This window comes from Siphateles boraxobius, unplaced genomic scaffold (assembly GCF_051911475.1).
Source record: "Siphateles boraxobius isolate OS27281-9 unplaced genomic scaffold, OSU_SipBor_1 80, whole genome shotgun sequence".
Lineage (NCBI taxonomy): Eukaryota > Metazoa > Chordata > Actinopteri > Cypriniformes > Leuciscidae > Siphateles > Siphateles boraxobius.
The window spans coordinates 246,090-375,000 of record NW_027509209.1 but is presented as its reverse complement, the minus strand read 5'-3'; the positions used below and the strand labels follow the sequence as shown (position 1 = coordinate 375,000).

The window sequence follows — 128,911 nt, the reverse complement described above, 5'->3', positions numbered from 1 at the left end:
ATTTAAAGTTTTTGGATCCAATAAAAATAAAGATTTGTCCAGAGTTAAACCTGCAGCAGTTTTTAAGATAGCACTTGCCACTGGTCTCCAACTTACAGACTCTGGGCCTGTCAGGAAACGTTGTATGAACTGTGCACGAAAAGTTGCTGTCCGACTTTGTAGATGCACAAGCCCTTGTCCACCTTCTTCCTTTGGTAAGTACAAGATGTTATGGATCACCCAGTGCATCTTATCCCAGAAGAAATCTATCTACATCGATTGTATCTTAGCAAGAAAAAGAAGTGGTGGGTCAACACAAATCAGTCGATGCCAAAGAGATGAAGCAACAAGGTTATTAATAATAAGGGTTCGACCCCTATAGGACAATATTTTCTTAATCCACTTCCATTTATCCAAGCGGCCCTTTATTTTCTCAATCATTCCTTCCCAATTTTTTAATTGAAAAGACTCATCCCCCAAATAAACTCCCAAATACTTTATCCCATCTTTTTTCCATATCAGACCACCAGGGAGTTTGGGGGGCACTATTATCCGCTCTCCCACCAAAACAGCCTCACTCTTTGACCAATTCACTTTTGCAGCTGATACCATTTCAAACTCATCCAAAGTTTTCATTAAAAGGTTTACATCATTTTGCTCTTTTACAATTACAACAACATCATCAGCATAAGCTGATAAAACAAAAGAACGTTCACAGTTCATCAATGTGAGGCCATTTAAAACCCTTCTCAATCTTTGCAAAAGTGGTTCTATTGCTAATGTATAGAGCATGCCTGATAATGAACAACCTTGCCTCACTCCACGCTGAACTTTAAAAGGAAAACACAAGCCACCATTAAATTTCAACATACTCTCAATGTCATTATATAATACTTTAATATAATCTTTAAAAACCAAGTTAAAACCAAAGGCATCTAGAGTCTTCCATAAATAATCATGCTCTACGCGGTCAAATGCCTTTTCCTGATCAATGGAAATTAAGCCAAAATTAACACCACAACTCTTTGAAAGATCCATCAAATCTCGTATTAAAAAAATGTTATCAAATATAGATCTTCCAGGCACACAATAGGATTGGTCAGGACTAATTATGTCATCTAAAGCTTTCCCTAATCTAATCGCCAATACTTTAGACAGAATTTTATAGTCAGAGCACAGTAAAGACACTGGTCTCCAATTTTTAATATCACTCAAATCTCCTTTCTTTGGGAGGAGTGTAAGAACTGCTCTCCGACTACTACGTGGTAAAAAACCAGAGAGCAAACTATCACGAAGCACTGCAAGCAAGTCTTCTCCTATAATGCCCCAGTATGCTTTATAGAATTCAAAAGGAATCCCATCTACCCCTGGAACCTTCCCGTTTTGCGTACTCTGGAGAGCTTCATACAGTTCAATTAAAGTTATATCTTCACTAAGTTTTGCATTGGTACTTTCTGATAATTTTGGCAGATCTTCAAAAAAGAAACCATCAACATCTTGATCTTTCCTAAGATCAGAGCTATACAGATTTTTATAAAATCTAACAGCTCTTTCTCTCATTTCGACTGGGTCTGATAACAGAACCCCAGCTTCAGACCTTAAATTCTGAATATAACGTCTTTGACCGTTCTTTTTTTCTAATCCGAAAAAAAACTTTGATGGAACATCCATCTGCTCCACATCCTGGAAACGTGATCTGACCAATGCCCCTTGTGCCTTTCTCTTATAGAATTCAGACAATTCGGATTTTTTCATGAAAAGAGAATCTAAATGGTCTTGATTTCCTGTTTCATGAATTAAAACTTGAATTTCTATAATTTCCTCTTCTAACTTTTTTATAGACTGAGTTAAAACTCTTGTGACATTTAGAGTATATTGTTGACATAATTGCTTAATGTTTACTTTCCCAATGTCCCACCATTCCTGTAAAGAGGAAAATTGATATTTTTGTTCTTTAAAAGACTCCCAATAAAACCTAAAAACATCTTTAAACTGTAAATCTGACAACAAAGTCACATTAAAATGCCAATAAGAACTACTTAATTTAACAGAACTAACAATCATTCTACACACGACCAAACTGTGATCAGAGAAACCTACTGGAAGAATTGAGCCATTTACAAAAAAACTAAGATGATGTTTGAAGACATAAAACCTATCTAATCGTGCCATTGACAACACATTTTCACGAGCATGCGTCCATGTGTATTGTTTAACATCATGATTAAAGTTTCTCCATACATCACCAAGCTCATTCCCTTCTATCATTTGTATCAGTTTTCGGCGTGAAGCCATGTGTGGTTCTACATGATTCCTATCTATATTTCTTTCGACACAATTAAAATCTCCTCCCACAACCAAAAAAACTTCATTATCACATGTTTCTATTACTGTATTCAATTGATCTAAAAACAACATTCTCTCTGTCTGTGAGGTTGGTGCATATACACAAATAAAAACAAAAACATGATCTTCAAAATGAGCTTTTATCTTTAACAATCTACCTTTTACAATCTCCTCTACTGAAAAAGATGAGGGAGCGAAATTTTTATTAAACAAAACTGCAACTCCTCCACTGAGTGAAGTATTGTGACTCAGAAAAGGAAGACCACCCCATTCCTTAGCCCATTCAACAGCAATTTCCACATCACTATGTGTCTCCTGTAAAAACAGGACATCAATTTTATTCTGTTTCACTACTTCATAAATCTGAGCTCTCTTTCTGCAATCTCTAGCCCCATTCACATTTAGAGATGCAATGCGAATGTCACTCATAATTAAAAATGAAAGAGAAACTACAGCACAGAAAGCAATACATCCAATAAGGGCATGCATACTAAACCATTTCATCATCATTATTCAATTGGAGTTGGATTTTTGTGACAATTTTTTTCAAACGATATACTTCTTTATCTATAAATCTTCCTTCACTCATTGAACTCTTAATATTTTCCATAAGTCTTCTGAGATCTGGAAAATATTCCTCAACTTTCACTCCTCTCATATTTTTGGTCACCTTCAAGAATTTCTTGATCTCATCCACTCCATATTCAAGACATGACCAACTGGATTGCAAACAAACGGAGTCGCTAGAGTCAGAGCACTCACCCTCACTGCTTTCATTGTCCACTTTACTCCCTTCTTGATCCTTTTTAGCCTGTTTCAAAACCATGCTCTTGTCATTTTTCTTCCTCTTCAGAGGTGTTTTAAAAACAACCTGATCCATATCCATTAAAGTGTCCTCATTTTGAATTACACTCTCCACTTGTGACTCAGTATCAGAGAACTGATTTAAGCTCATTTGTGTGTTATCAAGAGCTTCTCCACAATCAATACTGTTGCTTTCCACACTCTCACAGGTTACAATTTCAGAAATGTGGGCGTTTCTTTCATCAATTTCAACACTTTCTCTAGTTAGATCAGATTCAACATTTTTTTCTACCGACACTACTTTTGGACCACTAGAATTCGGCGCATTATTGGAGGTACTGGCGACTTCTCCGTCTTTATTCTGCTCAGCGTTAACGTTACCTTTTGCACCATCATTCTGCCCACTGCCCTGAGCGCTGTTTTCCGGGCACCCGCGGATCAAATGACCAGACTTTCCACAACCAAAACACCTCATCGTTTCTGTAGTTACAAAAACGGTGTAATCAAAATCATCCACTTTAAATTTAAAATTTACCTCAAGATCAGTTCTATTTCCGTTCAGAATCATAAACGTGAAACGCCTGAACGACACTACATGTTTCACTAACCCCGATTTACATCCTATAGCGATCTTTTTTATGGGAGCAATCAATTTGCCAAAGCGTGACAATTCCTTCATCAACATCTCATCTTTAATAAAAGGAGGTATATTTGAAATTGTGACCTTTTTAGCGGGAGTAGAAAGAGGTAGTACTGGAGTAAATAACCCACGGATGTTTATTCCCTTTACTACGACCTCATTCGCTTTCTCGACTGTATTCAAAAACAATACAATTGAGTTATTCATCTTAGACGCCGCTAACACACATTCATGACCAACAACATCACCGACCGCAACACTACACTCCTCCACACTCCCCACAGCCACCACCTTCACACCGTGGCGCCGCGTAAGTGAATCGAGAACACTTTGAGTCGCCATGCTTCCCAGTGCAAAACACTGGTTAAGGCAGGCGCTCAGTACCTCACAACAAATAACAAACAAAACAACAAAAAACACAAAAAAGTAAGAGGGGGGAAAAGTCTTTTAAAGCCACAACGGGCACAAAAAAAGACCACACACTCACCACACCACTCACTCCGCTCAACAAACGCCCGCACATGCGCACAGACAGAGAGAGAGAGAGAGTGAGAGAGAGAGAGAGAGAGAGAGAGAGAGAGAGAGTGAGAGAGAGAGAGAGAGAGAGAGAGAGAGAGAGAGAGAGGGAGAGAGAGAGAGAGTGAGAGAGAGAGTGAGAGAGAGAGAGAGAAAGAGAGAGAGAGAGAGAGAGAGAGAGAGAGAGAGAGAGAGAGAGAGAGAGGTAACAATAATAAGGTCAATAACGTCACTCATCACTTTGCCTAAATTGTACTGCTATTAGGTGACATCAGGTCTAAGTTTCGACTTGTGTAATATAAGGTTGCCCATTTCATTTAGGCCTACATAATAACATGTTAACTTTTGTCAATAACTGCCATTTTTGAAATACTTACAAAATACACAATCTTTACACATAGCACAAGTGTAGCTATTAGTTAAACTGTATTTGATTTAGACCTTCGAAACATATTTTAGACAGATAAATAGCCTAATATGCAAACAAAAACTTACGTTTGGAAAATATATATTTTAAATTAGGGTTAGTATTTGTATTATTATAAAACACAAAAAATACAGAATTACAATATATTAGGCAATATGCGAGGGAGCAGAAAATAATGTAGGATAGACTATACGTTTTTAAAGGATTCACAGTTTTCATTAGAAGAATCAGATATCAGATATAAGAAAAAGGTCGAAGTAAGGATTACTCTTACTAAATTTACACTTGTGTCTAAAATATTTAGCCAAGTTTGGAAAATATGTTTTTTTGTATTTATTATTATTATTTATATATATATATATATTGCATATAGAACAAGTAACCAACATAGCATATACAATATTACAAAACTAGGAGGAACATTAATTGGTAGCAGGGGAACCAGAAATGATATCAAAATATTTTACACACGTTAATGACTTTTGGTTTTTTTAACAATTTCAGAGAAGATATGAAGCAATCAAATTCTAATTTAAACATCTTAAATATTAGGGATGAATTTAAATATTTTTGCTCATGGATATAAGATTTTGCCAACATTATAAATAAAAATGAACAATGTATTCAATACCTTTGTTAACATTGTTTTCATAATACACATCAATATCCTTTAAAGTAAAATAGTATTTAATTTTTACTAAATTAAAGATAAATTCTGCCAATTACTTCCAGAAATTTTGGATAATTTTGCATTCAAAAAACAAATGCATCAACACCTCTTTCCCACTTTTACAAAAGGAACATAAATCGTCAATATCAGAGTATCTTGCAATTAATGATTTAACAGGATAAATGGTATGCAAAATTTTAAAATGTATTTCTTCGGTTTTATTATTAATGCAATATTTAAAGGGGATTAACCAAGCAGTCTTCCAATTAATATTATCAATAATAGAGTTACAAAAAAAAATTCCTCTAGGTGCTATTTTATTTTGTATTTGAAATATTGTAGCCTACAAATATGTTTATTATTGCATTTTTTTCTCAATCAATTTAATGCCGTTTAAAATTAATTTTGGATTTATCATTAATGTGGATTTAAATTGAATATGACTTTTGATGATTCAGAGTAGGGGAAATAGCTTTAATGACAGAATTAATTGCACAGGAAAACTATGGATTCGCATAAAAAGTTCGTATGTTAAAGTATTTCCATAATTATCAAACATATTGATAAGATGATTGATATCCCTGTTAAACCAAGTTTGGGAAATGTGTTGATATCGCTGATTCACGCGTGCTGACGTCACCCGCGCTGACCGCGCAACACAACACTCACATGTCAGCATCACGCGCGCGCTTTCATTCAAACGTTTCCTAGCAACGAAAGATGACCAGAGAGGACACACACAAGCCACAACTACACAACCTGTGTGACAGCTCTGTGTGTAGAGATCTCCGGGACAACAGCTCGGACAGGTAAGAGGGATTTATATACTCTACACACGGTGAAAAATAAAACTGCGGTCAATTATATGAAGTTTAAAAAAAAAAGATGCTGGCAATTCAAGAGTGTGCTTTGTTTATTTTGACACTGGTTTTGTTTTTAGTAACGTATTAATCAGTCGCATTTCTATTAATTTTGTCACGTACTTTATGCATTATCCTGACTACCACTACTAGATGAAGCCACCCGCATTTGACTATTAATCAGGAATTTTGTACACACACACACACACACACACACACACACACACACACACACACACACACACACACACACACACACACACACACTGTGTTTTCAAGTTTTATGGCGACTTTCCATAGAAATAAGCATTTTTATACTGTAACGTTACAACAGTAGCTATATTCTATCCCCTTACACTAACTCTACCCAATAGAAAGTTCAAAAGAACAGCATTTATCTGAAAAAGAAAGCTTTTTAAACATTATTCACGACCGTTCAATTGTTCAAAATTAATGCTATTATTCAGCAAAGATGCTTTAAATTGATCAAAAGTGACAGTAAAAAAAAAACATTTATAATGTTGCAAAAGACTTCAATTGTAATGATGCTTAAAATTCAGCTTTGCCAACAGGAATAAATTGCATTTTAAAATATATTCAAATAGAAAAGAAAACAGTTATTTTAAATTGTAATAATATTTCACAATATTAAGGTTTTTGATGTATTTTGGATCAAATAAATACAGCCTTGGTGAGCATAAGAGTTTTATATATATACAAGTAGCCTATATATTAGTGCTCTGCTGTCAAATCAATTAATCATGATTAATCACATCTAACATAAAAGTTTTTTTATATAATGTGTGCCTGTCTGTCTATATATATATATATATGTGTGTGTGTGTGTGTGTGTGTGAATATATATAAATATATATATATATATATATACAGTATATACACATATTAGATATACACAAACTTTTATGTTAGATATAATTAATCACATCATAATATTATAATAATATATCATGGCCTGCATTTGTAAGAGTCACGTGACTTGTAATTAAGAGGTTGTTTACATTACTGTCCAAATGACTATCCAGTGTATAATTAAATGTGATTTCTGCTATTTCCCATAGTTCAGAGAATGGTGTGAGCTTCTGGGATCTCCTCGATGGCCGAGAAGGAGCGTGGCTTTGCTCCGCTGGTGTTCCGACTGCATGGAGGATCTCCGCTGGCGGTGCGTGAGGTTCTGCTGGAGCGAGGCTGGGACGAGTATGATGAAGACGAGCGGGACGAAGGAGACTGGAACCTCTACTGGAGATCCTCTGGCTTTCGAGACTCAGACTACAAAAACATCCTGCCCTGGCAGAGACTGAACCACCATCTCAAAATGAGCCACATTACACGCAAGGACTATCTAGCGCGACATTTGAGAAGAATGAAGAGCGCTTTCGGCGCAGCCTTGTATGACTTCAGCCCTGCTGGTTTCATTTTGCCAAACGAATACACAAAGTTTCTAGGGGTGTATACTAAGAATCGCACCACTGATGGAGGGAAGTCTTGCTACTGGATTTGTAAGCCTGTTCACCTGTCGAGAGGAAGAGGTATATTTCTGTTTAAAGATATCAAGGACTTGGTCTACGACTCTTCAGTAATCATACAACGATACATCAGCAACCCGCTCCTCATTTCAGGATATAAGTTTGATCTGCGCATTTACGTTTGCGTAAAGAGCTTCTGTCCTCTTGTAGTTTACATGCACCAGGAAGGCCTAGTGCGTTTCGCGACAGAAAAGTACACGCTTGCTTCTTTAGACAACCTATACTCTCACCTGACGAACACCAGCATCAATAAGTTCGGATTGGGCTACGCCATGGACAAAGAGCGAGTTGGCCGCGGATGCAAGTGGACCATGAGCAAATTCCGCAGCTTTCTTCGCAAACAAGAAGTAAACGAACTTCTCCTTTGGCACAGGATCAGCAATATCATCACGTTGACTCTGCTCGCAGCCGTTCCTTGCATTCCCTCCAACCCCAATTGTCTGGAACTGTTAGGGTTTGACATCCTCATCGACTCCAGCTACAAACCGTGGCTTCTGGAAGTCAACCACAGCCCGGCACTTTCATTAGACTGCCCTGCTGACGTAGCTGTCAAGAAAGGGCTGATCAATGATATAATCGACCTGATGAATTACAGGATGATGGATGGTTTCAGACAGAAGGAAGACCTCAGAAAGAGATGTACAAGATTACAGCCAAAAATTCCTCTGCTACCCAAAACTTCAGGCAAGAGAAGCTTGAATCAGTCCATCTCAAGCTCTTCAAGTTCTCCAGACACTGTATTGTGTTCTGTGAATGATTGTGCTAGAACTAACAGCAGGTTTGCTTCTCGCCCCGTTCACCCCAGTTCAAAATCCACAATGTCCAGTGGACATGCAAAGGCTCCACAGAAGAACGTTGAGGTGGAATCTGATGACCTAAAACTCACAACGCTTAACAGTACGAGGCAGTCTTACAGAAATACACCATCTTCCATGTTCAAGTTGCCTTCTCTTCACATGCATAAACTCAAAACGCCAAGTGTCCCATGGAACCGCAGGACTCAGGATAGAGACATCCCTCCTCGTCGTGTTGGAGACTTCATACTGACGTTTCCCTTTAATGAGGCGACGTGGAAAGCCTCTCAGGACCAAGTGGATGTGAAGGCTATTGTGAATGAGGTCCGTAAACTCACAGACAGACTGGGATCTTCCTTTAACGAAAAGAAGAGGAGAAATGCGGACAGCAGTCGGAGCTGTAATGCTGTCAGGGACAGATTTGAGTTTCTGCTTTGGGGGCCAAAAGATCCTCCTCTCCTCAGCGAATGCTACTCCTCAGATTCAGAAACTAAGTAAAATAGTTTAAGTTTTTTTTAACTAATTTAGACAGAATTTTATTTGTGCCTTATACATGTTAGCAATCGTTATATGACAATTAAACTCACTTGTGTAATTTTTTTATGTATTTTTTTCTTTTATGCTCAGCAAAGCTGCATTTAGTTATGCAAAAACACAGTAAAACGCACTTATATTATTAAAAATGTTCTATTTTAATATATTTTTAAAAATGAAATGTATCATTTTCCTGACCCAGACTATTGAAAAGTAGTGTACATACTACGATTAGACAAAACAAAGAAAACACATCCTCAGATGTAATGCTTATATATAAAGATATTTATTCAAGCTCTTCCTTACTATTTTAGGAATGTTCCTCTAGTGAAAGCAGAGTTGTTAATATAATGTCACGCCGGTCAGAGGGTCTTCACCTAAAATACAGTATCAGATGTTCATGCTGAGAGAAGCTCTAGCAACACAACGCATGTGCAAAATAATAGGCAGGCTTAGTTCACTCGATTGTCATTTACAGTTTATTGATATGTTTAGATCAAAGAGTTTAGATGATTTACATAAAAACAACAAATAAATAAAATGAAAATAGTTTTTAGAAGTTCACTTTTTGTCCATTATAAGGTCACGTTCATTGTTCTTAATGTGAACCCGTCCAGATGTCTCTTGTGTCCCGTCCCGATAGAGAGTTTTAACGGTCCCGTCCGGGAACATCCTCCTCTTGTACTGGGAAGTATGGATCTCTCTCTGCCCGTTAGTAAACTCCACCATCTTTTCACCATGTCTGTGGAAGCAGTGTGTGAGGGAGGAAATAAAAAAGGAGGAAACAAACAGGAAAGGCAGACATTAATCTTACTGTGATATCTTGACGATAGTTCCATCTGGAAAAATGCTTTCCTGTCGGCCATCGGAGTGGAGAATCTTGACGGTGCCATCCGGGAAGGATATTTCCCTTGTGCCGTCAGGATGGTGTTTTTCTAGGGAAATGTTACATTTAAACAGACATTTAAAATCCCAAATTCAAATTACACTGAGATTTTGAAATACTTTCACTAGCCTAAATTTTACAACTAATTACAAAGAAACTGCAAGTAAAGGCTAATTCCTGTGTTTTTGAATGTTTTTGAAATACATTTATTTTAAGCTAAATATACTACAAATAGATGTACATATTTATGTACTTAATACCTTGCAATTGTGCATTTACTATACTAAATGTATTTACTTAAAGTCTGCTAAATTGGATACTAAATTGGAAACTAATTCTGTACTTAATGTACTGTAGTTATCCGGAAATAGTGTTGAAGTCCAACTAAAGACATACTTATATGACTGGTACACTTGAAATATCTTGCATTTAAAAACTGATATTATACTGAGATCATGCTATCCTTACTAATAGTGATAATAAAACACATTTTAGGCTTAATATTGAGAAATGTGCTTTGTTGCAATAAAGAAGTACTCCAAATAAAGTTTTAAATATAATATTGACATCTGTAAGTCTCAGTTATAAATTGACATATAAGTAATATGATTAAGCAATATATCAGTAAGTATGTTAATGGTTTTGTAGTATACCTAATATGAAATAAATGTATTTTAAATACATTTTGGTATAGGTTTTTTTTCACTAGCGTCACACAGCACTGACAGACAAAGACCAATGCCAACAATCACCAGATTACAGTGCGTCATTTCTCAGACACGACCTGACAAAAGCAGACTGAACATGGGAACGTGTAACAAACTGATCAGACAAAACCCAGCCAAGCGTCTGTCGCTCAGTGCAGTGTGGATTGGCATTAACACATTGAATTAAACATGAAATGTTGAAGTAGAAAGACGGAAATAGTAATGTAATAGTCTTTTTTACAACTTCGATTTTTTTGTTGTTGTTATTATTATTTTTTAATAATGTATGTCCACAAAAGAACATGTTTTTTCTAACCTCTTTGGTTGTTCGGAAACTGTACAACCTCCAAACCAGATGGATAGGTTGAGTGTGTTGTTTGAGCGTCACAATAGAAGTATATCTAGACATAAAGAAATAAAATTGTTAACTTAAATGGCAAAACCAAACAATAATTTGAAAATGAACAAAAGACTGCAGGGATATTGTGCATTTGAAGCATGAACAAAAAGCTTTTTAAAACTAAAGGAAACCATACTAAATCTAGAAGCCAAAATACAAAATGAAATAAAAATAAAAACAAGTGACATTTTGAAAACTGTAAAAACCCTGAACTGAAGATTTATCTGAAAAATACAAATTCAGGAACAAAGACAAAAGGCGTGGTGAATTACGGCGGGACACAAAAATCGAAAGCTTAAGCCTGTAGGAACTTGTAAGTACTCTGGTGAATGACCACAAAATATTTAGCACATTTTGAAATGTTGCAATACAGCAGCAGTAAATGTGGGAGCAGACTTGAAATTCTCTAAGGGCCTCGTGATACACACCACAGTCCCGTCAGCCATTGTGCGTTTAACATCTCCATTGAAGAAGGTAACAGTGACCGACTTATCAACACCAATCGCTTTCTTTGTTCCGTTGCGAAATGTGATCACACGGCATCCGTTCAAAAAAAGACGTTCTACCTATAAGAGAAAGTAGAACATTTTGAAAAAAGGGTTGGAAGATGTGCGTAATACAAATTTCTAATTGCAAAACATCCTCCTTACTCGTCCATCTGGATAGTGTGTTTCCTCCCGTATTTTGTCTTTTCTGGCCTGGGATGCCATGTGTGCATCATTGCAGTCAGTCTGATGATAAAACAAACTTCCCTGTGAACAAAAGTGTCATTATGATACTATGATGCATTACACATTTCATAATAGAAACTGGGTCAGAGTCTATACTGTCATGATGAGACATACATGGGATAAACATTCAGAAAAAAGGTACAAAGCTGTCACTGAGAGTGAACTGTGCAAGTGTGTGTCATTCCTCATGCTCTGAGAGTGCTGATGTTGCATCGGGTGAACTGTGCCTTTAAGAGAAAAGTAAATACCTTTACGCCACTCGAGGCATTGTTCTGTGGGCTGACAGTGGAAAATGCAGAATTCTTTCCTTTTGAAAAACATAACACACAAGATATAGCAAGTTGAACACAGTAGGCTTAGATTCAGTGATGACAACTTGTATTTTAGTTCATAAGAGATGAAGCACACACAAACGTACTCAAAGAGTCGGCTGAGCGTTCTGGTATCCTGTTAGCTTTGGTACGAGAGCGTCCGTTTGCCTGCATCAAAGAACAAGAAGCAAGAATGCAACAATTTTTCAATAAACAGTACTGTACTAAATATCAGTATTTTTGTTCTGTTATCCATTAAAATATCAAAAAAGAAAAGGAAACTGATTTATTAATTTACATAAATCAAACAAATATGAGCTGTACGCTTATGCATGCATGTCAAAATAACATGCAGAGTGATTGAATAAATATATTATGTGCAAGTGATTCTGCATTTATTCTCTGTGTTCCATTAGCTCTTTGTGTTCATAAATTATGAACATGGCAAACAATTACAAAATAAAATCAGGATTTAACACTTACACTGTATGAAATGGAGTTGTGTAGATGCATTGCACAAGCATGAATTATATATAAAGAGCCGAGTCAATTATCTGTCACTGGGCTTCGAGAGCACCATGAATTATTTCTGAAGAGATTAACGGGCACTTGAGAACACATTACACACATCAACGGCTTTATAGCAATTGAGTTAAGCTGAACTAGTTGTATGGGTCCTTACAGCAAAGGACTAAAAATAAAAAAGGAAATATTTACTATATATTTTATAATTCATATTTTATAGCAAGACCATGCACATTAATAATGTTAGCATACTAACATCGCTCTGTTGTGTGCTATTGATGGTGTGTTTGTGAAAGGCTGGAGTGGCGCTCCGAACATGAGGAGTCTTCTGTGGTTCCTCTCTGCTTTTCTCAAACTGAAGCACAACATATATGTTATTCATTGAGGCATATATAAACAAAGATATTTGTTTTTGTTCTGAGTAAAATCATAACCTGCTGAGAAATATTGCCCTCCATGTTTAACTATTTAGGTATATGAGATAACATTTTAAATAATAAAATGTTTTTCCAGAGCCTGTTCGGTAACACTTTATTTCGATAGACCACTTTAAACATTCTTCTAAGTAACTTTGCAACTACAGTACATGTCAACTAGCAGTCGTTACAGTATTAGTAGATTATTAGTTGTCTGCTTAATAATTGCAAGACTTTAATTGATGGTCCCCATCAGCATTCTACTGACTATAAGTAACTTTGCAACAACATATTATACTAAATCTAACCTGAGTCTAATAATGAAAGTTAGTTGACATGTACTCTAGTTGCAAATGAATGAGTTAGTTGACATTTAGTTGCAAAGTTAATTATAGTTAGTAGAATGTGTAATCAGTGTAATCAACCGCATGTTCATTCAAAAAGATCATTTTCATTTAGTCCTGCTTTCCATATAGAATATCTAAATATTCGTAAAATAAGAAACTTCCTTTGAGCAAAATTGCCAAATGTAGGCTACTAAGGCACTTATAATAAAACAAAACTATAGGAGACTTGACATCTATATTTACTTTAATTAATAAATAAATAAAGTTATTTAAATTGTATTTCAATAAATAAAAATAAAGTTCTAAGGGAAAGTGTACAATATTGGGAAATATTGTATAAACCGATTTCTCTGAAAACAAACTTAGATTAAGCCAGGATTTGGCCTTAGTTAAATAAGGACATTTAAAGGTCATGTTGCAGGTTAACCACCACTGTCGATTAATGGGTACATAAATCACTCAAGATATGTACATCATTTTTAAAATGTCTCAAAAATGGTCTTAAAGACCATTTTTTTTACGTTTTAGGTATTAACGTTTTTTTTTTTTTTACGCAATTCGGTGAAGACGTCACGTTGGGGAGAAGTGGAGGAAAGGTTGCCTCAGCCTAGTGTTAGAACGATGGCGACTGACTGGGATGAGGAAGAGGTGGCAAGAGCCAACATGTATGATGGCCCGCAGCCGTATAATCTCGAACCTGCCAGACGTGAGAGGGCAAATGAGGAATTGCCAAGAACTGATAGCCGTCAAAGCCAATTAAATGCATGGTCCGAGGAGAATGAGTGGAGAGTTGGTGAAGTGTCCTGGTGAGTTGCTATCATTTAGCAGCGCAGTAATGAGCGCTGGAGCTAGTCTACGAGCAGCAGCGCACAATAACCACACATATTGTTTTAATGTCATTGAACAGCACCGAGTGAAAAATCAACGTTTTCTTTATATCTAGTGGCAGTGATCATGACGTTAGTTCAGAAAAGTACCAGTAACCTTTGTCATAGTGTCGTAACGTTAGTACTGGTAAACTTTGTCTTTGTCATCTAGAAATAGAAGGCATCATGCTAGCTATATGGGCGTTTCTAAGCGTTTATCTCTATTTATCTCTAGATAGATAAATAGATAGAAAGAAACATATAGTAGGTAGATTTACAACGTAGAGTTAGTCGTATGTCAGAGGCGCCCGCGCCATTGGATGTGCAGTTGCCGCATATACTAGCCTATCTATCTATGTCTATATATCTGTCTGTCTATCTATATATCTAGTCTATCTATATCTATGTATCTATAATCTGCGCTATCTGAATACTCTCGTCTACTACTCGTCTCTCTAGTCACTCTCAATGCGGCTTTGGTATATTCTCTCCCCAAGGTGACGTAATGCAATGCATTGTGGGGGAAAGGAGAATCGTTGCAAACTGCTGTAAGATAGAACCTTCTTTTTCGTATTATATTCCGTTTTGTGATACCCAACAACATAAAATACAATGGATAACAGTTTAAATTTTTATTACCAATGAGCAAATTGCACAAATTCGTTGAAAAATTAACCCACGGCCTTTAAAGGATTAGTTCACTTTTTAAAAAAACTTTTGCTGATAATTTACTCACCCCCATGTCATGCAAGATGTCCATGTCTTTCTTTCTTCGGTCGAAAAGAAATTAAGGTTTTTGATGAAAACATTCTAGGATTTTTCTCCATATAATGGACTTCACTGGGTACCAAACGGTCCAAGGTCCACATGACAGTTTCAGTGCAGCTTCAAATGGCTTTAAACGACACCAGACGATGAATAAGGGTCTTATCTTGCGAAACCATCGGTCATTTCAAAAATAAATAAAAAACTTTAAATTTTATAAGCACAAATGCTCGCCTTGCTCTGTTCTGTGATGCACATTCGTGATCCTGTTCGAACTCGTTCATCAAAATTAACAAATCTTTTTTCGAGTCATTTCGTTCATTTTGTTCGTTGAATGAATGAAATGACTCGAAAAAAGATTTGAAGCTGCACTGAAACTGTCATTTGGACCTTGGACCGTTTGGTACCCCATGAAGTCCATTATATGGAGAAAAATCCTAGAATGTTTTCATCAAAAACCTTAATTTCTTTTCGACTGAAGAAAGAAAGACATGGACATCTTGGATGACATGGGGGTGAGTAACTTATCAGCAAAAGTTTTTTAAAAAGTGAACTAATCTTTTAAGTAGCTTTTATAAATGTGTATAAAAATATAGTTTAAATCTAAATATTTAACCCGTGGATCACTATTGAATAAGGATTGAATTTACTCTCACTGTGCTGTATGATCCAGCATGAGGAGAACCAGCGCTCTGAGGAATACTCGTGTCCACATTAAACCTGCTGAGAAGCTCCTGGTTCTCCCGGACGAGGGCTTCCACGCGGCTCTGGAGGAAACTGTGGGACTGGGACCAGTGACTCTCTCTCTCCATCAACTGCTGCTTCAGAGACGAGATCTGCTGTCTCAGATCCTACAGCAAATGCACATCATATGAAGTACTTTCTGAATAAATATTGCTATTAAAACCTTGTAAGGATCCTTAAAAATAAGTTCTTGTTTGGCATTAATAGTTACATGAAGAAATCGTTGAATCGTCATGAAGAATTACATGAATAGAAATTTCATTCTATGAAATCGCTGTGAAACCCCCCCTTTTGTAACTTGTATTTTAATAGTGTATAAGAAGTAAAGTGGTGGTTCTTCACAAGGTCACACATGGAGATGTGATGTGAAAAAGTGTGAAACTTTAAAAAATCTAAAATGTCTTGTTTCTACCTGAGGTTCATGAGGTTCTTTCGTAAGCTTGAGCAAAGGTCTGCAGACACCTTTGAAACCATACTCTTCCATCTCAGACCTAGTCAAATTCAGGAATATGTTCAATCAGAGATATAAAAATTATGGAAACTTGTTATAGAAAATGTTTTCAGTTGAAAACTATGTTGTGTAAGCGGCCCCTAAGTAAGTAACTAATGATGTTTATAATGGAAATGAATGAGTCAAAAACATACTCAGACAGCAAAATAGTGTCAGATCCGGCCCACGTCACACGTACCAGATGTGGGCCGGATCTGGGCCGACACTATGTTGCTGTCTGGGTACTTTAGCTAGACAATGATTTTCTTCTAGAGCTGCTGTACTGCCAAAACAATCTTTGTTGCATTAATTTCCTATTATCACTGTAAAGCTGCTTTGAAACGATCTATATTGTAAAAAGTGCTGTATAAATGATGGTGATTTGACTTAGGTTTCAGGGCATCTCTTCAAGTCATAATCTTTCTACAAAACCTGATTGAAGTATGTGGTTTCTCTTTCTCCATGCCACGTGTGACGTCTTCTGGAGTAACCTTGACTTTTGGAAATGTGTTTGTGAGAGTGTCAGGAACAGAAGATGGTCTAAAATCACTGTTGGTTTTGTCGGAGCTGTTAGCCATCGACCCCTCTAAGCTCTTGAGTTCAGAATCACTGCTGAAGCTCGAAGAACTAGACGTAGGAGTTGAACTGCGATGTTCTTCATTGAATTGAGTCTCACTCGGGGCATCACTAGCATAGTCTCCATCCGACAGATCCAGACTCTGATCTTTGTGATCCGTGTGCCTTGAAAGATAATGAGGAATCGGACTGTGAGGCTGAGAGTTGGGTCGGTCTTCGCTGCTTGTGCTGTCGTCAGATTCACTAAGAGCCAGTGACTCCATCACCTCATCGATTAAATCGACTTCTTTAGACGTCTCATCGGTGTGCCCACTTTGACTGTAGTTTTTGGTAAGCCAGTTTTTCTCATGGACTTTGACAATGTGGTCATTAACTTTCTTAAAGCCAACACTCCTGATTTGTGTCAGAGCAGATCCCCTCCGCTTACTTCCACTGGTTTTACCATAATTCCTCACAACTCCTTCCCTGTGCTTACTTTTAAGTGAGACTGCATTGTTTGCAATATTAGCAGTCAAAGCTTTGACTTTCCCTTTGTTGTTTGATAAAAAATAATGGTCTTGTAGAGCAATGGTCTTCTTTAGAGAGTCTTCCAGGTCATATTGTTGGTCGCTGAGGTTTCCCACACCCGTCAGTGCAGGACTGGTATCAGGCGTCTCTTGAGCGGGTCGCACTGACTGCCGACTGGGCTTCATGTTCATTATTTGTGAACCAATAGAGCATCTCCTCGTTGGACTTAGTGAGCAGTCCTTAACCTTCGAAATTTTAGATGTTCCTTCTCCTTTACGGAGAAAATTCCTCTTCTCTGCTCCTTTGATTTGTGTACTAGCCTGTAAAACAGAAAGGATGATGCTTATAACACACTTAAACTGCAGAAGAGTTTAAGAGTTTAAAAGCTGCTCATACCCGATTCTCACTCTGGAGAACAGCCTGGTCTGTTTTTAGATGTTCTTCAACAAACTCTTCAAATGTTTTTTGCTCTTCTCTCAGTCCTGGTCGAATAGGCCTGTGTTTAAATGATATTTCTTTTTAAATTGTACAGCTCTCATACTATACAAATAGCAAAAGTCTTCTATTATACACTCACCAAGCTGCATTTATTTGGTCAAAAACACAGTAAAAGCAGCAATTTTGTGAAATATTATTACAATTCAATATATTTTAAAATGTAATTTATTCCTGTGATCAAAGCTGAATTTTCAGCATCATTACTTCAGTCTTCAGTGTCACATGATCCTTCAGAAATCAGTATAATATAATATGACTATTTGCTGCTCAAGAAATATTTCTTATTACCAATGAAACCAGTTGCTGATTAAGAAACAATGACATTTTTTCCAGGATTTTTTGATGAATATAAAGTTCAAACGAACTTCTATTTAATTGAAATAGAATTAAATTACATTGGGTTTGTAGCAATGCACATTTCTTTACTGTCATCTTTGATCAATTTAATGCATCCTTGATGAATAAAATTTCTTTAGGAAAAATCTTATCCCAAACTTTTGAACAATAGTATATGTGAAACCAATTAGCCTCTTAAGTGGCCTGAATAGCTTATTGCTTTTATTTAAAAAAAGAATAGCAATATAATGATATATATCAATAAACAGTTAAATGAATCATAAAAAACATCAACCAAGTAATTAGCCTAATTAAGGCAGTTATATTAATTTATAACTTTATATTTAATGCAGGTCAAGTGCGTGTTCCAGCATTTGACAACACGTTATAAGTGGCTCATCCAGTCACAATTTAGAGTGATAACTTAATGTTTATAAATGTATTTTTGCATCACATAATACCTTTCCTCTGGGTTTGGTGGGAGACCTTGCCTCAGTCCGAAAGGGCTTAGAGGACAGTCGTCTTGTGCCGGTTCTGAAGACTCTTCTTCAACAGGAGACAAGCATCTGAGCTCTGCTGATGGTGCAACGTCTGCAATGCAAATCGAGATCTCTTGTAATATTATGACTCAACTTCCTGGCATAGTTTAGTGTACAAGAACTCAGGTAACCTGATCTTCGAGAAAAAAATTAATGCAATTCACCTTTCCAACATTATGCAAGATATAAAGTCTTAGAAATGAACGTCTGCATTTTTAGTAGTAGTGACTTAAAAGTCGGCTTGCTGTGCAAATATATAATAAGGTGTGGCGAATCTTTTAAACAGGTCATGTCCTTTTGTTATAAAAGGCAATACTTGCCCTTCAGCTATTTTTTCTTTCTTTCACACATATCTGCTCAAGCTTGTCTGGACAAGCCACTAAATAAACCTATAATGTACAAGGTGTTTAGGACAGAATATCAATAACCATCAAATTTTTTCGTGTACATTTGTTATAACTTGCATGGTGAAGTCAACACACCCACTATCGTCCTGCCTAAATATGCTCAGTTCTTATTATGATCTTTGCAAATAGATTTGACTGTGTCTTTAGCAGATTTTTTTTAAATGTTTGTTTGCTCTTTGTCCATTGTGTCAACCTTCCTGACATTTGATCTCTATCAATACACGCTCACTGAGTGCTCTATAAAAGAGTTAAACTTCAGTTGTCTTTGATGACTCCACTTTTGTCGAAAGCAGTTCGTGACATCAGACATTTATCTTCTCAACAGGTCGAGACTTGCACACTCAGGCGGCGGAAGGGCATTTCCTTGAAGTGTGAGGAGCTTTAAACGCTCTGCTTTGGGAGTACAGACATTTAACCTCTACACACTTTAGGAAGTGATTCAGACCAGGGATCTGTAAAATATGGAGAATTTAACCGACACGGACAACAACTGTCAGGAGAACATCGACAAAAGCAGAGCGCTGTATATTTTCTACTCTTCTGTGGTTGTGCTGGAGTTGATCTTGGGTCTCCTGCTGAACATTTCAGTCATCCATCTCTTCATCTTCAAGCTCAAGTTCTGGAAATCTAAAACCATTGACATTTTCCTGTTCAATCTGGTCCTGGCTGACATTTTGTTGCTGATTGGATTGCCTGTAAAGGCGTATAACTTCCAGCAATGTAGTGTAAATAAGGTAGTGTGCAAAGTACAGCTCTTTCTGCAGTTTCTCAACCGAGGAGCCAGCATCGCCTTCCTGACAATCATCTCCATTTATCGATATTTTAGCGTAGTCCATCCAGGGAAGAGGAAACTCCTAATGATTTTGAAACGATCACCTCAGATTTCTATATTCATCTGGGTGCTACTGGGAATTTTGACTATTCCGGCCATGTTGCAAAGTTTTATCAGGTGCAAAAGCAATGAAAATGATGAGGAATTCAACTATGTCGTTCTCCTGAGGGAAATTGTGTTTTTTACCCAGATTCTGATCCCTTTTTTTGTTCTTGTGTACTGCTCAATACGGATTATCAAAAGACTCAATCAGAGGTCGGTGGGTGACAAGACTAAGCTCCGGAGAGCGATGTTCCTCGTCACTTCTGTGGTTCTTGTGTTCGCGGTCTGCTTCTTGCCGTATGCCGTCACAAGAGCGGTGCAGCTGAAGATGAACGGGCTCGTAATGAAAGAGGAGAAAGTTGCTGTCGTTAAACTGTACGATGGGTTTATTTGTCTCTCTTATCTGAACTGTCTGCTGGATCCGATCCTGTACTGCCTGAGCAGCAGTAAATTTAAGAAGTTATACATGTCAATGTATCTCCCCTTTCTGCTGGAGAAGGAACAACCGGAAAGTTCAGACGACAACGCGGATGAGTGAACCGGAGCCGGCTGAAAAAGAGGATTCTTGGAAACACTGTTTAGGGGAATTTTTTTGTAAATTATTTGCAATTGTATTGTGTTTAATACATTTTGAAATAGTTGATTTGACACATCATGACATCATGTCCAAGACTTATTTATTTTTGAAATGTATATTTAAACAACAAAAAAATCAAAGTCTGGATTTTAGTTCAAAAATTTAAGGAATGTATATTGCAAAAGTCTCTATCTAATGCACTGTAATCATTTTAAATGACCATTTTGCCTTTATAGTTCATTCTAAATGGTCCTGTGTGACAATTTTAAATGCACAAATATTCTCCATGCATTCTCATTATGCATTCTACTCGTGTCCTCATATTATTTTACCATTTAACAATTAATAAAATATGAGGTTATGAAAGCTGTATGCATAATAAGGACAAAATAATTAGTCATATGCCATTTAAGATAGTTTTAAATGAAGTAGCATGTCACACAGAAGCATTTTTAACAGCTTTATCTCCTGTTTACACAACGTGTCTTGCACATATTGGACATTCTGATGTGATGTATTCGTAAATGTGACTCATGATCTGTAGTTACCGACAGTTGTGGTTTCTCTTTAACTGGAAAGTTATGATTCTAGAGACTTTCTCTGTCAAGCACAGAGGAAGAAATGTCCAAGTTTTTGTTTTACTTGCATTCTATGTTACTATATATTTTTTTGCATGTATTATTATTGTTTTGGCTATTGATATGTAAGGTATTTTGAACTGATTTTTATTAAAACAGTATTATAAGATAAAGGACTTCTCGATACCATTGCTGTTATTGGTTGCCAGCAGAGCTTCTGACTTATTCTCAACCTGGCCAGAATATGAAGGTTTGGTTGAGCGTTTCTTGAAGGGATCTAAATTCTCAGTAGTGTTGTCGAGATGAGCTTCCGAAGCGCTCGGCGGTGTCTGGGCTTGCCAGTGCGCTAAGAATGTGGGAGATAAAATCAGCCCTGAAAGAGAAAGGAAGGTTCTGTAATGACCTGCAATAATCCCCACCAAGCCAGCACTGCAAATGCATACATCACTATATAAAGCTGAAAAAAGGTTGTAATGCAAATGCCACAGGCCTAAAAAACATAATGTCATTTGCATTACGCTTCCTGTAAGTATAATTTGAAAACTACAGCATTTCAGAAATGAAAACCTAAAGAATGAAGATACTTTCACAAAGATTTGTTTTTCCATCATAAACAGGCGTTAAATGCATTAGTGTTTCTCCGGTCATACCTGGACTGATGAGAGAGAGCAGTGTGTTCTGTTCCTGCAAAACCCTCTGCAACTGCGTCACCTGACGCTGAAGGAGAAGCTCGTTTCGGCCCGGATTCTGTTCAGACAGAGATATAAAAATCTAAATCTGTATTGAGATTCAAAATGTAAAGGTTATATACTGTATAATCTGCATCAAGTTAGAGTCACTAGTAAGTAACCATTCCACACTTCTTAAAAATATATATATAATTATTAGAATCAAACATTGACGGAGAAGAGTTTGTACCTTTGGGTTTTATTAATTTACAGTTATTTAGATAATCACAGTTAATCACTGAAATAAAAAATTGGACAATTCCTATTCTTAACGGAATATTTATTATAAATGATTCATCCATGCATATCACTTTTTATTTTTTCATTTTTTATTTTAATTAATGTGCCCTCATAATCTTTAAACAAAATAAAGCAGCGACATCTCTTTTACTGACGTGAGGCGGGACAACCTGTCACTCACATCAGATCCACCAATAGCAAACCACGAACATCCAATCATCCAATCAATTCCCCACAGAGAAAATCAAGTCCCGTTGTTTGTTTCCAATAAGAATGTTTGGGATGTGAGTGTGTGCAGTTTAACAAAAACGTTAAAGTATCGGCAAGTTATGTTTACCAAAGACATTATTTCACTCATAAACTAATAATAATATCTACTAACACTTTATTTTGATGCTCCTCTAACAGACGTTCTACTGACTAAAAGTAACTTTGCAAGTTAATGTCAACTTACTCCACTAAACCTTACCTAACAGTCTACTAATACTCTAATGAGAATGAGTTGACATTGCAAAGTTACTCAGTTGTCTAAAGTGGACCATCGAAATAAAGTGTAACCAAAGATAGTTTGAAACCAAAAGAATACGGATTGAATAAAAATATTTGTGATTTTATGTAACGATTTACAATTTTTTAAAATAAAATTCATGCAAAATGCACTGTAACATCTATTCAAAATGCAAATATCATGTGTAACATGTTTTTCAGAGTGAAAGTCAGGGCGCTTTAATATCAGAACATCTTTTCTGTGCGATTTCTTTATTTATATGCCATCTAAAGGTAGTTTTAGCTAAGACAATAGATTTCTGCAGAAACATTCATCTTATACATCTTACACAACTGGAAATTCCAACTTGCACATTATTGACTGTGATTCTAAAGGCCACATTCAGCATTCACCATGTCCACTAACTCATTATTAAACAATACAGATTAATAAAAATGTAAATACCAAAAGAGACTGACCTCCGGAGGGGATCTTTGAGACATTATATGTTGGGCGGGTTGGCAGACGGCTCTGCGTATTTCAGATTTCCGCTGTTCCACAAACGCCTCCCGACTCACAGACTCAGATGGAAAACTGTGGTCAGATTCACTGGTTGGAGGTCGTTGGCAGATCGACTGGTTTTCTTCATGATGCTGGACAACAGAGCCGACAGACTGAGACCCCAAACTGTCTGTCTTTGGGCTTAAACTTGTTTCTACCACAGTTCGGTTTTGGGGAATTTCTGCAGACATTGCCCTCAAATTTGACTGTAGAACTTTGGGGAAAGATGTTTGATCGTTGTTATGAAATCAATATAGCATTAGTTTCAGATAAACAAATCAAGCAAACTAAAACAAAATCAATATAATCCTAATAAATCTTAAAATGTCATGCCCTGAACAACTTAATTCAACTCCATGTAAACAAATAACTGAAACACATAATCTGTGCGATTTAACGTCGATAAAACTACAACTTACCTTGATCAAATCTTTAATCTGGTTAAAGCAAGCAATGAGGATATACATGTGCAGACTTGTGCACACCATGCAGTTTCAACTGTACTTCAGTAGTTATAGTAACTGTAAACAGTGGACGTTGATACCAGATTAAAATGACAAACCTTGACAGTTTTGCTGACTGGGGTAGATTGAGGAAAACAAGCTAAAAATCTAGTGTATTTTTCTTAGACCGCATGTTTTTTTTCCCTATTGCATAATTTTTTCCTTTTTGGCTTATTTTGCTGTTATTCCTTCTATTTCCCCTTCAGTTCAAATCTTGATTACACTAGTATTTTTCTTATGGTTGCTTGGCTCAACGTTCACAATTGCAAAATTAGGCTGTTCTGTTTGTGTATTGATAGGATGGCTCCTAGTCTCTCAGTTGATAATTAACTTGTTGATTTGTGACACTGATGAGAATATTCTTTTAAGGAGGATTGAATTGATATGTATTCAATTTCATTATTTTAAACCTGTATTAAAACATTGAAATTAAATACATTATTTTGCCGGGTCTTAAGGAACAATCTAGTCATTTCTTTAATCGATTGCTTTATAATTGATGACTGTCTCTGCCTATCCCTTCTTCTCTACTTTATTTCTCATAGTTTTTTAAATCAATGCAAATTTAGTACCAAACCAATATGAAGATGTTAATCAAATTGAAAAAGTCCAGCTCTGATAAATCATGTGATCAGAAACCGTAATGGTGGGTTCAAACGCACTGATCGACAAACACTATTTGACCTGGTCCATGTCCTTGTTAGGACAATGATTGACTGATGAGTGACGGCCCTATGATGTTTGTTGTACTGACATGTTTATAAGATTGAAAACCTCTCAAAGTCCCTGCCTGTCAATGCTCCAACATGAAGGTTCACAAAGCTGTTCTTTTACTTAGTCTATTACTTTTTACAGGTAAGCCAACAGATATTTATTCATAGCGCCTTAATTATTAGGCTATTTCTGCGATCTATAAATTAACAAAAATAAAATGAACTGAGTAAAACCTACACCTTATAGTATTCATTTTTCGGTATATCATTAACAACTCATGTTACCTTCAGATTTCCCAAGAGCCCAGACCGAAAGCACAGGTAAGTAAATCTGGTCATCTGCAAATTTGTTCTTCCAATTCCTGTTTTGATACATAGTTCTGTTGATCAAGTTTCAGAGCTTTATATTTTAGTAAAAGTCTGTAGTACAGTTGGTAAGGGCTTACATGGGCTCTTGTTTAGGATAGTTTTGCTTTGTTGGTTTCATTGAATCTAGATAGCACTTCATCAACATCGGTAATCATGTGTTTGTGATTAGAAGCTTAACTTGATCTTTTTGCCACACTTGTTTACATTCTACAGATGTTCTGGAAGCATATATTAAAACAGATGGGGCCTGGATAGTGAAATTGCCTAAAGGTCAATACACTGTGAAAACAGTGGAAGATTGTGCCGCCAAGTGCGACAAAGAGACTTCCTTCACATGCAGGTGCAAGTCAGACCATAACTATAACTCTCAAAATATATTGTGTTGCACTAGTGCAGACCGATCTGATGTTAGCGAGCAATGACACATGTTTTATTCCGCTCTATTATGTTAAAACACTGGGTATATATGTGCTTTGCAGGTCCTTTTTGTACATCGAAAAAGATCAGGACTGCATTACATTACCTGCCAACTCAAAAACTGATCGGATACTGCGAAGAATGAGTGCTGTTCTCTATGAGAAAAAGGGTAAGATTTTATAACCCAATCTATTTGTTCACTTTACAGATTTGAAAGTTTAATAGCAGATGATAAATTATGAATTATATTCAGCATGCATTACTCTTATTATAAATTATAATTATAACTGGTTACGCTTTTCCTTCTTGTTGTTTTTCAAAAGTCTACCCGAGTTAATATTTAATCTAGATTTAACAAAGTGTAGTTTGTTCCATTTCAGTAAACAAAGTAAAGAGGATTATATGAAAATCTATCGTCCAATGAGGGATTTCTCATTCAAGTGCAAATTTATCAAGTACTGTCTAGGTTCAACAATGAGAAATGTTTCAGTTTTGGATGGCTCAAAATATACCTGATGGATGTTGTCTTAACAAGCATACTTTAGGTCAATGGTTCTCTACTGGTTATGCTTTAGGACCCAGATATTTAGATACATTTACAATCATGAATAGTAGTAATATCCTTAAACTCAAACATTTTAAAATTGCCACAAACTGCATAAGACCATCAATGTAGAAAATGATTGACAAAACATAGGTTGATTATAAAAATAGACGATTGTTTAAATGCATAAAGAGCAGAAGTGTAATTTACTGGGCTAACCCTTGGCTATCGCATGAAACAAACACTGAGTCAAAATAATGTAGAACTTGTTTCACCATATGTTGACATCAATAGATTTTGCCCAACCTTTGATCTAAAAAGCCAATATCTTTTGCCATCTTAACTAAAGCACTTATTTTTTAAATCACATTTCAGTATTAGCATTTACCATATTTCCCTTATGTCAGAAAAGACATGAGACCCATTTTTGTATCACAAACTACATACCTTGTGAGAACTACTGAACAGTAACTACCATTAGGGAAATTAATACATCATCATCAGTACTGTATCAACATCAAACTAAATGAGTGTAATAGCTTGTACTAGCTACAATTAATGTGTTTTTAAGTATGTTATAATGAATGCATTGAATTCCTTCATACAGAGTACTTACTGGAATGCGTGAATGGCATTGGCATGGACTACAGAGGGACAAAATCCCAGACAAAATCAGGAAAAACATGTCAGCGATGGGAGGGATCTTTCCCCCATGTGCCAAAGTACATGTCTTAATTTGAATTTTTCAATTGTTATGCTGTAAAAGAGAAAAGAGCTTTAGGAAATACAGAAACTACAGTGGTAAAGTCAGCCAATTAACCTCAATAGTAACTTTCTACAGCATATCACCAAGGACACATCCAAAAGCTGACTTGGAGTCCAACTTTTGTCGAAACCCGGATGGAGACCAGGGGGGTCCCTGGTGCTACACTACAGATCCACAGAAGCGATGGGAGAACTGCGATATCCAAGACTGCACAGGTACTTTTAGCAAAAAAAACCCCCGCTAAATCTTGTGGGCTAACATACTGATGTGTAAATCTCATGCAAAAGTTAACCTAATTATGAAGTGCACTTGAGGTGAGCACTCTGAAGTGAGCAGGGCATTAGCTGTCACTGCCACTTTATCCATCTATATTCTGACCATTCTTAAATCCATATTTACAGTATTTCAACTTGTATACAGTCTATTTGTGCAGCATTTGATAAAACTGGATTTAAATCCCTGGGAACATCACAACAATAATAATTAGTCTAGGCGTTGAAATAAATCAAGAAGATGTGCCACCCAGAATCATGTATTCGTAAAAGAGAAGATTAGTTGCCTAAGACGTCTGTGCACATTTCACTAACGGCCTTGTGGAAAAGCCTTTCGTGAAGGGATTCAGTTGCCCACTTTCATTTGAAGCAACCTTTTGAAGCAATGTACAAGAATGCAAAAAACAGTTCGGAATTTGTCCCTTGAATCTGCTCTTTAATATCTCCAGAGGAATGTATACAGTGCAGTGGAGAAAACTACAGGGGCAAGATCTCCACTACTGTGAGTGGATTTACCTGCCAACGCTGGGACTCGCAAAAACCCCACAACCATGGTTACATCCCTTCAGCGTGAGACATTATAATTTATAGCACAAATGAGATATGGTTTATTTTGTGCATATTTTGACTATGGTCTGCCTTTTGCAGTCTTCCTGATAAGTACTTGGAAGAGAACTATTGCAGGAACCCCGATGGAGAGCCAAGGCCCTGGTGCTTTACCACCAGTCCATCCAAACGTTGGGAATCCTGCTCCATTCCACGATGTGGTAAGAAATGTTCTTGTCAATCTGTAACACAAAGTTGTGCTTCAAATGATTAGTTCATCATTAACTGGTCACCGTTCTCTTGTAGCAACGGAACCACCCACAATTGTACCAGAGCTTACCTGTACAAGTGGAGAAGGTAGCTCCTACAGGGGCACCATTGCGGTGACGGTCTCAGGAAAAACTTGCCAGGACTGGGCTTCCCAAAGTCCCCAAAAGCATTCCAGAACTCCAGAGAATTACCCATGCAAGTAAGCATCCACATGATGGATTTGATTAACTGGTTTTGAGAGACATTCAGGTTTTGATTAATTTCCCAATGGTGTCAAATCCCACACATGGAGGACCACCTTTGTGCTGAGCAGCTAATCATGGTGTTCAAGATTACTTGAAAATTACAGGCAAGTGTTTGATCAGAGTTGGAACTAAACTCTGCAGGACAAAGCCCTTTCCAGAGCTCCAACCCCATTTAGCACACATGAAAGGTCTTCAGGATTACTAGAAACTTCAAGGCAAACGTGTTGGAGTCAAACTCTGCAGGACAGGGCCCTCCAGGATTTGACACAGTTAAACTAGAAGAACTAAGTAGACAGACTTCTTCAAAGTCTGAATTATTTTGTAGGGGAAAGCTGTGAAATGTTATGCCAAACACATGCACAATATTGACTGCACAGGGAATACAAATAAAGTTTGTTTCCATCCCAGAGGCCTTGATGGGAGCTACTGCAGAAACCCTGATAATGAAAGAAGTCCATGGTGTTACACCACAGATCCAGAGACCCGCTGGGAGTACTGCAGTGTGCCAAGTTGTGGAGATCAACCTAGACCTGGTCGGTTTTAAAGGAGCCATTACAAACCATATAACATTAAATGTAGATTATGATGTGCTTTTTTTGTATGTTACTTCACATGCCCCTAGAACTGGTGAAAGAGTATAACGTAAATATTTGATTCCCAGAGGAGCCGGTGATCCCTGAGGGTGAAGGATGTTATGAAGGTGATGGAACCTCCTACCGTGGTGCCATGTCAGAGACCATCAGTGGAAAGAAATGTCAGTTCTGGACATCCATGGAACCTCATCGACATTCCAAAACACCTCAGGATTTCCCTAAAGCGTAAGACACTACACTGAACTACACCTTGAACTGTTGCGACTTTTGACTCCACTGATTTCCCCTCTGGCCCGTGCCATGATTTCACCCATCATGCAGAGATCTGAGGAGGAACCTGTGCAGGAATCCAGATGGTGACCGAGCCCCTTGGTGCTACACCACAGATCCCACAGTTCGGTGGGAGTATTGCAACATCGAGAGGTGTGAAAAGCCCAGCTCACGGGAGCCTCCTACCAAACCATCAGGGGCTGCAGTTTCTCCATCTATTTCTCCATCTATTTCTCCACCAACTTCTCTGGAAATAGGTTCATCCACCTACAAGCTAACAGATTATATCAAATTTCAAGAGAACTACAGCATTGACTAAGGGAGGATGTGAGATACAACGTGCTTTGTTTCTTTTACAAGATTGTAAGGTTGGTAACGGAGCAAGTTACCGGGGTCCCACATCCACTACTATTATGGGAGTGACCTGCCAAGCATGGAGTTCTATGACCCCCCATCAGCATGCCAGTTTTACCTCTGAAACGCATCCAGACAAGGGTCTAGAGTCAAATGTAGGTCTATGTAGAATTTCAAGCATTTTTTCCAGGCAGTTCCGGACATTCTAACACCTTTTTTACTTGATTACACAATTAGCAATGCAGAAACCCAGACAGTGATGTGAACGGACCTTGGTGCTATACAACAGACCGAGCTAAGAAGTGGGATTACTGTCAGATCCCAGACTGTGGTAACTGTTCTTAATATTCCTCTTGGAAATGCTTGACTCCAATGGCAAGGATTGTTGTTTTCCAGGCGATCAAATATCCTTCCTATGTAAGATACATGACATTCCTTTCTAATCAGATGGCCTGAAATGCGGACAACCAGCAACGAAACCCAAACGGTGCTTTGGGCGGATCGTTGGGGGATGTGTTTCCAAAGCCCACTCCTGGCCTTGGCAAATCAGTCTTCGAACCAGGTATACCAACAAGCCACCCTCCTCTGCCTATGTATTTATTTCCAGGCTCAGATGAATTGTAGTTATAAACTGTAAATTTCTGTCATGCCAGGACCAAAATCCATTTTTGTGGTGGAACGCTAATTGATGCACAATGGGTTCTAACTGCAGCTCACTGCCTAGAGAGGTGAGTGACTTTTTTTATTGTTTGAGGAGACAAAAATGCACAAAAAAGGGTTGAAAGTTTTGCCAAAGTTTAGAAGTAGAACAGCACAGTGGTTCCCACTCCACTACTGGGGATTCACAACACTGTACATTTTAAGTGTCTGTGGACTCCCTGAAAATGTGTTGGAGTTGACAACCATGTACTCCACCATAGATATATACACCAGATGTCGCCTTGGGGTTCTAAGCATGCGTCAAAACCGCCGCCATCTTGGAACAGGGGTCTTGTCATAGGAAGTAGCTAGGTAACACTGAATTCATGGATGATGCCGGACTTTTGTGCTGCGTATGGATGTTCACACGAAATCTAGTGTATATATCTATGGTACTCCACTAGCATATAGATGACCTCAAAGCCCCAAAGAGACATGGAAAAAAAAAACACAAAACTCTTTAATGGGGTCTTTATGCTGCAAATGGTTAAATGTGTTCGTACCACTATGCAGGTCTGAGAGTCCATCTGCCTACAAAATCTTCCTTGGAGTCCACACAGAACGTGCAAATGAACCATCCAAACAGGAGCGAGATGTTTCGAAGATTATTAAAGGGCCAGCTGGAACTGACATCGCTCTTCTCAAGCTGGACAGGTTAGAGTATTCTGTGTGCAACTGTTGCCATTGCAATTGAAACAACACTCTGAATCTGGTGAAGTGTTTAACGTTTTGTTTGTTTATACTTTGTCGTATCCCAGTTTAGTTATACAGATAAAAGAATGAGTAAGTGATTCAACAGTTGATTCCCCATCACATGAATTTTAGATGGGATTGTCTGTACATTGGAGTAATGGCAGATGGAGAGTGTTGAGGAATCCTTATTGTCTTGGCAATTCCATTTGGTTACACTAGTGGCACAATTCTTCTCGTTTAAAAGTGGGATCAGTAGTTTTTGAAAATCACTTTTGAAAACTGTCGGACCGACTACCAAAACACACTTGTAACCAATCAGGCTCCCAAAGTGTGTCTGAAAAGTAAGATTGTTTCCTTTGGTTCCTCGTTTAGTGAACAATATAACCCCCTATTGTTATATTTGTAATATATTCGTTACTATGACTGTCATGCTCCTGCTATCGAGTTGATCATGATAACTTAGTGGGTGTTGAGCGTCGTCTTCCACGTGAAACGGACCTGAACCATTGACGCATTAAAACATACATTACTACCAAAACACATTCGACATGGATTACCATAGAAACACATTGCTTTCACTAACCACTTTAGTCGCTGCCTGGGTTACGGTCGCGCACTTAAGTGTAGGGTGGAGCTATCAAATTAGGGGCGAGATCATTTTGGGGTTGGGGCGTGTTTGTTTCAACATTGGCCAAAAGTGTTTTTCAAAAACTGATCCCACCTTTAAGTATTATTTAATCACTGTGGTGCTAAATGCAGTTTTGGCTTTTAAAACGGTAACCTCATTTTATTTATAAAGACATTACGAAGGAAAACTAATTTTGTCTGATTTTAGGCCTGCATTAATAAATGATAAGGTATTACCTGCGTGCCTACCAGAAAAGGACTACATTGTACCAAGCAATACTGAATGCTATGTAACAGGCTGGGGGGAGACGCAGGGTAGGTCACTTTAACAAGTCGGTATAGCGAAATGGATTCTTTATCAAATATCTTTACTGTCTTACTCAATAAACATGACTGATTATTGATTTAAGATTTCGCAGTGTTCATAGCTTCAAGACCTTCTGTATCCATAGGAACCGGTGGAGAAGGTGTCCTGAAAGAAACCGGCTTCCCTGTAATTGAGAACAAAGTCTGCAACCGTGCATCTTTTTTGAATGGCCGCGTGAAGGAGCATGAGATGTGTGCCGGAAACATAGAAGGTGGAACTGACAGTTGTCAGGTAAGGGAGCTTACAATATTTAGGTTCAGTCACCTCACTGGCTCTGATTTAAACCCCAGTAAGCTGCCTACCTAGGCACCACTTTTAGCTTAGCATTTAGCATTTTGTCCCAAATGACGCAATATACACTATGCACTTACAGTATACACTATGTACTTATGAACTATGTACTCATCCGTGTAGTGTAGACATTTTATAAGGTTATTTTGTCATTCAGCTTTGGAGTCTGATGCCCCTCCCCCTCCCCTACGCAATTAAAGTTGCGACAGTTGAAGTGCATGAAGTGTCCAATAACATTTAGTTTCTTTCCATTCATTTAGTGCATTATCCAGGTAGGCCTATTTAAAGTGCACTTTTTCTTTTTGGGATTTTCAGTGTGAACACACTACTTGCACTGTTTATACTTAAAAACATGATAGAATAGTGCACAAGTACGCAAATTGGGTCGCACCTAATAAATACAAACAGATGTAGCCATGTACAAATGCCTTGAAGGAAGCATTGCAAGTATTTGTCACTGATAAAGCAACCCTAAGAATACATTTATTCAACATCGGAATATACTGTTAGAAAATAGTTTTATGCAATTAAGAAAATGACTAAATACTTGCATATACTAAGACACTGATATAATGTTATCATCTTGATCACAACATGCTTAACTTCTCCTTGTTTTTGCTTAAATGAATAAATGATGTTAGCTAAAACTGCATGATATGTATTATGTTAAGCCGGTGCACACTATACGATTTTGGCCACGATTTGGCCGTCTGAGACAAATTTAGCAAATCCAAAAAGAATCCTCTGATCGTTAGTTTGACATGTTCACCGACAGCCCATTAATGAGCGTTGCGATCAAATTTTACCTCCGAGGAAATTCTGGCAGTGTCAGATTTGACTCGCAGTCCTGCAGTGTGACTTCTCCTATGACGACAGTCAAATTGTCTTCATTTTTTAAGATAAGCCATGACCAAAATTAACGTTAGAGATTTCTATGTAGCCTCCATTTCAATCCCGCGTGTAATGTAGCTGACAGTCACCAAACGCGTCATAGATAGATGATGTAAAACTCAAGACAAGTTTTCTTGCATGCGTCCGTTTTTAACGTGTCTTGACTGCCGTACAGTCTGAAATTAATGACAACTGGGATTTTACAGTGTCACATGGATTACAGCGATGATCATGTTCATACAGTCTGACAAGCAGCATTCGTAAAGGACTATTATAAATCGCAGTGTGCACCGGCTTTAGAACTGCATTTCTGAAATATGGACATTCCTCTGACACAGTCACCTGATAACAGATTACTCGTAAAGTAGAAACATGCATTTTCAGTGAAGCTGCTTTGAAACGATATGTATGGTGAAAAGAGCTATACATAATATGAATTGTGTCTTTAAAGGAATAGTTCACCCCTCTATATTTTACTACAGACTAATCATTAACTCAACCTCATGTTCCAATCCTTTAGAACTTTCTTTCACAAGTGAGATTTGAGACCTACAATAAAGGGAAAGATTTGAGGTGAATGACTTAAATTGTGCCGTGTTCCTCACACGTATACAGGGTGACAGCGGAGGGCCGCTCGTCTGCTACGCACAGAACACCTTCGTCCTTCAGGGAGTGACGTCGTGGGGTCTAGGCTGCGCTAACGCCATGAAACCTGGAGTGTATACTCGCGTCTCCAAGTTTGTCAGCTGGATTGAACGCAGTATGAAAGAAAACTGAGAATTAGTTGGATTAGTTGAATGATGTGCAGGGGAATTTAAGTTAACAATGATAATAAAATAATTAAATGAATTTTTATTGGTGCATAAGCCGTTTTAAAGTTTAAGTAACAGACCCTGTTCATATGTTCAGTTTTGCAAACTGTCAAGCCCACTTTCAGTCTGTACGCTTATATGCACAAGCCGGATGTGTTTCAGTTTGAGGCAGTCCCCAGTGAACATGTTTTATTACAGAACTCTTCAAAGAACCAAAAATGTAATCAGATTTAAAAAATAAATAAAAATGTTTTCCTACATTAAAGCGATGGTAAACATCTTTGGAGAAAGTCTCTTTATTTGTGCTCCACAATAATAATAAAAAATGTTCTGTTACGTTAACAATGCTCTAAAATGTCAAAACCCTAGTAAGTGAAAGAAAAAATAAGTACAATTTACTATTATTATGAATAATTTAAGCCAACATTTAGAATAAATACATACAAAGAAATTTTTATTAGGAATTATTTTAAATGGTTTTAAATAAATTTTTTTGTCAAAAACAAGCATTTAAAGAAATGTAAAATCAAAACAATAACTATTTTATATATATATATATATATATATATATATCGTACAGTAACTACAGTCAATGATAAATCATTAGTTTGGGAACAATAATTACATAATTACACAGCAGCGGAAAATCATTGGTCCTTTGATTAGATTGCTACATATTTTATAACGTTATCAGCTTGATTACTAAATCAAATTCATATTTTATTATTTCATTAACTTTTGGAATGACAAAACTTGTTGATTAATGAGAAATGGTTTTCAGTTTGTATAATTTAGATGAAATCCTGAAAGGAGAAGGGATAAGCAGCATCAGACTGCTGTCACTTCTTTGTTGGATGTCAGATCAGCGGGCAGCAAATTCTCTAGCTGTTGACCTTTTAGATGGTTTTCTTTGTTTCTGCATGTACAGTTCACATTTGTGAAGAAAGGTTCAAGGTGACAAATGTTGCATGGTGAATATGTGCAGTAAAACCTCACCTCTTTGGACATTCAATGTCTTCAATGGTTTCTGGAAGAGGCACACCTTTGGTTTCAGGTAACAGAAGAACCAGTCCACCAGCCACGAACGCAAGCGCACCTGTGAGAGAGAACACGGACTTCACCAACCTCACACTGAGCGAGAACATGCTCAACATCACATCACATGGTTGCTGTCACACAATTATTTTAAAGGGGGGCACCAGTGAAAGTCATGCTAAGATGTGACCAATGGAAAACCCTTTTAATAGTAGTTGTTAATACAAATACTAGAGTTATAGTTTCTGTGTAGCATTCCAATGGGACTTGGGTTCAAACAATAATCCCTCATTTGCTTTGTAATAAACAAAACATTTGACTGGAACATCCACTGAGGAAATGTCGGTCCAAGAGGGTCAAAGTTCGTCTGGTTAGCATGATCCTACTAGCCCCTGTTTGTAGATGCTGTAACTAAAACCTTGAAAAATAAATAAGGTGTATATCTATACATTAATGTATAATTGATCAATATATTATGGATAATTTCTTTTACAAGTAACAATTAACATTTTATATACTATATGTATATATATATATTTTATTTTTTATTATTTTTTATTTTTTATTATTATTATTATTTTTTATTGACTGCTGCCTTTGACGGGACGGTAAAACCAAAAATGTTCAAGTTGTCCTTCTCAGGTTGTTCTGTTGAACACAAAAGAAGACATTTTGAAGAATATTGGTAACCAAACAGTTTCTGGTGCCCATTGACTTCCAACGTATTTTTTTCCTACACTATGGAAATCAATGGGGACCAGCAACTCTTTGGTTACCAATATTCTTCAAAATGTCTCCTTTTGTGTTCAACAGAACAAAGAAACTAATACATGTTTAAAACAATGTAAATGATGACAAAGTTTTCATTTCTGGGTGAACACATGAGTGAAGTGTTTAGGGACGGTGTGTGTTCTTGTGGTGAATCAGTCATTCAGCTGTCAGGATGTCATTTCCAGCATTTTGTAATTACTTGCATTCGGTGCTCTCCAAAACAACACAAACAAATCAGTCTGACTGTATGTGAAATAAACATATTGTATGTTTTTGTACCGAAAATGATAAGAGGTAGCTCTAGCCAGATGACAGAAAGCCTGTAGAGCAGGAAGGGCGCTATAATCCCTCCGATGTCACACAGTGTGGAACAGACCGATACACCCAGATTTCTGCAGCCAAACAACGTCATATACAGTAGCATTATTGACCAACCTGACCACAAACTACATTCTAGAAATTATATACTGATTCTTCATGTGTTATACACTACATGCAATGCATAATGCAAGATAAATGCAATATAACTCACCTGATAACAGTGGGATACAGTTCAGTATTCACAAACACTACCATTTCAAAAGCCATAGTGATGCCCAGCCTTCCAACACAAGCAACAGCACTTTTTAACCAGAACATACCTGTGGAAGATGCAAAATTTAAAGTATTCATACATATATCACCCTTTTTCAGTCAACTTCGATTAACCACAAATGGTCACTCACTGTTGGGGATGAATGCTGTGATTAAACAAGCCGCCCCTGCCACGATATTCGCAGTTGCAAAAGGAAGCCGCCGTCCGATCCGCTCGATAGTGAGAAGGATGAGGAAAGCTGCTGGCAATTCCACGATTCCAGATATGAGGAAGTCCACATACACGTTTCCTCCGAGGATTCCCAGCCTCATTATAAGACCCTGGTAAACCACAGCGCTGGTGAACCTACAACATGAGATTACAGATTAATGTTCGCCGTTTAATGCACTTAATGTGGTGTTTAGGGTCTGACGTACCAGTTGAAACTAAGGATGAACGTGTATCTTCTCAGTTTGGAAGTCTTGAACAGATCCATGAAAGAAGCAGTTGAGACAGACTCTGTGTTTTCACCTGACAGTGTCTGAAGGATGAATGTGGGCATTTAAGAGACATTTGGGCATTTGGTATTAAATGTATGCTCCTCATCTATGCGTATATTTTGTACCTCAATATTCTTGGACAGTGTTTTCTTGTTCTCTTTGGCTATCATTTTTGTGATCTCCAGTGCTTCGGATCTCTTATTTTGGCTGAGGAGCCATCTTGGTGATTCTGGGATAAACCTGAAAAAGTGTATTTAAATAATGCAACATGGCTACATTTATCTAACAATTGTGTAACACAAAAATATTTAACTACACGTATACAGAATCCTAAATGAAAAACGTGCTTAAGATTGTTCTTTGTGTTCATCCAGAAAGCAGCCATGTCATTACAGTTTGGAGAGAATAATTCAAATGTTAAAATGTTACAGTATAATGTTCATCTGTTATAGAGCAATCGTTTGAACCAAATGCTTAAAAAATACATTTTCAGATGAAACTGCACATATCAGATAGATACACTATACACTATCGTTTAAAAGTTTGGGTTAGATAAGTTTCTTATGCTCATCAAGGCAGCATTTACATTAAATTGTAATAATATTTCAAAATATTACTGTTTTTACTGTAATTTTTTTAATTTATTTTAAAATGTAATTTATTCCTATGATGACAAAGCTGAATTTTCAGCGTCATTAATCTCGAGTCTTCAGCTGATTTGCAGATCAAGAAACATTTATTCCTAAAAACATTAAAAACAGTTGTGCCACTTAATATTTTTGTGGAAACCAAAAGAACAGCGTTTATTTAAAACATAAATCACATTATAAATGTCTTTACTGTCACTTTTGAACAATTGAATGAGTCCTTGCTGAATACAATTATTCAATTCTTGCCAAAAATGTTACTGACTTTTTAACTTTTTTAATGTTACCCAAACATTTGAATGGAAGTGTATCTTGAGGATATACGTGTGCTATAAAAAGTACTGGGTAAAAATACAACAGTTCTTGTATCATAGTTTATATTTAATCTGGAATATTCTTTCAAGTTTTATAAAGGTGGGTTGGTGAAGATTATAAAATGACAATATATTAATACAAATTTGCACACAAACAAGTTAATAAATCTGGAAAACTCAATCAATTAAGTGCCGCCTACTGAAGATTCTGCCTGTATTGCACATAATGCACAGGCCCTTACCAATAGTAAGTCAGGAAGAAGATGTAAGGAACGGTGAAGACCACTTGCAGCCAGCGCCAGTTCGGGATGAGGTAAGCTAAGAGAGGAAGGATGAGGATGCCGATGCTGAATAACATCTGATAGGTCACTCCCACCGTCCTCCTATAGTCCACCCCGACCAGCTCTGTGACTGCAGACACGCAAGAAGAGTTATGGATACTATGAGGATATCAAGAACACAAAAACTGCGGTAAACATTTCAGTCAAGAACACTGACCGATCCGATCATTAGGAGACCATAACTATGGAAGTACAATTAGCTCCACACAGAAACGTATTTCATTTAAGTGTGATTAAATAACTGAAAAATGTTTAGATCGGCTACTTAGCACGTATCCAACCATCCAGCCGCCCTTCACCCCGAAGCCGAAGAGGACCCGGAACACCAGCAGGGCGATGTAGTTCGGAGACGTGGCCACCAGAATCCCTGTCACTGCGATGAAGAAGTTGGTCATCAGGAAACTCTTCATTCTGCCATATCTGAAAGAAAACAGGCAGAACAATTCATAATTAGATGGTTACTGAAACATTTATGTTGACATGCCAAAAAAAAAAAAAAGATTTGGTTTTAATTTGGAAAACTGCTTGATAACAATTTATTTTACCGTTCAAACGTTTAGGGTCGGTAAGACAAGTCTCCAAAGCTCACCAACACTTAAAAATAAAGGTTCTTTATTGGCATCTATAGTTCCATGAAGAACCTTTAATATCCAATAAATCGTTCCATTGCACAGAAGGTCCTTTATAGTAGAAAAGCTTCTTCACACTAAGAAAAAAATGGTTCTTTTAAGGTTCTGAAAGGTTCTTTCAAAGAACCTTTGAAAGGTTCTTACCTTTTCAAGGTAGTGAGGAAACGCGCTCTGTAGCGCTGTGTGTTCGCTGTCGGCTACGCTAGAAACATGACCACACAATATGTCGACCTCCATAGAAGGGGGCGCCCGCGGTTATGGAGATATAAATGCCTCATTCTAAGCTAATAAAAACATAACGGTTCATTATGCAAGGTCTTTATACACCACTGAAAACATAGTTAGGGATCTTATATTGCATTTCTGTCAATAGATCCTCAGAAATATTACACATTGCACCTTTGAGGAGCTTTAGAAATGTTTTTCTAGAAACCAAGTAAAAAAAAAAAGACCCATGTGATGGTAAAAAAAAAAAAAAAAGATAAAAAGTGTCTGTCATAGCCTACTTGTCTGCCATGTATCCAATTGCAATGCTGCCCACTAAGAAACCAACACCGAGCGTGGCCTGGAACATGTCAGCATACCAGGCGTCTGCACACACTAGATCAAACTGCAACACACAGGTCTCATAAGACATTTTGTTCTATTCATTCACACAATTTCCACCAAAAGAAAGTCTTGTTTTGTGATCACCTCAGTGACAAATGACTGTCTTCCCTTATAGTCGTACTCCCAGCCGTCTGGACAGCCCGTCGTAGTAGAAGGCTGGGCCTGGACAAAGTCACTTTCTGGATTGTCGCAGGAGAGACCAGTGGCGTTCCAGTCCATGTCGAACCTCTCGCACTGACTGTACGTCAGCCCTGCGGAGCCGTTCATCTGGGGTACGGTGGCCCTGCGTGCGTCTTGAAGGGTCCAGCCGCATCTCTCCCGGATCTCACTGACGCCAGGGTCACGGCACCAATGCTCCGGGGTGAAGCCCTGGAACACAATCCCCACATAGACGAAAGAAAACGGTATGGAGACCAAACTGAAAATGGTAAAAATTCGCATTTGGCACCGACCAAACGCGCCGACCTCCTCTAAGATGTCATCGAAAGTGGCCATAGTCAATGTATGTCTACGGTGGAGGCGTCCACAGCTTTAGAAAGAGGTCTGCTAAGAGGAGCACAGAATATTTACACACAGCTGGTTGACCGAAAGTCCAGAGGAGGTTGAAACTTGATATATTCGTGCTGTAACTGACCAATGACATGCTGAGATGGGACAGGGGCCACAAAGTTACAGTTTAACCCCAGTGACATCTGAAGCCCGTTATGCAATTTGTCACTGTATAATTTCTGTTCAGCAAGTGTTGTATGAAAACTGTTGAGTAAGTGTTAAGTAAACCTCTATTTTATTTGATCCCATTTCCAATGAGAAAAGCGGCACTTTTTTTACCCTAAAGCAACCTAATCTTGTTTACTAAGCAGTTTGCCGTGAACTACATTTTTCTAAATTTTGATCATTAAAATACAGTTAAATATTAGAGGAAAAACTTTAAACAAACTTTAAACAAACATTAGAAATGTTGCATTGTAAACTAAAAGCTAAAGCACTAAAATTACTAACTGGAAATAAAAAAAAACTATAAATAAATAAAATATAACCAGAAAATCTACTCACCATTAGATGAAAACAAACTAATATACATTTATTCATTTAGCTGACGCTTTTATCCAAAGCGAGTTACAATTACTATATCTCAGAGGTCGCACGCCTCTGGAGCAACTAGGGGTTAAGTGTCTTGCTCAGGGACACATTGGTGTCTCACAGTGGATTCGAACCCGGGTCTCTCACACCAAAGGCATGTGTCTTATCCACTGCACCATCACCACCAACGTTTATAAAATTATAAACGTTGCAATGGCAATTAACTGAAATAGGTTTAAGTTAAATTAAGTTTAAGCACTAAAATTGCTAACTGGAAAATAAAATAAAACTGAAAAAATGTGTGGAATAATAATGTAAAAAAATAAATCATAAAATGACTAAAATTAACCCAAAAGTTAAATGAAAACTAATATATATATATATATATATATATATATATATATATATATATATATATATATATATAAATTGAAATAAATTATAAACTACATCTACTCAATATTAGATGAAATACAAAATAATATTATAAATGTTGCAAAGGCAATTAACTGAAATAGGTTTAAGCTAAATTAAGTTTAAGCACTTAAATTGCTGACTGGAAAAACTAAATTGAACAAACTAAAACTAAAACTAAAACTGAAAAAATAAATAAAATAAATAATAATAATAATATTTAAAAAAACTAAAATCACAAAAATTAACCCAAAAATTTAAATGAAAACTGCAAATATAAAACTAAAAGCTAGTTCAAAATATTTATAAAAACTATAATCATACATAATGTTAAAATTATACTGGACCAAATTCACAGCGACACCATCATTATCAACAGCCGTGTGATGTTTCATTTGCTTGAGCGAGAATCAGTTTCTGGCCTCAGACTAGTTACAGTAGTTTCTGGCCTCAGACTAGTTAGAATAGTTTCTGCCCTCAGACTAGTTACAGTAGTTTCTGCTGGCCTCAGACTAGTTACAGTAGTTTCTGCCCTCAGACTAGTTACAGTAGTTTCTGGCCTCAGACTAGTTAGAGTAGTTTCTGCCCTCAGACTAGTTACAGTAGTTTCTGCTGGCCTCAGACTAGTTACAGTAGTTTCTGCCCTCAGACTAGTTACAGTAGTTTCTGCCCTCAGACTAGTTACAGTAGTTTAGTTACAGTAGTTTCTGGCCTCAGACTAGTTACAGTAGTTTCTGGTCTCAGACTACTTACAGTAGTTTCTGGCCTCAGACTAGTTACAGTAGTTTCTGGCCTCAGACTAGTTACAGTAGTTTCTGCTGGCCTCAGACTAGTTACAGTAGTTTCTGGCCTCAGACTAGTTATAGTAGTTTCTGGCCTCAGACTAGTTATAGTAGTTTCTGGCCACAGACTAGTTACAGTAGTTTCTGGCCTCAGACTAAAAAAAAAAGATAAACCGTTACCCTGGAGTATTTGTAAGACACTGGATTTCCTTTCTTGAAGCAGCTGGACAATTTCTGCATTACAAGTTGCCTAAAAATGTATAAACACATTTTAAGCAGCTCAAGTACAATTTCTATATATATATACAGACTAGTTACAGTAGTTTCTGGCCTCAGACTAGTTACAGTAGTTTCTGGCCTCAGACTAGTTACAGTAGTTTCTGCTGGCCTCAGACTAGTTACAGTAGTTTCTGGAATCAGACTAGTTACAGTAGTTTAGTTACAGTAGTTTCTGGCCTCAGACTAGTTACAGTAGTTTCTGGCCTCAGACTAGTTACAGTAGTTTCTGGCCTCAGGCTACTTACAGTAGTTTCTGGCCTCAGACTAGTTACAGTAGTTTCTGGCCTCAGACTAGTTACAGTAGTTTCTGGCCTCAGACTAGTTACAGTAGTTTCTGGCCTCAGACTAGTTACAGTAGTTTCTGGCCTCAGACTAGTTATAGTAGTTTCTGGCCTCAGACTACTTACAGAAGTTTCTGGCCTCAGACTAGTTACAGTAGTTTCTGGCCTCAGACTACTTACAGAAGTTTCTGGCCTCAGACTAGTTACAGTAGTTTCTGGCCTCAGACTACTTACAGAAGTTTCTGGCCTCAGACTAGTTACAGTAGTTTCTGGCCTCAGACTACTTACAGTAGTTTCTGGCCTCAGACTACTTACAGAAGTTTCTGGCCTCAGACTAGTTACAGTAGTTTCTGGCCTCAGACTACTTACAGAAGTTTCTGGCCTCAGACTAGTTACAGTAGTTTCTGGCCTCAGACTACTTACAGAAGTTTCTGGCCTCAGACTAGTTATAGTAGTTTCTGGCCTCAGACTACTTACAGAAGTTTCTGGCCTCAGACTAGTTACAGTAGTTTCTGCTGGCCTCAGACTAGTTACAGTAGTTTCTGCTGGCCTCAGACTACTTACAGTAGTTTCTGGCCTCAGACTAGTTACAGTAGTTTAGTTACAGTAGTTTCTGGCTTCAGACTAGTTACAGTAGTTTCTGGCCTCAGACTACTTACAGTAGTTTCTGGCCTCAGACTAGTTACAGTAGTTTCTGGCCTCAGACTAGTTACAATCGTTTCTGGCCTCAGACTAGTTACAGTAGTTTCTGCTGGCCTCAGACTAGTTACAGTAGTTTCTGGCCTCAGACTAGTTACAGTAGTTTCTGGCCTCAGACTAGTTACAGTAGTTTAGTTACAGTAGTTTCTGGCCTCAGACTAGTTACAGTAGTTTCTGCTGACCTCAGACTAGTTACAGTAGTTTCTGGCCTCAGACTAGTTACAGTAGTTTCTGGCCTCAGACTAGTTACAGTAGTTTCTGGCCTCAGACTAGTTATAGTAGTTTCTGGCCTCAGACTAGTTATAGTAGTTTCTGGCCTCAGACTAGTTATAGTAGTTCTCTTACAAGTGGTTCTCTCGTATTGCGTAAGTTTAGCTTACGCTACGGGAAAGATTCATCTTCTCGAGATACTGAAGCCAAAAAATTATCCTTAATTTTGTATACCTTGTCAACGCAGTGCAGCAGCTAGCAGACCTAGAGCAGGCCATCTCGCGTGCTCATTGGCTGCCCTGCGGGCAACTGCTGCAGCCTACCAGTGAGCCCGGCGTGACGTCACGCCCAATGAAGGGCGCCCGCGCCTTTATAGCGTCACAGCCCGCCAGATAGGCGTGGCTTAGCGTATAAAAATAGGGGCTGTAGGCTGAATTCTCTGATTTTTCGACTCTTCAGCGAGCTCTTCGCATCGCTGGATCTGAGGGAAGCCACCGCCGCCGTCGAACAGCGAACAGCCAGCCTAGGACAGCGCTGAGGAAGCCGGCCGTCTTCGCCACCTTCAGCCATCCGTGCGAGCTACGCTATCCGGCGACGTATCCTTTTGCCTTGCATATTATTCTAAAAGAGCAGCGAGCGTTTTTTTAAAGATGCCTCGCACTTCCTGCGGCTCGTGTAAAGCCCCGCTCAGCGCCGGAGACCGCCACCTGATCTGCGCTCTCTGCCTGGACCTGGAACACGGAGAGCTCGCCCTCGCGTCCGGGGGCTGCGAGCTCTGTGAGGAGCTTCCGCTGTCGACCCTGCGGGCTCGACTCGAAGCCTTCAACACCACAGCAGTCACTCCGCCCCCTGTGGGGCTGCGCAGGAAGAAGCGCCGTTCCCTGAGACAGCCGGAACCTGTGGCCACAGCGACGCGCTCGCCGGAGAACCTCCCTCGAGCCTCGCTCTCGCCTTCCCCACCTCTCCTCACTGACGCGCAGCTGCCGCTTGCGAGCCTCACTGCCGTCGCTTCGGAGGATGAGTCCGAGGGACACGTCACAAGAGACTGCTGCTCTATCCTGGAATCAGACAGCGAGGAATGGTCGCTACACTCCGCCACCTCGTCAGTCCAGGAATCCACCGCGCTGGAGCTGACGCGGAACTTATGCGCCTGCTGACACAAGCTGTTGACCGTCTCGGGCTCGAGTGGTCGCTGCCGAAGGAACCCGCGCCGAACAGGCTCGACGGCTGCTTCCTGAAAAGTCGCCGCCGCGCAGTTTCAGAAACTAGGCCCGCTCCATTCCTGCCGGAACTTCATGTAGAGCTGACGAAGTCATGGAATACACAGTTTTCTGCTAGACTTCAGTCACAGGCCTCCGCGTCGCTCTCCCGAGTGGACGGCGCCGCCGAGAAAGGGTACACAGCTATTCTCCCTGTGGAAGAGGCGGTCGCAGCGCACCTTTGGCCGCCCTCCGCGAGATGGCGGTCACGGTCAGCCCTCCCGTCTAAAGCCTGCAGAGCCACGTCCGATTTGGTCGGCCGCGCTTATGCCGCCTCCGGCCAGGCCGCGTCTGCTCTACACTCGAAGGCTGTGCTTCAGATCCTGCAAGCCGACCTCCTCCGTGAATGGGATGAGAAGGGCCGGGACCCAGCTGCGGTTACTGATTTGAGAAGTGCGACGGATCTCTCTCTCCGCGCCACCAAAGCCGCAGCCCAAGCCATCGGACGAGCCATGGCCGCGTTAACCGTGACGGAGAGGCACCTCTGGTTAACGCTTGCGGATATGAGGGAAACTGAGTGAGCCACCTTTCTGAACGCGCCGCTCTCCCCCACTGGTCTCTTCGGCCCAGCGGTGAACGGGATCGTTGACCGCTTCTCTGTGGTGCAAAAGACCACGCAGGCCATGAACCTCTTCCTGCCGTGACGCTCGAGTTCCGCCACAGGCCACTCACGCGAAAGACAAAGCCAGCCTCCTGTGCTAACTAGCACCCAGCGTCCAGCACAGCCTCAGCCTTCGCAGCGACGTCAGGGCGGCCGCCCTAGATCGCGCTCAGACAGCCGTCACAGACCGCCGCCCCCCAGAGGGCCTCGGCAAAGAATCACGCTGAAGTCCGAGCATGCGAAGCCCTCCTAACAGCGAGAGAGAAAAGACGCGCGTGTCCCGCTGCGGCCGGACCGCCGTCAAAGTTCATTTCCCTGTCAGTCCCCTTCGAACAGGCTACTGCAGTGGTTCAACTAGCAGCCAACGAGCCGGTTTATTCACCCTCTCGCCTGCACACAAACGCCGTTTTCACGGCGACCCAGAGAAATCTCAAAAAGAGTATAATGTCTGGTCCGGCTCACGCCGTCAGTGTTTTAAGTGTAGTGAAAGTGCCCACGCCCCAGTGTTCACCCCTACACATAAGCACTCCAAATCCCGTGTCACTCACAGAGCACACTCTCATAAAGCGCAGAAAAGCCGCTCGAGGGTTGAATGTAAGAAATGTGTCCACAGGTCTGTGCCCACTATCTGCCCGCTCTGTTACACGATCAAAGAAGCAGGTTATGAACGTAAGTCTCGTGCCCGCCAGAGAGCGCTCACGCTTGCTAACACAAACCTCCCCCCGGGCCCCGCCTGCGCGTTTAAGGGTTATCACAAAACGCAGGGCGTTAATAAAACGCTCCCCATCTATTATGATCGGGGCGTCAGATACAGTTGTAAGTCTCGTGCCCGCGTACGCGTGCTCACGCTTACAGAGAGCTCTTCCGCCCGGAGCGCTGCTCACGCGTCAAAGTGTGGTAAAAGTATGCTCCCCATCCCTTATGATTGGGACATCTCACATAAGTCAGCCGGTTTCGTCTGTCAGCGAGCGGCCATTGCCCAGAACCGAGAGCGCGCGCACCGCGCTTTCGGCTCCGGTTCGGTTTCACAAGCCCGCAAATGGCGGCGGTCTGAACCCGGAGGCCATTCGCCCCCTAGCGGCTCACATAGCTGCGTGGGAAACTATCCCAGGGATTTCAGAATGGGTGTTGAGCACAATAAAGCAGGGCTATACACTTCAATTCATTCGCCGTCCCCCGCGCTTTCAAGCCCGGACCGCGACGATAGTGAATGCGGAAGTAGCACACCTACTTCACGCAGAAATAGCAAAGCTGCTGTGCAAAGGGGCTATAGAAAAGGTACCGCCTTCTCTGAGCGAGTCAGGCTTTTACAGTCGATATTTTCTCGTACCCAAGAAGGACGGAGCCTTCAGACCTATCCTAGATCTGAGATATATGAACAAAGTGCTTGCGAAAAGACCGTTCAAAATGCTTACGACCAGGAAAATCCTTGCGCACGTTCGCCCGAGGGACTGGTTTATTTCTCTAGATCTGAAGGATGCCTATTTTCAGATTCAGATAGTACCCCGTCACAGGCAATTTTTGAGATTCGCCTACGACGGTCAGGTATATCAATACACCGTCCTGCCGTTCGGCCTGTCCCTGGCACCCCGTACATTTACAAAGTGCATGGACGCGGCGCTCGCCCCCCTGAGAAGTCAGGGGCTGCGCATAATGAACTATCTGGACGATTGGCTGATATTGGCACAGTCAGAGACAGAACTACTATCTTACAGAACAGTGCTTCTCAGTCATCTGGAAAGCTTGGGTCTCACGGTCAACTGGACCAAGAGCTCATTACTGCCCAGCCAGTCAATTTCCTTTTTAAGAATAGAACTGGACTCGGTGACCATGACGGCTCGTTTATCGACACAGCGCGAGCGCCGTGTTCGCCACCTAGCCGCATCTATCCAGAAGGGCAGCTTTCTCCCTTTGAAAACATTTCAAAGGACGTTGGGCTGTATGGCTTCAGCTGCAGCAGTGCTCCAGCTGGGCCTACTGCGCATGCGCCCGCTCCAACACTGGTTGAACGCTCGCGTGTCTCGCCGAGCCTGGGTGTCTGGCGGCCAGAAAATCAGAGTGAATCAGACCTGCATAGCAGCTCTGCAGCCCTGGTTAGTGGCCGACTGGTACCAGCAGGGAGTAATGATGGGAACCATCTCTTATCGGAAAGTCATCTCGACACACGCGTCCAACTCGGGTTGGGGCGCGCTGTTCGAGGGCAGACCGGCCTTTGGCCAGTGGTCAGACCAGGAGAAGGGTTTTCACATAAACTGTCTGGAAATGATAGCGGTCGAGAACGCGCTAAAGTGCTTCCTCCCGTTCATACAGGACCAGCATGTTCTTGTCCGCTCGGACAATACATCTGTGGTATCCTATGTAAACCATCAGGGCGGTGTCAGATCCAGAAATCTCTGCAATCTGACGGAACGCCTCCTTATTTGGTCGCAGATGAACCTGCGCTCGCTGAGGGCGGCGCATGTGCCTGGCCATTTGAACGATGGCCCAGACAAACTGTCCAGGGACAATGTCTCCCCAGGGGAGTGGTCCCTGCACCCCCAAACGGTCCAGAAACTGTGGCGCCTATTCGGCAGAGCGGAAGTCGACCTGTTTGCGTCAAAAGACAACGCTCAATGCCCGACGTTCTTCTCGAAGGACGAGGACGCGCTGGCCCAGGTTTGGCCCAGCCTCCCGCTATATGCTTTCTCTCTGGTCTCTCTGTTGCCACAGGTGATCAAGAGAATCAGGGAAACGCGCCACTCTGTGCTCCTCATAGCCCCGCGTTGGGAGAATCAGATTTGGTTCCCGGAACTGGCACGGCTGTCACATACAGCTCCGTGGCCGATTCCGGTGAGGGCAGATCTCCTCTCTCAGGCTCGCGGCACGATCTGGCATCCCCATCCAGAGCGCTGGTCTCTGCATGCATGGTTGATCAACGGGTACTTGTTGCCCTGCCAGAAGGAGTGATGAACACGATCACGCAGTCTAGAGCCCCTTCCACGAGAAGGCTAACGCGTCTAAATGGTCGGTGTTCTCTGGATGGTGCACCGACAGAGGTCTGGACCCGCGGACATGCGGGGTGGCGCAGCTGCTGACCTTCCTACAAGAGCTGTTGGATAAGGGAAGGTCCCCATCCACGCTCAAAGTATCAGTGGCGGCCGTGGCAGCGTTCGCAGAATTGATGCACGGCCAGTCACTGGGAAGACAGGAGTTGGTCATCCGCTTCCTTAGAGGAGCTAGAAGGATGAATCCGCCGCGCCCCCCGTCGGTTCCTATGTGGGATCTTTCATTGGTCCTCGAGGCCCTGAAAGCTTTTCCATTTGAACCACTAGACTCCGTGGGGTTGAAATATCTATCACTAAAAACCGTCTTTCTGACTGCACCGTCGTCAGTATACCGTGTAGTGGATCTGCATGCGCTGTCTGTCAGCGTGTCGTGTCTTGAGTTCGGACCAAATGACTCTAAAGTCATCCTCAGACCTAGACATGGTTATGTCCCTAAAGTGATGGGCACTCCATTCAGAGCGCAAGTTATTTCGTTGTCAGCTCTCCCAGCATCTGACAGCGAAAGTGATGTGAATCTCCTCTGCCCTGTCAGAGCGCTGAGGTTTTACATTACGCGCTCCGCCTCCTTCAGGCGTTCGGAACAGCTTTTCGTTTCGTTTGGTGGGCGCGCCAAGGGTCTCGCCTCCTCGAAACAGAGCCTGTCCAGATGGATAGTGGACGCTATAGCGGCAGCTTACGCTTCAAAAGGTCTGCAATGCCCTCTGGGCATCAGGGCTCATTCCACGAGAGGCGTGGCCTCTTCGTGGGCATGGTCCAGTGGAATTTCTATCCATGACATATGTGTAGCGGCGGGCTGGAGCTCCCCGTCTACCTTTGTCAGGTTTTATAACCTAGAAGTTCCTGTTGTCAGTCTGAAAAAGAGGTGTATTCTGACCAGATCTCCTGCTCAGATCACTTTCATGACTCAGCTCTCCTGGTTGAGCTGCACTAAGTAGGGTATGTGCCATGTGACTATACATACCGGCGCGCTGCTCTGTATTCCCTATGTGTGCTTATGTACAAGTGATGGCCCGCGTGGCTGGCCACCTTATTTTTTCCACTTATGGGGTTCCCCTCAAGCTCGGGGTCTCATGTGGATGCTTGGCGCGCACGGCGTTGACAAAGTGTTCCCGTAGCGTAAGCTAAACTTACGCAATACGAGAGAACCTCTCGCAAGAGAACGATACTCGGTTACTAACGTAACCTCGGTTCTCTCTAGAGAGGGAACGAGTATTGCGTAACCGGCCATGCTCGCGCCACGAGCGACTTCGCTTCAGTCGACGAAAAACCAGAGAATTCAGCCTACAGCCCCTATTTTTATACGCTAAGCCACGCCTATCTGGCGGGCTGTGATGCTATAAAGGCGCGGGCGCCCTTCATTGGCCGTGACGTCACGCCGGGCTCACTGGTAGGCTGCAGCAGTTGCCCGCAGGGCAGCCAATGAGCACGCGAGATGGCCTGCTCTAGGTCTGCTAGCTGCTGCACTGCGTTGACAAGGTATACAACATTAAGGATAATTTTTTGGCTTCAGTATCTCGAGAAGATGAATCTTTCCCGTAGCGTAAGCTAAACTTACGCAATACTCGTTCCCTCTCTAGAGAGAACCGAGGTTACGTTAGTAACCGAGTATCGTTTCTGGCCTCAGACTAGTTATAGTAGTTTAGTTACAGTAGTTTCTGGCCTCAGACTAGTTACAGTAGTTTCTGGCCTCAGACTAGTTACAGTAGTTTCTGGCCTCAGACTAGTTACAGTAGTTTCTGGCCTCAGACTAGTTACAGTAGTTTCTGGCCTCAGACTAGTTACAGTATTTTCTGCTGGCCTCAGACTAGTTACAGTAGTTTCTGGCCTCAGACTAGTTATAGTAGTTTCCGCTGGCCTCAGACTAGTTACAGTAGTTTCTGGCCTCAGACTAGTTATAGTAGTTTCTGCTGGCCTCAGACTAGTTACAGTAGTTTCTGCTGGCCTCAGACTAGTTACAGTAGTTTCTGGCCTCAGACTAGTTACAGTAGTTTCTGCTGGCCTCAGACTAGTTACAGTAGTTTCTGGCCTCAGACTAGTTAGCAAGATGAACCACAAGAACTCCTAGTAAGAATGCATGCAGAGCAGCTGATATTTTTATTGAAATAATGCCATTTTATCTCAGCATAAACTATTTAAATCAAAAAACAAGATGCTGTATAACATGACAAATACAGTCTGAGAAGAGCTAAAGCTTCCAACAGAAAAAAAGATGATCTCAGGACAGTTGAAGTTTTTCAGAGAATTAAACATACAATCTCCCACACAGCAGTCACAGACAACTCTTCAGAAGGGAGAGGGGGAACCCGTGACGACCAATAGCTATCGAGCGTACCGTCACCTGCCCTAAAGGACAGAGAAACATGTCCACCAAAGTGCAAAGTACTTAAAGAGATACCTCAGTTTGATGTACAGTACCGTCTCAGGAACTGTGAGTTATGAAAGACATACAGAACTGCTGTGGCTTTATTTGGCAACCATATAATATGTGAGGAATACACTGACGGATGGGTAATACAAGCCTATGAGAAACTATTAGAGCCAGAGGGAAAAACACTGTAACACATGCTGTCGAACAAGACCAATGTCCTGTTTTATTGCCATGTGAGAAGAAGGTTTTGGTAAATCATTTCCGGACAGCAGTCAGCAGGACATTAAAGGTGAGCTGAAACTGATAAACAACACATTCAGCAAATAAAACGCATACATTCGCAGGTGATTAATGTGACTAACAACAAAACTGTTCATGCTAACGGGAAAAGTGCTTTGTAGAAGGCTTTCTGCTGCTTGCTTTTCTTCTGCGCAAAGCGTAAATTTAAAAGAACGAGGAAAAACAATAACTTTTACAATAAAGTTCAATTTGTTAACATTAGTGCATTAGATATCACAAAATAACAATGAACAAGACTTTTACAGAATTATTAATATAGGTAAATGTTCATTTCTACCAATATGAATACATTTCTAATACACTAAGTTGTATAAATTAACGTTGGTTAAGTTTCATGAATGAACAAAAAAACGTTGTTCACTGTTAGTATTTCATACGAAGCCAAGGTGAAATGGTGATTATAAAAATTATATTTCAATGCTTTGCATTCTCTCGCAAAAGAACTGCTTTTCCCCGAGAAACTTACAAAAATCGCTTACAAAAATATTGCATTCCCCTGAGAAACTTTGCACTTGCTTGCAGAAGCACAGAAATATAGGCTTTTCCGCCACCTCATTATTTTCATCACAAGTTTTGGAAGTGAACACAAACTTTCTCTGATGAATGCAAAAGTTTGGTGAGAGAACGCAAAAGCATTGAATATCATTTTTCCTCCCACTCCCATTTCATTTTTTTTTCTATCACCTTTTCACTTTAGAGGCTCTGTAAGATCATGATATCTAATACATTTAATAATGTTAATGAATTCAACCTCATTGTAAAGTGTTACGCAAATATAATAATTACATAAATTCAACAATAACACAAATAAACAGCACACTGAAGCACTTCTGATTGCGATGAGAAATTACACTTTTGCAAGTCTTACATGCACTGTCATTCCTTCATGGCACTAAACCTCTGTATGCGCTCTGTGTTCCAGTAGGAGAAGTAGAACATGCTTTTTTGGCAGAACAAGCGGGCAAAAGCATCGCACAAAACACTCAACGACGAATGGATGTTATCGTTAATGCTGAAGCGTGATATTCCAAGCTTTGTGATTGAAATCTAAACTTGGCAAAGCGAATCAATCTCCTTTCGGTGCTACATGGCTCAAGATATGTGAAATACTGCTTCAGATTGTAGTTTAGAAAAGGTCTTCGACTGTATCTGCCACAATCAATCAAAATCATTTCAGAAAACAGTGTATTTTTCCAGTGAGCTGGTGTGTTAACAAAAAAACAGTACCCAAAAATCCTTAAATAACAATAAAAAAAATCGATATAGTCCATTTCTGTAAGTTCGTGGGAGACCGAATTCACATACGATGCTGTACACAACTCATCTTAATCAATGGGAAACGAACAAACAAACAAATAAACGATCAAATGACAAAAATAATTTTTGTCAGGAAGGCATCAAGTCAATTTAGTGGACGAAACGACTAACTTGCTCCTGAAAGCGGTCTCGCAAAGATTTCCCTTTAGAAAACCAAAAACTGGAGCAACTGAACGTTTAAAGCGTGGTGGCAGAGACATTCAGAAGTTCAGTTCGGCTGGCCGATGCGCTCAGACTTTAAGAAGGTCCTCGTCGCTGTCATCGGGGTCAGGCTGGGGTTTCCTCGGGTTTCTATCGCTGTATCTGGTCCGCGTGTCCACCAGGAGCCCCACCAGATCCTCATCGCTCTCCGCTTTCAGCAAAGCCGACCGCAGCCGTGAGGAAGAGGACGACGACGGGGCCATTCGGACCCCTGGGACCGTGAGCACCTCGTCCTCGCTGTCCTGCTCGTCCAGGGAGAAGGAGCGCAGGGCGTCTGCGCTGACGGGTTTGGTGGTGATGTGACCGTTCTCTTGAGGCTCCCGTGTGGGCGTCCCGGTCTCCTCCATCAGCCACTCCATCTCATCCTCACATCCATCCTCATCTGTGTTCACCTACAGAGAGAGAACAACACAGACGAGGAGAGTTACGCACAGACTCGTTCTGTTCAACTTGGACTCATTTTAAAATGATAAAGGAAATAAAAAAAGATAAACCGTTACCCTGGAGTATTTGTAAGACACTGGATTTCCTTTCTTGAAGCAGCTGGACACTTTCTGCATTACAAGTTGCCTAAAAATATATAAACATATTTTAAGCAGCTCAAGTACAATTCCTATATATATATATATTGCTGCTCATGAAACAATTTCTATTATCATCAATGTTAAAAACAGTTGTGTTGCTTAATATTTTTGTGGAAAATCCTGATACTTGTTTTTCCGGATTCTTCGATGAATAAAAAGTTCAAAAGAACAGAATTTATTTAAAATATAAATATAACATTATAAATGTCTTTACTGTCCCTGCTGAATAAAAGTATTAAATTCTTTAAAAAAAAAAGCACACATAAAATTTAAGTTGCATTTACCTCCTTTCTCGTTTGTGCAGCAAGAGAACAAGCAAACAGATTGTGAGGACAATCAACAGCAGGCTAAGCACCGCCCCTAAAGCCTGACTCCGCCCAGACAGTCCAGCATGCTCCTCCCCTCCGTCAGTGCTGTGTGGGTCCAGGGAGCTGATGAACAATAGGAGAACCAACACTTTACTTAAACTTCCTCTGCTGACATATCTCTGTGTCAGAAGTGCCTGGAAACATGTTTAGGCTCTGAGATACTCACAAAAATGTACAAACGGTGGAGGTGTGCCAAACAAACAGATACTGGCAGCCATCCGTTTCCAGCAAGAATTCTGGGATACCCTCTCCTGCTGTAGGGCTGCAGTGGAACAGGATGGTCGAGGACACGGTTTTGGTTTTGTCTCGCCCACATACGGAGTCAGACTGTACCGAGACGTCAAGGTTTCCACCTGACAACATACAACACGCCAACTGTTACAATATTACAGAAATATTTGTTTTCCCTCAAACTACACTGTTTACAGAAAAATAAGTAACATCAACCTAAAATATATTACGAAAAATATATCATTTAAAAATTCCCCCTAAGTGATGAAAGTGGACTTCAGATCAATTTGCTAATTGTAGCCAAATACTAATACTACAAAAAAAGACCAAATATTGAAAAAGTAAAGAAAAATCATCCAATTTTTTTTTTTTTGCCATTTAACATTTGAGCACTGCTCACAGAATTCCTCTTACCTTTGATATAATACTTGGCTTTGCTGGAAGAGCCAATTTTCCGGCGGTAACTGCTTTCAATCTTGACCTGACAGATATTGGCCCCCAGGCAATTGGAAATGGAGCTGTCGGTGATGCCTGAGAGCTGGATGTGGTAGATATAGCGATCTCCGTTAGAACGGATGTCTCCTGTGGCATTGTGGAAACTGGGGACAGATAAAACACTGTTAATCTCATGCACATAACCAGATGTAGTGTGGTGTAGTTGTAGACTCTGTATTAAAGCAGGAGAACCGAGAGAGCGAGAGATACGCACCGGTAATAAAGCGCTCCCAGGCTGAACATGGCTCCTGTCTCTGGGATTTTGATGGTTCCATTGAGCATCTCGACTTCCTCCTGCTTTACAGCGCATGCAGATCGAGTCTCCCACTCCAGCCAGAACTCACATGCAGTTTTATCCTCCCTAAAACACACAAAGGCTTATTTACCTGAGAAGTACAGTGGTAAAGCCCTGCAAAAGTACATTAAAACTACAGCCCAGATTCCCAATGGAAACTTTATAAATATGTATATATGTTTTTTTCTTCATATGGTTAGGTGAAGTTGATGTCGTTAAAGTCAGCATGGAATTAAAATGGCCAATTCATGTAGTTTATGGAATATTGCAGCATTTATTACAAATTATTTATTCGTGGAAAACTTTTTTTTTTATTCACGTGCCCTCGTAATCTTTAATCAAAATAACTCTCCTTCCCTCTTGCAGCGACATCTCTTCTCTTTTCGATGACGCGTTTAGGGCACGAGGGCGGGACAACCTGTCACTCACATGAGATCGACCAATAGCAAACAACCATCCAATAAATTCTCGATTACCAAAATCACATCCAGTCCTACAATTTTCTTGACCGAGAAGCTGATTAACTCGGATACACGTCATCATGGGTAAGAAATTACTATCTCAACGTCCAATTCATGCCAACTTTAACAGATTTTAAACACCAACACCACAAGTTAAGAATCCATTCACGCCAAGTTTCTCATTACTTACTTAAATAGTAATTTTGGATGACCCATTGTGCTGCCACACTTCAGCTGTATGATTGTTCTGGCTGGTATTCTGTTTCCACACACCTCGCCACCCATGGAATAATTGACCAGGATCTTTCCATCTGGAGGAAACACATGCTGATGAGAAACCAACAAAGCTATGATTATGTCAGAGAAGGTTTAAAAACACTTACCGATTAACTCCATGGTCTGCGTGTGCACACGGCCTAGAGTCTCCGTCTTCCCGTCGGCACGTCTGCGACACACGGCGGCATCCGCTGCACAACCTGACGGGCCTCCATGGACGGCCTGGCACAGATTGAAGTAGTAACTGTGGGAACATAGTACAATTGTGAATTTCATACATACTGACCAGATGCAGGTGCAATATTACACAATTGTTCCATTACTGATTAAATAAGTTGTGTCCAAGTTGCGTCTACTGATTTGAAAGCGTCCCACAAAAACTTGAATACTCCAGAAATGCATGTTCGCGGACAAAAAGAAAATACATGCACAGATATAGCAATTTTGGCTGATACCAATAGCTTTTTTAACTGGTATGGCTTCAAAAAGTATAGGTTAATATCATTTTGAGAAAAAAACAAAACAATTGTGCAAATATTTTGTATGTATATTCAGCATTTTTGTCCATCTAACTTGTAAATTAGTTATAATAATATAGTACAATCATTATAATATTTTTATTCTGGATATACTTTCAGCCAGTCTCTAGATACTATACCATAATCACTTTTTGTTAATGCTTCGGGAAAATATTTTTTTAGATGTTAAAAACTAACAGAAATCATTGATTACTTCATGCAAAATCAGACACAAACAAGAATTTTAAAACGGGGGAGCCATGTTATTATGTTTTTTAAAAATTTTGCATTATCAATCAATGTAACTTATAACGTTTTTGTTGTTGCTAATATTGGATATTCTCAATGATATATTGCACATTGACATCATGCAACAGGTGCGAGACTCACGAATCTTCCTTGTGGCTGAATTTCCACGGTTCTGTAAGAGAAGAGAGGGTGCGCAGGTCGTAGGTCTGGTGTTGTCCTGCCAGCTTGCACTCCATCTTTTTGGGTGGGCACACCACATTCGTACGCCACTGGAAGGTGGCAGAACACCCTTGGGTCTCGCTCATCAGCTGGGGTCTGCCACGGCCCGCCGCCGGGTCACACGAGAATAAAATGGACGATTGATGCTTCCCTCTTAGTGCTGTGAAACACAGGCACAAAAATAAAAAGACCTTAAAATAGCCCTTAATTCAAGTGCCGACAGAAACACATTTCCAATTCAAAACTTATAAAACACATACAATTTAAAATGTATAGACCTTATGCGCCAAAGAAACAAGGGCGCAGCATCTTTAGAATATTGTCTTTGAACTTCCGTTTTTGCGGTCGCTCTGTATATTTCTATGGCATCGCTGTCTAGGAGTAATTAGCTGGTGAAGTGGATTTACTTGATGTAAAGTAGACAAAAGTTCTCATGAGCATTGTAATGTTTAAAGCAGATGTCTTGACAAATGTCAGTAGGCCGGGAAGATTTTAAAAATGAGCCGTTCATTTATAAATACACAAGATCGCTGTGAAAATACAGACCGGAAGACAAAAGACAACGAGCGCAGCGCTGAAAAGGGGCGGGGCTACATACAGCCTATACAATGTAACTTTTGTCCCTCAGGCAGTTAAAAAAAAAACATGCATTTTGCTAAAGAACATTGTTTTGGTTTTGCTTCGGCTCTGTGTGATAGTGTGGATGAATATGAGCCTTCACAATAGATAATGCTTTATGTATCTCTCTAACAGAGTTGACTGTTATTTTATTTAACAGATAAATTGCCATAATGTCAGCTAGTCTACTCAACTAGTCTACTCAACTAGTCTGCTCAACTAGTCTGCTCAACTAGTCTGCTCAACTAGTCCACTCAACTAGTCCACTCAACTAGTCTACTTAGCTAGTCCACTCAACTAGTCTACTCAACTAGTCCACTAAACTAGTCCACTCAACTAGTCTACTCAACTAGTCTACTCAACTAGTCTACTCAGCTAGTCTACTCAGCTAGTCTACTCAGCTAGTCTACTCAACTAGTCCACTCAACTAGTCCACTCAACTAGTCTACTCAGCGAGTCTACTCAGTGAGTCTACTCAGCGAGTCTACTCAGCTAGTCCACTCAACTAGTCCACTCAACTAGTCTACTCAACTAGTTTACTCAACTAGTCTACTCAACTAATCTACTCAGCTAGTCTGCTCAACTAGTCTACTCAACTAGTCTACTCAACTAATCTACTCAGCTAGTCTGCTCAACTAGTCCACTCAACTAGTCCACTCAACTAGTCTACTCAGCGAGTCTACTCAGCTAGTCCACTCAACTAGTCCACTCAACTAGTCTACTCAACTAGTCCACTCAACTAGTCCACTCAGCTAGTCTACTCAGCTAGTCTACTCAGCTAGTCTACTCAACTAATCTACTCAGCTAGTCTGCTCAACTAGTCTACTCAACTAGTTTACTCAACTAGTCTACTCAACTAATCTATTCTATTCAACTAAATATTACTTGTTTAAAGGAAACCTAATGTAATTACAAAATTGTTTACATTTAAAAAAATGCATTTTGTAAACACAATTATTTAAATTTTTTACTTCAATTATTTATGTAAAAAAATATTTACTTTATTTTTCTTCCTTAACAAGGGACTGAATCCAAAAATGTATTTTTTTAACAACAATAAAGCTTGTCCAGTAGTTTTATCCCCCACATAAGTACACGTATTTCGTGAGATTTTAGGCTAGCAGGGATTCGTACCATCAGAGCAGAAGCCCCATTTCTGATCTTTATCATAGTTGCTTGTAGTTGCACACCACTTCCTTCCGTCAGTCCTGCCTTCAGTTGTGCAGTCAGTATAAGACTTGCCCAGGAAATTAAAGGGGAAACTGCACACTTCATCTTTATCTGTAACTGAAAGACAATTAACACAAATGTTAATGATTTAGAGAAAAAGTGTAACTGGATTCTTCCAACTTAGATTTTGAGCTTGTTTGATTGCAATGCTTTCTGGGATTGCCTTTACTATGAAACATTTACTTTGCACGTTACAAAGCAACACAATGATTACCTTTTGCCAAAAGTCTGCCCATTATGCCTTAAAATGTGGTTTAGTTCAGTTCAGTTCAGTTCAATTTTATTTATATAGCACATTTAAAAACCATCGTAATTGACCAAAGTGCTTCACAAGATCCAACAAAGAAACAAAAACAAATTATTAAACAAACAATATCACACAAAGTACAAACAGAAATAACCCACAGGTCAAGATATCAGAGCTCAGCTAGAATTGAAAGCCAAAGTATAATAATGCGTCTTAAGCAAGGACTTGAATATTTCAATAGTCTGCGCTTTTCTTACATAAATTGGCAGACTATTCCAAATATTAGGAGCAGCCACTGCGAACGCTCTGTCACCTGTCAAGCATCTGGTCGGAAGATCTCAGTACTTTGACAGGTGTGTGGACATGTAATAGCTCCATTAAATATGAAGGCGACAACCCACTTAGATTTTTAAAAACAATTAATGCAATTTTAAATTTAATTCTAAAACAAACAGGAAGCCAATGTAATGAGGCCAATACGGGTGTAATATGTTCACGTTTTTTGGTCCCGGTTAAAAGTCGAGCTGCTGCGTTCTGCACTAACTGTAGCCGTCGAAGTGATGATTGCTCCAATCCGGCATACAAAGAGTTACAGTAGTCTAATCGCGACGTAATAAAAGCATGTATGACTCTTTCAAAGTCTTTACGTAGCATGTATGGCTTGACCTTCGCCAGAAGTCTCAAATGGAAGAAGCTAGTTTTAACAACTGAACTAATTTGTTTTTCAAATTTAAAAGCACTGTCAAAAATTACACCCAGATTCCTGGTAAAAGGTCGAATATGTGAACATAGAGTACCAAGAGCATCTGCACATTCACTTAAATCTCCCGCACGACCAAACACAACAATCTCTGTCTTTTTTTCATTAAGACATAGAAAATTCTGATCTAACCAAATTTTGAGATCACTCAAGCACTCTAACGAAGGTTGGATGTTGTTCTTCTCATTGTTTTTTTACACTAGTTTACTAGGTTTTTAGAGCGATTCAGTGTCCGTCTTACCTTGAGGACAGGCGTCTCCTCCACTATACTGCATGATCACATCCTGCTCTTCCCTCTTGTAGTCTAGGCTCATGACTTTGCTGTTCCCATATGAAGCCGCTGAGCCAGTGGAGATCAGACACACTGCGCTGTCTTTACATTTTGTGTCTGCCACAGTCCCACACACATTGATTGTAAAGGAGCCAGAGCTTCCAGGAACCTAAGAGAGACACAATAAACAGAGATCCAGAATCGTTCTTCTGCTACTATGTTCCTATAAGCTGACAAACTGAGATTTTTTAATATATATACACACACGCACACACTACCATTCAAAAGTTGGGGGGCCAGTAAGATCATTTTTTGAGATCAAGGAATTAACACTTTCATTCAGCAAGGATGCATTAAATTGATGACCGACAGTAAAGACATTTATAAATGTTACAAAATATTTCTATTTGAAAAAAAAAAAATACTGTTCTTTTGAACTCTTTATTCATTAAAGCATTCTGAAAAAAAGTATCACAATTTCCACAAAACTATTAAGCAGGACAAACGTTTTCAACATTGATATTAATGATAAATGTTTCCTGAGCACCAAATCAGCATATCAGAATGATTTCTGAAGAATCATGTGGAGATATTCAGCTTTGACATCACAGGAATAATTACATTTCACAATTCAAATAGAAAACTGTTAAAACTGTGATCACATACGTGCAGCCTTAGTGAGCAAAAGTGCCTTCTTTAATAAACATTCCTATTCAAATTGGTGTCTGTTTGGTAAGACTTATAAGGATACTAATTTGAAATGTTCAGTTTTTGTTTTCTGTTCTCTTGTCATTACCTGAACGGGCCCTGACAGCGCTGAGAGGTCAAAGGTGTAACGCAGTTGTGAGACGGTCAGACTGCAGCCCTGCGCCGTGACGGTCTCCGGGCAAACCACCGGAGTGGCCCACTCGAACACATACATGCAGTCCTGAGCCCGGATCATCTGGGGAGAACCCTGCTCGTAGGAAACACACACTTACACTCATGTATAACAGAAATGAATATCAAAATCGTCGACTTCAACAGAGTTGTTGTTGGTTCAATCGTTTTTGGGTTTTGGGTTGATCTTTTACCAGCTCTGCCCCTTTCTGGCAGGTGAACACGATCTTGGAGGAGTAGTTGGAGCTGCGGTTCGACGGGCAGACGGTCGTGCTGGTGAAGCTGATCACCACCTCGTTGGTGTTGGTGTTATAAAGAGGAGGGGAGGTGATTCGTCCGATGTCCTGCACAGAAAGGAAAAGCCCACACTGAATTTAAAATCTGATTCAAACATGTCACTATAGATTAGGGTTGATTCAATAGCAACCCCTGGTGCCTCTGTTTCAGTAACGAAAAATACTTTTAATGAAATTATTCCTATTCATTTGACTGATAATATAAACTTTCTTCATCTAAATTATGAAATTTGAAGTTATGCATGCGAGACGGCTTCTGTAGCATATTGGTTATTAATTAAGCTAACAATATTATATTTTTATGTCTATGATGTAATTGTGTCTAATTAATAGAATATTAAGCATAAATTCAATATTTATGACTTTAAAGCTGGTGTATGCAAGCTGATAAGCAAAACAAGAATTATGACTTTGATATGACACCCGACTAAAATATCCCAATAGCAATACTGAATCGATACCAGCGCAAAAACTAAAATAACAGTAAAACTAATTGAATAAAATGACAACTTAAAATTAATTGTTTTATAAATTAATAATAATAAAAAAAACACAGTATTATTTATATTATCAATCACATTCGCTAAAATTACACAATTCTGAACAGGTTGGAATAGGGGTGGGTGATATGACCAAAATCTTATTTCGTGATATGAGTAATTAAATTTTATGTCATTTTATATCACAATATAGTTATTTAATTTGATTTTATCTTCAAATATTATTTGCTAAACGAATCAAACCAACTAATATGATTCATATTATTTCTTCACCCAATATTTTTATATATTTAAATTATTATTTACTTAAATTATTATATTTAAATTATATAAAAAATTGCACTGAAAATAAAGGTAACGGTACTCGTATTGGCGAATAACAAAAATTAAAGTATCATATTGGAATTGTTGAAGAAAAGGCGGTATTGTGCTTCCCTACATTCACCATCTAAAAAATTAAGAACAGTGGAAATCACTGCTCGTGTGTTTACTCACAATTGGTTCTGCATTAACGGGGTCCATGCACACCGCGGCCCCTGGAGGACAGTTGACCCCTGGGATGGGATTGAGGGGCTGGCAGATGTTGATGTAGTAGTCAGGAGACTTCTCCCTGTCTACATCTTCATTGATAGCGGTGTAGTAACCAGTGTGATGGATCAGAGGACTCAGGTCAATCTGGCTGGTTCCATTCCAAACGGAGCACTTCACCTGCAGAAAACATGCACTAAATATGTTGCAGGTTCAAATGAAGCGAGGATCAGAGTAGGGGTCGACCGATTATCGGCGCCGATATTAAGCATTTTTATGGTTATCGGTCATTTTCAAAACCGATTTGCCGATAAATCACTACACTGAAGTTGCTAAACACCTCAATATAATAGAGGCCCTGTGATCTCCACGATGCAGAAAACACGGATGGAATCCAGACATAAAAATGGAATTTACTGTATAAAGCGAAATGTCATGGAATTTATCAACTTTTTGTAGAATTAATAAAAAGCAGGTCAGTACAAATCAAATTGAATTTCAAACCGCAAAAAGACAAAATAAATATAAATCCTGCGTGTCTCTAAATGAATGGCGCAGACGCGTGATTTCATTTACCACACACACACACACACACACACACACACACACACACACACACACACACACACACACACACACACACGTGACGCTTGCACTGTTTTCAGCCGCATCATTATATGAGGACATGATTGCACAAACATCATCTCCAGAGACGATTAGTCACTTCATGAGCTTTTTAATGCTTCAACTGAGAAAAGTTATCGTCATAGCATAAACACACTCAAAGATCTCCACGGCAACCCGTCAAAATTAAAGTCCGTTTTTTTATAGGGCCCTAAAAATTCATTCACATTCATTTTTGTTAAACTGTAAATAAATTTGAATAAGTTTGATGACTTCAATCAATTAGAAATGCTTTTTGATTACTAAAATTTAAGTCTTTAAGTTTTACAAAATGTTTACAGAATGCTGCTGGGTGCTCCTGCACTTTTTAAGTTATTAATATTATTATTACTAACAATAATAATGTTATTATTATCAGGTCTCAGGTTTAAAGATATGTTTAAAATCATTTAAAGAAAGTATTTGTCAAATCCCTTTGTTATTCTTAATTTTGACATTGACTTACATTTTTACACCAGACATATGCTATATATCGGTTCAAAATATCGGTTATCGGTCTACTTGATCTGTAATAATCGATATCGGCATCGGCCCAGAAAATCACATATCGGTCGACCCCTAGTTCAGAGGATTGAAACTTTTAAAAGACTTTCCATTACCTGTTGTTCGCAGACCAGAGAGGTGTGCCAGAAGAAGAAGTGACTGCAAGTGGTGTCATCCGAGTACACCAGCACGGGCTGCTCCGCGCCTGCTCCCTCAGACCTGCAGACGAAGCTGAAGACGCTCTTGTGTCTGAAGGAAGGGTCAGCGGCGCACGCGTCTCCGTCCTCATAGGTGAGCTCCACCACCTGATTCTTATAGACCAGCTTCCTTGTGGCGTTTCCGGCATTTATGGCCATCGAATTGTCCTTGATGCACACACCTGCAGAAAAATACATCTTAACATTATCATGTTAAGTCTTTGTTTAGGCCTAAATGTATTAAAACAATTATTCTCAATGAAACAGAAATGCTGAGCAAAACAAAGAATAATCAAAACGGGATGGAGTCTATCCATCCATCTATGATTCAGGGACAAACAGCAACCAGCGATTGGTTAAAACAACTGATCTGTCCAACACTAAACTCATGAGACATAACAAATCGGTAACACTTTACAATAAGGTTCCATTTATTAAACTCTAGTTAACTACATTAGTTAACTATAATAGTTTCTATGCAGATTCACTCCATTACAAAATCACCCCAGTCATTCAGATGATTCATTCTTTCCAATGTCATCTGGTGAAATTGTTTTCATATCGCGATATATATCGCAGAAAAATAAAATATCGCAATGTAATTTTTTCCCAATATCGTGCAGCCCTATCTCAGATTTAATCAAAAATATCTTAATTCGTGTTCCGAAGATGAACGAAGGTCTTACGGGATTGAACAACATGAGGGAGAGTAATTACTGACAGAGTTTACATTTTTGGGTGAACTATCCTTTTAAATGACATCGCTGTTGGTCGGCTTACATCACTTGAAACTTCCCACTGGTGATGCGAATGCAACCAGGAGAAATGGCCCTAGGGGAAAATTAAGTTCTCGGGGGACCGCGCTGGTGACTAGTTGCAATAACTACCTGGTGCAAAAGCCCCAATAGACTCCAAAGTTCTACTTAAAAATAAACAAGAGATATTTTTTCACAGTTTTTCACTGAATGAAGCGATGTCCCGATCCGTTCCACAGCGTCGGTATCGTACCGATACTGGCCCAGAACGCTAGATCGGAGATCGGAGGGGAGAAAAAAATATGACCTATACCTATCCAACAATGCTTGAATAGCATTTCCCTTGCTGCGACATCCAGGTAAGCGGCGCATATTGGGCGGTTTTGCAATCTATTTTGCAGGCAAAAAATGGGTTTGGGCGGGTGGATAAAAATTGGGCTGGTTTCGGATCAGTTCGTTGGGTTTTTGTAGCCGAAACACCGGCACGTCAGGTCCTTCTTTCGGCGACCCTCTGTTCAGCAGGAAGTAGTATGTCTCACACACTCACTCTCACACACACACACATCTCTGGCTGATGTGCCCCCTAAACTCACAACAGACACTCCGTCCCTCTACCTTCGGTGTGCTATAAACACGGTTTTGCAATCCGTATCCTCCGTTTATAAACCGTAGGCTGTAAACGTTAGGCTACACATGATTTTGACGCATATCCAAGCAAGGGTGTGTGCAGAGTGTGGAGCGCGCACTGCACGGCACGAACACTTCCGGTTTTCCTTTCAACAGTGGAAACAACATCATTTCTGGTCATACAGAAAATAACTTATTTATATATAACTTACATCAATATTAATTTTTTTGCGCAGCTTTTGGTGTGCATACAGTTCAAATTAAAATGTTGGTGTTCAACTTGCGTTTTAAAAATACAACAACCGTTAATTTTTCGTTTTACGGGTTAAAAAGGAAAAACGAATGGCCGCAAAAGTACACGGATCAATGGATAATTTTAAAGCTTGTTAATGATTAACTTTAAACCTGTTGGTAGCTTTAAGTAAGTTAGCCTACTGAAGTAGCCTGCCTGCCTGTATTTTTTGTAGTGTTTGAATAAAGGGTGGCAGTCTTTCATAATCAACTGTTGTTGTGGACTATATACCGGATAAGTATTTGTTCTCCATTTGAGTGAGATGTTTTTAGGTTGCTATTTGAGTAAAGTGCTTCCAAATATTTTATTAGGCCTAGTATTAGTTCAAGAATAAAATAAAAACATCGGATTAATATCGGTATCGTAAATAGCCAAAGCTGCGGCATCGGTAGTGAAAAAGTGGTATCGGGACATCCCTATGGAAACATACCTGTTCCAGGTGCACAGCCAGCGTTGGCTACTTCTCCACACACGTTCAGTCTGAACATCTTCCTATGGGCCAAGGGATCGTAGACCGTATAGCCACCGGTTCGACTGAGGCCGTTAAGGTCAAAAAGATGACCTGAGGAGACCAAACACATACACCGTAAATACATATGCATCTTAGATTGATTCAGGGGACAAAAATAAACGCAGTATGCAAGAGCTTGTGTGAAAAGAAAAACATGTTCTGTATTTAGGCTATTTGCATGCAACAGACACATGCACCTAGAAGCCAGTGTTATGAGCAGACAGGAAGTGTCTAGATAAGATGATTCAGTTGTTCTGCTTCTGAGTGTTCATGTGAGTAAGTGTGTATTCTGTGTGACTGACTCGCCTGTAGCTGGATTCGTGACTTTACAGTCTCCATGCTCAGTGCTGTTGAGAGGACAGGCTGCAGCCGTGAACCACACAAAGTTATACACACAGTTCTCCAGTGCTGTGATCAGAGTGGGTTCAGAGTCCTGTAGGCACAGACAAGAACAGGGTTACAGATATATATACACAGAAATAATTGTAATTATTATTATTTACATATAATTATAAATTTAGGTCAGTAAGATTTTTGAAATAATTTAATTGATCAAAAATACAGTAAAACTAGTAATATTGTGAAAATAAATAACTGTTTTCTATTTGAATGATGTAATTGATTCCTGTGATCAAAGCTGAATTTTCATCATCATTACTCCAGTCTTCAGTGTCACATGATCCTTCAGAAACTTTTCTAATATGTTGATTTGCTGCTCAAGAAATATTTATTATCATCAATGTTGAAAACTGGATTCTTAGACAGGTAAAAAGAACAGCATTTATTTTAAATATAATCTTTTCGTGACATTATAAATGTCTATGGTTATTTTGATTTATATTTATTGATTTACCTTGCCTTAAAAAAAAATTATCAGATGGGCTTTTATATATATATATATATATATATATATATATATATATATATATGATGTATATATATTATATATAATGAGCTTTGTTTTAACTCCTATCAGTGAACTTCTTTTTGAAAATAAGGCATTTCAATAACTGACCAAGAACCTTTTCATTGACATTAAAGTGAAATTAAAAAGTGAAATTAAAGTTTTTGCATCTGAAGTCTTCATACACACAGTGCCTAGCATAAGTGAACACACCAATGCTAAAGTTGACTAAAAAGAGGAATAAAAAAATAATCTTTTGGAAATTGATCTTAATGCTTTAATTAAAAAAATTTGGAAAAATCCAACCTTTAAGGACACCAATTTTCTTTGTGTATGAATAATATATCGTAAATAAATAAATGTTCTTCCTTAAAATACAGGTTGCGTAAGTCAGGACACCCCTATGTTCCTAAATTCTCATTGAGGAATGGGATTAATATCCCATGTCAATCTCCAGGTATGGTGAAGAGTGTGTGATGAAGGGAACTTTATCAGGATGCATATTATCCCGGATCCATGAAATAACTGGCCTTTAAAAATAAAAATCTGCTGTCTCTATGGGAATTTAACATAGGGGTGTCCTGACTTATGCAACCTGTATTTTAAGGAAGAACATTTATTTATTTACGATATATTATTCATACACAAAGAAAATTGGTGTCCTTAATTAAAAAAATGAGGAAACATCCAACCTTTAAGGCATTAAGATCAATTTCCAAAAATAGATTTTTTTATTCCTCTTTTTAGTCAACTTTAGCATTGGTGTGTTCACTTACGCTAAGCAGTGTACATACAGTATGATCAGAATTATATCTAAAAGCCTTAATGATTACAGACCACTTTGTCTGGGTCGCATCTGAAGCGAATGATGGTGGTCCGGTTTCTCTTCTGGTCAGGACAGGCTTGTCCATTGGTGTACTTCAAAATCAGTATGTTTTTATCCCACTGTGGTCCTGCCTCTGCCTCCCCCAGATTCACATACTGGTCTCCGTCCTTCAGACACGCTGCAGCGCTGGACGGGCAGCTCCACAACCCTGAGACAAACACCCGTTATAAAACCTATGCTGAATGGTCAATGCGCTCCAGCTGTGCTGCGGACACTCACCGGTCTGAGGCACCAAAGACTTGCACACATTGATATAGTAACGCTGCCTCTGATTGGCCTTTTCTGGTACGATCATCCAATTAGATTTGTGCAGGGCCAGAGAGGATAGATCGTAGGAATGGCCATTGCCATCACTGCCAAACAGACAGTAGATGATTTAGACAGTTATATTATGCGTTACGTGCAAATACATTAGCAAGAAAGTTGGGTTACACTTTATTTTAAGGTGACGTAGTTACATTATAGCTACTCAAATAAGTACTGAGTAATATTAATTAACTACATGTACTCACTATAGTTACGGTTAGTTGTAATTATACATAATGTACTGTTATTCCTATAGTAAGTACATGCAGTAACGTGTAACTGCGTCACCTTAAAATAAAGTGTTACCAAAAGTTGCTCTCACTTGTAAGAGCAGGTCGTAGTTTTGAATGAAGGGCAGGCCAAAGCTGTGTGCCAATCAAACAGATATGTGCAGTCTGCCGTCTCCTTTATGAATTCTGGCTTACCCTGACGAACAAAAAATAATAGTTTAGGAAAACCATTCAACTTTCTAATAAACTTGATCATCGGCTGCAAGGAACTCACAGGATTCTTGCTGTGGTCGCAGGAGAAGAGGATAGCCGTTGATCTCTCGTAGACCTTGTGGCAGGATTCCCCATTTGTGTAGTTGATCATGATAACCCCATCATCAAATGTGAGGTTTTGATTGGCTACCCCTGCAAAGGAGCATGGGAAAGGTTAAACACGAAAAAAACCAAACAAAAAAAAACCTTCTACTATTAATAACCTACTTATGGAAGCTTGTTTCCGCCACAGAATAAAACATTTTAAAAGATAATTGTGACTTTATTTCTCAGAATTGCGAGATATAAAGTCAGAATTGCGAGATATAAAGTCAGAATTGCGAGATATAAAGTCAGAATTGCGAGATATAAAGTCAGAATTGCGTGATATAAAGTCAGAATTGTGAGAGAAAAAACTAAGAATTCTTATTTTTCTCTCGCAATTCCGAATTTATAACACATAATTGTGAGTTTATATCTCGCAATTCTGACATATTTTCTCAGAATTGCGAGTTAAGTCCAATTCTACGTGGGAAAAAAGTCTGACTTTTTTCCCCTCAGAATAGTTTTATCTCACAAATCTGACTTTATAACACGCAATTGCGACTTTATATCATGCAATTCTGACTTTATATCTCCCAATTGCGTATTATAAAGTCATAATTCAGAGATATAAGCATGCGATTCTGAGAGAAAAAGTCAGAATTTCAAGTATATTTCTCGCAATTGCGAGTTTATATCTCATAATTCTGACTTTATAACCTGCAATTGCGACTTGATATCAATCAATTCTGACTTTATATCTCGCAATTCTGACTTCATAACACGCAATTGCGACTTTATATCAATCAATTCTGACTTTATATCTCGCAATTCTGACTTCATAACACGCAATTGCGACTTTATTTCACGCAATTCTGACTTTATATCTCGCAATTCTGAGAAATAAAGTCAGAATTGCGAAATGTAAACTTGCAATTGTAAGAAAAAAAGTCAGAATTGTGAGATAAAAAAAAAAAAAAAAAATCACAATTACCTTTTTTATTTTTCATTCTGTGGCGGAAACAAGCTTCCATACCCACTAGCTCAGCATTGATACTGAACTAAAGAAATAAACTCGCCTGCTATCCTGTGTGTTTGGCCCTCGACCTGACAGGAGGACACAGTGTTGCTGGCACCGTGAGGGCAGACAGAGGATGTAATGGGGCTGCACACTGCAAAGTGATACTCATAACCCAAACCCTTCACTTCATAATCCTTTCCAGCCAGCGGTGTGAGATTGTATTCATAACCACTTTTGGGGTCCTGGACTTTACACTTTTCACCTGCGAAGAGCAGGAAAAACACTGAGTTAAAGCGAGAGTCTGAGTTAACCGTCCTGCGAAGTGATTGGCTGTTCATCTTACCCTGCACTCTTTTGATTGGACAAGCTTCTGACGTTCTCCAGATGAAAACATATTCACAGCCGTCTTTGCGATCAAACATGGGTGCGCCCTGTTAATAGAAGTAAAAAAATAATGTGTTATAACAGCTTCATCATTAAAACCTTCAGTCTCTTAAATACATGGGACACTTTCCAGAAAAAGAGTACAAGATCTGTGTAGATTTTATCATGTTTTTGAAAAAAGTCTTTTTAAATCACTAATGCTACATTTATTTGATAAAAAATACATTAATATTGTGAGATATTATTACAATTTAAATCAGATTTGATGGATAAAAAAACCTTTGAGGAATAGAAAGCTCAAAATAACCACATTTTTTAAAATGGAAATCTTTTGTAATACTATACATGTCTTTACTGTCACTTTTAATCAATTTAATGCATCCATGCTGAATAAAATAATTAATTTCTTTCAAAAAATAATAGTAACAATAACTTTTATCCTCTAAACCTCTAAATACTCTTATTTCTTTTTGTTTTATATTTTTTTTGTAATCCAGTTACCAAAATAGGGAACATGAGTTTTATCATTTCTGTGATCTTTTTATTTGCCTAAATCTAAATAAAAATAAATAAAAAACACCAGAATCAATAACCCTAAAGGATTTACAGAATTTCCTTATATTTACCTGTGACTAATCAGGGACCAAATATTGGTTTGTAGTTACTTAGAAACTTACATTATACTTACATGAAACATTTATATGGAATGAGATTTTTTTTGCTTCCAGCTAAATACGAATACATTTTTGATCAATACAATTATTTAACAATAAACATTTAGGACACTGTAAATTTTAGGTTAGAATATAGTGTAAATATACATCATTTTCATAATCTAATAACTTTCATTCAAAAGAATATGAAATTACTTTTAAAAGGGTAATGAGACACCAATTTGTTCCTTATTTGTGGAAAGTGCCATGGATAAAAATCTTTTTGGACTTACAGGACTGTCATCACACTGGAAGATGATTCGGGTGGAGTAACGTCCTGAACTACACTTGTCCCCGTTCAGATAAACGATACTGATGGAGCCGTCTGGTGCCGCCTGCAGGCTGGACTGCACGTATCCCAGGTTCACACTCCTGCCTTTGATCTGGCCACACGCTCCAATCGTTCCAGCTGCCAACAACAGAATCTATTAGTTTATTGCGAGGTCATTCAGACTAGAACTAATGCGCCAACCCTTGGTTGCAGTTATAAACAAACCAATAATCACAAATTACCCAGAAGCCAGTCTGTCAACACATCAGTAGACACTCACCGGGGCAGCCCTGGACGCGAGGCAGTGGTTTACACACGTTGATGTAAAACGTTTGAGACCGGGCCTGATCCGAGGTGTCCAGAGGAACATAATATTTGTCATCCAGGCTGAGGTCACCCAAGTCATACGATCTACCTTGTAAATCTGGAAATGCAGGGGGAAACGGCTTGAGTTTAGTGATAATAGTGGTGCAGAAATGACACATCTCAGGTTTAAAGTCACCATGAAATCAAAATGGACAATTGTTCGTTTTTATGGAATATTACAGCGTTTATAATAAATGGTTTATCCCTGTACATCATTATTTATTTTTGTAGAATAACTTCCCCTCCCTCTTTCATGATGACGTCATTTACTCAACAGACATCCACCAATAGCACACCACAACCATCCAATAAATTCCCCATGGACAAAATCAAGTCCCACCCCACATTTATTCTTATTCAAAAAGCATATGCATTACAATAGGAAAGACTCTCGCCAGGTCCATTTCATTAACAGCATGTTTTTGGCAAGTAAATGGAGCATGGGAAGGCTCACCAGTGATTTGGCAGTCTACAGGAGCAGGCTCGCAGGCTAGTGCAGTGGAAAGCTCAAAGAACACATTGTGGGTTACATGAGTGCTCGTGCCCAGCTCTTCGTGTATAAGCCTCAGGGAAGCTGGAGTGGCCTTTTGGTCACACACAAGATTAATGATGAAGGTGTCTTCGGTACCTACAGGAGAGACGGGAGACAGGGGTTCAGTCCGGGGCAGAACTGTTCTAACCTTAAAGCAAAACTCTCTATAATACTTGATTTTGATGATCTGATGATTCCGTGATTAAATACATGTGTGTAATGTTGCTGTCATGGCAACAGATTTCCTACAAAGCTGTGCTAGTCTCATGATCACCCTAATATGATCATGTCAGGTACAAAAAAATACAATACTATTCATTATACACTATTGGTCAAAAGTTTTAGGGTCAATAAGATTATTTTTCTGAAAGCAAGTAATACTTTTATTCAGTAGGGAATGCATTAAATTGATCAAAAGTCACTGTAAAGACATTTATAATGTTACAAAATAAATGCCGTTCTTTTGAACTTTTGAATTATTCATTAAGGAATCATCAAAAAAAAGTGTTCCACAGTTTCCACAAAAATATTAAGCAGCAAAACTGTTTCTCCAATATTTATAATAATAATAAATGTTTCTTTATCGGCATATTAGAATGATTTGAGAATGATCAAATGATACTGAACAGTTATTTTGAACTAAAAGTAATAATATTTCACAGTATTACTGTCTTTTCAGTATTACCTGTATGAGCACAGGACACTTCTTCCAAAAAAAAGAAGAAAACCTTTCATCTATAAGCTATTTAATCGAGTTTTTTTCGAGTTATGGGAAGCATAATATGTCAGGTGATCTTTGCACTGGCTACGCACCTGTCTGTATGTCCATGGCCCCTTTGTATGTAAGAGTGAGAGCGCCATCGGTGGAGAACTTGAGAGATTGCTCCACCCCGACCTGACTCACAGGCTTCTTATCTTCCAGCTCACAGCCGGACACAGGTTTATCTCCCACGGTTCCGCACTCTTTCACAGGCCCGCAAATGTTCACCTAAAGTAGACAGGAGGGCTATGTGACTTTTGGTTTCAATTTGTTATAATTGCACTAAAGACACATTTCAAGAGGGCAAAAAGAAACTGGAGACAAACGTAAGAGAGTAGGACTGCACAGAATAATTGTGCTGGAAAAGTCAAAATTTTAGAACAATATGATTTCATTATTTCTCAAATTCAAACTTAATAATAGTGAATACTTTTGACGATTACCAAATCTACTGAAAGTCCCAGTTTCATTTCATTAATCATCCAGTGCTGTTACTGCTATTTAGTATCGATTTTAGTACAGATACAACCCTATTCAAGAACATTTGAAAGATTTGAAAGTGCTTCATACGACAAAGTCTTTTCCATGAGCCTTGACATGGTATCCGCTTTCAGAGGCCAGCGGCTGAAGGTTGAACTCAAAGCCATTGTTGGGATTTTTCACTGAGCATGTCTGTAGATAAAAAGAGAAATAAGAAACAAAATCTTCTTCATTACCTCAAAGTAATCACTTAAAAAAAAAAAAAGGTAGACCTGGTTGGTGTCAACAACAGTTGAGATGGCACAGGCTGCTTCTGTGTCCCAAACAAAGTCAACGATACATTTCTGTTTCACCAGGAAGCGAGGGCCAGATGGCTAAAGAAAAAGAGCAAAGAAAAATATACCGTTATCATATTGTTCTTGCCACTGATTTATAACTAAATAAGCCTTAAAAGCAAGTAAAAGATCAGGAATGACTCACTGCTGTCCCAGATGAGCAGAAAAAGTGGATACGTGTTGTGTACGTGGTCGTCACTCCATCCGCTTCACACATCGAGCCATTAGTGTACTCCAACATTAGCTGGTCCTGATCCACTATCACCGGCCCTTTCTTAGCAATGCCCAAATTACTGACCTCTACCTTCTCAGACAGGCCTTCCTGCTCGATTAACATGTACACACACGTTTGTTGTCAGTGTTAGAGTTTTATTTCACCATGTCCATTCTCCTCAAGCGTTCACTAACCTTGCCAGTCTCGAACTTGATCTCACAGACGGAAGCACTTCTGTCACAGCCAGGCACGGCTTTAAGAGGGCGACACACGTTGATGTAGTACTTCCTTGGGCCGCTGGGGTCAGTCGTCTGCATGACCTGCCAGTTCCTGCCTCCATTAGATACTGACAAACTGCGGAGAGGAAGGAAACAACGGATTCAGTGTAAAGCCATTGTTGTTAACACGGTCTAGCTCTCCTAGACACTGTCAAACATGTACAGAGAAGAGATAACACTGACTCAGGAATTATTAGTGCACTTATATCTGGTAATCGTATCTAGTATCCGAAAACGTCTCCGGTATGGCTACAAATGAAAAGAGAAAGAGTTCAAATAAAAATAAAGTAAAATAAAAGAAACTCTTCAAAGTAAGCTGTGTTGAATGTTTTGCATGAAAGAAATAAGTAACAAACTAATCATTACAAAAACTATAAATTACAAAAAAGCAAACCAACTGGTGAAAGTGCTAAGCAGAGACATGCTATCTGTAGTCTAATGCTACCAAAAAAACATAATTTTTGCCAAATATTAAAGAAACTGAGAAATTAAAGAAACATTATTGTAAACAAAATATTGTTGTTGTTACACTGAACATTTTCAGAAACAGAAGTAGAAAAACTCAGAGCACTGTTTAGCATCATCCAAATTTAACGAACCAACAAAGATACACATATCTAGTAGATAAAAGAGTGATGGAAATTGATACATTTTTAAATGTATCAATTTAAATGACAAGACATTTCTATGCCAAAAGGTAATTTCTTCCAGTAATTTGTCCATCTCAAAATATCAACGCCTATTTTAGTTTAATATACAGAGACAAGACATTTAAAGGTTGATTCACTCATAAAGTGTGGAACTATTAAAACATGGCAGTGTTTGTCTAATCATCCGACCAGCGACATGAGTTAGGGAAGGGACTATCTGTTTCATTAATCAATGGCAAATGCGGAAGGATTCAGGTAACCAATTATTTGTAAAACCAGTTTGATGATACTAGTGCAAAAAATGTCACAGTTCACATTTACAGTAACATTTAATATTCCTGTAGGACATGAGTGTTTAGTGAAAGGAGAGCTCACCTGGACAGGTCGTACTGCTGCAGAGTTCTGGGGTCCGTCACGACACACTCGTGTAGTCTCTCTGGACAGGCGTAGGAAGTGTACCATTTAAAGTTATAAGTGTATTCATCCTCATCCTGCAGAAAAATATTCATAAATGTAGGATATTGTTATAAGACGAGACAAAAGCTCTGAAAGCCCTGATATACTTCAAGAGAATTCGAAGAACAAACAGGTGTGACGTCATTTTAAACAAAATAAAGTAAAAACGAAGTTCATTTGGAGAGTGCGTAAAAGCTGGTAAACACCTTTGAACTACTATTGGTCTGTGGCGATTATGTAACAGGTGGGTGTGTCTCTGAGACTCCGCCTTCATTGATGTGGACGTCTCATTTCATCAGTTCAGTGCATCGAGCTCAGACGTCCGCAAGTAAAACATGAACACGCTGAAGAGTTAGGGTTGCCACCTGTGCCGGTTTTACCTTCCTTGTAATAACCTGTCCCGGGAAATTTATCCACTCTCCCGGGGCATTTTCAAAAGGCTACGTGAATATATATGTTCAATTTACTATTTTCTCTCCACTTGAGATAGCCTATGCGTTGTGCACAGAGTGGTAGAATGCGCTATCATTGGCTCTGGGACGTGTGACGTGACGTAGGCTATGTCATCTAGCGCGTCTGTCTTGGCAGCTAGCCAGTAATTAGAGAAGCAGTGAAGAAGATTGTACGTCAACGTGGCAATCCTATGAAGAGTGCTTTATAGTAGAAAATGAAGTTGTAATTCTGATTGAAAGTGGCACTGTTTTTCATTTTTAATACTGTAAAGCTGTTCACTTTAAAGCAATATATTGTTAAAAGAGCTAATATAAATAAACATGACGTGTCTTGTCTGGAGTGCCGAATTGCAGATCTTAAAGTCCCACAGAAGTGCTTTGAAACGCACAGCATTATTAAATGTGTTGACGTAATTTCCACTGAAACCGGAAGACAGGGCGGGACATATCGAACAGCTCCTCCCCTTTTAAAAATAGCCAATAGCGTTTCGTTTTATGTCACAGCTCGGCCAGAACCGTTAAGATCAGTGAAGCTGCAGTTTCCTCCTGATCCCTAACCGTTTCTCCTCCTAATCTCCTCCATATCGTCTAAAAACAAAAAGACTGTGTGCGCTACGACGGTTCGTGACACTAATGTGAAACCAGATTTCATTCGCCCCAATGGTAATCATATTACACTGTCTGAATCATGCCCTATCCCCTATATAGTGCACTATGTACCATTCACCATGTAGAAAACAGTAAATGTGTGAACAAGTGACGATGTTAGCAGCTTCAGTGTCTATTAGCACATTCTAGAGAGCATTTGATTGGACAGAATACCCGATGAGAACTGAAGTGCAGGGTCATGTCATCAAAATACGATAAGTTTAGAACGCTTATATCTTCTAAATTCAAATTTTGTCATTGTTTTGGAGCACACTAGCTTATAGATAACATATTCATACTAAAAGCCAAAAAAATTCAATTTTGATTTCATAGGGACTTGACAATTTTGTTATTATACGGAAAGCACTCAGCACATATTTACATGTTCTTCTAAACACTAAACTAGCAGTGTGAGTTGCATTAGGATGTACAGTAACCGTATACTGCAGGAAACGTACCTAGGAACAAAAAACATTGCTGTGCGTATATCAGGGCCTTTATAGGAATAACGTCTGAAGGTGTGTCCAATGCAAAGCTTGAGACAAAAAATGCTTAGCACACATCCCTTTATGCTAGAGTAGCCTTACTTGAGGTGAGGCTAAAATATGTATTGTGTGTGAACAGGACAAACACAACAACTGAGCAGGAGTGATACCTGAAACTCGGGTTTGCCTGGACCGGCCTTTCTGTCACAGAGGAAGGAGATGTGTGTGGAGCGCTGCGTGTGCTGCTTGTTGTTGTACTGAGAGCCATTTTTGTAGGTCAACTGGATCATGCCATCATAGTAAGAAAGCCTGGCGTTGAACTGGCCGAGATTCCAAGAGTTTGTGCCGCTGCAGAGACCAAACAGAAAAATGGTTCAAAAATCACTGTTAAACATGAAATATGTTGTGATTGGCGAGATTTCGTTGATTCATATCACACTTCATAAGTGAGGACAGAAGAAACTTGTTGGATTGTACCTTGTTAAATTTAAATGACCACGGTGAACTTACCTCTGGTCAACTTGACAAGCCCCTGCTGTTTCTGGACACTGTGCGGCTTTAACATTGCCACACACGTTGATGAAGTAGTCGTACTTCTCCCTGGACATGTTATAATAACCTCCAGTGGGTTTCTGAAGGGGGGACAAATCAAACGAAATTCCTGCAAAGAAACAGAAGCACATTTAAAAGCAGGCAAAAACACCCCATGACCTTTAACCACGAAAACACACCCCCACAACAATACAGCAGAAAGTACACTAAAATTATAAACACTATGGATCAGAATTTTGTTTTTTTTAAATAAAATATAATTAAGTGTAGTTAAGTTTATAAATAAATAAATTGTTTTTGCACCGAAAAATCTTAAGATGGTGGAATAATCCAGTTTGGGAGAAGACATAATATAATGGATACAGATTAAACAGTTTTTGCCAACTGTACCAGACGTATTACTACTGTAGGTTTTATTAATATTTTGAATTACATTTTATGCTGTCCGTTTTTCCCCGTTTTCATTTTAATTTCAGTTAAAGTTTTAGAAATTTTGTTAAACTAACCGTATATGACAAATATGTACATTTTATTTTATTTCAGTTAACGTTTATTTTATTTAAAGTAACAAAAATGTTTTTTTTATGGTTTTAGTTTCTATATATATATATATGGTTATAATAACCCTTCATTTTACCTAAAAGTAAAACTATATAAAATAGGTTTTGTAAAACTTAACATTTTCAACTTATTTAACATTTCTTGTTAATAAGTTTCAAGAACTAAAAACTGATTTTTTTTTTATGACAAAAGCACATAAAACTTCTGAAATGAAAATGAAAACTGAAATTATGAAAATAAAAGCTAATTCAATATATGAATTAAAGGTGCAGTGTGTAATATTTCTGAGGATCTATTGACAGAAATGCAATATAAGATCCATAACTATGTTTTCAGTGGTGTATAAAGACCTTGCATAATGAACCGTTATGTATTTATTAGCTTAGAATGAGGCATTTATATCTCCATAACCGCGGGCGCCCCCTTCTATGGAGGTCGACATATTGTGTGGTCATGTTTCTAGCGTAGCCGACAGCGAACACACAGCGCTACAGAGCGCGTTTCCTCACTACCTTGAAAAAGAAGTTTTCAGTGGTGTATAAAGACCTTACTTAATGAACCGTTATATTTGTATTACCTTAGAATGAGCAGTTTTACTGAATAATTATAACATAATTTCTTAATTTATCCTTGTAAAGAAACCTCATCGCTGAACTGGCGACTCTCTGCTGTCTCAGACGATGTCATATTTTCCTGTCGGCCACCGTAACTTCTGTTGGTTGCAATTCGTAACCTCCCCACTAGATGCCGCTAAAAATCACACACTGCACCTTTAATAGTATATATAGATAACAGCAAAATAAGCGTGTCCAGTACCAGCTTGTGGGTCTTCCACCTTGCAGTCGTTCCCTTCTGTTTTGGAGAGGACGCAGGCCGAAGCCGTGAACCACTCAAACTCGTAGACGCAGCCGTCACTGGACACACTCCTCAGGACCGGAGCGCTCTCAACATCTCCAGGCTTACACTTCAGAGTGATGATCGTTTTCACCTTCGTTTTCTCTCTGCATTCGTCTCCGTCAGTGTAAATCAGTCTGATGTCATCTCCATCTGACACCTTTTGCGGAGAAGACAGGAATTTGCCCAAGTTCAATGTTTTCCCGTTTCCTAAGAGGAGAAATGTTGAGTTAGAATGAATCATCATGAGTATGATAAAAGTGAACACATTTATCTAGATTTATCCAGGATCTGTAACGGCGCACTGACCAACTGCACATATTGCTGCGTCCCCAGGGCAAGAACTGGCCGCCCCCTCCTGGATGATTTTATGACAAACATTGATGTAAAAACGCTTCTTATCAGACTCCGCTGCCTTGGCGTCCACAGCCTCCCAGTTCTGAGATCCTTCAGATTCTGGGGAAACAAACATTCGCAATAAGTCACATGATACAAGTTGGTACAAGTTCTTTTTAAGATGTTAACAGAAACATTCATAGTTTTGAGAATGGGTTTCAAACTACCAGCCTGAGATCATTTTATATGGCCATCAAATGCTAATGATTTATACTTTAATTCAGCTTGCAAATAAGTATTTCCACTTACTATACTACATTATGAGTTTTAATGTTACTAATTTCAGTCGGTTCCGGTGTCTAATCATATGGCTTGGAATAGAGTGAAACATAAAATAAAATAAAAAAATACTACTTCATAGTACTTTTATTGTGCAAGGATGCAGAAAATTGACAGACATTTATTCAAATTTATACTTTTAACTTTCTATTCATCAAGAAAAAACATTTATCAAGGTTTCTACTATTAATCACAGCACAACTGTTTTTTTTTTAACATTGATAATAAGAAGAAATATTTCTTTAGCATCAAATCAGCATATTAGAAGGAGACCGTGTGAAGACTAGAGTAATGGCGGGTGAAAAATCAGCATTGCCATAAAATATTTTCAAATAGAAATTGGTTATTTTGATCTGTAATAATATTTCACAATAGTACTGTTTTTAAATAACTTCAATAAATGCAGCTTTGGTGAGTATGAGTCTTCCTTTAAAAATATTACAACAACCTTACTAACCCTAAAATTTTTAACAGTAGTGTATTAACAAAAAAAACAAACATCATAAAGCCAGTTTTATGATCGATCATTGCCGTCACAGTACAGAAATGTAGCTCATCTTTACCTGGGTAGCGTGTTAAAGGTGACAGATCATAACGCTTCTTGTGGTCTGTGACTCGACACAGCAAGTCCTCCTCCTTCACGCATGCGTACGCGGTTTGCCAGTCGAAGTAATACGTGCAGTCAGACTCTCCCGTAAAAACCGGCAGGCCATTCCCTGAAAACCACAAGCCTGCTGTGAGCGGAACATTTTGAAGAAACTAAATTTGGACATGAAACAAGGTCATCTAGGTCACGTTGTTGCAGTTCCTTCCTTTTGGTTCTCAGACCATTGAGCTTCCTCAATCAGCCAGAGTAAGAACATCAGCACTTGACTACAGAAGTCAGTGTGTGTTGAGTCGTGGTGTTACTCACCAACAGTGGCATTGCACTCAAAGTTAATAATGGTCATGCGCTGGAATCCCGTGCTGCATCTGCTGCCGTCTGGGTAGATGAGTGTGAGATCTCCATCTGAGTATCTGAAGATAAAAAGCAACGAGTTAAGAGACTGCTCTTCGGTTTCAATTCTGCACTGCATTATGTAAATCAGTAACAAATAAAATGTGAGTAAAAGCGAACCTCAGTGTTTGGTTCTGGAATCTCCCAGCAATCTTCATCCCCTTCCCGTTGTCTTTGACTTGACAGGCGGATACGTAACCTTTGGCATCACCACAATGACCAGCATTGGTCCCCCCGCACACGTTCAGATAGAAGATATAGGTGTCGCTGCCACTTTTAGCCTCAGCCATATAGGGTGTGCCTGAAGCTAAAATATGAAGAATGGTAAAGCATTATAAATCATAAATATGTACTTGATGATGAACCACAACTGCTTGTACTTGTTATTGAAGGAGGGTTTGGTGTTTTTGCTAAATTGTATGAAGTTCTGCTAACACCAACATTGATTTAATGAATGTTTCACTATGTTTGCAGAAGGGGTGCAACAGTTCCCGGTAAAATAAATAAATAAAATTGAACTGCGCCGCTATGTCATAAGTGAACATAAACAGTCGAGAGATACAACACGTGTATCAGTATTTTAGATGCAGGCACTATGTCTTAAAGTGACAGCAGCCGAATACTCCTGCTGATGTTTGAGTTTTTAATGTTCATCAAACAACAAAATACAAAGAAACCACTCATTGCTCTTGACTGAATAACTTTTGTATCTTTAATAAGGATTGATTTGTATTTAATTTATACAGTGAAGATTATATGCACTATTTTACATTTGATTACTTTATTCAATTTCTTTAACTGAACACTATTGTTAGACCTGGAAAACCTGAAAGGATGGTTTATTTTAATTGTATATTTGCTCTATTGTATTTATTTGTGCTATTGCTTGTTTATTGATTATTTGTTCGTATTTTTGTTGGGACAGAAGTTAAACTACACTACACTAAACTACACTTCTATGTTGCCTTTAGTTGGGAAAACAAACTGCCCATCTGATTTATCTTACTAACATAAATATTGCCAAAATATACCATACCATGTTATTTGAACAGAGTATAATGCCAATGTCTTGTTCTCTAACTGAAAACCATGGAAATACTATGTTTTTGGGACATCATAACACTATCATGCTTTTAGACATCAGTGGTATCAGTGTTTTTTTTTTATTATTTATATACCATTTGCCAAGGCAAAACATGTTTTTCATATTTATATTAGCTTTACTTCAACTAACGGAAACTTTAATAGTACCACTGTACCATGATACTGGAGTTTATGTGGTTTATTCAATTAAATGTACTCATTAAAGGTGCAGTAAGCGATTTCTTAAACGCTATTGGATCAGCGTGGACCAGATCGTGCACCACAGCCAATCAGCAGTAGGGGGCGTGTCTTTCAACTCTTCTAAGTGTGAAGGGCTGAAAACAGCCGCTGAGGTTGCGTTTGGTTTTGCTATAATTCACAGAACCGTTAATGCTGTTGTTGTAATGTAGTTATAGTAACAGGACAGTTTTGAGTGTCATTGTTTGCCGGGAGCAGGGGCCGGTTGCACCAGCTGTGCGCAAGTTACAACTTAGCCTAGTTTTGACGTAAATGGGAACTAAGTTACAACTTACGAACTACTAAATATGTTTACGTTGCACCATTAAACTTAGTTTAAACGTAACTAAATATTTACGGCAGCCTCCGATCAGGAGTAACGGTTGGAATAAAATATCAGACAGACTGAACTGCATCAATAAGCTCTTCTTTTACCTGACAGACTTCAATTCTTTAGACATATATGATAATGCTGACATTTACACTCGCTTACATTTTTAGAGAGAGTACATTATGTGAAAAGATAACTTTGTTAGCGGCTCTAGCGCTGTGTGCATCGGTCCATGTTGTGCATGTCAAATATCAGTCATAATCCATAAACGTACTAATATCTTATGTTTTTTGTATCAATATTTATTTATTGATGCTTATTTCATTTCAAATACAGTTTCTGAATGTTATTTACATATAAAAACACTTATGTTACGGTCAAGTATCGTATTTAATGAAAACTTATTTTTACCGTTAGTAAGGTGAGGTGAAAGTTGTTAGAATGAAGGATAAACTGAAATTCACGGCAATTCAACACATGTTCTGCTCACGTATTTGAAGGCTTCTACTGGCTCATCGAGGCTAAACGTCATAATATGCGACTACGCATTACTTTAAGGAGAGCTTACGACCTACTAGCTACGTTCTGCCTTACTAACAAATGGTGCAACGGAATATAGTACAGAGTTAGTTACAAACTAGCTAGTAGTTACTAAGCCTCTAGTGTGGACTTTACGTTCCAATTTAAGAAAGAACTTACGAACGGCTGGTGCAACCCTACCCAGGTGTGCTGCCGGCGACTAACAACCAACTCTTGCTTATATATACTTTTGTGTACTATATGTTTATTCTTTGTTTTCCTTGTTGTTCGCTCGACATCCTCGCTTTATTTTCCGATATTTGTTGATTTAAAATATCAACAGCGTTTCTCAGAAATCACTACTGCACCTTTAAAGACCACATCTAATTCATCGCTCCTTCATTGTTTCCACAGAAAAATGTACATCGCTTTCTAAACTATGCCTGTAACTCACAGCTGTGTGTCAGGTGACTGAGGTCGATGGAGATGTCGTGCTGATCACTGGTAAGTTTGCACTCTTGACTCTCCAGGTAATCTCTGTGGCAGGCGTACTCCGTCACCCACTCGATCTCATACCGACAGTTTGAGTCGCTGATCATCTTAGGGTTACTTCCCTGATAAACCATTGAGAAAACTGAGCTCAAGGAGTACAACAGGTACAATAAGATGAAACACTAGGCCTCTTCTTACCGCCTGTCTCGTAGAGGGACAAATGAATGTAATCGTCACTGCTGGACTGTGGCCATCACATAAATCTGGGATTTTTTTGACTCCCTCGTACCGCAGCCTTAGTCTGAAAAAGAGAACGTCAGTTATGCTGTTCCTGTTTTCATGTTCCTTGAGCCGCAAATCAGCATATCAGCATGATTTCTGAAGGATCATGTGACACTGAAGACTGGAGCAATAAGTTCTTGAACCCTCAGGTTTGACAACAAAGGAATAAATTACATAAAAAGAAATGTATATTAATTTATAAAAAAAAAAGATATATATATTGTTACAACCAATTGTTTTGTATTTTCTCGTTTTCTTTTTCTCTCTTTTGGTTTGGAAGTGTTTGTGTCCAGGTATATATATATATACACACGCACAATTATAGCATTGTTTATTGTTTTAGCACTTAGCACGATTTACGGTGGAACAAGCTCGGGAACAATTACTGGAGAGTGACGAGGAGAAGCATTGCTTAGAAAATTCGAAGCATTCCTAAGAAAAACGCCTGGGACTATTTTTTTAAATAAAGTTACATTTTTCATTGTTCTTTACACATTTTATTTAACAATTACACATGTCTGTCAAGCAAAGGCTTTGACAAATATATTTTTGGTTAAAAACTGTTCACTATTGTTGTGTGATGTGTGATTTTCAGAAATAAATGACAAAAATCTGATTTCCGTTTTTGAAATTCTCTAGTTGATTGTACATTTTTCACTTTATAAACACATTACATGCATGCTTATGTTAGCTTAGGGTCTTCTGAATCCACAGATACCGAACACATAGTGTTCCATCTCCATTACATATGGTTTATAAGCCCAAATGTAAAAATAGAGAAAACGGACCAAAAAGGGCTTAGTCCCCAGAGGGTTAAACACGGTTTATTTGAGCTTGTAAGAATTGTAAAGTTCGAGGGATTGGGAAAGTAAGGAGTTTGACGCCATTTTTGTTTATTGTAAACCTTTTGATCTCTGTTTTTGGTTAGGGAGTTAGGTTAATATATTATACTTTTATTTTATTTTTCTTTAGGTTAGGTTTTTAGGAAAGAGGTCAAAGTAACAAAATTTTGTTTGTTGTTTTGGCAGGGTCAACTCCCGAAGAAAAGTTACCTTTTTATTTATTTTGACGTTATTTTTAGTTTGATTTCAATAAACCCTCAAAAGATTCCCCGCTCACACTCTCTCATTTCATGTTGCGTCCTTTACCCCTTGACGGGGCGTAACTATATAGATATATCCCTTTATTTTTTTCTGAACAGCAGTGAAATAAGCTTAATAACAAATTAGCTAATAAATGATCCCATACTTGTCATTGGAGAGCAGCTCGAGCTGGTGAACAGGCTGACCCATGTCGAAGGAATCTTTTCCAGAGATGAGACAGGCCGCAGATCCCTCGGGACACACACTTCCAGCAAGGTCTGAACAGAGAGACATTACCGTAGTTATCTGCATTGCACTGTTAAATGATTTGATTGTTTAAATAAGATCCTGCTCAGCTTGTTTGGTTTAAAGCAGCTATATAATGTTTGTTGACTGGTTTCCAAACTCTTGAGAAGTGCACACCCCAACACTGCTATGGATAAATATGATATTACTGAAACTCACTTAGACTTCTGCATATATTAATGTAGAAATCACTTTCATCATCTGGGTCGTCAACCAGGTAGCCGTCCGACAGTTTTATCATTGGGTTGAGGTCATGCTTCTTTCCGTCCGAGTCAAAGACATAGCAGGGGACCTTTAGAAATGCATTGAGTGGTGAAAGAAAATGTACAACTTTACTACAAGAAAGTTTCAAGTCACTGCCATTTCCTCTGTTGTAGTATAAATAAGATATATATGAGCTATGAGGCAGAATATCTAAAAAAGTGGATTTTCAAATTTTCTGAAAATATGATTGGTGCTTGGATTAGCATAATAAAGTTATTTGTTTTCCCCACAATTCATACATATACTATTTCAACAAGTAAATATATACATAAACTGTGTGAAGCAATAAAATTAACTTATATGTGCTTTTCACAAGTTGAAAATGTTAACGTTCTTCTTAGATCATTCTTTATGCAGATTATGCATAACTCAACGGATTGGTTCAAGCATGAGTTTAATTCATTATTTTCTCACTGAGAACAAATGAAAAAGCCAAACACACACATTTAAACACACACCTCCCCCACATTCACGCTCCAGCACGTCATCAGCTTTACTCACCTCCTTATGTGGTGTAAATTTATCACGTCTGCAGGCGAAATACGTCCTCCATTCAAAGTAGTGCACACACTCCGAGACCGTGACGAACTCAGGTGTGCCCTTTGAAGGAAACAAATGTAATGTAAATCAGCAAGCAATGAGATAAAAATGTTTGCAGCAGGGTTATTATTGTACACAAACTATTTAAAACATTTCTGTTAATTGAAATAAAAATGTAAATATATATATATATATATATAATGTATGTATGTGTGTGTGTGTATATATATATATATATGTCATTTTGATTAATTGCGATTAATCGCATCTAACATAAAAGTTTTTGTTTATATAGTATATATGTGTATGTGTGTGTGTGTGTGTGTGTGTAGATGTAGATGTATATATACTTTTATGTATCGATTAATCAATTTGACAGTCCTAATATTAGTTAAATATAAATATAAATACATTTAAAAAAATGTGAAATGTTGCCTTGGCAATGAACTAAAATAAATGTAAAAATTATGCATTAAGAAAAAAAAAACTAATATATATATATTAGGGCTGTCAAAAGATGAATCGTGATTAATCGCATCCAAAATAAAATTATGTGTTTACATAATATATGTGTGTGCACTGTGTATAATTATTTTGTATATATATAAATACACACACATGCATGTATACATTTAAGAAAAATGTGTTATTTATATATAAAATATTTATATTTATATATAATATAAATTATATATAAATATAAATAAATAAATTATATATAAATATATACAGTATATACATGCAAATATTTCTTAAATATATACATGCATGTGTGTGTATTTATATATATACAAAATAATTATACACAGTGCACACACATATATTATGTAAACACAAACTTTTATTTTGGATGCGATTAATCTTTTGACAGCCCTAATATATATATATATAGACAAATTTCAGCACAAACAAACAATAAATATATATATAGTCTAGTGATAGTAATAACAAGCCAAACTACACAAGTCGTTCAAGTATCCATCAAAGCCGATTTTGAGTAACTTCAGCAACACCTACGGTACTTTGCCTCACTATTATATCAAGTTTTCCATCAGTCATTTGTTCCTGCGCAGCGAGAGGGAGGAAGGAAACGAACAGCTTTGCAAACGCCACAGTGTGTGTTCACGGACACCTGTGACTAACAGCGCTGCGCACTAAAGCTCACCATGGTTTTGCCGCATTGAAAGCTGATGCTGCTCTGGAAGTTGCTGCTCTTGTCATTGCATTTCCTCGAGCTGTTGAAATCCAGCACAGCGGGAGAGTCCCTCCGCAAAGAGAGATCACCTATGGAGAAAAGTGCAAGTCATTTCTATTGTAACAATAGAAATTCAATATTTTACACATGTTTATGATATTAATTTTTCACTGTATTAATTGGGTCTTTATACTTGGGGACCCGAAAGTTATTGCTATAAATTAAGACACTCTACATGCAGTTAGACTATAGTAATAAAAATAAAATCAAAACTAATTTGTAACTGCAGAGTTGTGTCTAGCACAAAACAACAGCCACACAAAACTGTTCGTTCAAACCCAAGTCAACTAAAGTTTATCAGCACAAACAAATCAGAAAATGTCTCTGTGACACCCAACAAGATAAATATATTACAGCATGTGATCTGGAGAGGTTGGCCAAACATCTAGCAGTGCACAACCCATGGGAACAGCAGCATGAGAAGAAGATAACCGAATAAATGCAACAACGTAACAGACGCTTCCATAAACATGTTGACTAGAGCCATGTTCAATATTAGGCCACTCGAGAACATGTCAGTATTTTCTACATACTAAATATTTTTTTTTATTTTAAAACAGTGGCCATCATACAAAAATAAATGCTTACAAAGACAGTAGAGCACTGCATTGTCATCACATGACCTCATTGTGTTGTTTATATTTAACTCAGCATGTGCCACTTCTTTATTTCATTGAAATTAGAAATGTTAATTAAGCAAATATTATGCATGATTATTCCAAATTAGTGTAAAATTGTCTTAAAAGGAGAAGCGATCGGCACGATGTCAGGGTGACCAAGGCAATGTGTGGTGCTGAATGTTGGACTGACCATCGTCTCATTATCTCCAAATTAAACATCCGGATTAAGCCTAGCAGACGCCCACAAGGACAAAGACGTGTTAAGCGTCTTAACATTACTCGCCTACAACAGGAACATACCAGACTGGCCTTTGTTGAGGCTTTAGACCATCACCTGGAGTCTCTAAGCTTTGAGCATACAGACGCTGAGGCAGGTTGGACTGCTCTCAAGACCGTACTGCATTCTACAGCCCTTGAATCACTTGGTGTTCCATTACGTACACATCAAGACTGGTTTGATGAGAACGATGCAGAAATCCGAGCACTCCTTGACGAAAAACATCGCCTGCATAAAGCATATCTGAATGACAGCAGCTCAAGTTTAAAGAAAACTGCCTTCCTCAACATTCGCAGGATTGTTCAGCAGAGACTCAGAGTCATGCAAGATGCCTGGCTGTGCGCAAAAGCTGAGGAGATTCAATCTTACGCTGACAGTAACAACACCAAGTGCCTCTATTATGCACTCAAGCAGGTCTATGGTCCGCAACACTCAGGAACTTCATCTCTCCTGAACTTAGATGGAACAACACTCCTTACGGAGAAGGACAAAATACTTGAAAGGTGGGTCGAACACTACAGCGCGGTCCTCAATCGGCCATCATGCATAAATGAGGAGGCAATTGCGAGATTGCCTCAAGTTGAAATAAACCAGTCCTTGGCTGTTCTACCATCCACTGAGGAAACCAGCAGAGCCATAACACTTCTTTCATCAGGCAAAGCTCCAGGGTCCGATGCCATTCCAGCAGAAATCTACAAGGCTGGAGGGCCTCGCTTAGTCGAGAAACTGACCGATCTCTTCCAGGCCATGTGGAAATTAGAAGCTGTTCCTAAGGAGTTCAAGGATACTACTATAATCAATCTATATAAAAGGAAAGGCAATCGGCAGGACTGTGACAACCATAGAGGCATTTCCATACTATCAGTCGCTGGCAAAATCTTGGCAAGAATCCTTCTGAACCGCCTAATTGTTCACCTAGACCAGGGTCTGCTACCTGAGAGTCAGTGTGGCTTCAGAAAAGACCGCGGAACCACTGACATGGTATTTACTGCTCGGCAGTTACAGGAGAAATGCCAAGAACAAAATGTTGATCTATATATGGCTTTCGTTGATCTAACAAAAGCATTCGACACAGTCAGCCGGGAGGGCCTATGGAAAATCATGTCCAAGTATGGGTGTCCAGACAAGTTCATTGGCATTGTGCGCAATCTCCATGATGGCATGATGGCCAGCGTCAGAGATCAGCAAGAACTCTCTGATCCGTTCCCAATCACAAGCGGGGTGAAGCAAGGCTGCGTTTTAGCGCCAACGCTCTTCAGCATGGTGTTTTCTGCCATCCTGCAAGACTCATTCCACAATCACAACACTGGGATTAACACCATCTACCGTTTTGATGGCGGGCTATTCAATCTGCGGAGGATGCAAGCCAAAACTAGAGTGGAGGAAGTCACTGTTCGGGAACTCTTGTTTGCTGATGACTGTGCTCTGGCTGCTGGCTCAAATAAAGATCTACAGGACAGTATGGACCACCTCTCCTCAGCTTGCAACAACTTCGGCCTAACAATTAGTACAAAGAAGACTGAAGTCTTATACCAACCTGCTCCTGGTAAACCCTATACTGAGCCAACCATCTTTGTGAATGGGCAAAAGCTTTCAGCCGTTGACAAGTTTACTTACCTTGGTAGTACACTGTCTCGTGCTGTGCACATAGATGATGAAGTTAACATCAGGATTGTCAAGGCCAGTGCAGCCTTTGGACGTCTACGTGACTCAGTATGGGAAAGGACTGGCATCAAGCAGGAGACAAAATTGAAGGTCTACCGGGCTGTTGTTTTGCCAACTCTTCTTTATGGGTGCGAAGCTTGGACAGTCTACCAGCGCCATGCCAAAAAATTGAATCATATCCACTTGAGCTGTCTAAGGAAACTGTTGAGGATCAAGTGGCAAGACAGAATTCCTGACACGGAAGTCCTCAGCAAGGCAAATATCCCCAGCATCTACACCATGCTTGCGAAGGAACAGCTTAGATGGACTGGTCACGTGACTAGAATGTCTAACGTGAGACTTCCAAAACAAGTTTTATTTGGCGAGCTGAAAAAAGGCAAGCGAGCACAAGGTGGCCCCAAAAAGCGCTACAAGGACACTCTTAAAGTTTCCTTGAAGAGTTTTGGACTCGACCTGAAAAGCTGGGAATCCCTAGCACAGGACCGATCTGCCTGGAGTAGAAAAGTCCAGGACGGTGCAATCCTCTGTGAGAGCAGGAGAAGCTCCTGTGCTATCTTGAAGAGGCAGCAGCGCAAAGTTACCAAGAAAGAACAAGTGGATGCACCTCAGAGTTCTACATCCTTCCTGACCTGTCCAGTGTGCCACAGGGAATTCCGGGCTCGGATTGGCCTCTTTAGCCATCTGCGCACTCATCAAAACCCAACAAAATGACAAACGTGCCATGGTCATCATCAATTTTTGATGGACGAACAAGAGAAGAGAGATACTGTACATCTGTACACTGTACATCTGTACACTGTACATCTGTACACTGTACATCTGTACACTGTACATCTGTATACTGTACATCTGTATACTGTACATCTGTATACTGTATACTGTACATCTGTATACTGTATACTGTACATCTGTATACTGTATACTGTACATCTGTATACTGTATACTGTACATCTGTATACTGTATACTGTACATCTGTATACTGTACATCTGTATACTGTACATCTGTATACTGTACATCTGTATACTGTACATCTGTATACTGTACATCTGTATACTGTACATCTGTATACTGTATACTGTACATCTGTATACTGTACATCTGTATACTGTATACTGTACATCTGTATACTGTACATCTGTATACTGTACATCTGTATACTGTACATCTGTATACTGTACATCTGTATACTGTATACTGTACATCTGTACACTGTACATCTGTATACAGTATACTGTACATCTGTATACTGTATATCTGTACATCTGTACACTGTACATCTGTATACTGTATACTGTACATCTGTATACTGTACATCTGTACATCTGTACACTGTACATCTGTACATCTGTACACTGTACATCTGTACATCTGTACACTGTACATCTGTACATCTGTACACTGTACATCTGTACATCTGTACACTGTACATCTGTACATCTGTATACTGTACATCTGTATACTGTACATCTGTATACTGTACATCTGTATACTGTACATCTGTATACTGTATACTGTACATCTGTATACTGTATACTGTACATCTGTACACTGTACATCTGTACAGCTGTACATCTGTATACTGTATACTGTACATCTGTACACTGTACATCTGTATACTGTACATCTGTACAGCTGTACATCTGTATACTGTATACTGTACATCTGTATACTGTACATCTGTATACTGTACATCTGTACATCTGTATACTGTATACTGTACATCTGTATACTGTATACTGTACATCTGTACATTGTATACTGTACATCTGTATACTGTACATCTGTATACTGTACATCTGTATACTGTACATCTGTATACTGTACATCTGTATACTGTACATCTGTATACTGTATACTGTACATCTGTACACTGTACATCTGTACACTGTACATCTGTACACTGTACATCTGTACACTGTACATCTGTATACTGTACACCTGTACACTGTACATCTGTATACTGTACATCTGTATACTGTACATCTGTACAACGTACATTGTACATCTGTATACTGTACATCTGTATACTGTACATCTGTACTCTGTACATCTGTACATCTGTATACTGTACATCTGTACAACGTACATCTGTACATCTGTACACTGTACATCTGTACACTGTATACTGTACACTGTATACTGTACATCGTATACTGTACATCGTATACTGTACATCTGTATACTGTACATCTGTATACTGTACATCTGTATACTGTACATCTGTATACTGTACATCTGTATATTGTACATCTGTATACTGTACATCTGTATACTGTACACTGTACATCTGTATACTGTACATCTGTATACTGCACATCTGTACATCTGTATACTGCACATCTGTACATCTGTATACTGTACATCTGTACATCTGTATACTGTACATCTGTATACTGTACATCTGTATACTGTACATCTGTACATCTGTATACTGTACATCTGTATACTGTACATCTGTATACTGTATACTGTACATGCGTATACTGTACATCCGTATACTGTACACTGTACATCTGAATACTGTACATCTGAATACTGTACATCTGTACACTGTATACTGTACATCTGTAAACTGTATACTGTACATCTGTATACTGTACATCTGTATACTGTACATCTGTATACTGTACATCTGTACACTGTACATCTGTATACTGTATACTGTACGTCTGTATACTGTATACTGTACATCTGTATACTGTACATCTGTATACTGTACATCTGTATACTGTACATCTGTATACTGTATCTGGTGTGACAACATCAGACATTGCTTTGACGCAACTTTTGACGCAACGCAACGATCACAACTAGGACAGGCAAATTTCAGCAGTTCAGTGACTGAATGCAAGTGGGCGGGGCCTATGATGGGATTATGTATTCATGAATGTTTTGCTATGGAGAAGGGCATATGCAAAATAATTTGCCCGTGTGACATCACAGATCCTGCAATATCAAAACAAGCCCTTTTTGGATTTTGCTTAGATAATTGTTTATGAGGAGGACATTTTAGGATGGGGTTCCCTCACACAGGGATGATTATATCTGGAAGTCCACAGCATCTAAAAGACTCTGACTCTGATACTGAAGACCTCTAAGATGTCAGGGACTAGAGCTTCATGATTTATAATATGTGGCGGAGCCGGAAATTTTAATTACTGCTATTTAAATATTGTCACTTACTTACAAAACCAGTGCACCTGCTACTAGATAACTTTGACCTACTTCCTGTGAATCATAAATAAACGACAGCAGGAACACGAGATAAAGAATACCAAGATATGTCACTGAGCAGCATACACACTTAAATGAATGCAAAAGTTTTCAGATGCACTGCCACTATTGTGTGAAACACACATTAAAGGGTCGGAAAGCCCCATAACGGATGCAGAGCAACCACCAAAGAGTGACAGCGAGGACAGCTAAAAGCCAGCACACACTGAAATACTACAGAAATAGACATTACACAATAGTGTTTGAATGCTTTTCATACAGACGTACAAAATAAACAACTCATGCAATGTATGTAATACGGCTGAAAGTGAATATATATAGCACAGATTCAGTCAGCACGATTAACATCTGCAAGCTGTCTTATTTTGTCATTGGGTCACATGGTGTGTGATGCAATATCTGGTAAATATATGGTGTTTGTTCTGACTCAGATCGCTATTGGTCGGGGTTTTCATTTGATCGGTTTGTGTCATACGGAGGTCAGCTGACTAGAAGGATAAGGCCAAACAAACAAGTGCTCTGTCATACAGCTAATATGCACAGTTATATGATGTACTATAACAGCGCTGGGTTTATTAGGATGTTATCTAATGCAAAGACAGAAAATGAGAACTATTAAGCGCACTTCCTTTAAATAGTTTTAATGTTTCACAAGAATATCCAGAATAAGTAAAAAAATCTATTGTTTCTTTCTTTGTCCAACTGAGTGTTTGATGTGACTTGAATCAATAGGAAATGGTATCACATGACCAAAACGGTGAATCTTGAGCGAAAACATGTTTAGGTCACATTTCACCACAAAAATAAAACAAAACAAAGGAGAGAAAAAATTAAATATATACACTACCATTCAAAAGTTTGCATTCAGTTAATTTTTTTAAGTAGTTAATACTTTTATTCATCAAGGATGCATTAAACTGATCAGAAAGTGAGAGTAAAGACATTTATAATTTTATAAAGATTTTGATTTCAATTAAATGCTGTTCTTTTAAACTTTCTATTCATCAAAGAATCTTGAAAACAAACAAAAAAAGTATCAGTTTCCAGACGAATATTAAGCAGCACAACTGTTTTCAACATTAATAATGAGAAAAATGTTTCTTGAGCAGCAAATTATCATATTATACTGATTTCTGAAGGATCATGTGACACTGAAGGCTGGAGTAATGATTTGACATCACAGGAATAAATTAAATTTTAACATGAAATGGTTGTTTTAAATTATAAAATATATTTAACAATATATCTGTTTTTACTGTATTTTTAATTAAATAAATGCAGTCTTGATGAGAATATTCAAAAATATTCTGAAGTCTAACCCAATCTTTTGAATGGTAGTGTATAAGTAATTATATATTGCATAGAGAAAATAACCTCTATTTTAGGACAGATAAAATTGAAAAACAAATGAAGAATGAGAATTTGGAAAATCTGACAATGTTCTCATAGAGGTCTTGGATCAGTGCTACTCTCACAGATGATATCATGTGTATCTTAAAGGGATAGTTACCCCAAAAATATAAACTCTGTCAGTAATTACTTTCCCTCATGTTGTTCAACCCCGTAAGACCTTCGTTCATCTTCGGGACACGAATTGAGATATTTGTGATTAAATCTGAGAGCTGGATCACTCCTCCATAGGCTTCTAAGGGATTGACACTTGTTCCCCGAAAAGTTATTAAAGACATCGTTAAAATAGTCCAAGTGACTACAGTGGCTCAATCTTACGTTTATCAAGCGACGAGAATACTTTTTGTGCGCAAAAACAAACAAAAATAATGACTCTATTTCAACTATTGATTTCCTTCTCTGTGGGCTCGAGTGAGTTCACTAGTGTAACAGCGCAGCGCTTCTGTGTTGAACGTCACACGCATCACACACACACATGACCAGCGTCGGGCAATAGTGAGCCTCCGTGTGACGTAGCTCTACGCTATCACACTACGCTAACACACTACGCTATCACACTACGCTATCACACTACGCTATCACACTACGCTATCACACTACGCTATCACACTACGCTATCACACTACGCTATCACACTACGCTATCACACTACGCTATCACACTACGCTATCACACTACGCTATCACACTACGCTATCACACTACGCTATCACACTACGCTATCACACTACGCTATCACACTAAGCTATCACACTACGCTATCACACTACGCTATCACACTACGCTATCACACTACGCTATCACACTACGCTATCACACTACGCTATCACACTACGCTATCACACTACGCTATCACACTACGCTATCACACTACGCTATCACACTACGCTATCACACTACGCTATCACACTACGCTATCACACTACGCTAACTTACTCGAGCCCAAAGAGAAGGAAATCAATAGTTGAATAAAGTCGTTATTTTTGTTTGTTTTTGCGCACAAAAAGTATTCTCGTCGCTTGATAAACTTAAGATTGAGCCACTGTAGTCACTTGGACTATTTTAACGATGTCTTTAATAACTTTTCGGGGAACAAGTTTCAATCCCTTAGAAGCCTATGGAGGAGTGATCCAGCTCTCAGATTTAATCACAAATATCTTAATTCGTGTTCTGAAGATGAACGAAGGTCTTACGGGGGTGAACAACATGAGGGAGAGTAATTACTGACAGAGTTTACATTTTTGGGTGAACTATTCCTTAAATTACTACTAAATTAAACAATCATTCAAATTTCTAATCAGCATACAGTCGAACTGGTAATCATTATCCCAAGCCAGAAAACAGAATATTCACAATAGGAAGAAAAAAAAACCACTTGGACCTGATAAAAATTAACATTAATAAATAATATGTAAGATAAGTAAAGCACAGATACAATAAAGTGTTTTGTGCTTTTATTAGATGCACATTGCTGTTGCAGTTTGGTGTGTATTGTGTGATCTGGCATGCTTTGCTCGTACCCACTGACTGGTGCTGGCGGCTCGTCAGGTTGTGGGCACAGACCGCACTTCCTTTTCCACATTCTGTGTCTGGAGACGAATCACAGATCTTCAAAGCGTAGCTCACATTGCTGTCCTGGTCGATGGCTTCCCATTTGTAACTTCACAGTCACACACACACACACACACACACACACACACACACACACACACACACACACACACAGTTTAATTTGAACCCATTTCCAAGATCATAATGTATTTCAATTAAATGACATCATTGGATCATAAAAAAAGCTGAATGTCTCAGGTGAGACAAAGTGTGTGTTATGGTTGATTGGGTCCAGACAGGTACCTTGACCCACACAGGCTAAAGAAGGGCCATAAACTGTATTAAAGCAGCGATCAGCAAACTAGATCATATTTAAACGCATGAATTTCTTTCTCAACAAGTGTTTATATGTTAACCATCACGGTTTGCCAGCAATGATCAGCATTAAGAGTGTTTGTTTATTTATTTAAGATCTCACCTGCACAGATCCTTGTACCATGGGCTGTCATCCGACTCCACAGCTGATGTGACACACTGAAGCAGAATCAAACTAGAAATAACAGTAGCGACGATTCCGCGAACACGACCCATATTTTACCCAAGGAAATAAATTAGTGTGCACAGTCCGTCATGATACAGCAGTCCTTTCCGATTACTGATCATTACCCGTGTACAGGAACCACTCAGTCACATGACGGCATGACATGTGGTACAGGTCACGTGGTTCGCTCCGTTCGAATATCGGTAAGTAGAATGACAGCAACGTGGAACGGATCGTCCAAAATGGGCGTGACTTAGCGGCAGAGACATTATTTTTTTAATCCCTTTATTTTCATTTTCATGAAGGCAACTCACATGCACAATGTCACCAAATCAGTAACTATACAAGAGTACGACTAAATAAACTTTCTAAGCAGTACCATTGTACATGTTACATTGAGCTAGGTATACTTACAGCTTTTAAATTAGAGCATCCCTCCCCCTACAATATTGTAGGTGTCTTCAAGTGCTCCTCGATGCCACCTGGCATTCTTCCGTTAATATAGCCCACCACTCATCTTACCAAACATTTTTAAATAATATATGTAACAATTATTTAAAATTACAGAATCATTATCGAAACATAAAACCCTGACCAGAATCATCACACTCAGTTTTTCTGTAACGTCTGCCTGTCGGCTTACCAAATAAATAATAATATTAGTTTGTGTTTATGGGAATGTTTTGACATCTTACTTAAATATTTCGCTATGACAGATATCCATAGTGGTCGCAGCCTAGAACAAAACAAGAAAAGTGTAACAATGTTACATTACAACTATTATAATTATTGTTATTAATCCTTGGTAAAAAAAAGAAGGAAAAAAAAGCAATTTTGCGTCAATTTAACATTTTCTTCAAAGTGATCCTCCTTTCTATTTTATCATTTGTTTTTAAAGTCTATGATTATTATGCTCAATGGATGATTTGGCTGTTTGAGCCGCCATGCGCCCCCTGGTGCATTTCAAGAATAGTGAGATGTGCCATCCAATATTCGCCAATGAGTCATTACAAAACAAATGTGTGTCCTGTTTAGCTAACTACACTATATTCCACAGAGAACGATAAAACATTTTTAAATCCAGTGATGTGTACATGCAATCAAAATAACCATTAATTGTATGTATGGATTGACTGTAATAATTATAACTGTGTAATAACCGTGTAATAACCATGTACTAACAGTCAGGATGGCCGAGCGGTCTAAGGCGCTGCGTTCAGGTCGCAGTCTCCTCTGGAGGCGTGGGTTCGAATCCCACTTCTGACAACAAACTTTTTAACCCACATTATGTTTTTATTGTGTTTCAACAGAACTGGAAATATTAACATCTTCACACACACACACACACACACACAAAAACAATGTTTTACAAAGCAAAATCAAACTGAGGTCAAATATCAATCCTTTAATAACAACAAAAAACTTTTTCTGTTCAAATCTTAAAGCCATCATAGCAATCAAACTGATGGTATATTTCATCAGTTACATGTGTCCATTTATAGATACACAAGATCTGCTGAAAAGCTGGAAATTCAGTCTAATTCTAAAACTAGATTCTTTAATCAAAAATTATGTGACAAATAGTTGCATGGTTAAAATGTTTTGTTATTTTAAGATCTTACTATGACTAATGTTTGAACAATACAACCTCAAAGCAAAATGCTCTATTTTTACAAAATAATTAAAGAACATTATAAGTAGGTGGTCAAAAAATAATAATAAGCAAAAAACCCAGCCAATCCAAAACTGGATAATCTTTGATTCAATGCAGAGCGTAACCCGCTAGCTTCTCGGTTCTGAAATAAAACAATGGGAAAATTAAGTTTATCTACATACTAAACATTCAGAGAATCAATCAAAATTTGTGATACTTACATGAGCCTTCTCACATCAGTGCACCTAAGAAATTAAAGAAGAAGAAGAATGGAAAAAGTTATTTATAGGTCATTAAAAACTCTACCAGTTAAAAGTCAGGACAGTGGTCACACTTTACTGAATTTATATTATAATACTTTAATCTAAAGTGTTAGATTTAATTTCAGAGGATATTTCCTTATATTATTTCCTGAATATTTTTAACCCATGTGACCACAGGTACCTAAAGAGATTTTTTATTACCAACAATGGCCAGTAGGAGGCACTATCACCAAACTTTACAGGTGTGCTACTGAGCTTAGTTTATGTCCAAGCATTGCACAACTACAACCTAATTGTCTTTTTGTAGAGAAGGATGGATAATGGCCAATATAAAACAGATATATTATTTTTAAAGACAATATGAAATAAAAGATAATATTTACAAAAAATATTTGAAATAATCAATTAGTAAAAAAAAAATAGTAGCTGTCGAAAGTATTTTTTTTAATGTTTTCTCAAGAAGTGTCTTATGTTCACCAAGGCTACATTTATTGAATCAATACTGCAAAATATCATTACAAATTAAAATAACTGTTTTCTATTTGAATACATTTTCAAATGTAATTTATTCCTGTGATCAAAGCTGAATTTTCAGCATCATTACTCTTCGGTGTCACATGATCCTTCAGAAAAGTCTTCACTGTCACGTTTGAGCAATTTAATGCTTAATTTCCCTCTTTTTTAAAAAATCTGACCACAAATGTTTGAATGGTATCATTGTTTCCACAAAAATATTAAGCAACAAAAACCTTCATCATTGATAATAATCATAAATGTTTCTTGAGCAGCAAATCATCATATTTTAGTGATTTCTGAAGGATCATGTGACACTGAAGACTGGAGTAATGATGCTGAAAATTCAGCTTTGCATGACAGGAATAAATAACATTTTTTAAATGTATTCAAATAGAAAACAATTATTTCAAATAATACAAATTTACAAAGTTATTGTTTTTACTGTGTTTTTGACAAAACAAATGCAGCCTTGGTGAACATAAGAGGCTTCTTTCAAAAACATGAAAACAATGTAATGTTTCCAGACTTCTGACAAAGAAAAATAGATCTTGTAGAAAAATAGACTTTCTACTCTATAATCCTATTCTGTAACATTATAGAGAGCATAAGCCCCTCCCCTTCCGGTGGACCATGTGACCTTATTTCGGAAAAATATTGTATGGTAGTCAATGGCGAGAGACAACAAATATTTGGATCCCGTTTGAATTGAGCCCTGAATTACACACATGATGTTTGTCAATTTAAAATATACATCTTAAAGTCAAGAAAGCCGCAGTTTGATGTAAAACTGTTGAGGTATAAGACTGTGAAAATACGTAATTACAAAGACTACAAACCCAAGGTGACGTCATACCTTTTCTCTCAGTGAATGAAGCTAACTTTACTGAAGCTAACGTCTGTCATGTTTTCTATAGTCTAACGTTATAATCGTAACGTTACGCCGTCATCCTGTGTGTTTTGTACCAGACTGGACACACACACACGAGCTCGGTGACGTACATAGTGCGAGACGAGAGATGTAGTTCATGGAGCGATTTTCACATAAAACTAAATGTTACTCTTCTGGTTTATGACAAACTGTGACTTTCTTGACTTTCATAATTATCTTTTAAATTGACAAACTTCATATGTGTAATTCAGGGCACAGTTCGGACGGAATAAAAAGATAAGTTGTCTCTCGACATTGACTACCATACATATTTTTCCCGAAATAAGGTCCCATGAGCCGGAAGTGGAGGGGCGGGGCTTAGGCTCTCTATATAGAACTATATATACCACCCACCCACCAAAATAAAACATTAAAAACACTGTAACCAACCAAAAGTTACCACGAATATTTAACCCCTAATTAAGAATACGTAGGTGTGTCCAAACATGTGACTGGTAGTAGCAGAAAAGACAGTTAAATTAGAACAATAAATCAAAGTTTTGATTCTCACTCACTCACATTGTTTGATACCTGATGGTGGACTAAGCATCGCCCTCTCCGCAGGTCCAAGATGATCCCCACTGCTGTTCAAAGCGTATGAAGAGTCCTGCTCCACAACAGATTCTTGAGGGGACTCTTGATCAAACATGGACTCATTTGAAAAAGAACATGTGGCTTTGCATGTGTGCTCAGTTATCATGGATAAAACATTCACAGTGCTGGAGACGTCTTGTTGTTTAGACTCTCTATTGGCTCCTTGCTCTTGCTGAAACCTGATTCCAAGCATATTATCGATATACATGGCATGATCAGCATCTACTAACTCTTTCGCGAGATTTCGCTTTCCCGTGATAATGTCAACCTCCCATTGTGTCTCAGAAACAGGCTGTCTGAAACGGATCTGTAGGTTCTCATGACACATACAGTTCTGGAAGAAAACAATGGCATCATCAGACCAGTCCTGGCCGTTGGGTTTCACTCCTCTCAGTAAACAATGATAGGTGACTTTAGGTAATCTACCGAGCTCCTCTGGAAGCTTTTTAAGCGGGCAGACATCGTGTAAGGACAAAACTGAATACTGCCCATAGTCAACCAAGTTTATGAGCACAGAAGTGGAATCGCACTGCACGATCTCGGCCCGGCACCATTTTCTCTTCTCCGCTGATTTCACCAAACAGCTGGCACCAGGAACTAAACCAACCTCCGGTAATGGCACCACAACTTCGGGAACGTTCTCAAGAATGGCAGAGACAGTATCTACAATCAAAAGCAGGTCTTCAAGAATGATGTAAAATTCAGATGGGGTTGTGACTGCAGCTGCAAATCCTTTATATTCAAAGTTAATTTGGACAGGGGCCTGGAATAGGGTCTGTGGTCGATCCAGACCGACCTCTGAAGAAGCGTCTGGGAAGGGAGGATGGTCATCAACAACAAGCGACCCATCAGTACTTTCCCCTTCCTCGATATCTCCCACATCCTGCAGAGCAACGCCATCAGGTGACTTAGAGGTTTCATGATCAAGTGCATTAAATGTAGAAACATTTTCTTGCAACTTTCTTGAAGTTTTAGTCACTGATATGCTCGTGTCACATGAGAGTTTTGCAAGAGCCACGTCCTTAGGCTTTAAGTTATTTTGCCTTTTCTTGTACTTTCTATTCCAAAAGACATTTGTCGGGAAGTAAAAGCCTGCTTTCTTAATCGGCTTTGTCTGAACTGTCTGAATGTTTCCAAGTTCACATTTGTGTTGTGTGTTTGACTTTGTCTTTAGCTGGTAGGTTCTCACTTCTGCATGATTCTTTTTGAGTTCACATTTGCGTTGTTGTGTGCATAACTTAAAGGTTTTAACTGCTTTAGCCTTGTGGGCGTGATGATCGGTTTGGGTTTCACTCTGGGACACTTTGTCTTGGCTAGACAAGACTACATCTTTGCTCTGATCACCATCATACTTTGAGTTCCCCTGCATGTGGCCATCCTCAATCTTAATGCTCACTTCCCATGAATTTTCAAGCTTTCGAATTAATTCTACCATTAAAGGCTTGCCAACTGCTTCCTTGATAAAAGAGTCGTCGTTTTCAAAAGAGTAAGGTTTTGCAAGTGTGCACAGAGTGCTCAATCTGGGCTGAGACAGAAAAGTATTGGTTAGCATGTGAACATTTTTTCTGTCGACAGTTGCAGGGTTGCCATAATCAATAAACTCAACTGCTAAGCGGCCACAGTTTGAAACGTTGGTGACAACAGCTCTGTACAAAGCCAAGTCTTCTTCAAACTCGGCGGCAACAAGGTCTCCTACTTTTACTTCGGTTGCCACATTTTTCATGTTATCCTTGAAGACAGTGCTGTTTAGTTCTTCACCCATTTGAAGGATGTTTGTTTCATCGTCTTCCATCTGGATAAAGAAGCTTCCAACAGAACTGCAATGAGAGATGAAGCCCACGCCGCAAAAACCTGGTTTCATTTTGGCAGCAGGAAGATCACATAGTTTTGGCAAGTTCTTATGTGATGGCACTACTTTAAGAGAAGAGGTAGCACCCTGTAGTTTCTCTTTTATTGCTGCTTTATGTTGCGTTTTGGGATGTTTTATGGGTTTTGAAGTTTTCTTATCACCCGGTTTGGTTTTACCACATCCCCTCTCTTTGGTGTTCACTTTCCTGTTTAAAATGCAGACTTCCACTTCTTCTCTGTGGGAATCTAAAGCAGGTTTACTGACAGTCAGATTCCGTTCTGCCACACTGCAAGTTGCCGTGAGCTCTCGGACTTTTTCATTGATGTGCATATTTCCATCATAAAGATCACAAACAAAATGTCCGTTTTTGTCCCTTGACATAAACTTGGCCTGGAAGGATTTGTTGAGGATGTCAGTCTCGAGCCACATGTTGACTTCTGGCAAATGTTCCCCCTCTGGAACATTCAAAAGGCTGCATCTCAGAGCCTGCATTGGTGTCATCAATAAATCAATCGCTGTTTTGGGAATTGGTATAACATTTGTCTTCTCAGAAATTTGCTTATCACCGTAATCAACAAAGAACACACTCACATGTTGATGAGACTGGACGGGGTGTGTCAGAGCCCTGTACCACTGGCCGTCACAGAAATATTTGGCCAGGCAAACATTACTGCTGCAGTCGTCAGATGTCGTAGTCAAGAGCTGGCTTTCTTCAGCAACTCTCTCCATCAGCGTATCAAGGATCTCTGTATTCCTGTCGAGCTGAAAATAGATTTCCCAAGGACTGCAAACTTGAGTAACATGCACCAGTTCTTTGCTTCCAGATCTCAAGTTGAAAGATGAGTAAATGAAGGAACGAGGGTACAATGATGAAATTAGCTGCTTTGGAGATTGCATTTCCACCGCAACACCTTTCTCTAAAAGATACGTGGTAGCCTGTTGATGAGGTGTATGAATGGTGACCACATAAAGGAGACCTTTTCCTTGCTCATAGAGCTGGGAATGAACTCTGCATATACTGGGTGAACCCTCAGACACAAAATCCTTGAACAAACTGCATGCTTCTGAACTCCAAGAACTTCCTCCAACAGGTTCAATCAAGTTCAGACTACATCTAAATGCTTGTTCATGAAGTTCAAAGAACTGCGGTGCAAGAGCTTGGATGTTTTGCATCCTTTCCTGGAGAATTATGCCTAAGTCGACCAGGATCAAGCGGAGTTCCTCATTGTTTTTTCCTAATATGCATGCTCTATGCCATCGTTTATCCTGTGGAGACTTTACTGCACAACATCCTGCTGGTGTTTCAAGTGCAACTGTGTGCGTCTGATAAAAAGCCTGCATCTCTTTCATCAATTTGTCCAGATCAACTTTTGTGCTCTCATTTTGGCACCAAAAATCAGATGGAGAATTTATGTGTAAGTAACTGACACTCACTTCAGATCCAGGCTTGAAATGCATCGGTTTGAAAGCCTCAGCAGAAACGACCTTCAGTTTTGGCATCACATATGGAGTACGTCTTTCAAGGTCATTCTGTTGTTCACACTCTGGATTCAACTGATATGTATTGGACATATAAGAGGAGACTTTGCAAAAGGTGACCACACGAAGGTCCTTTCTATTTTTTTTCTGGCTTAGAGCATTTCCGTTGTCTTTACATGGCTTTCCCGCTTTAACAGATGCTAATGCCGGGTTGTATCTCCAATCGAGGGCCATTTTTGCTGTTACCATGATGTTTGCAATGCTATAGCTAATTTCAACACCTCTTTCAAAAAGATCAACAACATATTTCGCATTTTTTCTGTGAATGGCATGAACCACCAAGGTTTTGTTTGATGTGACTTGCCTGAAGAAGTTGGATGCTGTGGTTGTCCAGATGTCATCAAATGGAGCCACATGCGCTAAAGCACATTTCAGTGCAAATTCTGGATGAATGGCAAACTTTGGGGGAAGCTTCTTAATTAATATGTTTGGCACCTTTTCAGTGTTTCCAAAGTCAATGAAAAACACCTCAGCTCCATTTTCCAAAGTATCTACTACAATGGCCCTGTAGTAATGCATGTCTTTTTCATACATGGCACAGCAAAGTGCACCAGGCACTGGGTCTTCAAAAACCTCCTCTTTCAACTGTAGTTTGGTGAAATAATCGGTCATTTCTTTCGTCATGTTTTCAAACTTAGGATTTTGTTCTTTGGTCCTTATCCAGAAATGTTTTGGACTCAGGACATGCACTACATAGCCCTCAAAAATAGAACCATCAGGTATCGATTGACTAGAAACTGAATCAGAAGTCTGGACCGCTTTCGTTTCTGTAGCATACATCTTTGAAAGGACATTGTGGGGAAAGTTGGACTTGCTGTCAAAAACTTTTCCAAGAAGTTTTACTTTGGCTTGCTCCTCTGAGTGTTTCTCAGCCGTGCTCAATGTGACCAAGTAGAAGTTCTGATCTTTGCAAAAGTCATCGATTGCAACCTCTAAAGCTTTCCCCAGCAACCCGGTTTTCAGAGCCACTAATTGTTGGTTTTTGATGGTTTCATCTGGTTCTTCCAAGCATGAAAGTGAACATGGGAATGCCATGATCGGTGTTGAGATGAATTCTGATGGTAGCTGCAAGATGTTTTCAACTTTCACAGATTCAGAATAGCCACTGTCGACAAACACAACTTGGACCTGGGAGTTGAGGGGGAGACATTGCACAAAACCTCTGTGCCATTTTCCATCTTTCCCTTTGATTGCACAGAGCAAGCCAAGATTTTCAAGTGGTTTTTTGCTTGGGTAACCACTGCCTGATTCACATGCACGTGCTAATTTGTCTGACATTTCTTGAATGTCCTTGTCCATGGATGACAGTCGGCAGTAAAATAATCCAGGATTCACGGCTGCAGCTACAACAACTCTTACTTTTTGACCAACTTTCAGCTTTGGGCCATTAAGTGACAGAATTTCTTCAAAGCCAAGCAGGCTTGAGGATTTGAGACAACATTCTTGCCCTATTTGTTTTTCAATCAAGAGATCAGGGACAGATTCATTGTTTTGTAGAACTGGTTCCCCAATAAGAATCTCAACCAGTAGCAAAAATGTACTAGTGTCCACATGTCTCCCAAGCCCAATTTTTAACAAGTCACGATTAATGTCCGGGACTTCAAGAATGAGGACATGGTATGGAAGACGGGCGTGGATGTATCCTTTGATCTGGCTGCCTATCAAGGAAGAGAAATAATTCTCTGTCAACTTGTCCCATCGGTTCTGGACTGGCAGTATGTTGGCAAAGAAACCGCAGACAATCTTTGGTGGGAGCATTAGGAGTGTGTCAGATATAGAGGACAAATGGCTGGACCCAACAATCAACACATCTCCATGGTCTAGCAAAAACATGTGGAATAAATTGTTCTGTATGTTTTGGACTCTTCCTCTGTACCAGCGACCAGACGCTGCATCTTCTACCAGGCAAACTTCTCCAACTTGAACAGAAACTTTTAATTTCACAGCATTTTGAATTTCAACTTGAAGAATGTTGTAGTCCAGTTCACAGATAGTCATATACTGGCCCTGAAAGTGTATCAGTGTCTCCTCAGGACTACAGTCAATGTGAGTCAGCTTCAGCTCCACCGGCCACAAAACACATGGAGCGGGGAGCTTTGTCTCCTCTTTTGCCCTAAAAAAATAAATAAAAAAATGGTTACAAATCTTTACATTTAGCTGACGTTTTTATCCAAAGCGACTTAAAATTGCTATATATGTCAGAGGTCGCACGCCTCTGGAGCAACTAGGGGTTAAGTGTCTTGCTCAGGGACACATTGGTGTCTCACAGTGGATTCGAACCCGGGTCTCTCACAGCAAAGGGATGTGTCTTTTCCACTGTGCCATCACCAAATCTTTCTCATCTACGTCTGTATTCAGCAAATACGTATTTATATAATTTAAACAAGTCTTTGAATATCTGATAGGGATGCACCAATACCATTCTTTCAGAACCGATCCGATACCAAAATTCTGAGTATCGCCCGATACCGATACGATACCAGCGCCATTTTTTTCTGTAGCTCTGTTGAACTGATAATCACTCTATTGTGTGTTAAACACAATCTACTTAATACAGACAACTTCATTATAAAGATATAAAAATATATGATCATAATCTATGACAATAATGCTATTATAAGCTAGATTAGTGGATAATTCAGCAGTAAAATTTACTCGAAAATCAGGAGTGCACAATAATTTTATAAAATCTGAACATTTAGTGAAAAAAAAAACATTATTTAGTGGGGAACAAATAAGAGACAATACGTGTAGTACTAAATCTGGTAAAACGTTACATATTGCTCTTTGTATTGTTGTAAAATACATTCATGAAAAACAAGACAAAAAATAAAAAAGATAACAAAATGTAGGCTATACTATAAAATTAAGACATTATACAAATGTATAGCGCAGCTTTTTAATGAGGCAGCAACATATGATAGATAGGACAGAACAAGAAAGGCTATTACTAATCTTTCATTGCGCAAAAGTATTATATGAAAGGCTCAAATACAGTGCGGAACAAAGTGCTTATGCGGATCCCGAGCGCAGAATGATGCGCTTGAAGCTAGTCACAGCACGCAGCTCTTCGAGTCCACATTGAAAAGTTCAAAGTAGGGCTGTAGTCAAGACCACCTTTGTCGAGTCCAAGACAAGTCCAAGACCAGGACTAGTCGAGTCCAAGTCCAAAAAGGTTCGAGTCCGAGTCAAGACCGAGTCCCGGACAGGAAAAAAAAAAAGTCTTATGCATGACATTATCAAGACAATCATTTTGGGTTATTATTTGTTGATTTTGATTTGTTGATTTGTTGAATTACGACCGTTTCACACCACAAGCGTGAGCAGAGGGGTTTTTTTTCGGCGTGCATGTTAATCACTGAGTGCATTCACATCACGAGCAGGAGCAGCGCGTGAGCAGCGCCGAGTCTTTGCCTGTTTTCATACAAATGTTTAGTTTGCTAAATATATCAAATTTTTTTAGTTGCATATTAGATGTGAAAAGAAGGAAACGTTTCTTCCATAACACTGCACTTTAGATGTGTGTGAATTTCCCACACCATGAGTATATAGTTCTATGCAAAATGTTCTATTAAAGAAAAGATAGAAAATAAATATTTGTGTGTGCTGTAAAGCGGTTAGAAAATATGAAATCGGAATCGGCTTAGAAAATTGTAATTGGTGCATCTCTACTTCTAATCTAAAGAAAACAGAATGATGACATATGGTGATACCAGTGATACTTCACTGTGGATCTGAAAGACACATACTTCCAAATCCAGATATTATCTCATTGACTGGCTGGTTCTGGCGCAATCGCAGCTCACACCAGAGCAAATAAACGGCTTTTATGTGTGCTTACTGGGAACATAATTAGGGGCGGCAGTGGCTCATGTAGGTTGTCTACAAACCGGAAGGTTGGTGGTTCTATCCCCGGTTCCCCCTGACCAAGTGTCGAGGTGTCCATGAGCAAGACTGACACCGCCGTCGGTGTATGAGTGAGTGAATGGGTGAATGTGAGGCAATATGTAAAGAGCTTTGATGCTCATTGGGTCTGTGAAAGCGCTATATAAATGCAGTCCATTTACCATAATAAAGACACCTGGACTCGGTCGAGACCAAAAGCTATATTTGGCAAGACCAGTGGCCGAGACCGAGACAAGTCCGAGACCATAGAAAAACGGACTCGAGTACTACAGACCTAGTTCAAAGCACTAAGGAAAAACATATCGATGCGTAGTGTATTATACAGTATCTATCTATGCAAGTATCTATTATTCAGCCTTTTCTTTTAACAGTTTTAAATTTCAGTTACTGTGCGCGTAAAGAACAATTACAGTGTTCTCTAGTGTTGTGATGTAACAGACACCCGGTAGAAAGTAACATGATTAAGGTACAGCAATACAGTCCAGCAAGATCAAGTCATTTTATACGAAACCATAGAACTTTATCTACAGATCAAGTATAATAATAGTAACATTGAATCATCATGGAGAATTACATCGTGTTGACTGTCGTAACCGAATAGTGTTAATTTCGTCAGACGAGACGAGACAAAATATGTTCGTCAACGACCTTTTTTTCCATGACTAAGACGAGACGATGACGAGACTGCACCAATGTCCAAGAACGCTGACTAAAACTAAATTAACATGCATTATTGTTGACGAAATGTTTTGCATAAAATAAAAACTAAGATAAAATCTCTCTTCATTTTCGTCTACAATCGTCTCTACTTTTTCATCATGATAGAATATTCAGCGGTTACCAGGGATGAGTCACGATTTTCGAATATTCCATTAGCTGATTTTATTATAGAATATCGAATAGGTTGTGCGATTGTGGTCTATAAAAAATCCCCATGTTTTCGGTTCTGATGCGGTGACACGTTCATGTAACCAGAGGGTGGCGATGCCAATATTCCATCTAAAAGCTGTCAATCAACTCTCAGACAACAGAAGACGACACGCATTGTCTCACACCAGAGCATGAGCGGAGTGGTGATATTTCCTCCAGAGCGGAGAGCGCATTTCTGAAGATTACGCGGGGCGGCAGTGGCTCAGTGGTTCATGTAGGTTGTCTACAAACCGAAAGGTTGGTGGTTCGATCCCCGGTTCCACCTGACCAAGTGTCGAGGTGTTCTAACCCCAGCTGCTCCCGATGAGCTGGATGGCGCCTTGCATGGCTGACACCGCCGTCGGTGTATAAATGAATGAGTGAATGGGTGAATGAGAGGCAAATATGTAAAGTGCTTTGGTGGCCATTGGGTCTGTGAAAGCGCTACATAAATGCAGTCCATTTACCATTTACGCGCCGCTCGCTCAGAACGCCCGCAGTGACGCGCGGCTGGTTAGATAATGTGAAATAAGTAGGGCTGCCCGTGCATGACTTGTTTTTTTTCTAGTCAACTAGTAGTAGTTAATTTAGCCATTAGTCTAATCACATACTTATCATGGAGAATTACATCGTGTTGACTGTCACATACTTTTTTGAGGGCAGTCATGGCCTAATGGTAACAGAGTTGGACTGGTGACCCAAAGGTTGCTGGTTCGATTCCAGTACCGGCAGGAATATGACTGAGGTGTCCTTGAGCAAGGCACCTAACCCCCAATCGCTCCCCGGGCGCCACTCAAGGCTGCCCGCTGCTCCGGGTGTGTGTATCCACGTTTGCAGTGTGTGTGTGTGTGTTCACTACTCACTACTCTGCTCCTAATGTGTGTGCACTTACTTGGATGGGTTAAATGCAGAGGTCAAATTCCAAGTATGGGTTAGCATACTTGGCCATCACGTGTCACTTTCACTTTCACTTTCACTTCACTTTATATTGATTTAATTACTTATATATATGGGAGACAATGCTAAACCATAATGAACGTTTTCGTTATATATTGCCTATTCCGCATCTCAACGCACGCATAAAGCTTGCCACAAAAAAACCCGGCAAAAGTAATGTTTATGCATTAAACATTTGATTTGTTTATTAATAAACTAGTGTTTTCTGTCAGTGTCGGCTGCAAAGATAAAGTTGACGATGCTAACTCCCCATCTTCGTTCGCAGTAGTGAACGCGCCTATAGAGAGAAAGGCACATTTCATGCGAATTAGCCTATAAGCAGAGAGCAGCCCATTTCTGTTTGTTATGAATTGTTTTGTTTAAAAGTAGACATTTCAAGCTTTCTATAGATATACTGCTCAGGTCAAGTATCTTATACGCTGAGTTTCAGTTCATCTATGAGACGCGCTCCAGTTCATGCGCCGGCGCCTTCGTGTCCTGATTATATTGTGTTTGCTTCTTATTTAGTAATCCAGGCAATTTGTTGATGAAACATTGATTAAAATGAAGATACAATTTATACAAAACGAAATTCACTTTTAAGAAAGGCTTTCTACAAAACAAAACGTAATAAGTGGTTTGACCCATTCCAATGGGGGAGCGTATAGGATACACAGACATGAGAAATAGTTCTATATATGTTCAAAATATGTCTACTTTTAAACGAAACAATTAGAAATAAATAGTTTGATTACCTAATCCATATAGGCGCGGGCGCGTTCACTACTGCAGGGATGACGAGTCAGCATCGTAAATTCGCAATAATCATCTTTGCAGCCAACACGTTTAGTAAACACTTATTCATTAATAAACAATTAAAATATCTCCTTGCTATCGTTTCCCGACACATCCATAATCATTAGGCTACTTTTGCCAGTGCTTTGCGCAAGCTTCATGTGTGCTGAGCGCGAGGCATATATCCTGCACCCCTGTAGCCTATATTTAATTCAATTCACATTTATTTGTATAGCATTTTTCACAATACATATCGTTTCAAAGGAGCTTTACAGAAAATGCATGTGTCTAAATTACAATTTAGAGTGATCTGTTATCAGTGGTGACTGTGTGTAATGCATTTCAATTAATTTTCATTGTTAAACAATGCATTAAGTTAAGGCAGAAACAATGAGCTCATTGAAGTAAAGAATACATGTTGTTAAATGATTAGGAAACATAGAAAACTTTAGCATTGGTGTTTTTTTACAGACTCAAAATATGAGTGTAAAAAAGTCAACAAACTGAAAAAATAAAAGTTTTTTTTTTAGGTAATGTTATATTGATAAAATTGGTTTCGAAAAAAGTATCGTTCAGGAACCGGTATCGAAGTCAAGGTATCGGTATCAAAAATTTTGTTACGATACCCAGCCCTAGTCAGGGTTTAGGCCTGGGCGATATGGCCAAAAATTAATTATCACAATAAATGTCAGATCTTTATTTCTTTCAAGTTTAAAGGCAGATTTTTGCTCCAAAGTGAAAGTTGTAGAAACCAGAGCGTTAATTGTGGTTTTAAACTACTCTTTACTACAAAAAGTATTCTCGTCGCTTGATAAACGTAAGATTGAGCCACTGTAGTCACTTGGACTATTTTAACGATGTCTTTAATAACTTTTCGGGGAACAAGTTTCAATCCCTTAGAAGCCTATGGAGGAGTGATCCAGCTCTCAGATTTAAAGGGGTCATATAATGCCATTTTTGTACAAGTTAATATGAATCTTTAGGGTCTAAAAGAAAACTTTGTAATATGCTTTTATTAAAAATTCTCATTAGTATTTTAAGAAAACACTAATTTTACATGGTCAAAAACAGCTCTGTTTTCAGCACGCCGTTTCAGTGCATATGCCTTTAAATGATAATGAGCTTGCTGACTCCGCCCCTCTGTTCTTTGGGTCGTGACACAGCGCACGTGGAGTGTTGCCTTGACAACAGTTGATGGTATATTTTGGCGAAAGAATGGCAGCGGGAGTCTCTGAGGACACATCTTTAGTGTCAGGGTATATACAGGAATCATGGAATTAAATTTAATACCTTTTAAAGGTTGTATCAGTGATTTCAGGCCCAAAAATAAATTTCTAATCTTTCCTAACGATCCGCTAGCTGCCGCCCCATAAGCATGCCGTCCAAAAACCGCGTCTCTGTAGGCAGCCTAGGCTCTGAGATCTGCACACAAAAACAAATGGGTACGACCACCACTCAAAACCAAAATAAATTGTTACAACCAATCACTGACAGGGGCGGGTGTTGTGAGGTTTTGCGCTCGTGCATGGCTGCTCCGCCCCTGTCAGTGATTGGTTGGAACACTGTTTATTTGACTGTTGATTGATCGATCGTTAATGTAGTAAATTATTTAATCCACTGAACACTGCTGTGGTAATATAAAAACACTCTCCCAACAGCATACTGTTTCTTTTTAGCCTAATTCCTAGTCAAATTAAAATTATATATAACTTGTGATGGTATTTTGTATAGATATGGCCAGATGTGCAATCTACCAATAACATTAGAGCGACAGCACTACGAACGCCCACAAGCGACTTCACAGTACAGAGCCTAGCGACATACAGCGACTTTGTCGCTGGCGGTGTGAACGGGGCTTTAGACGCCATTCTGCTCCAGTGTATCAACAATTACGGACTACGATGAGAGTTCGCTCACAGGGCGGGGCTGTGTTGAAACACTGCTGTCAATCAACAACCGTGGGAGGGGCGTCACGCACCATGTGACGGCTCGATTTGAGACAGGGGAATACATATAAGGAAGGAGATTAAAACAAAAACACTGGATGGATTTTTATCATTATATGATGGTTGTGTACAGGCACTGCCAACACACATTGCAGTACAATCAACTTGTAAAAGTGCATGTACCATTATATGACCCCTTTAATCAAAAATATCTTAATTTGTGTTCTGAAGATGAACGAAGGTCTTACGGGGTTGAACAACATGAGCGAGAGTAATTAACGTTACTGACAGAATTTAAATTTTTGGGTGAACTATCCCTTTAAACTCTCATTTCTAGTCTGGGGGTTAGAGAGCTAACTTAGATAGAAATTTGGGTAAGTTTTGGACGTGATTTGGATAGTTATTTTGATTTGCAATAGGGCGAGCTTTGTTATGCAGACCTGGCAACCTTGGGTTATTCAGTCAAAGCCTTACCTTTCCATTTGACTCGAAGGCATATGAATCCAATCTAACCATGCAGTCCTGGTAAATGTTCAAGTACTGAGCTCGTCAGCCATTGCTTGGGTTGATGGGGGTCAACACACTAATAAAATAGCGTTAATACAAATCATGACGTTAATACATGGACCAAAATACCTGCAATAGAGTCATATTAGATTGTAACGTGATTTATATTATAGGCTATCAGAGTTGCACGATCATGCAAGTAACGTTAACACTTGATGATTTTATGATTTACATTTTAATACAAAAACTTTATCCATAAACAGAACGGCAGTTAATCTTTTATGAATCGTTTAAGCAGTATTTTCTGAATGACACAACTGTCGAATCTGTCGACATGACAGATTTTCGACTTCATGTGTATTTGAGTTGATAAGTAGTTTTCTACGGTGTTTTTTTAATGAATACCGAATACATTAAGCATTATCTACAGACAAAGTGGTTATTTTGTCTGTAGCATTTATAAATTGAGTAGTTGTTTTTACATTAGTGTCTGACAAACTTCTCTTACCTTCTCGCGCGTCATGTTTTCTGCAGAATACGCGGGCTTGGCACGTGCTGTAAGAGCAACGCTAAGCTGTAAACTCGTGGGCCAATCAGGAAGCGCCTACACATTCAAAATACATTTTAGAGGACATCGACACATCGGGGCTAGTTGTCACTCAGATAGGTTGTCTGGATCTTCATAACTATTTGGATTTGGATTCATGTCCAGTTAAACAAATGTTTTTTTTCAAGCTAGTTTCATTGCTACTCTTGTGTGAACAAGTTAACGCAATAAAAGCAAAATAAATTAAAAAAAATAATATTAAAAATTAATCTAGTAGGGTTTTTCAGAAATACAGAAAAAGCGGTACTATTGTGAAATATTATTATCATTTAAAATGATGGTTTTCTATTTTAATTTACTGCAAAGCTTAATTTTCTTCAGCCACTACTCTAGTCTTCAATGTCACATGATACTTCCGAAATAATTCAAATATGCAGATTTATACTCAGTTATTATCAATGTTGGAAACAGTTTGTGCAATTTTTTTTAAACCTGTGATACATTTTTCAGGATTTATTTGATGAACATAAGTATTTATTTATGAAACAGCATTTATTTAAAATAGAAATATTTACTAGGCTTATTATTTACTAATGTTTAATCAATTAAACATATATCCTTTCTGAATAAAAGTATAAATTTCTTTTAAAAAAAAGAAAGATAAAAAAAATTGCCTACTCCAAACTTACAAACGTTTTCTATTTTAAATAAATGCTGTTTTTAAAAAACTTTCTATTCATCAAAGAATCCTGAAAAAAGTATCACAGATTATAAAAAATATTAAGCAGCACAACTGTTTAAATCTTTATATTAGAATGATTTCTGAAGAATAATGTGACATTGAAGACTGGAGTAATGAAGCTGAAAATTCAGCTTTGCATCACAAATAAAGTGATATATATATATATATATATATATATATATATATATATATATATATATATATATATATATGTTTTGTGGCAACATTAAAAAGTAATCCAAATGACAAAAATTACTTAACTTTACAAATTTACTAAAACTTTAACTAAAATTAAAATGAAATTGCAAAATGTAAAAAAAAAACTAATTCAAAATTTTAATAAAAACTATAATAGTATCTCAGTAATGCTAAAATAAAAATAAGCTGTAAAGTTACACCTCATTTGTATCCTACCTTTTACATTTGTTTCTGATTTATGTATTGTTTCGTAATTGTTGTCTAAATGTTTTACTTTGAAAATCCAATGATAATCTGTTTAATTGAAGCAAGGTTGCTATACGAGGCACGTTGTCACAAAATTTCAACACTTATACAGATATCACAGTCAAACTGTCCCACAACAACTCAACACTTAAACTTTTAGATTAATGCTTTCGTTGTCCAGTCTTTGTGTTTATTTGTCCATTTCACAATTTTCCTGTTATTTCCATGCTTCAGATAATGCGTTTTAAACTCTGCCTATAATACAAGGCCAGCAGAATCTTCTCCTCACTGTTACAGGGGAAACCAGCAAAACAAGTCCCAAAATAATGGATGTAAACGAAAGGCAAGAGTAACATTAAGGATGGCTCTGATTGGGTCTATAGACGAGCTGCAAGATTTCCAGATTTCAAAGAGATGATATCCTTCTTGGTTAATCATTAAATCCCAGAATCCATTGCCAGTCTTCTGTAAATAAGATAAATGGCCCTAAAGCACTCACCTCTGTGACGCACCATTTCAGAGAGCAGAGCTTTAATTAAGACTGGAAGGTGTTATCGTACCCATTCTTGGATTAATGAATTTTTACAGGATTATTGTTATATTTCAGCTGCTATTTTTAGAGTTTCCATCATGCTACAAGTTTATTTCGTGAGCATTTGTTTCTAGTGAGGAAAAGCAACACATAGTTGACAAATTGTTTAAATGTTGTTGTTTTTTTGGGATGCTTTGGAGATGTGTATCATTTCAGGAATGGATATATGCATCACTTTGCCAAACGTGAGAATGGGGCGCGTTGATTTTGGAATGTTTTAACAATTTAGTTTTTGAGGGGCTCTATTTATTTATTTATTTATTTATTATTATTTCACTTGGTGGTTTTAATTTTGCATTCCAGTTTTTCTTTTTTAATTTCTCCTTGAACATGCCAATGAAAAGAAACATAGGGAGTCCTTTGAAGAATGATATGTTTCATCAACTACAAGCGTCGCAGACAAAGAGAGCTTGCAAAAACGCAGATGACCTCCAAGCGACAACTCTTGTTGACCAAGACAATCTCGGAAAAAACATGTTTTTCAAAGCCAGGCTTGATGAGGAGGAGGATTCTGGCATCAAATCAGGTGGGGGAATCATCTTTGTTGTAAATTTTTTTCAAACTGGCTTTGATTAAACTACTGCTTTCTTTCAATGCACTGTTAGAAATTCTCAATCTGTCGCCAGTTTTGTTTTGCAATTATGCGTTATGAATAGTTTTGGCACACGTCACCGTTTGAAAGCTATGTATGTTATTCATTTGGCAGAAGCTGACGAAAGTAATGGAAGCATTTCCTCTGAAGAGGACCTGGGTCAACTGGATTATTCTAAGACGTTCTCTGTCAAACAAACGGTGCCAAAGAAAAGTATCAGTCAGATCATCAAGGACAAGAAGAAACAGACTCAGCTTACTTTACAATGGTATCTCTGATCAATTCTCCTTTTAAAGATGAAGCTTGCCATTATAAATAATCTACAAAAGTGGAAGTAAAGAATGATATCACTATAAGCTTGTGTTCTGCTTTTTCTATTAGGCTTGAGGAAAATTACATAGTTTGTGAAGGTGTTTGCCTGCCACGGTGTATCCTCTACGCTCATTATTTAGACTTCTGTCGCAAGGAGAAATTAGATCCTGCTTGTGCTGCCACTTTTGGGAAGGTAAGAGGAGTTTTTATATCTTCTGTTATATTATAATTCTCTGTGATGAGTATTATAATATCGACTTAGATACCGATTGCACCGAAACCTAATGCATTTTAGGTGTATTTAATCTTTAGGATAAATACCTGGTTGCCAAATATGAGGCATAAATAGCTGTTGATCTTGTATTTACAGTACATGGAGATCGATCTTACGATGTGTTAGAGCTCTAATGTTATCATTTCAGACCATAAGGCAGAAATTTCCTCTGCTTACAACACGAAGGCTTGGAACCAGAGGCCATTCGAAGTAAGAAAGAGCCACTTGGCCCGGTCACTGGCCGAAAACTTTATTTAATCCTATTTAATAATAAATAAATGCCTAAGCTAAAGCTCTTGACAGTGTTTGTCCTCTAAATGTTTTTCAGGTATCATTATTATGGGATTGGAATCAAGGAGAGCAGTGCGTATTATCACTCGGTGTACTCAGGAAAAGGTTTGACACGGTTAGTTTTGACCTTCATCCCTTCAATTCAGCATCCAATCATAAGTCCTTGAATGTTTTGAATAGTCACAAGAAAGGCGAGTGATTTCACAATGCCCATGCTGAGACGCGTTATATTTTTCAAAGTTATTTTTCATTTTGGTTTTTAAATGCATAAATGCTCTTATGTGTTTTGCACAGATTCTCTGGAAGCAAGCTGAAAAATGAGGTGGGATGCTATATTGTTTAATATTTAATAATGTTCTCACCAAGGCTGCATTTATTTGATAAAAAAACGTAATATTGATAAATATTATTACAATTTAAAATAAATGTTTTTTATTGTAATATATTCTAAAATAAAAGTATTCCTGTGATCCAAAGCTGAATTTTCAGCATCATTACTCCAGTATTCAGTGTCACATGATCCTTCAGAAATCATGCTGATATGGTGCATACAAATATTTCTTCTTATTATAAATGTTGAAAACAGTTGTGCTTCTTAATATTTTTGTGGAAACCTTTAATCATTTCTCTCTGGATTATTTGATAAACATGACGTTCAAAAGAACAGCATTTATTCAAAAAATAAATCTTTTGTAACATTATGAATGTCTTTAGTGTCACTTTTGATCAATTTAATGCAAAGTATTAATTTCTTTCAAAAAAAGTATTTTTGTGGTGGAATGTATGCTTGCAAAATAGGAGACTTCACATACATTCCATATAAATATTTAGAAAATGTTGTCATGTGTTTCTATCAACAATATGATATAATATTACTTGTATAAATCCTGCTTTTTATTTTTTCACAGGGAGGATTCACCAGGAAATACTCTCTTAGTTCTAAAACAGGAACTCTTTTACCAGAATTCCCGAGTGCACAGCATTTAGTGCTTCAGGAGTCTGTTTCGAAAGAGAAGGTCTGTCCATTTCAATGGAAACCCATTCCAAAATGCTGTTTATATGTACCGCTTTTAATTGATTTGCTATGCTCTTTTTTAGGTTGACACATTGATTATGATGTACAAAACTCACTGTCAGTGCATCCTGGATAATGCCATTAATGTCAACTTTGAGGAGGTGCAATTTTAAGCTCTTAAAGAATCTTTTGTCATCATATCTAGATTCTAGAAAAAGATTCACTGTAATCAATCCCATTTGTTCCAGATCCAGAACTTTCTGCTTCACTTCTGGCAAGGAATGCCTGAACATCTCCTTCCACTGCTGGAGAATCCAGTTATTGTGGACATCTTCTGTGTGTGTGACTCTATACTTTACAAAGTGAGTTTTTATGAACCATATCTGGGTGTTTCTTCAACTATGAAGGTTCATAGGTTTGGGGTCGGTTAAAAATGGATGTGTGGATTAATATTTTGATGAAATCTGTGGTACATTTTTTACAAGTTTCGTTAATGAATATAATGTTCAAAAGAACAGCATTTATTCTAAATAAAAAAACGTTTCAAATTACAAATGTCTTTACTGTCACTTTTGATCAATTGAATGCATCCTTGCTGAGAAAAGTATTCATTTAGCTTACTGACCTCAAACTTATGAATGGTTATGTCTCAGGGAATTACATTTTTATCAGTTTCTCACATGTTCAAATTAAAACATACCATCATTCATTTTTGCTACTTTTCAAGTGCCATGTATGTTTAGATTTCTGATTTTAGATTCTTGAATCATAGTCCCAGACCAAGACTTTGAATCATAAAAGATGAAAATCAATCACAGAAAACATTTTTAAAGCTCTTAAAGTGTCAGTGCTTCTGTCAAGCACTTCATATGTGGAACATTTTAGGGGTTCCCATAATGGGATCATTTTATGGATATAGTTTTAATTAATTTATTTAAAAAGATCTTTATTAAAATCTTAATTAAGTTTTATGAATTAAGCAGCTCGTAAATATACTTTATCACTAGAAAAAAGGAAATTACCCATTGAACATGAAAGTATTTAAAGACATTTCTCCTTATAGAACCTTTTTGGCATTAAGCGTTCTTTAAAACATAATCAAGAACCCTAAAGCTCTATATAGAACCCTAACCCTAAGTGTATAATAATATACAAAAGACTGAAATAATCACAAACCATTTAAATCTTTATTGTGTGAAAATGTGATCATTTTTTACACAATTTTAGTTTTTTACAGTAGTTCATAATTGTCACATCACGTTTGACTCATCACCAGCTGGCTGAATTGTTTTTCGCAGGTTCTGACGGATGTTCTGATCCCCGCTACTATGCAGGACATGCCAGAGAGGTTTGTCTTTTAGACTGCATGCATGACATACACAACATTTGGTTTTTTATGCAGTCGATTCAAAAAGACGTTGAATTTCATATTGTTAAGTGTTTTTTGAGTGAGTTTAGGAAAATATCTCCAGTCTTTTGGCAGATATTCGAAATTTTGCCAAGCACTGGGAACACTGGATGGTGTCTTCCTTGGAGAATCTCCCAGAAATCCTCTCAGACAAGAAACTGCCGATAGCTCGACAGTTCGTGTCTTCCTTAAAGAGACAGACCTCCTTTTTACATCTTGCACAGGTAGATGATTTACAGACACATCAATAAGTCTTGCTTTTGTAAACATTAACTATAATGTTCTGATGTCTTTTCAGATTGCAAGACCTGCACTTTTTGACCAGAATGTTGTGACTTCTATGGTGAATGATATTGATAAGGTGGATCTGAACAGTATTGGTTCTCAAGCACTCCTTTCAATTACAAATGACCAAGATTCAGACTTCTATTCCGAATGTGAGTAACGGGTGGCTTGGTTGTCAAACATTTGGATGTTTTATTTAGAGGGGTCATGAATTGAGAAATCAAATTTTCCTTGATATTTTGACATCATCACAAATATGCTGTAAGTTTCAGAACTCAAAACGTCCTTGTTAGTTCAAAAACAGCTATTGAAACCAATCTCTCTCAAAACAAAATAGTTTTTGTCTCAGTATGACGTAATAGTGCGATGAAAGATCGTTTGCGCAGAAGATCATCGCCTATACTTCTTTTGGATATGTCATGTGGTAGTAAATACGAGAGGGACGCAAACACAGGATTAGTCCAGCAACAAAACGATTGATGCTCGAGGATTACAAGACGTTTTGCGGTGCCAAATTGTGGAAAAACACAGAATTTGCATTTCCTTTCTTGTGATCCTAACATTGAGGAAATGTGGAAGTGTAATTGTTAATATGAAGTTCCAGATCGCATCAGTAAGACAGAGTTTATCGTTCACTTGATTTTACTGCAGAAAAGCTTTAGAGGAAGTGCTGCAAAAAAAGAAAAACTTTATATGCCACAACCAAGACTTATAAAGTGTATGTAATACGCATAAATGTTTCACAGTTGGCAAATGTTTAAACTATGTAACGAGATCTTTCTGTAGCATCTTTGTTTCAACTAATATAATGTAATGTAATAAAATAACCTATTACTTCTAAATTATTTGATGCAAAAAATCTTGCTAACATAATAAGTGGACCTCAAAGTAGATCATAATTTTTTTTTCTAAATGCAGTTCATGACCCTTTTACAAAAAATCTCAAATGCTCGAAATATATTTATGATTTCTTGATCTTTTCTGCTAGATGACTCCATTTCAGTGTTTCAAGAGCTGAAAGACCTCCTGAGGAAAAATGCCACGGTTGAGTCTTTCATTGAATGGCTGGACTCGGTGGTCGAGCAGAAAGTCATTAAGGTTTGTTGCACTGTAATCCCACAACGGTCAGACTAGCAATGAATGTTAATATTGAATCTGCATATTATCTTTCTTTTAGCCCAGCAAACAAAATGGTCGGTCGGTGAAGAAGCGAGCTCAAGATTTTCTTCTGAAGTGGAGTTTTTTTGGAGCACGAGTGATGCACAATCTCACGCTAAACAACGCTACCAGCTTCGGTAAGCCTTTAGCATGCGTTCACACACACTGTAGTCATTGATTCGGTTTCTTTCAAATACTCCAGATTATTTTAAAGTCAGCATGAAATAGAAGTTGCGATCATTTTTTATTCCCTATTGTGACTTATATCCAAGTGAAACGGTTTAGAAAAATTAAACTAGAAAAATTGTAGGGCAGAACTTGGGGAATTGATTGGATGGTTGTGGTTTGCTGTTACTGTGATGTCATGTGAGTGACAGGTTGTCCCGCCCCCGCACCTGTGATGTCATGTGAGTGACAGGTTGTCCCGCCCTCGCGCCAGTAAACACGTCATCAGAGAAGAGATGTCACTGCAAGAGGGAGGGAAAGTTATTTTGGTTAAAGATTACGAGCGCACATGAATAAAAAAAAATAATGATGTGCACGGATAAAAAAATGCTGGGTTGTTTCAATCAATTTTGGGTCAAATATGGACAAACTCAAACATTGGGTTAAAAATGTAATTTAAAAATGTTACCCAATGGCTGGGTTTGTCCATGTTTGAACCAAAATTGGGTTCAAATAACCCAGAGTTTTTAATTTTAATAAACAACCTTCTCAAATTTTAGAGTGTAAACACTCCAATAATTCCATTGAAAAAAACAAGAATTGTCCATTTTGATGTAATGATGACTTTAAATTCTTTAGGTATAATTGGAGCATCATAGTAAATAGTCAAATTTATACCATTTGTTTTTAGCTGGGGATCCGGTGCGGAGAATAAGCCATAAAAGCCTGTACAAACAATCCTTTATCTTGTGCCGTGTGTGTGCGCCCTGATTAGAGCGTGACCTTTCTCAGTGTTCCTAACATGCGATGACCCTACAGGTGTTCACAAAGCCAAACAGTATCACCTGGAAGGCCACCCGGTTGACCTCAGCACTAGCTCACTGAAACCCGTGGGAAAGTGAAGTTGAGAGCATTGCATTGTGGGATACAGTACTCTGCGTAGTGTGCTAGTGTAGTTGCACTGCAATTTTTTTAGAGCAAAGCCAATTTATGAGCAGCAGTCGGATACCTATTATTTTGGATTATTACTATATAGCTTATTTAAAGGGATATGAAATGTGAATTTCTTTCGTCTGCTGAACACAAAAGATGATATTTTGAAGAATATGAGTAACCAAACAGTTGATAGGACTGAAAAATACTATAGTCACCGGGGCTCATCAACTGTTTGGTTTGGCCCATATGTCTTCAGAATATCTTCTTTTGTGTTCAGCAGACGAAAGAAATTCATACAGGTTTGGAACAACTTGAGGCTTGAGTAAATGATGACAGAAATCTCATTTTTGGGTGAACTATCCCTTTAAGCTGGTTCCCTGTAACTTCCAGGCTCGTTCCACCTCATCCGGATGCTTTTGGATGAGTATATCCTGCTAGCAATTGAAACACAATTCAACAACGACAAAGAGCAGGACCTTCAGAATCTACTGGAGAAATATATGAGGAGTGCAGGTACCCTAATCATTTCGGTTTATCTATATTATTAGTTTGTTATTTTACTGCCTTTCAAAAGTTTGGGGTCGGTAAGATTTTTAAAATATATTTGAAAAAAGTATCTTAGGCTCACCAAGGCTGCATTTATTTGATCAAAAATACAGTTAAACAGTAATGTTGTGAATATTATTATTACAATTTAAAATAACTTTTTACACACATGATCCTTCAAAAATCTAATATGTGATTTACTGCTCAAGAAACATTTATTATTAGACATTATTCCATTTCTTATCTGTTCACATTTCTTAAGCAGCATTTATTTCAAATATTAATCTTTGTAACATCAGAAATGTCTTGACTCACTTTTATTCCCTAATAAAAATAGAATGATAAATCGTACTGACCTCAAACCTTTGCATGGTGGTGTATATGCAAAATGAATTTAACCCAATTATGTGTGATGTCTCCATTCTGACAGATGCTAGTAAAGCTGCGTTCACCGCCTCGCCAAGCTCCTGCTTCTTGGCCAATCGTAATAAATCCAGTGTTGCGTCCAATGATCCGACTGTCAAGGACGAGAACGCTCCAGAACACGACTTCCTGTCGCTCACTGCACAGCAGGGGCTCGGGGCCGGTACTGGCGTGTACCATAGTACCGATCCGGACAACTTTACTGTTACTGGTACTTATAAACAGCAGCTCACACCAATTAGAGACATGTTCATTTTTTTATGTTTTTCGTTAAAATTATTTGTTATAGAGCGCACATGTTTCAGGAGCCTTTTTTCCAGAAGTTTTTCTCCAAAAGGATTTCAAACAATCTTCAGCTTCATGATAAATCGCAACTTTGCAAATGTATTTGAAATCAAAGACGAGGGTGTCAGCGCAGGGAACTAAACGGTTCACTGTCAGTGTAGCGCACACTCGGCATTTTGAAATTGGACATTGCGTTACCATAGATAAGGTACTTTAAAACCTTTTAGCAGGCTCAATTTTTGTGATATCAACTTCAAAATAATTGATTTGCTGATCATTTATTACCAATTATTATTGGTGCTAAGTTATTAATAATAGTTTTTATTATTATCAATGTTGAAAACAGTCTTTCACAGCAAAAAATCACTTTTGATCAATTTAATGGATCCTTGCTGAATAAAAGTATTTCTTTCACATTTTCAACATTGATAATAATAAGAAATATTTCTTGAGCAGCAAATCATCATATTAGAATCAAATGAGTAATGATGATGAAAATTCAGCTTTGCCATCACAGGAATAAATTATATTTCAAAATATATTTTAAATTGTTATTTTTAATTATAATAATATTTCACAATATTATTGCTTCACTGTATTTTTGATCAAATAAATGCAGGCTTGGTGAGCATTAGAGATCTTTCAAAAACATCTGAATTAATCAAAATTTTGACCGGTAGTGTAAATAATATTTGGTAACACTTTCTTTTGATGGTCCCTTTTGAACATTCTGTTGACTATAAGTAACTTTGCATCTACATGTCAGCTAACTCTCATTAGAGTATTAGTGGACTATCTGCTTCATATCTGATTACTCTTTATTGTGATGATCCTCCAACGGACACTCTACTGACTATACTGTACGTAACTTTGCAACTACATGTCAACTTATTATACTAACCCTAACCTAACCCAACTTATTCTAACCCTAACCCTACAGTCTACTTATACTCTACTCTAATGAGAGCTAGTAGACATGAAGGTGCAACGTTACTTATAGACAACAGAATGTGTTAAAGGGAACCTAATATATAATATTAATCAAATTAAAATGCTTATTAATAATATAATCAATAATTTGATCATAATTCATATGAATATAATTACTACTGTTTTTCCAGGTCAGATGGATTACTCTCAGAACAGCGGGCCCCTGATGACCCCTCCGATCTCCCCAGCCATGATGAACCGCAGCAGTGTGATCAACCAGGGCCCGACGGCCTCGAGGCCCCAGAGCCGCGGCCCCACACAAGCCCAAGGGACTTTCCCCGACACCATGTACCAGAGTCTTCACAACTCCTACGCCAACTCCTCGTACTACCAGCCTGTGTTCAGAGCTCAGACTCACACTCCCACATCAGCCTATCAGGCTCATCCCGAAAGCGGACGCTACGCACCGTTTCCTGGACACCAGCTGAGTAAAGACTGCTTCTGCAGCAGCTGTGCCGGGTCTCCCTACAGCGCCAGGGTGGCATCGACTGGGTACGCAGCCGCAGGTGACCCAGCCATGGACCCAGCATTGGACCCCGAGGCCGTGCAGCTGCTGGACTCCACAGGATACAGCTTCGGAGGAAGTGCTGCCGCTGGAGACGCATGTGCAGCTTCGGTTTGCAGCTCTGGACACAATGGTGAGAGAAGCTCAAATTATTATTAGTGGCCAATTAATAGTGCACTTATATACATTTATACAAATGTACACTACAGTTTAAAAGTTTGGGGTCAGTATGATAAAAAAGAAAGAAAAAGACTAATACTTATATTCACCAAGGATGTATTAAATTGATCAGAATTGACAGTAAAGACATTTATAAAGTTACAAAAGATGATTTTTTTCAAATGCAATTCTTTTGAACTTTTTATTCATCAAAGAATCCTGAAAAAAATATTTAGCAACATTTCAACATTAATAATAATATGAAATGTTTCTTGAGCAGAAAGTCATCATATTATAGTGATTTCTGAAGGATCATGTGACACTGAAGACTGGCGTAATGATGCTGAAAATTCAGCTTTGCATCACAGGAATACATTACATTTTAAACATATTCAAATAGAACAGTTATTTTAAATTGTAATAATATTTCACAATATTGCAGTATTTCACAATTGCAGCTATTGTGAGCATAAGAGACTTTAAATTAAAAAAAAAAACATTAAATAAATATTACCAACCCCAAACTTTTGAACAGTAGTAGTTAGATAAAAACTATTTTAAAAAGTTAAGATTTAGAAAGAAAGTTAAGGAAGTTAAGTTAAGATTAGCTTATGGATGTAGACATGTCTAGTGGTGACCTTAGTTCAAATGTTGTCTCTTTTGTCTTTTATTAATCCAAAATTATGGAATATATTAAAATAAATGGAAAGAATATAACCATTGAAGCATTTCCTATCCTTTCTTCACTATTCCTTTTTTTGTGTGTGTAATTTTATATTATATATATATATATATATATATATATGTTATATTTTGATGGTCCCATAGACACCTGTTGACTAGTAACGTTGTACCTGCAGTATATGTCAACTAACTCTCATTAGAGTATTAGTAGAATATTAGTAAACTGGTTAATATCTATAACATTTTAATTGCAATGGTCCTCCAACTGACTATAAGTAACTTTGAAACTACATGTCAACTTATTCTACTAACCCTAACCCTACCAGTCTAATACTCTACTAATACTCTACTAATACTCTACCAATACTCTACTAATATTCTACTAATACTCTACTAATACTCTACTAATATTCTACTAATACTCTACTAATACTCTACTAATACTCTACTAATACTCTACTGATACTCTAATAATACTCTACCAATACTCTACTAATACTCTACTAATACTCTACTAATACTCTACTGATACTCTACCAATACTCTACTAATACTCTACCAATGCTCTACTAATACTCTACTGACACTCTACTAATACTCTACTAATACTCTACTGCCACTCTACTAACACTCTACTGCCACTCTACTAACACTCTACTACTACTCTACTAATACTCTACTGACACTCTACTAATACTCCACTGACACTCTACTGACACTCTACTAACACTATACTAATACTCTACTAACACTCTACTAATACTCTACTGATACTCTACTAATACTCTACTGATACTCTACTAATACTCTACTGATACTCTACTAATACTCTACTGACACTCTACTAACACTCTACTAACACTCTACTAATACTCTACTAATACTCTACTGGTACTCTACCAATACTCTGCTGATACTCTACCAATACTCTACTGATACTCTACCAATACTCTACTGATACTCTACCAATACTCTATTAATACTCTACTGATACTCTACTAATACTCTACTAATACTCTACTGACACTCTACTAATACTCTACTGACACTCTACTAATACTCTATTAATCCTCTACTAATACTCTACTGATACTCTACTAATACTCTACTAATACTCTACTAATACTCTATTAAACCTCTACTAATACTCTACTAATACTCTACTAATACTCTACTAATACTCTACTAATACTCTACTAATCCTCTACTAATACTCTACTAATACTCTACTAATGCTCTACCAATACTCTACTAATACTCTACTAATACTCTACTAATACTCTACTGATACTCTACTAATACTCTACTAATACTCTACTAATACTCTACTAATGCTCTACTGACACTCTACTAACGCTCTACTAATACTCTACTAATACTCTAGTGAGAGTTAGTAGACATGTTGGTGCAACATAATCAACAGAATGTCTAAAGGTGACCATCAAAATAAAGTGTAACCAGGAATAATAATATAAACATACAATGAAATAAAAAAGGGATTTTCCTTATTTTCACATAACACATAACAAGCCCCAAAACTAAGAGGTCCTCAGATTTATCATGTATTTTAATTATGTTATGCTGCTCAGAAAGGTAAATATGAGTTTGTTTGCAGATGCTCCTCTAGAAACATTATTGTTCATCTTTGTCCTGCAGGATATTACGGCAGCAGTGGTTACGTGGACGCTCAGAGGATGGGCACGTTTATCGATCAGCATGTGTCCGTGATCAGCAGCGTGAGCAGCGTTCGCTCGGTCTCAGCTTACGCCGAAGTGCACGACCCGCTCAACATCCTGGACAACACGAGCAGGAAGTCAACACGACCCTACTACACTGAGCTGTCTGCACTGGGCACACACACCGCAGGTGAAGTCCTGCTAGCGGACACCGGGGCTAGTTGTCACACAGGTGCTATATCTCAGCACTTTAAGTTTTAGTTTCACGCTTTATTTTCACACGATCGTTCCAAAGTTTAGGGTCTGAAGTCTAGTTTAGAGGTGTCTTATGCTCATCATTTATTTGATCAAAAATACAAAAAAACAGTAATATAGTGAAATTTTATTACAATTTAAAATAACTGTTTTCTGTTTTAATATATTTAAAAATGTAATGTATTCCTGTGAATAAAGCTGAATGTTCAGCATCATTACTCCAGTCTTCAGTGTCACATGATCCTTCAGAAATCACTATAATATGATGAGTTGCTGCTCAAGAAACATCTCATATTATTGTTGTGCTGCTTAATATTTTTGTGTAAACCCAAAATAAAATTTCAGTGATACTTTAATGAATTAATGCATTAAATATAAATCTTTTGTAACATAATAAATGTCTGTACTGTCACTTTTAATCAATTTAATGCATACTTACTGGATAAAAGTGTTAAACTTACTGACCCCAAACTTTTCAATGCTATTGTATGTTGTAAAATGTTGCATTTCGTGAATTGCTTCATAACATAATTTACTCTTTAAGTTTTTCAATTAAATGTTATATAGTGCATTATTTAATGCAGGTTCTTACTGTCACAACTTCCCCTCGCTCAATGTGTTTTAAATAAACTACATCTTTATTCTTTATTTATGTTCAATAGCTGTTTTCTAGGCAAGAATATGTGCTTTGTACGGAGTGTGAGAACTAGTGTGTGTGTGTGTGTGTGTATATATATAGATGTATATCTGCTATTATATCAGTCTCATGCGATTTCTGTTCTATTTCAGGATCCAGCATCGCTCATCCCTGCTCCGTCTCTACACCCTGCATGTATGGAGCTCCTGCTCCTTATCACTCCCAGAATGCACTGCTGCCTCTCCAGGGAAGCTCAGAGATCCGAGAAATGGTGTCGTCTCTGCCGCCCATCAACACTGTGTTCATGATCCAGCCTGAGTGAGACTTACTGTACTTCTACATCTCTATGTTTTAGTTCATCTGTATGTCTTACAGTAAATATTTCATTGCCGTATAGATTACAGACTAACTGATTTATTTTGTATTGTTTGATTTGAAATGGTGGGGTTTTGTGCTAACAAATGGCAGGTAATGACCCAATTATACAATTATCTTTTCTTTACGGTTGTGTAGTATATACTGTAATATAATCACAATTCATCTTTGTTCTTAGTTTAGCATTCTTGTATATACTAATAAAAAATATACAATTTGTTCGCATTATTCTGGAGGGTGAAATGTATTATTTAATAAATTACAAACTAACAATCATCACTGTGATATCTGACGTTGGATAAGCGTGTAAGTGTATTCTGCATTGTTCACTAGGTTAACATGGATAACTAGGATAAAGGACTAACTAGGCGTCTCGGACACAAGCTGTTCATACATTGCGACTCTTGGTGTGAGTTCTTTAAATTTAGCTTTGTTAGTCTTTGAGCAGATGGACGCTAATAAATCCATAATCAGATCGGCTGAAATGATAGCATTGCATCATAATATATTTGTATGTATTCTGCTGGAGCAAACTCTCCACGGCTCGGATGAGGATTTCAGCATTTGTCCGTGTGTAAAGACGTGACGATAAATGATAAAACATTGTGCTGGCCTTTATCTCCTCAAAGGGAAAATCCATTTCAAGCCTCGGACAGGAACAGATGGCTTGAAATGTAATGATTACAAAATCCTGACGTTAAAATAGTTTAATTACAAAGTCAATAATGCCTCCAACAATTGCCAGGGCTTTAGTGTAAAAACAACAGAAGGCAGAACGCAAACCTTGGGACAATGTTTAACCAGAACTTTGCATTAGGCAGAGAGACTCCATATGCAGCTCCGGTAGAGCAAAGATCAACAGATCCTGTGTAATTATGACTGTGTGTGTGTGTGTGTGTGTGTGTGTGTGTGTGTGTGTGTGTGTGTGTGTGTGTGTGTGTGTGTGTGTGTGTGAGGTAGAGATTGGGTTAGTGCAGTAATGTGTGCTTACCTGACCGGTCACAATCATATTTACCACTTATGCTTTTACAATCATTTTACACTCTTCTTACAACAGCTTTCAAATGTTCATTCACATCTGTGGACTTCTTTTTCAGCACACGCGTATAGCAATAATTCCTTGCATTCATGTTAATACACTACGATTCAAAACTCATGCATATCTTAACTATAATTTTAAAAGTTTTTGTCTAAATAATGTTTAAAAAATATAGGGTCAATAAGATTATTTAATGTTTTTGAAAAAAGTCTCTTATGCTCACCAAGGCTGCATTTATTTGATCAAAGTGCAGTAAAAACTGTAATATTTTGTGAAATATTCATTTAATTTAAATGAACTGTTTTCAGCAGTCTTCAGTGTCACATGATTGTAATATAAATATAAACTTTTCAGCATTTATTAAGAGCAGCATTTATTTGAAATATCACTATAAATATCTTTACTGTCATGTTTGATCAATTAATGCATCCTTACTTTATTAATTAAGTTATTAATTTCTTTCAAGAAAATCTTACTGAGCTGATACTGTTACATATGTTATTTCATAAGAAGTTGTTGTATCTAATGGCTAACTTTGATGCAATTGAACATTAAATGTACATTTAAATTCAACCAGCAGGAGTCCTAAAGATCATTTCCAGCACTGTGATCAACATTCAGGGAGATTTACAGTATTTGATTGCCCTGAATTTTATTGTATATGATGGGTACAAGTGAACTACTAAATAAAGCATACATAGGCCTACCGTTACTAAAATTATTATATTGTTTGCTACATGCTACATTGTTGTCATATGAACTCAAGTTGCATGTGTAACTCAACCGAGTGGTGTAAACTTGGAAATAAAAAAGATTATTTTGGTATTTAAGTCAAGTTTGTGTCAAAATGACTCACTTTTTATCACACCGAGTCAAGAAAGAGATAAAAATATGGATAGTTAGTAAGAGTTTGAGGGTATTTTTTTAGGATAACAAAGTCAGTATTTTAGATCCATAAAGTAAAAAATATTTTTTTACAGAAGTAATAAATCAAAAGTAAAAAATATTACATATCATCTTAATTAAATGTTGATCCAATTGTTGAGGTCTTTCCGCAAGATACATGTGCAAACATTTTTACTAAGGGAAAGGACATTTTGAATGAACTTTTATTTTTTGTATAACTTGTTGTGTTCTGAATGAGTGCGGCACAGACCAGACTCACACCGCTCACACGTTATCGCCAGCATCGGCTCTTAGAAGTGTTTCCTCAACACTTGAGATTGCAGGGTTGAGAGGAAAAAGCCCTACAGCATCTCTAGCAACACATCCATGACGGACCTTTATCAGTGTGCCGTTTGTGGAGGAGGCTTTTGACTAGATTTCACCGTAGAGACAGTTTGTTAACTGTCAGAGAACTTAGTGCCAATAGCCAAAGGAATGAGTTATACAGTCCTTAAAGGGATAGTTCACCCAATTCTGTCATCATTTACTCACACTCATGTTGTTCCAAACCTGAAGGAGTTTCTTTATTCTTCTGAACATAAAAGAAGACATTTTAACATTGACTTCCATATTGGGGGAAATAAATACTATTGAAGTCAATGGGGTCCATCAACTGTTGGATTTGGCACATTTTTCTTCTTTTGATGACTGAATTTTCATTTTGGGGTGAACTACCTCTTTAAGGTTGGATACTCTATCAAAAACAATATGATGTGTGTATTGCTTTTAAACTGCTTTTTAAATGTAAAATAAATACTTAAATTGCTTTCTATATCCACAGCTTAAAGTCTTGGCCAAATAGCAGGGACTGTTGTCACACTGGATGGGTTAAGTTGTCACTTGCAACTAAGTTTTTTTCTGCATTTGTCACGCAAGTTTTGGTTACTTGCCACGGTCTTCTTTGGCTTGCTTGCTTGTTGGTGTTTAAACACTATTGAATGAGAACAACAATATGAATTGAATCTTTTTTTCC

The 128,911-nt window shown here is 38.3% G+C and overlaps 8 protein-coding genes and 1 non-coding gene across 11 annotated transcripts; 5 read left to right on the top strand and 4 right to left on the bottom strand.

Moving 5' to 3' along the window:
• Positions 1–7,342: 7,342 nt before the first annotated feature.
• Positions 7,343–9,583, top strand: ttll2 (tubulin tyrosine ligase-like family, member 2). The gene has a single exon (XM_077221255.1). It carries the CDS (start codon positions 7,357–7,359, stop codon positions 9,076–9,078), a length of 1,722 nt encoding a protein of 573 aa, XP_077077370.1. The 5' UTR covers positions 7,343–7,356; the 3' UTR covers positions 9,079–9,583.
• On the bottom strand, positions 9,580–21,945 carry LOC143730718 (centrosomal P4.1-associated protein-like). The gene is made up of 15 exons (XM_077221254.1): positions 21,845–21,945; positions 21,382–21,567; positions 18,681–18,810; positions 17,782–17,881; positions 16,735–17,705; positions 16,225–16,303; positions 15,725–15,919; positions 12,931–13,029; positions 12,257–12,317; positions 12,087–12,145; positions 11,758–11,859; positions 11,536–11,673; positions 11,024–11,108; positions 9,929–10,049; positions 9,580–9,856 (listed from the first exon to the last, which is right to left on the bottom strand). Exons 5-15 carry the CDS (start codon positions 17,574–17,576, stop codon positions 9,676–9,678), a joined length of 1,962 nt encoding a protein of 653 aa, XP_077077369.1. The 5' UTR covers positions 17,577–17,705; positions 17,782–17,881; positions 18,681–18,810; positions 21,382–21,567; positions 21,845–21,945; the 3' UTR covers positions 9,580–9,675.
• Positions 19,369–21,367, top strand: LOC143730720 (12-(S)-hydroxy-5,8,10,14-eicosatetraenoic acid receptor-like). Its single transcript, XM_077221256.1, has one exon. The coding sequence runs from the start codon at positions 19,627–19,629 to the stop codon at positions 20,575–20,577; it is 951 nt and encodes a 316-aa protein (XP_077077371.1). The 5' UTR covers positions 19,369–19,626; the 3' UTR covers positions 20,578–21,367.
• Positions 21,946–24,459: 2,514 nt separating the features above from the next.
• On the top strand, positions 24,460–33,732 carry LOC143730717 (plasminogen-like). Of its 2 annotated transcripts, none has more exons than XM_077221252.1 (20): positions 24,460–24,568; positions 24,718–24,747; positions 25,000–25,135; positions 25,275–25,381; positions 26,364–26,478; positions 26,598–26,737; positions 27,244–27,364; positions 27,443–27,561; positions 27,647–27,809; positions 28,264–28,388; positions 28,517–28,673; positions 28,770–28,975; positions 29,079–29,227; positions 29,310–29,403; positions 29,520–29,634; positions 29,726–29,800; positions 30,285–30,425; positions 31,300–31,406; positions 31,544–31,689; positions 33,256–33,732. In XM_077221252.1, exons 1-20 carry the CDS (start codon positions 24,520–24,522, stop codon positions 33,415–33,417), a joined length of 2,457 nt encoding a protein of 818 aa, XP_077077367.1. In that variant the 5' UTR covers positions 24,460–24,519; the 3' UTR covers positions 33,418–33,732. The 2 variants fall into 2 exon arrangements, with proteins under 2 accessions (XP_077077367.1, XP_077077368.1); XM_077221253.1 differs by having other exon boundaries at positions 24,461–24,568; positions 28,770–28,960; positions 29,076–29,227.
• Positions 33,733–34,275: 543 nt separating this feature from the next.
• LOC143730722 (solute carrier family 22 member 2-like) lies at positions 34,276–39,452 on the bottom strand. The gene is made up of 11 exons (XM_077221257.1): positions 38,957–39,452; positions 38,770–38,873; positions 37,900–38,054; positions 37,536–37,704; positions 36,458–36,572; positions 36,270–36,373; positions 35,984–36,198; positions 35,791–35,899; positions 35,538–35,650; positions 34,449–34,548; positions 34,276–34,368 (listed from the first exon to the last, which is right to left on the bottom strand). The coding sequence occupies exons 1-11, from the start codon at positions 39,365–39,367 to the stop codon at positions 34,281–34,283; spliced, it is 1,683 nt and encodes a 560-aa protein (XP_077077372.1). The 5' UTR covers positions 39,368–39,452; the 3' UTR covers positions 34,276–34,280.
• Positions 39,453–49,586: 10,134 nt separating this feature from the next.
• On the bottom strand, positions 49,587–94,466 carry LOC143730729 (cation-independent mannose-6-phosphate receptor-like). The gene is made up of 47 exons (XM_077221265.1): positions 94,254–94,466; positions 93,745–93,884; positions 84,927–85,045; positions 83,723–83,821; positions 83,117–83,249; positions 82,818–82,929; positions 81,486–81,588; positions 81,250–81,409; positions 78,746–78,932; positions 78,542–78,645; positions 78,192–78,344; positions 77,263–77,409; positions 76,876–77,163; positions 75,457–75,607; positions 75,117–75,294; positions 73,281–73,396; positions 72,172–72,331; positions 71,909–72,085; positions 71,701–71,802; positions 71,519–71,620; positions 71,002–71,176; positions 70,111–70,284; positions 69,571–69,714; positions 69,253–69,428; positions 68,266–68,353; positions 67,981–68,184; positions 66,882–67,012; positions 66,700–66,803; positions 66,291–66,424; positions 66,023–66,219; positions 64,588–64,714; positions 64,201–64,332; positions 62,016–62,278; positions 60,700–60,912; positions 59,603–59,752; positions 59,326–59,484; positions 58,500–58,698; positions 57,156–57,308; positions 55,326–55,563; positions 54,525–54,661; positions 54,332–54,452; positions 53,600–53,746; positions 53,305–53,489; positions 52,826–53,012; positions 52,576–52,722; positions 52,208–52,277; positions 49,587–52,099 (listed from the first exon to the last, which is right to left on the bottom strand). Exons 1-47 carry the CDS (start codon positions 94,364–94,366, stop codon positions 51,737–51,739), a joined length of 7,362 nt encoding a protein of 2,453 aa, XP_077077380.1. The 5' UTR covers positions 94,367–94,466; the 3' UTR covers positions 49,587–51,736.
• Positions 94,467–95,499: 1,033 nt separating this feature from the next.
• On the top strand, positions 95,500–95,582 carry trnal-cag (transfer RNA leucine (anticodon CAG)). Its single transcript has one exon. It is a non-coding gene; the product is annotated as a tRNA-Leu (tRNA).
• A 110-nt stretch (positions 95,583–95,692) lies between these two features.
• LOC143730743 (tudor domain-containing protein 15-like) lies at positions 95,693–110,715 on the bottom strand. Of its 2 annotated transcripts, none has more exons than XM_077221313.1 (4): positions 110,626–110,715; positions 98,197–103,772; positions 96,192–96,215; positions 95,693–96,112 (listed from the first exon to the last, which is right to left on the bottom strand). In XM_077221313.1, exons 1-3 carry the CDS (start codon positions 110,646–110,648, stop codon positions 96,202–96,204), a joined length of 5,613 nt encoding a protein of 1,870 aa, XP_077077428.1. In that variant the 5' UTR covers positions 110,649–110,715; the 3' UTR covers positions 95,693–96,112; positions 96,192–96,201. The 2 variants fall into 2 exon arrangements, with proteins under 2 accessions (XP_077077428.1, XP_077077429.1); XM_077221314.1 differs by having other exon boundaries at positions 98,209–103,772.
• A 2,459-nt stretch (positions 110,716–113,174) lies between these two features.
• LOC143730727 (DNA-binding protein RFX6-like) lies at positions 113,175–125,921 on the top strand. Its single transcript, XM_077221264.1, has 19 exons — positions 113,175–113,509; positions 113,690–113,843; positions 113,957–114,080; positions 114,310–114,371; positions 114,490–114,567; positions 114,747–114,774; positions 115,361–115,468; positions 115,551–115,628; positions 115,716–115,829; positions 116,766–116,815; positions 116,940–117,099; positions 117,174–117,312; positions 118,149–118,258; positions 118,338–118,455; positions 119,810–119,932; positions 120,396–120,599; positions 121,795–122,301; positions 124,668–124,877; positions 125,732–125,921. Exons 1-19 carry the CDS (start codon positions 113,314–113,316, stop codon positions 125,899–125,901), a joined length of 2,733 nt encoding a protein of 910 aa, XP_077077379.1. The 5' UTR covers positions 113,175–113,313; the 3' UTR covers positions 125,902–125,921.
• The last annotated feature ends 2,990 nt before the right edge of the window (positions 125,922–128,911 follow it).

Coding starts and splice junctions, on each gene's coding strand:
- LOC143730743 (XM_077221313.1), bottom strand. CDS start 110,648: ATGCCTTCGAGTCAAATGGAAAG. Junction 103,773..110,625: donor CCTTCGAGTCAAATGGAAAG/GTAAGGCTTTGA, acceptor TTATTTTTTTAG/GGCAAAAGAGGAGACAAAGC.
- ttll2 (XM_077221255.1), top strand. CDS start 7,357: ATGGCCGAGAAGGAGCGTGGCTTTGCTCCGCTGGTGTTCCGACTGCAT.
- LOC143730729 (XM_077221265.1), bottom strand. CDS start 94,366: ATGGGTCGTGTTCGCGGAATCGTCGCTACTGTTATTTCTAGTTTGATT. Junction 78,646..78,745: donor TTCCAGAACCAAACACTGAG/GTTCGCTTTTAC, acceptor TTTTATCTTCAG/ATACTCAGATGGAGATCTCA. Junction 72,086..72,171: donor TCAAGTTCGAGACTGGCAAG/GTTAGTGAACGC, acceptor TTAATCGAGCAG/GAAGGCCTGTCTGAGAAGGT.
- LOC143730717 (XM_077221252.1), top strand. CDS start 24,520: ATGAAGGTTCACAAAGCTGTTCTTTTACTTAGTCTATTACTTTTTACA. Junction 25,136..25,274: donor GAGACTTCCTTCACATGCAG/GTGCAAGTCAGA, acceptor TGTGCTTTGCAG/GTCCTTTTTGTACATCGAAA. Junction 25,382..26,363: donor TGTTCTCTATGAGAAAAAGG/GTAAGATTTTAT, acceptor TCCTTCATACAG/AGTACTTACTGGAATGCGTG.
- LOC143730718 (XM_077221254.1), bottom strand. CDS start 17,576: ATGAACATGAAGCCCAGTCGGCAGTCAGTGCGACCCGCTCAAGAGACG. Junction 16,304..16,734: donor AAACCACATACTTCAATCAG/GTTTTGTAGAAA, acceptor GAATTTGACTAG/GTCTGAGATGGAAGAGTATG. Junction 12,318..12,930: donor ATAGCACACAACAGAGCGAT/GTTAGTATGCTA, acceptor TCTTTGATGCAG/GCAAACGGACGCTCTCGTAC.
- LOC143730727 (XM_077221264.1), top strand. CDS start 113,314: ATGCCAATGAAAAGAAACATAGGGAGTCCTTTGAAGAATGATATGTTT. Junction 114,568..114,746: donor TCAGGAAAAGGTTTGACACG/GTTAGTTTTGAC, acceptor TGTTTTGCACAG/ATTCTCTGGAAGCAAGCTGA. Junction 118,259..118,337: donor TCGAGCAGAAAGTCATTAAG/GTTTGTTGCACT, acceptor TCTTTCTTTTAG/CCCAGCAAACAAAATGGTCG.
- LOC143730720 (XM_077221256.1), top strand. CDS start 19,627: ATGGAGAATTTAACCGACACGGACAACAACTGTCAGGAGAACATCGAC.
- LOC143730722 (XM_077221257.1), bottom strand. CDS start 39,367: ATGGCCACTTTCGATGACATCTTAGAGGAGGTCGGCGCGTTTGGTCGG. Junction 38,055..38,769: donor ATTGGATACATGGCAGACAA/GTAGGCTATGAC, acceptor GTTTTCTTTCAG/ATATGGCAGAATGAAGAGTT. Junction 36,573..37,535: donor TTCTTCCTGACTTACTATTG/GTAAGGGCCTGT, acceptor ACACTTTTTCAG/GTTTATCCCAGAATCACCAA.